This window comes from Brassica napus, chromosome C8 (genome assembly GCF_020379485.1).
Source record: "Brassica napus cultivar Da-Ae chromosome C8, Da-Ae, whole genome shotgun sequence".
In the NCBI taxonomy this organism is placed as follows: Eukaryota; Viridiplantae; Streptophyta; class Magnoliopsida; order Brassicales; family Brassicaceae; genus Brassica; species Brassica napus.
In genome coordinates this window covers 17,806,729-17,933,719 of record NC_063451.1, presented here as the reverse complement: position 1 = coordinate 17,933,719, position 126,991 = coordinate 17,806,729, and the positions used below count along the sequence as shown (strand labels likewise).

Here is a 126,991-nt window from a genome sequence, read left to right as displayed (position 1 = left end):
CATCACCTCTTCAAGAAGAAAAAATCTAGATATTGTAGTAGAAAAATCTAGAGAATATGAAAAAAATCTAGGAAGTAAGGAGGTTATAATAGAATAATCTAGATATTTGTAAGGTAGTTTAGATGGCTATAAATACCTCTTCATCCTTTCTTTTGTAACAACACAAGAAGTTGAACAAGTGTAATAATAAGAAAGTTTTTCTTAAAGAAAAAGTATTCTACTCAAAGTTCTCTAAATCTTTTGAGAGTTCTTCCATATTATTCTTCATATTTAGAAATTCTCTTGGTTCTTTCGGGTTCTCGCGTATTACGGTCTTGGGTTAGTGTTAAGCAATATCAAAGGTGGTTTTCTTACATGGTATCAAAGCCAGGCTAATCTTGTGCTCATCAAGATCAGGTTTTAAAGAGAGCTCGGGTCTATTCTAAGTATGGAATCAACGGGTCGTGTTGTTGGATTGGGAATGGAAATCCTAAACCAATATAACTACCGGTTATGGAAGTCATGCATGGAGTCATACTTGGCGAGTGAGGACTTATGGGATATCGTCGGTGGTAATAGCACAACACCACCAAGGGGAAATGCTGCAACCCTGGAAGCGACAAAGGAGTGGACACGGAAGAATGCCAAGGTGGAGTTTGCTTTAAAAAGATCCATATCTTCAAGCATATTTGAGCATGTCTCAAGATGTACTTCCGCTAGTTCCATTTGACAAGCTTTAGATCAACTGTTCAACAAGAAGAATGAGGCCAAGCTACAATTATTGGAGAATGAGCTTGCGAGTGCGAAGCAGGGGGAGTCTTTAATCTCGGAGTTTTTTTATCAAGGTAAAGAACCTATGCTCCGAGATTAATACTCTAAATATGGAGGAGTCAATTTCTGAAGCACGGTTGAAGCGGTCTATCATTCGAGGTCTACGACCTGAGTATATACACCGTTTGTGACTTTGGTTCAAGGATGGGCTACACAGCCTTCCTTGGAAGAGTTTGAAAATTTGCTAGCTTCACAAGAGTCGTTAGCCATGCAAATGTCAGGAGTCAAAATCACTGATGACTCGGGAAGCGCCTTTGTAGCTAGGAGACAACAAAGCTTCAAGGCGCAAAACAAAGATGGAGGTCCAAGACACAATGATGGAAGTGAAAGATCTTCTATGGATAAGAAAAAGTTCAAGTGCTACCGGTGTGGAAAGCTTGGGCATTTCAAAAGGGATTGTCGAGTCAAGTTGAAGGAAACAAATATGGTGGAGTCAGAAAGTCATACGAAAGACGAAAAATGGGGGAAATGTTTCACGGTGGAGGCTACACATCCAGGTACACCCACAACTAAGAACTTGAGAAATGATTGGATTGTAGACTTGGGTTGTAGCCATCATATTATCGGAGATGAGAAGTTATTTTCTAGTCTTCAACGTCATGAGGGGAAAGAAGCCATTATTACCGCTGATAATTCAATCCATCGAGTTGAGAAGGAAGAGACTGTTGTAATTAAAGAAGATGATGAAGAACCGATTACCCTCAAGAATGTGTACCATGTCCCTGGAGTAAAGAAGAATCTTCTTTCGGTGGTAAATGCAGTCGACTCAGGTAACTATGTTCTATTTGGCCCAAGAGACGTTAAGTTCTTAAGGAATATTAAAGAATTAAAGGTGGATGTTGTTCACACTGGAGCACGCGTCAAAGATTTATATGTTTTATCGGCCTCACACACCTATGTGGAGAAGATGAGTACGAATGACAATGCTTCCATCTGGCATGCTAGACTTGGCCATATAAATATGACCAAGCTTAAGGTCATATGATTCAAGATTTGGTTCATGGGCTTCCAAAATTGAAGATTCAAGATGGAGGAAAAATTTGTGAAGGTTGTCAATATAAAGTCACATAGACTTCCATTTGATCATTCAACCTCAAGGTGCAGCGGTCCACTAGAGAAGGTCCATAGTGATTTGATGGGTCCAACAAGAACTTCCTTCTATTCCGGGTTTCGCTACATGTTGTTGTTCGTAGATGATTTATCACGGTACACTTGGGTATACTTTGTGAAGGAAAAATCAGAAGTATTTCAAAGATTTCAAGAATTCAAAGTTACCGTGGAAGGAGAGTTTGGTCGGAAGCTGAAGACTCTAAGGACGGATAATGGAGGAGAATTCATGTCAAAGGAGTTTCTCTCTTTTTGCCAAAAGAAAGGTATTAAGAGAGAATATATATGTCCGTATACACCTCAGCAAAATGGAGTAGCAGAAAGAAAAATTAGACATCTAACCGAGACGTGCAGAAGCTGGCTACATGATAAGAATTTGCCAAAAGCCTTATGGGCAGAATACATGAGATGTCTAGCCTATGTCATCAACTGGATGCCACTCAGTCCAAAGAACATGAAGCCGCCTTACGAGATGATTCACGGGAAGAAGCCAACGGTGAAGCATCTCCGAATATTTGGATCAGTCTGTTACGTCCATGTGTTCGACTCTCAAAGAACAAAGTTGGAAGCAAAGGCAAGGAAGTGTATCTTTGTCGGTTACGATGAACAACAGAAGGGCTGGAGGTGTATGGATCCAGAGACACATAAATACACAGTGTCTCGTGATGTTGTCTTTGACGAAGTTTCATCCACTATGGACCACATCAAGTCTTAGATGAGCAAGATGGTTCAGGTTCCTCTAAGAATGATGAACAAATTATTAAAGTTCCAAGTGATAATGAAAGCTTTGAGAAGGAAGCTCAAGGTGAAAAAGAGGAGCATGATCATGGTTCTATCGCCAATCAACGACCAAAAAGGAACATTGTCAAACCCGCTCGGTTTAGAGATGAAAGGTTCGTCACCACTTACTCTTGATACTTTGCAGCTCTTCTAGATGAAGATGAACCATCATCTTATGAAGAAGCAAAAGGAGTTGAGGAATGGATGACCGCAATGAAGGAGGAGATTAATGCTCTCATGAAAAATGAAACTTGGAATTTGGTTCCGAAACCCAAGGATGCTCAGCCTGTTTCTTGTAAATGGGTGTATCGACAAAAGCGAAAAGCAGATGGGAGCATTGATAGATACAAAGCAAGTTTGGTTGCTCGAGGGTTCTCTCAGAAGTACGGAGAAGATTATGATGAGACCTTCGGTCCAGTAGCAAAGATGACTACGATACGCTCACTCTTATCTTTAGCTGCAAGCTTTGGATGGAAATTATGGCAGTTAGATGTGAAGAATGATTTTCTCTATGGTGAGCTTGATAAAGAAATATTTATGGAGCAACCACCTGGTTTTGAATCACAAGAGTATCCTAACCATGTGTGCAAGCTAAAGAAGGCCTTGTACGGGTTAAAACAAGCTCCACGAGCTTGGTATGGAAAGGTTGCTCAATTCCTTCAGTTTTTCGGTTATATTGCATCAAGTGCTGATCCAAGCATATTCTTCAAGAGAAGTGGAAGAGCTCATGTAGTAGTTCTCTTTTACGTGGATGATATGATCATTACTGGAAATGACGATGCTGAAATTGCTCGTATACAAGAGGATATGTCGGTGAGGTTTGAGATGAAGAAGTTAGGCGAGCTGAATAACTTTCTTGGTCTAGAGGTTGAGAGGGTAAAGGATGGAATATTCATCGGCCAACAAGGTTATGGAAAAAGGATTGTTGACAGGTTTGGAGTACACCAAGGAAAGGTACATTCTACTCCACTAGATACTAACATAAGGCTTAAACGCGATGAAGGATCCTTGTTAGCCAATCCTCGACCTTATCGCTCTCTTGTTGGAAGTCTTCTATACTTAACCATTACAAGACCAGATATTGCCTTTGCGGTTGGTCTTGTAAGCCGGTTCATGCAGGAACCAAGGAAGCCACATCTAGAAGCGACAAAGAAGATACTTAAGTATGTGAAGACAACTCTTGGCATGGGACTGATGTACAAGTATAATGCCAAGGTTTCTCTTCATGGTTTCACAGATGCTGACTTTGGTGGAGATTTAGATGATCGAAAATCAACTTCGGGTTTTGTGTTCTTATGTGGAGACACAAGCATTTCATGGTGCAGTAAGAAGCAAGCAACGGTGTCATTGTCTACTACCGAAGCAGAGTATAAAGCTTCAACACTCGCAGCCCAATAATGTATATGGCTTCGAAGACTCTTTGAAGACTTGTTCGAGCCAAACAATTAATCGATTACCATCTATGGAGATAATCAAAGTGCTATCAAGCTGGCCAATAATCCAGTGTTCCATAGAAGAACGAAGCACATTAAATTGGAACATCATTTCATAAGAGAGAAGTTGCTTGATGGAACAATTGAAGCATTGGAGGTTCGAAGAGAGGACAACATTGCTGATATCTTCACTAAGTTGTTACCTAAAAGACAGTTCGAGATACTCCGCTCCAAGCTCTGAATGGTGGACAAAATCAAGTTTAAGGGGGAGTATTTGTTGGGGTCAAAATCGGTCACGACGGAATCAATGTCTGAAAGTCCGTGTTGAGGTCGAAAACGGTTGCAACGAAGTTAACGTCAAAATCCCCGAAGAAGAAAAAAACATAGAAAAATTCTTCGACAAATATACTTTCGAAATAGATTCTTCTTTACGAAAAACCTTTGCGGAAGAAATGCGAATCATCGGACAAGAGCTCAAAAAGGATCGTTACGCAGTGACCAAATGCGTGCTCCGCTCGGTCGCTACGTAGCAACCAAGTTCAAGCCAAAGCTCAGTCACTACATAACAGCCAAACGCCCATTCTGCTCGGTCGCTACGTCGATACGAGCTTGAGCCAGAGCTCGGTCGCTACGTAGCGACCGAGCTCTTCCGAAACGTCGATACGACATCAGTCCATGCATTCTCGTCTACCCTTTGATGCTATCTCCCGAATTCCATAGCGAACCCATCTCACGTTCTCCGCCATTTCTAAGTTATCAATCAAACTTTACCGTAAAAACCACGGAAAGTTCATTCTTTATCGAAAGAAACCGTAATAAACGCTTCGAGTCGAAAGACGGCCCAAAGGGACCTAAGACACGACTCCAGGCCCAACTTATGATTTCTTAACCAACAGTCCGTAAACCGCATGTCGGTTTACGCTTGGTCCGCAAGGGAAGATAAATGTCAAGTTTCCGCGGATAAATACGAAATTTTGAAGATAATTACGAAGATCGGAAAAAATGGAATATCTCCATTTTTATGCTATCGCGGCTTAAGGGCAGAAGAGGAAAGGCGTAAACTGACCTTGGAGCCAGTATATAAGGGGTCCTAGGCGAGAGGCATGGAGAAGATTTTTCAGAGCAAACTTAGCACTTAGAGCAATTTTAGGCAATTTTCCGTTTTTGTTATTCGAGCTGCGACTCAACTAGGTTTAGCCGTCTTAGGGTTGCTAGAACTAGGAATCTCGCCGACAGCTCTCGTAGCCCAGGCACTTACCTTGTTGTAAACGCTCAAACGCAGATTCGGAATAAGACTTCTATTTGCTCTCTTCTTACAATTTTTATACTTTATCGTTGTCATTATCGTGTTCTGATTTGCTTGCGTGTGGTATTAGCAGAAATCCGGGACCTCTGAGAAATTAGGGTTTTTCCTAGTTTTCTTATTTAAACGGAAATCGACAGTGCGAATTTCGGTTCCCACAGTTTGGCGCTAGAAGGAGGGGGGGGGGTACAGATCAATCTAACTCTCAGCCACACAACGCTTGATCAAAACAATGTCTGGAAACACGAAAGACAAAATCGTAGTTTGCAATAACGCTGGTAAGACAACTCCAGCCGCCATTGCGCCTACGGCGAACGCTTAGGCGAACGCTTAGGCAAACGCCATAGTTCTTGAGAAAATCGAAAACCTAGCTGCGACTCTTCGCCACAGGAAGTGCAACGAAACAAGCTCGCGATTTCTCTGTCTAAACTAAAGGGAAACGATAAATTTTATCAAACCCCGTAAGTTTGGCTCATTTCCGAGCTAAAGAAGTTTCAATGCGTGTGAGTTTTACAAAAACACTTTTTCCGAAAACTTTTCGGAAGGTAAAACTTGTTCTCCCAAAAACCGCAGAAAACCCCTAGGTTAATCGCGGAAAAAGGAAGCGCAGCAAATCGATTACACAGCTCGGTCGCTACGTAGCGATCGAGCTCTAGCTAAGCTCGGTCGCTACGTAGCAACCGAGCACGCACAAGGCTCGGTCGCTACGTATGTGCGTGCTCGGTCGCTACGTAGCGACCGAGCACGCACACAGCTCGGTCGCTACGTAGCGACCAAGAACGCACACAGCTCGGTCGCTACGTAGCGACCGAGCACGCACACAGCTCGGTCGCTACGTAGCGACCGAGTACGCACACATCTCGGTCGCTACATAGCGACCGAGCACGCACACAGCTCGGTCGCTACGTAGCGACCGAGCACGCACACAGCTCGGTCGCTACGTAGCGACCGAGCACGCACACGGCTCGGTCGCTACGTAGTGAACGAGCTCAACCCGCTACGTAGTGAACGAGCTCAACCCAACTCTCCACTCGCTACGTAGCGACCTGCAAGGCCTCAGAAAGGTCCTCCTTTGTGTTCTCATTTGAATTCTCATCGAAACGCTTTTTGTTTCGTCTCAATCGGAGTTTCCGTTGAGATTTTACGATGAAAACAAGTAGGACTCTTCTTGGCTTGCTTCCACTCGCTACATAGCGACCTGTCAGGACTCAGAAAGGTCCTCTTTTAGGTTCTCTTTTGAATCCTCATCGAAACGCTTTTCGTTTCGTCTCAATCGGAGTTTCCGTTGAGATTTTACGACGAAAACAAATAGGACTCTTCTTGGCTTGCTTCCACTCGCTACGTAGCGACCTGTCTGACCTTCACTCGCTACATAGCGACCTGTCAGGCCTCAGAAAGGTCCTCCTTTAGGTTCTCTTTTGAATCCTCATCGAAACGCTTTTCGTTTCGTCTCAATCGGAGTTTCCGTTGAGATTTTACGATGAAAACAAGTAGGACTCTTCTTGGCTTGCTTCCACTCGCTACGTAGCGACCTGTCTGACCTTCACTCGCTACATAGCAACCTGCCAGGCCTCGGAAAGGTCCTCCTTTAGGTTCTGTTTTGAATCCTCATCGAAACGCTTTTCGTTTCGTCTCAATCGGAGTTTCCGTTGAGATTTTACGACGAAAACAAGTAGGACTCTTCTTGACTTGCTTCCACTCGCTACGTAGCGACCTGTCTGACCTTCACTCGCTACATAGCGACCTGTCAGACGTCAGAAAGGTCCTACTTTAGGTTCTCTTTTGAATCCTCATCGAAATGCTTTTCGTTTCGTCTCAATCGGAGTTTTCGTTGAGATTTTACGACGAAAACAAGTATGACTCTTCTTGGCTTGCTTCCACTCGCTACGTAGCGACCTTTCCGACCTTCACTCGCTACATAGAAACCTTTCAGGCCTCAGAAAGGTCCTCCTTTAGGTTCTCTTTTGAATCCTCATCGAAACGCTTTTCGTTTCGTCTCAATCGGAGTTTCCGTTGAGATTTTACGACAAAAACAAGTAGGACTCGTCTAAACTCCTTTGCTTGCTCCTACTCGCCCTTACCTCCATCTTTGTGTTCTCCTTCAAATCTCGATCGAAACGTCTCTTGTTTCGTCTTGATTTGAGTTACCATTGAAACTTTACGATAAAAAAAACCCGCAAAGACTTGTTTTCTAGCTTGGATTCAGATTAATCGTATAAAACGGCAACGGTTAACTTAACACCTTAGCCGCCTCAACTATACGATTACGTTGAACCTTTTTATAAAAATTAACTTCGTATCTAAGGAGAAGATAAAAGTCAAGTTTAAAGGATAAAGACAAATATCGAAAATGGCGAACATACACGAGAAGAGGAAGGGGAAATAAGCAAGCAAAACTAAGAAGAGACAAAACAGCGTCTTCGAGAGAACTAAGGTATTTCCGACCTGAGATTTTTGAAATCAGACTTGGAATTTTCAAACTACTAAGAAATAAAAATGCCTTTGAGACTGCCATAGAACTTTAGGGAACGTAAAACCTAGGTGGATAGTCTAGCGAACTAAGTCTTAGGCGATTTTTCTTGTCTCGATATATCATTCCATAAACTGTTCAGCCAGATCTTGAAAACCGATCTAAACTCTCCGAAAATCGAGAAACGATCGCCACACATATCAAGCTCGCTTCCTAAAGAGAGAAAAAACTAGAGACATGAACGTCGTCTTAAAACCGATTCGTTTTTAGCAATTTTCTCAGAACCGACATATTTCAAGTCGTTAAAGTGGAAACAAACCAAATCACAGTCCAAGCGTCGTCTTTAAATCGTCCAGGATTATTGATCATTTCAAACCTTAGAAGAAGAAACGTACACAACCCTTCAAAGTATCGGTTCAACTGTTTTCTTTCGTAAAAAAAAAAAAAAAAAAAAAAAAAAAAAAAAGGAGTAGGTACGGATACTATACTCGTATACTCTCAAACTTCAAAAACTTTTGCAAATCATCAAGAAAACGATTTTGTCAAAGCAAATCGTCTCAAATAGGCAAACGACAATCTAAAATTCGTCTAAACCCTAGCAACATATCCAGACGATCATGAACATAATCTCAAAGACTATACATCATTTCTTGTCGCAGTCATGCGTACAGAAAACATATACCAATATCAAACTGAAACTCGACGATTAGCCAAAGTATTGAAGCCCTTTCCAGTTTTAGAAAGCCAGTTTCGTTTAAAAATTTCTACGAGGATTTTTGGGAACTTTCCTAATATAGCTCTGAGGGTGATTCTGAGGCGATTTTCTAGGTTTAAGGGTTTCAAGGGTTTTGACGGCTGCTCGGCTCGCTTTATGGCGGCGCCGACGACGGAGGAGCCTCCTCCGATGGTGACGGATGGGAATATGAGCCAGGCATCGCAGTTTGGGAAGAAATCGTGGGTTCAAGCGGCTCAATCAAAACATGTTTTGGTGAGCCATGACGTAAAAGTTGAGGTTGTCGATGGGCAAGAAATGGTAGAGATACCGGATGACCTTCTAGTCAATACAGTTCCCTTGTGGGAAGATTTCCTTGAGGGACGTTTTCTGGATCCCGCTCCTCACCTTGGCGAAGATTCATATCATTGTTAACAAGATATGGCCATTAGGAAATAAGAACATTAAGATTGACGTGTTTGCGGTTAATGAAAAGGTAGTGAAGTTTTGGATTACCGATCAACAAACAAGGAGTCGCATTCTGCGACGAGGAGTGTGGAACATTGCCGGCATCCCAATGATTCTATCAAAGTGGGCGCCATTGGAAGAGAAAAAGGAGGACGAGGAAGAGGTTAAGATTGTACCTATGTGGGTTACAATGAAGAATGTACCGTCTACTATGTTTTCATGGAAGGGACTAGGTTTCATTGCTAGCTCAGTTGGGAAACCTGTGAGGCTGCATCCCGAGACGGAGCTTTGTTCGAATTTCGACGAGGCTAAGGTCTTTGTAAATGCAAACATGACAAAGCCACTTCCTAATGCGTACCGTTTTCGATCGAAGTCTGGTATAAATGCGAACATTGAATTCACTTACCCATGGGTACCTACGAAATGCTCTCTTTGTGCTAAATGGGGTCACAATGAGAAGGAATGTTTGAAAAAGAAAGAAGAAGTAAGGGAGAAGGATGTGGGGAATGGAAAAGAGAATGTTGTCCCTACACAAAGTGCTAATATGGAAGAGACAATGTCAGTGCCAGAAAAGTCAACGAAAGGAAAAGATACTGAAGAGTTTGACGCGACTGTGGAAGTATCTGTAACTGATTCTTCAGATCTTGTGGGTGATGACGCAGTTGAGCAGCCCAGTGAAGTTGAAGAGATCAGAGAGGAAATAGGGGAAGCTGCTGAAAGCGGAGCAGAAGTAAGGGAGAACTGGTTAAATGTCTCTCCGGGGAAAGTAGGAAGATCAGCTGAAAAGAAGCAGGATTTGGAAACAGTTATCTCTCCGTCCAGATTTCAACTACTAGCTGACGCAGAGGAAGAGGAAGACCATATCACCACTCATGAGCCTGAGGGTGATCCAATCAGAGTTTGCACCAAGGACGATATCGAAGAAGGTGAGATTTTGATTTCTGATGGTGGAAAAACAGAGCATACAAGTCGGGAGGGAAAGGTTGGAAAACCGATCCGATCAGCGAGGGTTGAGAAACGAGTAAACTCTCAGACTGCTGCTACCACAAAGGACTCCAAACCTAGTGGTACCAGCAAAAAACGTTTCTCCAAAAAACATTAATATGTCGGGCTTCTTTTGGAATGTTCGCGGCTTAAACAAATCAATTAAACATTCCGTAATAAAGAAGTGGTTGGAGGAGAAGCAGTTTGATTTTGGCTGTTTGATTGAAACTCGTGTGAAGGAAGAAAGAGTTCCAGAAATGGTGGGAACTATGTTTAAAAATTGGTCGATCCTAACAAACTATGAGCATCATAGGTTGGGTAGGATCTGGATAGTCTAGAGAAACAATGTGAGACTCACTCCTTTCTATAAGAGTAGTCAGCTGATCACATGTTCCATTAAGTTGGAAGCGATGCAAGAGGAGTTTTTTTGCTCCTTCGTCTACGCATCAAATCTGGATGAAGGCAGAAAAGAATTATGGAGAGATCTCTGTGATCACCACAACTCTCCGATAATTGGTACAAAGCCTTGGATGATACTAGGTGATTTTAATGAAACTTTGGACGTGTCCGAGCACTCGAATTTTGATAGCTCGCCGTTAATAACCTCTGGAATGAGAAGGTTTCAAGACACTGTAAATCATTGTTCCTTGACTGATATGGCTTATCATGGCCCTCTTTTCACTTGGAACAATAAGAGGGGAGCTGATCTTATATCAAAGAAGCTGGATAGGGTCCTTGTTAATGAGGTTTGGAATCAGGACTATCCTCAGGCCTACTCAGTCTTCGACGCTGGAGGCTGTTCGGATCACTTACGCTGCCGTATTCAAATTAACACGCCAGCACTTTCTTCAAGAAGGAAGTTGTTTAAGTTTGTTAACGCAGTTACCACACTTGCGGAGTTTCTACCCATGGTGAAAGATTTTTGGGCAAATACAGAACCTATTTTCCTCTCAACGTCCTCCCTTCATAGATTCTCAAAGAAGCTTAAAATTTAAAACCACAGATAAGGGGTTTGGTGAAAGACAGGATGGGAAATCTGGTTAAAAAATCTCGAGAGGCTCATGAAGATCTCTGCAAAAAACAGGAATTAAATCTCTGTTCTCCATCTTCTCAACATATGGAGGCTGAGAATGAAGCTTTTACGAGATGGGAATTTGTAGCGGGTCTTGAAGAGAGTTTCCTCAAGAAACGATCGAAGCTGCACTGGCTGAACATTGGTGATCAAAACAATAAAACATATCATAGTGCTATCGCTGCTCGAGAGGCGGTAAATGGAATCAGAGAAATACGGTGTCGAGATGGAACTCTGGTAAATGATGAGAATGGAATAAAGGAGGAAGCTGAGAGTTTCTTTCGAGAATTTCTCCAGCACCAGCCTCCTGATTTCACAGGAATGGATGTCGACCATCTACAGGATCTTCTTCCTTTTCGATGTACAGATCATGATGCTCAAGCTCTGATTAAGACAGTTACTCCCGAGGAAATCAAAGCTGTGCTGTTCGCTATGCCTAGTAATAAATCACCGGGACCAGACGGGTATAATGCAGAATTCTATAGATCAACTTGGGCAATCATTGGTCATGAGTTTGTGGTGGCAGTTCAGTCTTTTTTTGTTAAAGGTTTCCTTCCGAAAGGAGTCAACTCCACCATCTTAGCTTTGATACCAAAGAAAACAGAAGCAGTTGAGATGAAGGATTATAGACCGATATCTTGCTGCAATGTTCTCTACAAAGTTATTTCAAAACTCATTGCCAACAGGTTGAAGTTGTTGCTGCCTCAGTTTATCTCAGCAAACCAATTTGCATTTGTTAGTGAGCGGCTGTTAATAGAGAATCTTCTTCTCGCTACAGAAATTGTGAAGGACTATCACAAGGAAAGTATATCTTCTCGGTGTGCCATCAAGATAGATATATCGAAGGCATTTGACTCTGTCCAATGGCCTTTTTTGCTAAATGTTCTCCGGGCGATGAACTTTCCGCAGCAGTTCATTCATTGGATTGCTTTATGCATCACAACACCGTCGTTCTCTGTTCAGGTTAATGGTGAATTGACTGGCTATTTTCAGAGCTCAAGGGGCCTCCGTCAAGGCTGTTCTCTTTCGCCATATCTGTTTGTAATTGTTATGGACGTCCTATCTAAGCTTTTGGACAAGGCGGCAAGTGTTCGAAGTATTGGATATCACCCTCGCTGTCAGAACCTGGGTCTGACTCATCTAATGTTTGCAGATGATTTAATGATGGTAACTGATGTGAAGGTGAGATCAATGGAAGGAATAGTTGAGGTTTTTGAAAAATTTGCCAAAATATCAGGTCTACGTATCAGTATGGATAAATCAACCATGTATATGGGTGGTGTGCCTACAGATATTCGTTTGGAGATTGAGAGCAGATTCCAGTTCAGAACTGACCAACTTCCAGTGCGCTATTTGGGTCTACCTCTCACTACTAAGAGTATGAGTAGTAGCGACTATCAACCCCTCCTAGAAACAATCCGGAACCGTATTAGCTCATGGAAGAACCGTTTCTTATCCTATGCTGGTAGACTTGAGCTTCTTGGATCGGTGTTGTGGAGCATCTCAAGCTTTTGGCTCTCTGCTTTTCGGCTTCCAAAGGCATGTATACGAGAAATAGATAAAATCTGCTCAGCCTTCTTATGGTCTGGAAGTGATCTTAATCCTCGGAAAGCTAAGGTGGCTTGGGAGGAAGTGTGTCGTCCGAAGGACGAAGGAGGACTTGGCCTCCGATCACTAACAGATATGAACAATGTCACATTGCTCAAGCTTCTTTGGCGTCTCGTTACGAACAAGTCATCACTCTGGGTGCGCTGGATCCATACCACTGTCCTGAAGAATGAGTCTATCTGGTCTGCGAAGGATAGCGATAAAAAAGGTTCCTGGATGTGGAGAAAATTTTTAAAAATTCGAGGTCTGGCTAGACAATTCTGTAAGGTAGATGTTCACAATGCCAAATCGACATCCTTTTGGTATGATCAGTGGTCCCCAATGGGTTGCTTGACTGACATTTTTGGACCACGGGGACAGATAGACACGGGCATTGGCCAGCATGATACTGTCTACACAGTTAGGACAAAAAGAAGGCGACGAAATCATCGCTCAGAAGGTCTCATTAATGTGGAACACCATCTCATATCATTGCCTAGCTCTGACGCAGAGGATATCGTTCTCTGGAGGGGAAAACAAAATATCTATAAAAGTCAGTTCATTACTCGGGACACTTGGAATCTCATCAGACCAGTGAGGGAGAAGGTGGCTTGGCACAAGGGCCTATGGTTCAGCCAAGCAACACCGAAATTCCGGTTCTGCTCATGGCTTGCTCTGTATAATCTACTCATCACAGGAGATAGGATGATATCGTGGAATCTAGGTATTGACGGGGTCTGTGTGCTATGTCAACATCATCTTGAAACTCGGGATCATCTCTTTTTCCGGTGCACCTACAGTTCTTCTCTCTGGAGTAAGCTAATGCGTGAGCTCATGGGTAACCATTACACAGATGAGTGGAGCAGTATCATATTTTTCATGTCGCAGTCTCAGCTTTCTCGAACCCGGACGTTCCTTGCACGTTACGTATTTCAGACCACGCTCTACATGCTATGGCGGGAGCACAATTCTCGAAAGCACGGAGAGAAACCACGATCACCTGAGACTCTTTTTCGGGTAATTGACAGGCAAGTCAAGAATCGCACTACTTCCATACGAACTCTGGACAAGAGACTGGACATGGCGTTTCAAGATTGAATTGTAGCAGTGGGGACATAGCTTTTCTATTCTTTTGTTGTTAAAAAAGTCAGAAACAAAGTAGCTTTGCTGTAAACAAGTTCATTTTCTTTTGAATCGAATTTAACATTTTATTCAAAAAAAAAAAAAAAAAAAATTGCAATCCTGTTTTTACCATTCCCGTCTCTACCACACAACACGACCTTTTTGGTCTCCTCGTCCACCAAGAAATTCTCGAAACTCACCATACTACTCATATATGTACTCCAAATATCACTGAAATCAACAACTAAAGAATATTGAATATTAGTAGATTTTGCTTCGTCGATCTTAGTGTCCATCACCCATATCTTCATCTCAGAAAACTTCTGAAGAAACACAGAAAGCCTCTCTTCCCTAACAACTGAGAGAGAAAACTCTCCATCGAAATAATTACTCCGAAATGGAAGAGAAAGACGTTCAAAAATCTCTCTTTTGAAATCAAACCGTACTAAGTATTTCCTAGTGAACGGTTTACATCTGTCCCAAGCAACCCAGTAAATACTTCCCTTCAGAGAAACGCCACGACTTCTTATAAACCAGATATGAGTGAGGCGATCAAGAAGCCTCCATGAATCAGAGTTGAAGTCATATATTCCAAACTCATTCCTCACTTCGCTAGACCTCATGATTTTGTAGCTTTGGAAAGATTTGTTGTCGTTTTCGTATCCTAGCAAATATCGATCGTTCTTATAGTTACGATTACTTGGTTGGATCCACCTAGTTTGACTAGTGCAAGGGTTCCAAACCACCGGTCTACTGTCTTTTGTGGTGAACAAGAATAAACCATCCACTACAAGAAAACATCGACATACTGAGGGAAAAAATCGTCGGTATGTCGTCGGAATAACGTTATTCCGACGACATACCGACGAAACAAGTCCTCGGAAATAACTCCTCGGAAATTCATTTTTCCTCGGAATTCCGTCAGAAAATTTCCGAGGAAACTCCGAGGACCACCAGTTCGTCGGAAAGCTCGTCGGATTATTTCGATGGACTTTCCGATGGTCAAATCCTCGGAAGTTCCAACGAAATGTTCCTCGGAATTTTCATCGGGAATTTCCGAGGAACGAGTCACTCGGTATATTCTGAGGAATGAGTCCCTCGGTATATTCCGAGGAACATGTCCCTCGGTATATTCCGAGGGTTCATTTCCTCGGAATTTAAAAAAAAAATTAATTTTTTTTAAAAAAATAAAATTTTTGAAATTTAAATTCGAAAATATAAAATTAAAATTAAAATTGAAAACATATTAGTTAATATTCAAAGTTGTACAAATAAAAATAAAATATTCCGAGTTTTTGAAAAAAAAAAAACTACGGGTCTGGCACGTTCGGGAACACCTCGTTCGGGTACATCCTCTGCATCATCTCCATCATTTGCTGGTTCAGCCTCCTCTGTGCCTCATAGCCCGCCTGTTGAGCCGCCAACTGGGTCTCCAACAAAGATATGCGATCATCCTTGTCCTTCAACTGAGTCGTAAGTACTTCTGGATCAACAAAGGGCGGTGGGGCAGAAGAAGGAGGAACCGACCGGGTGCGACGACCCAAACCGACTGAAATAGAAAATAGCCAAATTTAAATCAAGAAATAAATGAATTGAACTTTAAAAAAAAAGAACTTACGGATTAAACGATTTCGTTGAATCGAAACCGGAACAAGTTGGTCGAAGCCATCGAAGCGTCATCTTCGGTTTGAAGCTGAGACACTTCGTCTTGCACCTGAGTTTGGACCAGGGTGACCACTTCCCTCACAAGACCGTCATCAATCTGGCCGGTCTTCTTGTTGGTATACGCCCTCTTCATTAGGGCGTGATCATCAACCGGCTCGCCAACATTTTCTTCCGCCTTGAAAAAAACATAAATTAAAGAAACATTAGAAATTAGAAGAAATTGACAAAAAATAAAATTTTAAAACTTAAATAATTGAAGAAAAAGCGGCTGAACTTACCATGCGATCCCCCAGAGAGGCAATAGATTGAGCACCCAAGTTATGCTTGAAGACGCCCTTCCCTTTACGGTCGCTCCTGCGGTTGGTGGAGTTGATGGAAGAAGTTTCTTTCGTCTCTTCCTTATCCCAATGCGCACACAACTCCGTCCAGACCGTGTTGTTTATCGACTTTGAGACCTTTTAATAAAAAAGAAAAGAAAATAGTTTAATAAATTAAAAAAAAATTTAATAAATTAAAAAATTGTTTAATAAATTAAATCGAACCTTGTTGATTTCCCACTTCTTCTTCCACTCGTGGATCTGCTTCCTATAGTTGTCCATAACTTTATGGACGAAGTGGTGATAGATAAAGAGCGTCTCATCGGAATTCCAGTTGAATTCTTGCTGAAAAAAAAACACAATTAGTAGAAAATATATATTAAAGATTTAAAATATAAGTAAAAAATTAGAATACTTACCGCAAACTGACGAAACCACAGATGCTGCTTGTCGGTAAGGAAGTGAGTGAAAGTCGGATGTCCCTTGTCGAGGGCCGAGTACATCATACGGTTGATACATGCGCTGATCCCGTTCCCGGATCGGTTGAACCTAATAAAAAGAACAAACGTTTAATAATGAATCAAATTTTAATGAAAAAAAATATGTTTAATTACCATGTTTGACCCCGTCCATGTGGATACGGAGTGAGATAGGGAAGATGGTCACGACCGGGCTGTCGAACCAACTCCGCAACACTCATCACTCCCGGAGGACCCGGCGGAGCAGGAGCGGGTGCAGCAGCGGGAGCGAGAGGAGCAGGAGCGGGTGCAGCAGAGGGAGATGTATGGTAGGAGCTGTGGGGCGAAGGGGAATCCTGAAAATGGCTGGAATCCCGAGACTGGCTCTCCGTACCACCACGACCACGACGCTGTCGTGGCCGAGTCTGATCATCATTAGACCTGTAAATTAAAAAAAAAATTTTAATAAATATAGAAATATATAAATTAATTTTTTTTTTAAATCCCAAATAATAGTTTTTAATCACAAAAAAAGTTTTATAGATATTAAAAATGTTTAATAAATATATAAAAATAGTTCTAATAAACAAAAATAGTTTTAATAAATAAAAAATAGTTTAATAATTACAAAAAATAGTTTTAATAATATTAAAAATGTTTAATAAATATAGAAATATATATATATATATCTATATTTTTTTTAAATCGCAAACAATAGTTTTTAATCACAAAAAAAGTTTTATAGATATTAAAAATGTTTAATAAATATATAAAAATATTTCTAATAAACAAAAAATAGTTTTAATAAATAAACAATAGTTTAATAATTAAAAAAATAGTTTTAATAATATTAAAAATGTTTAATAAATATAGAAATTTATATTAAATATATATATATATATTTTTTTAAATCCCAAATAATAGTTTTTAATCACAAAAAAGTTTTATAGATATTAAAAATGTGTTGTAAAATCCAAAAAATTGAATTTATATACAAAAAACGTTTTGTAAAATCCAAAAAATCAAATTTATATACAAAAATCGTTTTGTAAAATACAAAAATCGAATTTATACACAAAATTCAAATTTATATACAAAAAATGATTTTATAAATACAAAAAAAAAATAAAAAATTTATAAAAAAATTCTAAATCAATTCAACAAAACAAATTTTTCAACCAAATCACAATTCTAAACCTATTATACAACCAAATCAGAATTCTAACCAATCACCCTAACAAAAATCTATCAAATCTACACAAAAAACCTAACAAATAGAACCTAAGAGCGTGAGATATGGTCCTTACATGATTTGTGTAGGTTTAGAAAGGATCGGCCGGAGATATCGTCGGAGAGAAGGGGGAGATCGCCGGAGAGGAAGAAGAGAGAAATGGGGAAGAAGAAGCGGCTCGTGGTTATAAAACCTAGGGTCCGACGGATAGTTTCTGTCGGAATTTCTTCGAAATTCCAATTTCAATTTTCGCGAAATATTTAGTGAAATTTGCCCGGTTAAATGAAAATATTCCGAGAAAATTCCGAGGAACACAAGTTTGGGGTTTCAAAACATCAAAATTTTTTTCCCTATATCATTTCTTATACAAATGCAATGCATACCATTGAGGAATCTTTGTATAGATGATCATAAACTATGAAATAACAAAATTTCAAAACGAATTGTAAGTATTCCCTTTACCGTTCATTAAAGTGTATAAGCGTTTCTCTTATGTTGTGGGGATTTCGTTCATAGAATCGGAAAAGTGTTTATTATAGGGTAATGAACAAATTTTTGACTTCATAATCAGTCTAAGACACTTAATAAGGGTTATGTAAGTGTTATTCAAACCGCAAAACGTTGTTTTCAGTTTAAAAACCCTACTTCCTCGGAATTTCCTCGGAATATTCCGAGGGAATTCCGAGGAAACCCTTATCTTCCTCGGAATTCCGTCGGAATATTCCGAGGAAATACCGAGGAACTAGTGTTTGAGGTTTCAAAACATCGATTTTTTTGCCGTATTTCATTTGTTATACAATTGTAATGCATACCATTGAGGATTCTTTGTATAGATGATCATAAACCATGAAATAACAAAATTTCAAAAATAATTGTAAGTATTCCTTTTACCGTTTATTAAAGTGTATAAGCGTTTCTCTTATGTTGTGTGGTTTTCGTTCATGCAATCGTAAAAGTGTTTGTTATTGGGTAAAACACCAAAGTTTGACTTCATAATCTGGTTAAGACACTTAATGAAGGTTATATACGTGTTATTCTATCCGCAAAACGTTGTTTCGGTTAAAAACCCCTAGTTCCTCGGAATATTCCGAGGGAATTCCGAGGAAACCCTTATCTTCCTATGAATTCCGTCGGAATATTCTGAGGGAATTCCGAGGAAAAAGACTCTATAATCAAATCCCTAAATCGACAAGGTCTATTCCGAGGAAATTCCGAGGAAAACCTATCTTCCCTCGGAATTTCCTCGGTATTTCTATTAAAAAAAAAAAAAGTCGATGCTAGTCTGTTTCCGAGTCATCATAACCAGATGAATCTGAATCTGGATCTTGGTGAAACTCTCCAATCACTGGTTCATCCTCTACGTGAACGACGGCTTCCTCTCCGAAGTCGGTTAAATCGACTACAAGGCCAACTCCAGCTAAATCTTCTGCTGCACTTAAGTTGCCGGATGTGCTTGGTTGTAGTGGGTCTTCCAGCTCAGAACTTCCCTGAACTCGGCCTCTCGGGTTGAGTCTTGTAACAGTAACCCATGGATCATCTCTGTTCCTTACCCGGGGGTACTTGATATAACAAACCTGTTACATTAAAAAAATTATTAGTAAAATTATAAATTAATACACATGATGATGAATCATTCTAAATAAATAACATTTAATTACCTGATCGGACTGAGAAGCAAGAATGAAAGGATCATAATATTGCAGCTTTCGCCTCGAATTTACTGATGTAACACCAAATGCATCTGTTCTCACACCTCGATCTAGAGTGTTGTCGTGCCAATCACAATAGAAAACAGTACAGCGCAATCCAACCATGCCCAAATACTTGATTTCCAAAATCTCACGTATGTGTCCGTAGTATACATCATCTCCTGATGCAGAACAAACGCCAGCATCATAAGTCGTACTCGAACGTCTCCTCTTCTGAGTTGTGAATGCATATCCTCGAGTACAAAATCTCAGATATGACTTCACAACAAATTTTGGTCCAACGACCATCTCGCGTATCCAATCGTCAAATGTTTCACCTCTGGCCAAACCAGCAGACACCTATATTAATAACACATATATATGTTATATCAATAAATGTGAATTAGTATAAATATGTGATAAATGATATTTTAATTTGTTTAAAGCACTCACATAAGTAAACATGCATCCAGAAAATTTTCTCTACTTCATTTCTTCTAGTTCGTCCTCTGTGGCGTATCTATATTCGAACCGTTTTTTTGCCATGAAAATCCTGTACATATGATGACAATAATGTAATTAATTCAGATTTAAATTTCAACTTGTTAAAATAAAAATTTATAAGCTAATTTATTTACCTCTCATATTGAAGAACATATTCGCAGTTGGTGAGCAAATATGTTTGCAAATTATTGCGCTCCTGCTCAGTAAGTCGACGGTCCTTTGGTTTTCCGCTAAGTCGTCCAACGTCTGTGAAAATATTTGGAACCGTAACATGATATGTCACCCGTTCGCCTTTATCATCATGCCGAGCAGGTCTTCTGTTTTTGGTCTGAACTTCTGCTGGAAAGTGGTACTCGGCAAAGTTTGAAGTTTTTTCATTGATCATCTGTGCGACTATAGAATCTTCCACCCTACTTAAATTTTTCACCATCTTCTTCAAATGGAACATATACCGCTCATACAGATACATCCATCTATACTGCACAGGACCACCAAGTTCCAATTCTCTTGCCAGGTGAATAACAAGATGCTCCATAACATCAAAAAATGAGGGAGGAAATATCTTCTCAAGGTTGCACTGAATCACGGCTATGTTAGTCTTCTAATTTTCAATACCTTCAAGAGTCACTGATCTCGTACATAAATCGCGGAAGAAACCACTTATCCCTGCAATTGCTTCATGAACATTTCGTGGTAATAGTTCTTTGAAGGCAAACGGAAGGAGGCGCTGCATAATTACATGGCAATCGTGGCTTTTCAAGCCAGTAAACTTTCCTTCCTTTCTGTCGATACAGTTACGCAAATTAGATGCGTAACCGTCTGGAAATTTCACATCGTTTGAAATCCAATCAAAGAGCGCATTTTTCCCTCTGCATCAAGTCGGTATATGGGAAAAGGAGCCCTACCATTCTCATCAACATGAAGTTCTGAACGAGCACATATATCGACTAAATCCAGTCTTGACTTCAAATTTTTCTTTGTTTTACCTTGAACATTAAGGATTGTGTTCATGAGATTGTCAAAAAAGTTTTTCTCAATATGCATGACATCTAAATTATGCATTAGCAGATGATCCTCCCAGTATGGCAGATCCCAGAAAATACTTTTTTGTGCCAGTTATGTAGGTCTCCAACAGCATCTACCGGAAAACGCTCATGTCCACCGACGTCTGGCGTCCTTTCTGCACCAAAATCTCTTAGTTGTGTCTTCAAATCTTTCCCACAAATTTCTGGAGGTGGACTGTCAAACACCCTCTTGTTCTTCGTAAACAAATTCCTAGCCCTACGATATGGATGATCAGGTGGTAGGAATCTCCTGTGACAGTCAAACCAACACGTTTTCCTTCTGTGTTTTAGTTGGAAAGCATCAGTGTTATCTTGACAATATGGACATGATAGCCTTCCATGCGTTGTCCATCCAGATAACATACCATATGCTGGAAAATCACTTATTGTCTACATTAGTATTGCCCGCATTTGAAAGTTTTCTTTACACGAAACATCGTATGTTTCAGCACCTTGAGCCCATAGTTGTTGCAACTCATATATTAGTGGCTGAAGAAACACATCAAGTGATCTCTTAGGATGCTCTGGTCCGGGAACGAGAATGGAGAGAAACAAAAACTCTCGTCGCAAGCACAAGTTTGGGGGTAGGTTGTATAGTGTACGAATGACTTGTCAAAGAGAATACTGTCTTCCACTCTTTCCAAACGGGTTGAAACCATCAGTACATGCACCAAGGTAGACATTTCTTCTCTCATACGCAAAGTCGGGATACTTTGATTGGAAATGCTTCCACGCTTTTGCATCTGAAGGATGTCTAATCTCACCATCTGTTGAATGCTCCGCATGCCATCTCATTGGTTGCACTGTGCGTTCAAACAGATACAACCTCTGCAACCTTTCCATCAAAGGCAAATACCACATCCTTTTATATGGCACTGGAACTCTTCCACTCGTATCTTTATAACGAGGCTTTCCACAAAATTTGCATGTAACCCGCTGTTCATCTGCCCTCCAATAAATCATGCAGTTGTCGCTGCATACATCTATTACCTGATACGATAAACCAAGACCAGCTACGAGTTTCTGAACCTCGTAGTATGAACCAGGAGCTACATTATCCTCGGGTAGAATACCTTTTACAAAATCAGCAATCGCATCCACACAGTCTTCAGCCAAATTATAATTTGTTTTAATGCCCATCAATCTTGCAGCAGATGATAAAGCTGAATGACCATCTCTGCAACCTTCGTACAATGGTTGCTTTCCAGCATCCAACATATCATAAAATCTCCTAGCTTGTGCATTGGGTAAATCTTCCCCTCTAAAATAATCATTTACCATCTGCTCAGTACCTACACCATAATCTACATCCGTTCTAATTGGTTCTTCCAATCTAACCGCTGGCTGAGGTTCGCTAGTACTACCATGTTCATAATCAGTTTCGCCATGATGATACCAAATTTTGTAACTTCGTGTAAACCCACTCAAATATAGATGAGTCCAAACATCCCACTCTTTAATAACCTTTCTATTTTTACAATTAGAGCAAGGACATCTTAACATACCTGTTTTTGCTTCCGGTTGTCGGTGAACTAACCCCATGAATTCGGTTATACCTCGTTGGTATTCTTCCGTAAGCAATCTCGTGTTCGGATCCAAATGAAGTCGATCGATCCAAGAACGAAAATAATTTGAAGAAGACATGTTTTTTATGAATCAAATTTGTTTGTAAAGAGAGTAAGAGGGAGGATGAAGATATGGAGTGAATGAAGAGGAAGAGGGGTGCTTGTATTTATAGTTGAAATCCTGCCGACAGCCCGAGGAAATTCCGACGGAAACGGCTAGTTCGTCGGAATTTCCTCGGAATTTTTAAAATCCCCCAACGGCTCTCTAACGGCTATAATATATCCTCGGAATTCCTCGGTTTTTTCCGAGGAATACATTTTTCCTCGGTATTCCATAAGAATATTCCGACGGATTAATATTTCCTCGGAATTCCATCGGTATATTCAGAGGAAATTCCGAGGAAACCAAATTTTGTGTTTCCTCGGAATATCCTCGGAAATTCCTCGGGATATTCCGAGGATTTCATTTTCCGTCGGAATGTTCGTCAGAATACCGCTGTTTTCTTGTAGTGATCACACTGATGTATTGTAGATATCACGGCAGGTTCTAAATCTTCTAGAGAAGTGAGCTTACTGGTAAACTCAAAGCTGTTGTCGAGACCGATGCTGACTGAATAAACACCATCATCTTTCTTTAGGATAAACTGCCTTGCTCCTTTACCCATATTCTTTTCGATGAATCTTTCTTTCAATAAAACGTACCATCGTTTGCAAGTAGATTTCAGATGCGTTAAAGATGTGGCCGGAACCCTAACCAATATTTCCAACTCCAATTCCAGTGGGAGATCTTTGAACATCACTGTTGTTTCTCTTTTGATCGCCTCCAAGGGAAGAAAGAGACGGCACAGAAAAGAGAATCAGGGTTTAAACTTTTTGACATTCGCAAATAATATACTCCCTCCGTTTCTAATTGTAACTAATTTTGCTTAAAAGCACAAATATGTAGGAAGTTGTAATTTGAAAAAAATATATCATTTAATCAATTAATTCAACCAATTATAAAAAAACTAACATTATTTCATTGGTCACACAATATCCAATAAATGAAAAGATGCATTGAAATATGTAAACTATTTATATTGTGAAACAAAATTTTTTTTGCTAGAACTAATTACATTTGGAAACGGAGGGAGTATATGATTAGGGTTTGCTTGCATCAGCAGAAACATAGAACCAAAAGAAAGGAAACTTTTTGGGATTGACTCTGTTATACTCACATGGATAATTATAAAAGTATCCTTAATGAAATAAAAAAAATAGTATATCTTTTTTGAACAACTGTATTAGGCATGGACATTCGGGGTACCAATCGGGTTTCGGTTTTATCCAATCGGGTTTCGGTTTTCCAGGTTTATCAAAATCAGCCCCATTCGGATTATATGAAAGTTCGGTTCAGGACCGGTTCGGGTTCTATCGGGTTCGGGCCGGGGTTAGTAAATCTTCAAAGAACCGGCACAACCCAATATACTTTCGGGTTCGGGTCCCAATCGATTTTTCCGTTTAAAAGTACCTGATTTTTACCTATTTTATAATCAAAACATGAGTAAAATCGGTTCTTCAGTTTTAAAATACCTGATTTGTACCTATTTTATAACCAACTTAAGTAAAATCGATTCAAAAATAAGAAACATCAACCGTGATCATTCAAAATCAAACGAAAAGTAAACATATTTACTAATAAAAAGAAAACCAAATAAATAAAAGCATAAAACGAAAACCAAGTTCTCATGAAATGAGAAACATTGTTTAACGAAAACAAAATCTAAATCTAAATACTTCAAGATTCAACGGCCATCTTCAACCACCAACCTTCATGTAATAGAACCACCAACATTCATGTAATAGAACCACCAACCTTCATGTAATAGATAAGTATTTTAGATGTTCAATATTTCTTAGTGTATTTTGGATACATATTAGGAATTGAGATCATGTTTGGTACACGATCTTTTCGAGGTTTTGAATGTTTCGGGTTCTATCGAATATCCATTTAGATTCGGGTTCGGTTCGGATAATACCCATAACCCAAAATACCACAAAACAAGATCCATTCGGTATTTACGTCGGGTTCGGATCGGTTCGTATTCATTTTTATCGGATCGGATTCGGTTCGGGTTATCGGGTTCGGTTTATTTGCCCGGCCCTAAACTGTATATCTAATTGTTATTATTAAATTTTTATTTCTTTTGATTTTAGTTTCTCTTGTCTTTACATTCTTTCCAAATAATATAAATAATAAAAAGAAAATATTTATTAAAGAAAATAAATAAATTTTGACGAAAATATATATTAACATAATATGATTTCATGAAAGAGAAATTTCATAAAATAATATTAATATTAAAAATATTCCTTTTAAAAAATATTTTTAATAACATAATATATAATTTTAAAATAAAAAAAAATCTTTATATTAAGATATTTTCTCAGATGATTAAAAATACTTTAGATAACATAAATAGAAATATCAAAAAAAATTAAAGATAACTTAATATTTTACTTATATAACTTGATTTCTTATAAATAATTCATGCAGAAATATTTTGGGTATTTATTTTAAATTTTGAAAAAGAGTAAATTAGCATTTTTCTTATATAGAATGATTTCTCAAAATAACTCTCTAAATTTTTTTAAATATTTATTTAAACAATATAAAATAACATTCTTTAAAAAATTACAATAAGGAAGATAACATATGTTAGAAAAGAAAAATACTATAAGTCTATTTTGATCAGATAATTAAAAGAAGCTATTTAAATAGCATAAGTCAATATAATTTTAATGAAGTATAAATATTATATGTTAACAATGTTAAAATTTGTTAGTTCTTAATCTTTTTAATATGGTTGTTGATTTTTTTTTCTTTATATGCCAAACTAATCTGAATTCTTATCCTTAAAATTACTAACATATATTTCAATTTATCTTTTATACATCGAACGAATGAATTACTCAGAATTTACAAAAAAAATTGATAACTTTTAAATACTGATATATGTTTATGAACTTTTAAAAAAATATTGATTATGTCTGTTTATGTAACTCATACTGATCATCACTTTAGTTTTTCTAATTTTTTTAAAAAATCAAAATCAAATATACAAAAACTATGAAAAAATATTTACACGTCTTGGATGCAGAACTAAACTCATGCAATGAATAAAATTAATCTGTTTTAGTTTAATTAGAATAAAAAAATAGTTATATATCTTTTTTGGTCAACAAAATAGTTGTATTTCAGTTTGAAGAAACATATTTAACTTAGTATATCAACTTAGTGTAAAATCTAATATATAATAACCAAACCGAGTGGACATTTTTTTTTGTCAACAGACATTATATATCTAAAATAATATGTCTAATTAGTAATATAATTTATCATACAAATAAATAAAAAGTAATTAAAATTAAAAATAAAAGGAAACATAAATGAATGTAAATGAAGTGATCACGTCTTTGTTTAAGGTTAATGGAAGTTTTCTTGCTACAGTGGTTTAACTAATATTTTTCAATAGTTTGTAATGCATGATTATCGAGCGTTTATTAAAAAAAAAAAGTTAAGGGTAAACTTTTTATTTCCATCAGCAACACATTAATTAATGGCCAATTCTTTCAAATAGCATTTTTTTAAAGATTTTGTCACAAAAATATTTTTTAAAGAAAAAATGACCAAAATAGCTTTTTTATTTTAAAATTTTGAAAAAAGTTATTTATGTTTTTAAATTTTGAAATCATATCCCTAAAACTCCATCTCTTAATTTTAAACCCTAAGTCTATATTAGTTAATCCTTATATTTTCACACTTTAATAAAATTTATTTTAGTCATTTTCTTCGTTTAAAGCTATTTTTATGAAAATAAACTAAAAAAATAGGTAAAAAAAATGGCTATCTTAAGAATTTATCTTGATTAATACTTGGGTTGGCTGCCTATTCAGAGAAGAGAGAGAGACAGAACAGAGAAGAGAGAGAGACGAAGAACAGAGAAGAGAGAGAGATGTTACCAAAAAAAAACAGACGAGAAAGAGAAGACGAAGAACAGAGGAGAGAGGAGAGAGAGAGAGAACATAGAAGAGAGAGACGAAGAACACAGAGAGATGTTACAAAAAAACAGAGGAGAGAGAGAGACAATAAAACAAAGATATATGTTGTTTGTGTCGCCATTTTAGATTTGAGTCTTCACAGGATTTAATGGATATATGTTGTTTGTGTTTGATTATAGAGAAATATGGAGACACATCTTTTCAAATGGGTAGATGAAGTTGTCATAGATGAGATAGAAAAGGTTGATGCTAAACATGATGAACTTGTGAACAATGTCAAGGATTTGCGACAGAGTATGATGGAACATTTTAAGGTTCAATAAACAAAGATTGACAAGATAGAAGAAGTGATGAGAATTAAGAATTAAGATCAGCTTATGTGTTTAGACTCATGTAAGATTATGATAGAAGCGATGAGCTTTATGTAGTTTGGTATCTTGTGTTTAAACTTATGTAAGCGATGAGCTTTATGTATTTGTTTGTGATATTTTGAGTGTTGGACTCTTGAACATGAGTAGTATTATGTAAGAAAATGATCATGTTCTGAGTCTGAAACAAAAACAAGTCATAACCATTAAAGACATTGCTTATATGAGTCTGAAACAGGAACAAGTCATATATAACCATCCTGCTGCTCATGACCCAAACAGAAACAAGTCTTACATAAACAGAACAGAAGATCCAGACTCGATTGAAACATAAAATGCGTTCCTCGTACTCTGTCTCATAACCTCCTTCTAAGTCTTTCTTCTCTGTTTCATCCATGGTGTCAGCACTTTCGATTTCACCTCTTTTATCTCTGTAAAAAAAAAAATTCAAACTCAAATCCAGACATGAACAAATAAGTTAAACAAGCTTAAAAGTTCTCCATACCTAACAGAAACAGCTCCTTCAACATTCTTCATATTGTCAAACATCTCTGCAACGCTTCTCGGATCATCTCCTCGCGTCTCAGTTTCGTCTGTGGTACAATCCCTCACTGTCTCTCTCTCCTCTACACTCTCTTCTCTCCTTTCTCTCCTTTCTCTCTCTCTCCCTTTCTCTGTCATCCTCGTCGTTTTTCTTTCTGTGTCGGGACTCTATCTGTCGTGAAGGAGATAGAAGAAAACCCGAACTTTAATTCTATCCATGATCGACATATTCAACATATGCATTGTAGGCATTACACAAACTCAACTAGCTAACGGTCCCGTGAGACACTTTGGATGACCCTTAACGGGCTGGCAAACATTTTACCCTCGTGAATATATGGAGAAGCTCCTAACCTTCTCATCCTTGCGACTCTCATCTAAATTTCAGTCATTACTCCTTCCATAATGCATGATAAATGTGTTTTACCGATCTCTAATTATTTTGTGACTTCGATCAAGTTAAAATGTGTGTTTTAATTATCTTTAAAAATGTTCTAAATACTAAAAATATATTTTGTTTATCAATGTACAACATTAACATTGAGTTATTTATCATGATATCATACTCTAATAGAATGTAGAGTATAAGCACATAGTTGTTTTAAATTCGATTTTCAATAGAGTTTTTTTTTTGTAATGAAAAATTATATTTTATCAATCATCAAGGCTGGATATTTATCATGCTTCTCCAACCCAATAAAAGTTTTAGTAGAACACGGGATTTCTAATTTCAAAACATCATTAGATAAATGGGAAAATCACATAAAAAAACCTTCAAAGTGTCACTTACTATCACTTTAAACCTTGTATTTTTTCACTCACACTTTTAACCTTCAAAGTGATATTTGTATCACAAAAAATCTCCAAAGTAAAAAGATGACAATTAGTACACGTAAAAGACGATGTATCAGTTTTTTTTATAATAAAAATCAATAAAATATACCAAAAAAAAATTCAGAAATTTAAAAAAAATCGGAAATTTTAGTAAATTTAATAAAATTAAATAAACATTCAGATTTTTTTTTTTTTTAAGTTCAGAAAACTAAATAAATATTTGGAAAATTAAAAAAAAATAACTAAAAATTCAAAAAGTAAATAAGACCAAATTAAAATACAGAAAAACTAAAAAAATCATAAATTTCAAAAAAAATTGAAAATTGAAAAGTTCAAAAAAAAAAAATTTTGCCATTTTAAACAAAGATGTCGGAAACTATCATTGGATATATGCAAAAAACCGTCATTGTTAATGGTTAAGTGAAAAACGATCATTGTCATAAGTGATATATTTGAAATTGTTATTGTAGATGATGATATGATATTTTTTTTTTTAAACTATTTATAAAAAAAATATTTTTGATTTTTGAATTTTCTAAATTAATGAATTTTTATTTAGTTTTTATGTATTTTAATTTAATCTTATTTATTTTTTGAAATTTTAGTTATTTTTATTTTTTAAATTTTCTAAATATTTATTTATTTTATAAGTCTTGATTTAATTTTCTGAACATTTTTTTCAAAACAAAATTGAACGTTTATTTAATTTTATTATATTTTCTGATTTTCATTTAATTTTCAGAATTTTTATTTAATTTTTGTTTATTTTATTAATTTTATAATTATTTTTTGAAAAAAAAACCTGACACATCATTTTTTACCTGTACAACTGGTCAATTTTTTATTTTGAAGGTTTTTTGTGATACAAATGTCATTTTGAAGGTTAAAAATGTTAGTGAAAAATTTTCAAAGTTTAAAGTGCGAGTAAGTGACACTTTGAAGGTTTTTTTTTGCGATTTTCCCTTAGATAAATGATATATCTCATGAAAATATTCACTGGACAATTAAAATGTTAAGATAGAATTAGATTTATGTGTCCTTAGAAATAGAAATCAGGATTATACAAACAAACAAAAAAAACTCTCTCCAAAAAATTACAAGGTTGCAAAAACATATGATGAATGAGCAACTCCTCTACAGCTTGATGCATAGAGATAGATAAGTCCTTTGATGCAATAATAGTCCCAACTTCCTCAACTAAACCGCACTGCAACTAAAATAAGCCGTTATGCCTTTAATTCTTCCTCCAACACAGTTTTCTTCTATCTGCAATAACAACATAATGAAACTGTGAAGAAACAAATGTCTGCAATAAATTAACTCTAGTAGTGTCGTTCTTCTAGACAATGCTTTACCACAAGAGTTAGAGGAGGCGAGGAGAGCCAAGCAAGTTCTTCCAATTGTGCTAAATCGACATTTCGGGGTAGAAACATTATGATGTTAGGCGTAATGGTTTGAGCAATCTGAAACAATTTGTACCTACACAAAACAAGACCAACTGATCTTGTATTTCATATGAATAGTTACAAAAATGACATGAATGTTACCCGTCTTTTGGTTGGAGCATGTCCAGTGTGTAAATCTCAACTTTGTTATACATTGGTCCTCCCCATGGTGGTGAAAGAAACAATACATCTCCCTATCGCACAACAACAAAAGGGTCAAAGAGAATCTTTTATACTTGCAGATAAAAATGACAGAGAAATAAGATTTACTTTGAGAGATGGAGCTAAGTGAATGAAATCACCAACGACATAATCAACACGGTCATCAACCCCATAAACCATTGCGTTGTTAATAGCCATTTCGACCTTCACAGGATCAATGTCTATAGCAATTACTGAAGAACATCTATTCAAAAGAAAGGAGACAACTTTGGTTTAGAAAACAGCATACAACCATCAAATCAAACGAGCTAGAGAGCCTTACACTTTAGCAAATTGGATTGTGTTGCCACCAACGCCTGAGAAACAATCGATTACCACTTTCCCGCGGCATCTCTCTGCTTGTTTGACTGCGATTTTCTCGGGGGTAACAGAGTACCATCCTTCTTCATCCATCTGGATACCTTCGTCATATCGAGAGAAGAGGTCGTAGCGTTGGAGCCAGTACTTGGTGAGCTTAGGACTAGTACTTTGTTCTTTCTCTGCCGGTGAGTTTATCACTGAGTAAATAAAGAGATGAAGAGACAGAAAGCAAACAAGTCGCGGGTTTTTTCATCAGAGGAGGAAGACAAATTCAAATAATTGGTAGAAAGTTTACGGAGTGAGCAGCGACGACTGTTACCTTGCTCCAAGAGCGATCGTTTTCGTTTCCTGGCCATCGATTTCGTGTTGATATAACTCGTGAGTCAACTCGTGTTTCAATGCCGGAATAAAAAGTGAGAAAACCCTCCGACGGTAGAGCTGCAGGGTTCGATATTCCTGAAAACGGAAAATATTCGACTTTTTTTATTATTTGGAAATTATCCCATCCCATCCCCTCCCCCAGAATTGATTTTGCCAATGCCATCTCTATCATCAATTTCACAAAACAAATATGACAAGGCTACTGAAATTGATGACAAGACTTCCGAAAAATATGATATGAATAATTTTATCTAATGTTGATTTATATTTTTGGCAAACTTATTAGAATATGGTAATAATTCCATATATATCATTTAATATTAATATTTTTTTTGGTAAATTTTTTTTAAATATGGTAAAGCCCATACATCATCTATAAAATAAATATATTCATATATAACATTTCAAATTTTGAAATATTATTACTTTTGTATAATTATACAATTTGTATTACCAAAGCTTTCAAAAATTTCTACAATTTAAAAAAAAAAAAAATCTAATCGTAAGATCATTAGTTTCTTATATATCTACAAATATTATAAATATTGTTTATGCTAAATTTTTGATAATTATACAATTTTATATCATTTTTATTAGTTTTATACAAATTGATTTATCATATATCAAATCTATATTAAATATTAGTAAGAAAATAGTAACATCTATAATATTTAATAAATTTTATTGTTAAATATAAGTTATATTTAAAAAATTCCTTACTGCACACCTAGTATACATTATTTGAGAAGTGATTTTACCACATGTCTTCTCTACAATCATTTTCTTAGAAATAATATGACATGACTACTAAAATTGATGACATGGCTTATACTTTAATATGACAGGGACAATTACATTTAATGTTAATTTATATTTTTAGTAAAAATTTTAAAATATGGTAATAACTCATATATTACATTTAATGTCGATTTATATTTTTGAAATTTTTTTAGAATACGGTAATAACACATAAATCATCACTAAAATAAATATATTCAAATATGGCATTAAAAATTTTGAAATATCATTTAATTATATATTTTTAAATTATTCAATTTTATTACTAAAATTTTCTAAAATGTATACAATTTTTTTTAGAAAATTATAAAAATTTAATCGTAAAATCATTAGTTTCTTATATATCTACAAACTTTATAAATATTTTTTAATTTAAATTTTTGATAATTATGCAATTTTTCACAAAATTATTTAATATATTTAATTAAAATAAATAGATAGAAAAATATATCTAATATTATAATTTTAAATATATACATGCATATTCTTAAATTTAATTTAAAATAAACAAAATTATGTTTATCGTAATTTTTATGTTTAATTAAATCAAATTTATACTAAAATATTGATAAGAGAAAAGAAAATTTAAAATATTAATAAAATTTTATTTTAAATATAATTTATATTTTTTAACTGATAAATATAAATTTTAAATTTTAGTATTGCAAATAGTGCAGGAAAACGCCTGTTGGCTTTAAACCTCGATTATCTCAACTGGTATGGACTAAACCGGTGAGCAAAGGAATAGTCTAATAGATAGAGATCTCGGAATCGCTCCATGAACCGGGTTTACCCAACCGGTTACTTTGCTTTCCGAAACCACGCCTTTGCCGAAACTGAACCGGAATTTCGGAGCATATTCGTACGATTTTCTGCTTTTCTCGATTAGGCCAAGGCCCAAGGGGGTCGATGATGAGGCAGACTGAATCGTTTATTGTGGTGGCTTTAGTTTAGTTATAAAAAGAAGGAAAGAAAAAAAAGAAGATAATAGTGGGCTTTGGTCGACATTTTTTTGTCTTGCAATTCGTACTAATGTATCGAGTATTTCTCATCACATTCAAAACATTTTTGTTCTTCCATTTTTTTGGTATAGTTTGTGTGTTTTCAAAATATAAAATTACTTATAAAGTGGTGAACTTACTGGCTACCATTATCCTTAATTCAGCTGGTTCACTGTGTTATGTATGTGTTACTTTTTTCATAAATCATCGTGAAAGTCGCTGTTGTGGATTCTTGATGATGTTTTGTGTGTGGTTGGTTTAATATTCTATGGCGCTCTTTTTGATGGATTTAAATTGTGTTAACTAGAAACTTTCATTCTTTTTCTAGTTTCTTGCGAGTTGTATTAGTATAATGATATCCTATAAGCTGGTTGCTTGCCTAATCTTTGGTTCTTTGGTATGGGTCATAGCAAACCCGTAACAGCTGAAGGCAGCTCACGTGATAGCTACACATCATGAGATATACATTCTATAATACTAATCACAAAAGTCAAATACATTCATATTTCCATGCTTGAATCATTCCTACGGCTGAGTTGGTAAATCCTATTAAGTCTCTAGAAACTTTACAAGCTAGATATGATCAAATTGTTTTTTTCGTCCTTTAAAGATTATGAGAACATTTCTCTGATTTGTGGTTCGTTTGCGGCCCCTTTCATGTAATTAGTTACGTAAGCTTTAGGGTATATTCCCTTTTAATAACTGGTGTTTATTGTTTCTAGTTTATTTCCTCAGATAAATCTGATTTTCTTTTTGATTGTTCTGCGATGGTTACTTCTGGTTTAACCCTATGTGCGTACATGTTGTGACGTTTAAACTAGAAAAAGTGGGAGAAGAGTAAAGTGAAGAATATGAGCTAAAAGTCAAAATAAAATAAAATACAGCAAAGGGGGCTAAAGATTACAAAAGTTATGTTAGTCATTCTCACGTTCTTTAACGTTTTAAGTAGTGCTTTTTCCTTCCATAATTTTCCAAGCATTAAGTTGCTAGAAACCAGAGAGAAATAGAGAATATTATTTCTCTTCTCATCAATTCTTAAAAGGTGATGATGATGAAGAAGCAACATCATGGTTTCTTAAACTGTCTTTTGACTTTTCTCTTGTCTTGATCACTTTTCAGGTATTTGTCACGTGAGGAGAAGCCAAGCATGGCGTCTTGGACATCATCTGAGTTCCTTTATGTAGAGATAAAACCACCAGGTATTCATTTCCTAGAACGTTTTAAGCGTTCAGGCAAACTCTCTTTCAAGCAATACCAAGGGCTGGTCTTTGGCTTGACCTTCATCGCTTATATCGCCTTCCACGCATCTCGAAAGCCCAACAGCATCGTCAAAGGAACGCTCTCTAAATCACCAACCGGACACTTCAAGACCACGGACCAAGGCGGATGGGCTCCTTTCGATGGTCCAGACGGAACAGCTCTTCTGGGACAAATCGACTTGGCTTTCCTCTCCGTTTACGCGGTCGGCATGTTTGTCGCTGGTCACTTGGGTGATCGTTTGGACCTCAGGACGTTTCTAACAATCGGTATGGTCGGGACAGGAGTGTTCACCGCTCTTTTCGGTGTCGCTTTTTGGGCCAATATCCATAGCTTTTACTATTTCCTAGCCATCCAGACATTGGCTGGATGGTTTCAGTCGATTGGATGGCCTTGCGTGGTTGCAGTTTTGGGGAACTGGTTCGATAAGAAGAGGAGAGGGGTTATCATGGGTGTTTGGAGTGCTCACACATCGATAGGGAACATCGTTGGGTCATTAATCGCCACAGGACTTTTGAAGTTCGGTTGGGGATGGTCTTTTGTTGGTCCAGCCTTGCTCATCACGTTTCTTGGCCTTGTGGTTTACCTCTTCTTACCTGTGAACCCTCCTGCTGTTGAAGCTGAGAGAGATGGAACTGAAGTTGATTCCACAATGAGACTTGGTGACACCATTACTGAAAGCTTCTTGAGCTCCAGGATGAGTACTGGTTTCGATAGAAGAGCAGTAGGGTTCTTAGCCGCTTGGAAGATCCCTGGTGTTGCCATTTTCGCCTTCTGTCTCTTCTTCACGAAACTTGTGTCTTACACTTTCCTTTATTGGCTACCTTTCTATGTAAGCCAGACCGAGATAGGAGGAGAGCATTTGTCACAAGAGACGTCTGGAAACTTGTCTACACTCTTTGATGTTGGTGGCGTAGTTGGAGGAATCTTAGCTGGATACTTCTCTGATCAACTTGATGGGAGAGCAATCACAGCTGGAGGATTCATCTACTTAACTATCCCAGCTCTGTTCCTGTACAGAACCTACGGTCATATCTCAATGACAATCAACATCATCCTCATGTTCACGGCTGGTGTGTTTGTTAATGGACCATATGCTTTAATCACAACCGCGGTTGCAGCTGATCTTGGTACTCACAAATCGCTTAAAGGAAATGCGAGGGCTTTGGCTACAGTCACTGCTATTATAGATGGAACAGGATCTGTTGGTGCAGCTATTGGACCTGTTCTTACCGGTTACATCGCAGCCATTAGTTGGGATGCTGTGTTTTACATGTTGATGACCGCAGCTTTGATCTCTGGATTGCTTCTTACTAAGCTTATTATAACAGAAGTGAAAACTTTGTTGTATGGATCATCTGAAGAGGATGAAATTGTTTCTGCTGCTTCTGAACCAAGACCTCCCATTGATGTCCTCATATGATATCATCACTTGTTTTTGTGTGTGTGTGTTTTTTTTTGTTTAATCTGACGTGTATTGTCTTGATGACTTGGTTCTTTTTGTCATTGTAACAACTTTTTTGTTTAAAGGTTTGAATGAAAATAATCAATTCTGATTTATTTCTGAAACAAGTAACTAAACCTAAAGAGGATAACTTCATATAGAAGTTATCTTTCTTATTTATTAATATCTTTGGAAACGATCAGGATCTTCAAACCCAAACATAAGAGCCAATTGCAATACACAATGGCAGGCAAAGAAGACTATTTAACTTCTTCAGAACTTGCTGGAATATCGGTAAATCATACTCCTAACGTAACAGTGGTTTGTGAGAGATATGTTCCTAACCAAGAACTCCCCTAGAGCTCAAAGGAAATGTGGAATACAGTCTGAAAGGTGATCGAAGAAGAAATGTCACCTTAAGGAACAGTAATCCATGGATGAAATGTTGGATAAGAACAAATCAAAATATAAACTCTTTTTTATCAGCAATTTAAATAGACTCATATAGACTGTGCAAACCAAACTGGTAGCTCCGCATCCATATGAACAACAAACAACATTTGCTTTCTTGTACTACGTCCAAGACTGTCCACTCTTGAATTTTGCGCCAGTGGTATATGAATTAGTTCTGAGCTGTTGAAACTTATCTTCAAAATCTTTATGTCTTCCAAATAACTTGCAAAGGCTGGTCATTCTTCTGGTTCCGAAACCATCTTCACCAACTGAGAATAATCTGTTGCAAATGTAACAGTAAACTACCTTAGATTCCTCATGCATTCTACTGTCCAAATGAGAACCTCTATCTCCGAGTGAAGTGACGACTGACTCGCTCTTGTATTCCTCGCTCCTATTAAACCATCAAAACCTTCCAATGTGCTATACCACCCTTGTCCCGAATAGATTTCTTGATTTTTCCATGATCCATCCGTAAAATACCATCTACCTGGGATAGACGATACTATTGCTTCTACTGGTAATCGAGTTTGATCGATTCCATGTGTAAGTGAAATTTGTGCATCAGCTCAAAGTAATGACTCCATTTCTGCCAATTTGAGAGTATCTCTAGGATCAATACCCGAATTACTAAATACTTTGTTGTTTCTTCCTTTCCATATGTACCATTAGATCCATGCAAATTCCGGAGAAACCCTCCAAAATAAATGATCCATGTTTACAAAAAGTGATTGAGTGTGAAAGATGTATAGATTCGATGGAATTAGTGAGGACATTCAAAAAAACACATGATTAATGGATTCCTCAGGTGCTCCATATCATGCACAAATTGTATCCCCTTGTATTCCTCTTGCTCTTATTTTTTTCTTAACCGCTATACATCCTGCAGATACCAGTTTCCATAAAAATGTTTCATCTTTAGGTGGACATCGTATTTTCTAGCAGAAAGCCTTCAGTGGAGAAACTGAAAGACCATACTCTGGTAGCGTTCTTTCTCTATTCGGGTATACTCGTTCTACTTGATATCCAGATTTAATTGTGTATGTCTCAATATTAGTAAAATGCATCCATCACGATCTGCTGTTTGAATTTGACTTAATGGTATATTTTCAATTATTTTCGTATCTTGAGGATCCACCAGATTCCGAATGACCTGTAAATTCCATGTTCTCGATGTTACATTGATGAGATAATCTACTGTACGGTCTGGGTAAAGATTGTGTTGATTTTTATCTGCTGGTCTCGAGCGAGTGGATGAGAGCCAAAGATCATTCCATATTGAGATGGATGATCATGATCCCATCCTTTTGATTAGTCATTTGCTAACCAGAGATCTAGCAGAGACAATACTGCACCAGCCGTAGGACAATGAGTACGAGCTATTTGGTTCCAGGGGTTATGCATTCCTGAAATACCGTCTTTTGAACACAAAATTGCTTCCCAAGCATCGATGTATTAAAATATGTGAGGTATTTAAACCCTAAGCCTTCTTCGTCCTTAATACTACATAGTTTACCCATGATTCCCAATGCATACCTTTAGTATTGCCCCTGGTCTCCACCAAAATTGTATCATTGTATTCATTAGCTTCTTCGTTACCGTTTTGGTTTGGCAAAGTCTTTACCACCGATTTTATAATCACTTCCTTCCCCACCCCCACCCAGGCCCCCTCCCCCTCCCCCCAAATTAGTGAAAAACTTAAAGATCCATCTATTTACTCTATTATTTAAACGATATTGAATAAAATAAAAAAAACTTGTGTTTTTAATCCTCCCAAATTACCAAGGATTCCAAAATATGATCATTTTTTACCTAAATTCAGTATCCCTAAAATGTCTTGTAATTCATATCTGATGGGTGCTTCAATCTTGTGACCGAATTGAATATAAGATTTTTCAAAATATCAACTTATAAACTAATAAACTAAAAATATTGCTGGGGTGAGCAAAAATATTCTTAAACTTTAATTCAATTTGTTATTTGTTTCGTTTTGGTTTGGAAAATTCATATATTAGTGATTCTATGAATCAAAGAAATATTGTTATTTAATCTATTCTATGAAAACGAAGAATCACAAGTATCTATAACTTTTTACATACCCATAAACCTATATATATATATATATTAGTAAATTATATAATCTTTATTATTTCTGCGGGGGAAGGACGGGTGTATCCAATAAATTTTGGGTATTTTGATTTTCAGTTTCATTTTGGGTATTTTTTGTTTTCGGTTTGCAGTTTTAAAATTTTTGGAAACGTTCGAGTATTTACAAAATTTGGTTTTGTTTCGGTTTGGTTATTTTGGTTTTTGGTTCGGTTCAAGTAGAAAGAGTTGGAACCGGCTAATATCCAAAACAATTTGGATCCAATTCGTTTTCAGTTTGGTTCCGGTTTTCGAAATATTTTGAATAATATGGGAAAAAATCGAATTTTTCAGTTTAAATATCCAGTAATTCAAGTAATTCAGATTTAAATATCGGGTAGTTCGATATTTTTAATATTTCAGATAAATATATTCGGATTATTTGGGTTTTGAGTAATTCAGTTTATAAATATTTTGTTACGATAATTGGTTATTTAAAACTAAATATAATTAATCTTTTAGGTATATAATTTGTATTTTAAAAATTTATGTTCTCATTCAGTTCTCGATTTTGGTTCTTATCAGATTTTTTTTTCAGTTCTAAAGATATATGATCCGCTCGGATATTTATGAAATTTGATTCTGTTTTGATTTTGGTTTTTTTTATTCGGTGCGGTTCAATTTTTCGATTCCGGATAAATTTGTCTAAGCTTAAACAGTAGATCTGGCATTTTTAAACAAATGATAAAAAAAAAACTCTCGATTGGATACACCTCTGCAAATTTTGTAAAAAAAATATTCACAAACTAATTATATAGTTCTTAGATTATATTTAAAACAAATTAATTTTTATATTGAAATATTATATTTTACAATAAATTATTATTATACTTATTTGAAAATTTAATTTTTAGTTTATTTATTTTACATATCGAATCAATATTTGGTTAATAATATAATTTTTTTTCAGATATTCCTCTCTTCAATCCTTTAACCGATCTCTGTTTCTGCTAACAAAAAAAAAAAAAAAAAACCGATCTCTGTTTCTAGATGAGATACACATATGCATCTTCCTTGAGCACAGTCAATATAGAAATGTCTCTTTTCGTTCTGTTTTCTTGTGAATGGATTGGTCATCTGGACAACAACATTTTACTCTCTCTCTCTCTTTTGATAACTCAGGTATTCCGAGCTTAGAGTCGGACTTAACAAGAAATAGAGTTGTCCTCTCTCCTATAATATAACATTCAAACATAACAAGGCATTCAAATTTTACTCTAGTTTTCCCAGTGGGGACTCAAAAGCATGATCATCAACTAGCCATAGACCAAAGTCATGGAAACGTTTCATCTTATTATTGTAACCGATAATGTAGTTGTTGTGGACTATGACATGTTTCCCCTTTGTCTCTTCAACCCATGTCTTGTTCTTGAAATACAATCCCCCTGTTGGAAACGCTGCTTGCGGTAGCAAGTATAGATCTAGCTGCAGAAGAGAAGATCACCAAAAGGAGTTGAGTATGAATTCAAACAGATGAATTAGTTCAAAAACCGTAATCGAACATTCATAAGTAGATTATAGGCGTTACATAAGTAAATGAAGGTCGACTCTTTTGAGATTATAAGCTTTAAACCCCAAAAAATACCTGATGAGCGGTTTTGTTGAGTGCCCAGTTAAAAGCAGGCTGATCATTTCCTTCGTATGCGTTTGAACCAGCATGAAGTTCCTGAATCCATTTCTTCACGAGAAGCTTTGCTCCATACTTGGGACGCAAGAAAATCATGCAGCTACATATATAAGTCACTCCCTTTCGATCCGGAGGTGGTAAACCATGGGAATGGTTCAAAGGCTTAATCTGGCACCCAAAACAACCGGAGAATTAAAATTTAATAAATAAATAAATAAACTCTAAAATGTCAAGGAGATGTGTGAATAAAAAAAAAATATGTGTGAATAAAAATGCACATACTCTGGTCCTGTCATCGGTGAAGTATGCGTCATGGCTTCCTTGTAAATACTGAAAAGGATCTTGCAACCAGACCATATCAACATCGTTGTACATCACATTATAACCTAGCTCCAAAAGTTGCAAGAGATGTTGCGGCCTCCGAGATGTAAAATTGAAGAAACCCTAGATTTGGATGTTAGAAAATTAGTTGCAAGATAGGTTTTGAAACGGGGAATACAGAATCATTCAAAATCGAGCAAACTCAGAAATTTTGTGAAAGTATATATACCCCGGAACCGAACTTATGTGCGGTCTGAGAATTGAGAGCTGGGGGGACGAGAACCGCATGGCCAGGCCACTTTTTGTTAATCTTGTAGAGAGTAGCGTAATCCTCAGCGATCACAAGGACTTTGTCTTGATGCTTCTGTCTAGATACGCTAATTAACCAGTTGTTAAGGAAAGGCAATAAGGGATAGCTAACGGTGCATACGATCACTGTCCCGTCCTTAGCGACGAACTTGGCTGCTTGAGCGAGAGAATAGTTGGGCCAGTTGGTGGGAAATGAAGAAGAAGAGGTTCTGTTAGGAAACAGTGATAACTTCGAGGTTGATGATAATAAGGGAGATCCTGCCCAGGGTAAGAATACACCGAAGATGATGAGGAGAGCCACAAGGAGGAGGAGACCGTTGCGGCTCGTGAGAAAGATATGACAACCCTTTGAGGTTGAAGAATAAGAATGAGGAGAGGAATAGAAAAGCTGTTGCGCCATTGTTGTCGCAGGAGAGAGAGAGAGGAAGAAGACAAGTTTTACTTCTGATATGCAGGATATAAACGTGTGTATAAGTGTATATTAACAGACTACATATGTTAAGGAACTACCATATGATTTGTTTACTAACATGGAGAAAATAATAGCATTATATCTATATATATATGCAAAGGAACTACAATATATGTTTTTTGACTAAAATAGAGACAAATATACGATGTTTTTTTTTTGTAACTACTATTATTTTTTAATTTATTTTTTAATTTATTTTTTACTTTTTGATTTTAAAAACATAATATAATTTGACAATATTTTGTTTCATTTTCTAAAGGATATCAAATATGAAATAACGAAATCTTATTGGTTGGTGAACCCAAGAATAACTCTAACATGATATATATGTTAAGGAAACATTCATAATAAACTTTTACTGAAGTAGAGAAAAATAATAACATAATACAATTATAAGGAACTTCCATATGCTTTTCTTTACTAAAGCTAAGTAGTGAAAAATAATTAGATAATACTTGTTTATTTTTGTAGTTAGCATAATACATGTTTGTTTTTGTAGTTAGCATAATACATGTTTCCCCTTTGTTTTATTAAATTTTTTGATGAAGTTATCACTTCAATAATCATTTTTAAATGGAGATGAAAACATATTTAAGAAGCATTAGATTGTAGAGATTGACTAGCTAACCTTTTTTTTTTTGTCATTGACATAAATAGACTCGATTAAGACTCTCCTAGCTAAACGGGTGACTCTGTATCCATATGATTAAAATAGGACGGCTGACTTCGTGCACCATGTGCAAGGTTATCTGCCCTTGTATTCTGAGTCTGAGGTACATGTGTGAGATGGAAAGTAGGAAAGCTTTCCTTCAGGCGATGAATATCTTCGGGGTATGATGCATATGCATGCCATTTTTTGGTTTTGAAACCATCTTCACCAACTGAGAACAATATATTGCAAACGTGACATGAAATTGTCGAAGATCGACTTGCTAACTTGTAGAGAGGAAAACACTACTTTGTACTAATTTCAATCATTAATATGTTCCCACAAAAACGTTCGACAAATAGTAAGATCATCTCCAATGAGACACCAAAACATCAACTTTGCTATCATTTCATTTTCATCGAGACACCAAAAGTGATACCATTCCACCAAATTTGGTGTAATGCTAATAGTGTTACATCAAATTTGATGTAACATATTCATCACATAAAATATTAAAATAATATATTTTATTACTTTCTATTTAATTATAAATAGCTTAGTTTTTTTAATAAGTTTTACCTTATAGTTAAATGAATATATCACAATATTAAATCGTAACAAAATAAAATAATTTTATTTTAAATGTATAAAATTAAAATTTTGACTAATATTTTAAATATAATAAATAAATAATTATAAAAAATAAATAAAATAATAATATATAAATAAACAGAAAGATAAAATTATCAAATTTGATAAATAAATTTTAAATAAATGTGATAAATATAATTAGAAAATTATAAATAATTAATTTATTCAACTACCAAAACAAAAAGAGTTATAATAATATCTAATCTATTAATTTAGGGTCCTATTTTTTATCTACTATTAACAAGTCATAGTAGGACCACTTAAGAATTAGTTAATATGACATATTTGATTATTTACATTAATAATAAACCAACTATAAATTTGAATTTTATTTTTTAATTATAACAAATTTGTTGAGAAAGAATCTAACAAAATCTTACTAAAAATTAAATATTTTTTTATAAAATAGCAAATTAATTAATTTCGTAATTACTAATATAATATTATTATAAATCAATTTTAATTATAATTTTATTCTAAAACAATAAAATAAAAATAATACACTATTTTTATAAATTTTATAATTATATTCTGTATTAGATAAAAATAGAAGTGAGTTATGAATTAAATATGAAAAAGTATATTAAATAGGTAAATTAATAATAAAAAATTGTTTCATTTAAATAAACTATCACTTATTATTAAAATGTGTTAAAATTCGTAAACTATATAATATTTTTATACAAAAATATATTTATTAGCATAGGTTAAATTTTTATATCTATAACTATATGTTCTCTTTTTATTTATTTTGAAACTCTCAACAATATACTGTTTAAAAATGTTTATATACAAAAATATAATTTTATATAGTAACCCTTAGTTCATATACTATTTTAAAAATATATTATTAGAAAATTATGAAATTTTAATAATACATTTAAACTATTAATGACAAATCAAGTTTTAATTATAAATTTATTTTTATTTTAAATATAACAAAATCTGTAGAGAAAAAATTAGAAAAAATTATTAAAAATGAAAATATTTTTATAAAATAATGTATTAATGTAGTAACAAAAAAAAAATTAAAAGTTCATGTAATCTTCCAAAATCAAAAATAGTTGTGTAATTTTCTAAAGTTTTTTTGGCAAAATATACAATCTTGACGATAAATATTCAAACCGAAAATGATAATATTTCAAATTTTATAAAAAATAAAATCATAAATAATAAAGAATAACTTCTTATAATGCACCACGAAAAATAGATATATATGTTGTAAAAATTAAAGTAATGTAATATTTTGAAATTTTAATTAAAAATATCCGTACGGACGTTCGGATCAAAATCTAGTAAAATGTTATTTTGGGGTGGAAATTGGTGTGATGATTGGTGATGAAAAAAAAAAATTAACACCAAAATGCCAAATTTAATGTTATGGTTGGAGATGCCTAAGGGCACCAGCATTAGGAGTTCATAAGGGGGGTTCACACGCTTCCCGAAAAAAAAAAAATTAAACTATGCTACAGTCACGACTCTGTCTCGCAACGCTCCTTCTGCATGAACCCGGGTTGTTACTGTTCAGCGGGCCCCACGCCACGTGGCGGTCCGCTATTGGTCAATTTTTTTTTTTTTTTTGTAAATATCAAACGAAAAATGAAAAAAAATAATAATAAAAAATTCACATGATGAACCCCAACCGGGGGTTCATTAATACGGCTGCTCTAAGTAGTATACTGCTAAAAACGTTTCTCCAGTCAAGATTTTCAGGCTGTGAGCTGTGAATGGTTACGGCTGGACTGGTGCAATTTTTGAGTTGGGCGGCTGATCTCCATTCAAAATAGTTATATAAACAATAGGTTGTGGTTAGTAAATGATTAAAAAAATATTACTTATATCATTGTTGAGAATCATGCATGTTATAGATCGGCGCATTCATAAGACTGAAATGAAAGAAAAGTTGACTCTCCCGATGTAACCTGGGAAGTAACCAAGAAAGTGACTTGACATTTTCCAAATTTTGATTACTCAAAAAGAACCACGAAAGTGATATATATTTCTTACTTCACTTTTTTATTACTATTCGACTATTATCACACACTGTTTTATCATACCAACAACATTTGTTCTATAACATGCATTCTTATACAAATTGTATATATACCATAATGTACCATCTAACTCAGTTGTTAATATTTTTATAAAATAAAGAAGAAAATCTATGTCAAAATGGTAAATCATGAGCGTGACTAAAAGAATCAGTGGGAAAATGTAAAGAAAAAGGCTGACACTGACTCAACAAAGGCTGGACTGGTGCAGTTTTTGGGCTGGATCCTGGGTGGATTTTAATCTCCAGTCAACACTAGTTATAATAACAATAGGTGTATTGAATGTTTAAAAAGTTCAAATATTATTTATATTATTGTTGAGAATCATGCATATTTTAGATTGGCAACATATATTCTACTCTCTCCGTTCCCAAAAGTAAGATTTTTTAGATTCTTTTCTTGTTCCACAAAGATAGATTTTATATATTTTTAAGGTACTTTTTTTATACTTTTGAGGAACATTAATTGAAAATATTTGAATTGATTAAATTTCATTGGTAGAAAGTTATTGGAAATTGTATAATAAAGTAAAAAATAAATTAAATTATAAATATTTATTAAATTCTTAATAAACGTGCGTACTCTAGAAAATCTTACTTTCGGGAACAGAGAGAGTATTAAAATAGAAGTCACAATTGTGTGATTTTTTTTTAAGTTAGACCATCTCTTAAAAAATTAATGAAATGAATTTTTGTATACTTATTTGAATTATTTTAACGATTCCAAAAAAAATCAAATAAATATTCTCATATTTTCTTTGAATTACATCTGAATATAAAAATTTCATATATTTTAATTTACAATATAAATATATATTTCATTTTTCATCAAAGCAAAAAATTTTAAAATTTTTATTACTTTAGTTTTTTTTTTTTTGTCATCAGCATAAACAGACTCATACAGACTCTGTGAACCAAACTGAGAGATGTTGATCCATGTGAACGACGAAAGACGGCTGCTTCCTGGCACTACATTCTAGGCTATCCGCCTTTGTATTTTGCGTTCTTGGCACATGGACAATCTCTGATCGGGAAAATTTTTCTTTCAGGGCTTTAACATCGTCTAAATAACTTGCAAAAGCTGACCATTCTTCTGGTCCGAAACCATCTTCACCAATTGAGAACAATCCGTTGCAAACGTAACCTGAAATTGACGTAAGTTCCTCATGCATTCCATTGCCAAAAGTAATGCTTCCATCTCCGCATGTAGAGGAGATAGACTAGCCCGAACATTCTTTGCTCCCATCAGCCCCTCAAAACCTTCTAAAGTACTAAACCACCCCTATCCGGAGAAACCAATATCCTCTTTCCAGGAACCATCTGTGAAACACCATTTTCCTTGGATTAATGGTAATGCCGGAACCTCTAACATGTGGCCCTACCCTCTGTTCCTTCACTATCTGCGCTTCAGCCCATAGTGTGGACTTTCAAGATTACTAAAGACTTTATTATTCTTTCCTTTCCAGATATACCATAGAATCCATGCAAACTGATGATCATCTAGTTGCGGAGAAACCCGCCAGAAAAGATGATCCATATTTGTAAAAAAAGACCTTGTTGGAAAGATAGCGGGATTTGATGGTATCTTCGATAGCGCCCAAACCTGTAGTGCTGGAGGACATTCAAAAAACACTTGATTAATTGATTCCTCATCAGCTCCGCATCGTGCATAACATATATCACCAGTTATCCCTCGCGCATGCAGATTCTTCTTGACTGCTATATATCTTGTCAGTAGTTGCCATAAAAAATGTTTCATCTTTGGTAGACATCGAATTTTCCAGCAAAACGACTTTAAAGCATCAACTGTAGGTCCAAGCATCACTGGTGGTCGTTCTCTATCTGAGTAAATACTTTAGTATTTATTTACAATATAAATATATATTTCATTTTTCACTTACTTTTAAATATTTAATTAATTTCGTGATTATTTAAAATATAAATGTATATTTCATTTTTACTTAAATAAGCCTTTAAAATATTTAATTAATTTCGTAATTGTTTAAAATATAAATTTATATTTCATTTTTACTAAAATAAACCTTTTAAATATTTAACTAATTTTGTAATTATTTAAAATATAAATGTATATTTCATTTTTACTAAAATAGACCTTTTAAATATTTAACTAATTTCGTAACTTTTTAAAATATAAATTTATATTTCATTTTTTACTAAAATAAAATTTTTAAATATTTAAGTAATTTCGTAATTATTTGAAATATAAATGTATATTTCATTTTTACTAAAATAAACCTTTTTAAATATCTAATTAATTTTGTAATTATACTAAACTCATGTACAATTATGTATTAAATTTGTGATATTAATTTAACATAATATTTTTTCAAGTAAATCTTTTATCTTTAACAGTTAAGATTTGTTAATTTAGAATTTTGTACCACACTATTGAAAATATACTATCAATATGAATGATGAGTCTACAAATGTTATTTTGAAAGTGCATTCAGTTTCTGTTATTAAATATAGTAGCCGGTTTAGTTATATTCTTCAATAATAGAAGTATATCGCTGTTTTGTTTACAAAAAGATAATCAAGCCTATTTTTATATCGACCATATTAATTTATTATTTATTAATGTAATTGCTTTTGTTTTTTTCTTTTATTTAATTTTGAAATTGCAATAAGTATTGTACCAATTTATGTCATTAACATAAATGACAGATGAATCATTTAAAAAAATTATTTCATGTGAATATTTTTATTTGAAGTGTTAACTATATAACATGATATATGGCAGATGAAGAATTGCAAATAAAAGTTTAACATTGAAAAATTCATTGTAAATAATCCAAGAGCTTTGTGGTAGAAAAGTAAATCACGAGTAGACAACATAGGAAACCTCCAAAAACATAGATAATAAAGAGATACACACTGTAATTTCTGGTATAATAATTTAAATTAAGCGTAGGTTTCTATAAATTACACTTAATATAGTTATTCAGCCAAAGATCTAATTCATACAAATAATTCGATTAACATATATGTATGACCAAAACCTAAAATACAATTATAATCGTAGGAAATTTAATATCAAAGTTAATATTAAATTGAACAAAATTTGTCATAAATATAACACAATGTACAATTTTAGTTAGTGTTCATGTTTTAATAAGAGATATATAACTAAGAATTTGAAACAATAAATTAAATTACTGCATGCAAAGTATAATATTATTGTGTTTAATATATTATATTAAACTATTAGTAATATTGTAAAAGTTAAAATTATATACCACTAATCATGTACATCAAATATTTATATGTATAAAAATGAAAATAATGACCTGCAAGGTCAAGATCCAATTCATTGGATTAAAATCCAGAGAAAGAATTGAGACTCTTCCACATAACTTTGGAAACCACAAAAGTGATCAACTTTTAATGAAGGGAAAAAAGTTTTATACCCCTAGGATTAACTAATCTAGAATTAGGGTTTAGATTTGAGGGGTGGGGTAGGGTTTTTGAAATGTGAAATTTAGAATTCTAATAAATAGTTAAAAAATATAATTTTTTAAAAAATAGTTTCAAACATAATTTTTGATTTTCAAAAAGAAATTTTGAAAAAAAAATTAGAATACGAAAAATTCAAAAAAAAAGAAAATTATTAAAAAGTTCAAATTTCAAAAAGTATAATTCAAAAATATAAAAAATATTTTTTTTATTTATTTATTATATATAGAAAACAAGTGTATAAGAGTCTTTTGTCAATTAATGAAGAAAATATTTTTAAAAATGTCTTTTTAGTGGTAGTAAAAATGAATAATCATCGTATACTTTCTTTTCCTTTTCTACGAAATGTTAAATTTATTAATCATCGTATATAGAATATATGTACAAATTTCAGCATTTTCTAATTTTCCTTTTCAAAGCTTGTAGTAATCAAGTATAACTATTAGAATTATATGCAAGGTCTCCTTCTAATTTAGCTACTTCATATCAGATTCGAAAGTGGGAAAATATAAGAAAAAAGGTCATCACAGTACTATTCCATTATAATTTCTCAAAGTGATGTTTTACGTAGTATACAAATTTCTTTTGTTCCTTGACGTGTTCAAGTTATTTTAGGAACCGTTAATTGAATTGTTTTGTATGAGTCGATGTGTAATCGAATCCTATTTTTTGGTATTTGGGTTGATTTATTAAATTTCCAAAACAAATTATGCTAACTTAGCGTTGTTTATATTACTTTTTGCCGGCTTTATTTTAATTTCGGCTTTCTAATGTTTGTGACCCTTTTAAACTGACTTTATACTAAGGTTTCGGTTTGGTCTTTTACTATTAAACAGACATATGATCAGATGTGGCTCCTTTTTGTGAGGAAGGACACATGATTAATTTTAGTTAAACAATAATTTATTATTTTAGTAAAAAATATTTTATTATTTTAGTTAAACAATATTTTGCGAGGACGGACACACGATACACAAAAAGAAAAAGACAAAAATAGCATTAAATCAAGTTTTTGTTCCCAAACTAGCACTCAATGTCAAAAGTCACAAAAATAGCACTTAATGTTTTATCAAAAGTCACAAACTTAGGGTTTAGAGTTAAAGGGTGGGGTTTAGGATTTAGGGTTTAGGGTTTAGAGTTTAGGGTTTAGGGTTTAGGGTTTAGGGTTTAGGGTTTAGAGTTTAGGGTTTAGGGTTTAGGGTTTAGAGTTTAAGGTTTAGAGTTTAGGGTTTAGGGTTTAGGGTTTAGGGTTTAAAGTTGAGAAATGAGGTTTTGGGGATAAGATTTCAAATTTTGAAAAATAAAAAAATTAAAAATTTCAAAGGATAAACTTAGAAAGGTCCTATTTTGGTCATTTTTGAATGCTATTTTTGTGATATAAACTTAGAAATGTGCTATTTTGGAGATTTGCCCATACACAAATTTTTGAAATTTATTATTATTTTAGTTAGACAATATCTTATCATTATAACAACTAGATCGTTTGTCCGCGCTACGCGCGGATTTTTGCTACATAAAAACTTAAAATTTTAATTGTTGTTTGAATTTTAAATATTATAAAATGAGTTTTAGTTAATATCGAATGTTTAGCTTTTGCAAATATGGGTAAATGAGATGTTTTGTCGTTGAAATGTTGTTTGTTACGGAAAGCTTTATTTATTGTAGGATGCTAAGTTAAGTGTTGACTTCATGTGTGAATAACTTTTTTTGTTCCTCTTTACGAAGCTTTGAAAATTTTAGTGGTGTTCAAAATATTTGTTGTTGAGGCGATCAGTAGTTAAGTTGTAATTTTGAAAAAAATAATTGAATTGTATTTGATATAATTCTTTAAAATGAGCTGCGTTGATGTTCTGAATAGAAAATTAGAACATTGTTGATCAACATTAATTTTCTGTGTCAAAATGATTGACATTTTAACATTTATTATTTTATGTGTCGTTTGTACTTATTTAAAGTAAACCAACAATGACCTCCATTTTTACAGCATCAAATAAGAAGATAAACCCATTTTAATTGACTATCTATATCACTTAGTTTTGAGTTAATTGTAAAAAGAGTGAAATTCAAATAAATGCTTTTTTAATCATTTAATTAATTTGTTATATTTATATTATATGAATTTTTTATTGCTCCCTTAATCCACAAATATAATTTTTTCATTTGTTCACACATATTAAAAATATAATAAATTTTCTATAATGAATGCACTAATTTCTATAATTATAGTAACTAAATGTAAAAAATAGTAAGTTAATTTATTTTAGTTAAGAGTATGACTTGCGACATTTATTTAAAATGTTCGCTTAACTAAATTTATTACATTATCTTAAATTAAATATTATTTTTTTGTATTTGGTAAAAAAGTTCATAGTTTAATTATCTTAATCTATCTATTTTGTCATATCAAATTAAGATCAAGATTTTGTGTAATGTATTTAACAGTTTTTGACTGTATATGTGTTTTATAAAACAATATGAGTAGACATCCTGATATAAAACCATACACATATTATTTGAATTGCTGAAACGAAATTCTTATTTTTACTTAAACACAAACATTCCCAAAAACCACAAAACATTAAGAGGGTGAATACATATGAGAAAATTCTATTAATTTCACAAGGAGAAAACCGAAGTGGTAAGGAGATGAATCATTTTTTTGTGGATTTGCTTTTAATGGCAATCTAACGGTGTCATACGCTATTGATGCTAGCTAGCTAGACGGTGTTGGGATGGGAAATCAATTTCCGGCTGTCCAAACACACTCTCTTATGTAAGCCTGAATATCCAATGAATTTGCCAGATCATCCAAGTAAGAAAATAAGTCTCCTGCAGGGGCTAACTAACCAAACCAGTCCAGTCACAACAAAAAAAAAACCAACAAAAAACTTAGCAAAAGATAAAGATATAGATCTCAAATGTTAAGATTTCGTTTATTATCAAGAAAACTGTCATTTGCTTGTTGGACCGTAAGTCACTGAAAACACTCATGTATTGTCATGCATTCATTGCACGGCAAGATCAATTGAAGTTATGAGGAAGAAATAAAAATATAAACAACATTATGAAAGAGATTGGAGCACTTTACCAGATTACTAAGACCTTTGTAAGGTTCATCCTCAGTGGAGATAGTGGTTGAAGCATAGAACTCTTTGAACCTCTGAAAACTTAAGAGATCACTGAAGAGTAGAAGTCTACCAATGTGCTCTATTGTATTGAATTCATTGTTGGAACACTGTTTTGACCGTATAACAAAGAGTATAAGAGAGTGTATGTATAGGCATGCATATATATATATATATTTATATATATATATACCAGTCAGAACCATGAAAAAAATCAATCAACACACTACAAGCTTTTGAAAAAATTAAATTTTCAAAAGTAATACAGTATTTATAAGGATAAAAAATCAAGAGACAACTTCAGTAAAAAAAAATAATAATCAGGAGACTAACCCTAAGTAGAGGACCAGATCCAACTTCAAATCTCTTAAGGAAATTTTTAATCTCTTGAGCAGACGACCCTTATACACCAATAAACAACAAAAATACCCAATTAAGCTAGTAAGAGAAAAAGAAAATAAAAACATAGTAGTGACATCTACTTTTAGTCGCATATATAAAGAAAAGAAAAACCTAATAGAAGAGGTAGTCGTTTTAATTTTTTAGTTTAAAGAAAGAAAGGTTATGATATAATACTGAAGAATGGCTTGACATCTTATTATGATGTGCTCATGTGAACTAAATAGTTAATACTTAATACAAACATGATGTTGCATTGGCTAACTTTACCTTTGCAGCTTCTGATACCAAGTTTGCAGAATTTTTCTTAATACCTGCGATGTTGAAATGGGTTTGGTGTTCCCCTATTCAAGCTGGTGAAGGAGATTATGAGAAACAAAGTAAGCAGGCTTTATTCTGTATTCTTGAGCTGTACCAAGCACACTACTCAATCACTGAACATAAGTTTTGCAAAGATAGGGAATGCAAATTTACCTTCAGACTCAAGTGTCGGGGCCTCTATTTCTACATTTAGCTTCAGCTTTCATTCCATAGTAACAGTGAGGAGGCATGATATCCCCTGGCTACACAACATATTTAGAAACAGGCAAGCAAGTGAAGTCAGCCAAAGAGTCGAGCAGAATATGACTCACTTATCTCGTAAAAGGCACTGAAGACCCCAATGTTTTGCAGCAAAATTGATGGCATGTTGCAAGAAAGATTATGTGTCAAAATTATCATATGCTTTTGTGTTTATACTGTTATTCAATGCATAAACTGTATTCTCCATCTGCATTTTACAAACTCTTATCTAATAAAAATTAAAATTAAACTCAAACCTAGCAATGGTTAAAAGAGCCCAAAAACGCCAACAAACTGCAATCCTATGTACTAACATGACATCATAGAACCTCTGAGCATTTGTTAAAAACGACTGCAGACCCAAATTAGACTAATTTGTGAATAATAACATGAGTTCAAAATTGAGTTTATTACGATGTGGTGAAAGGGTTATACACTTATATCAGTGCTTATTATGGATGCCTTGCATATCATTCGACAATTCCAATGCTTTCTACAACTATTTCCCCTCGCATAAGCCTCTTATAACATAGCTGTAGCTAACAGCATCCGGCGGCGGAGAACTCAAACTTTACCTCAAGAAGCAAAGTAACAGTTTTGTCGTATTCCAGATTCTTGCATAAACCCTCCAAGAGGATGTTCATATTGTAGACACTGAAAGCAAACCCACGTTTCAACATCACATGGAGAACACCTACGGCAAAACAGAAAACGCAGCCGTTAAGCACATAAACCTGAAATTCAGCAAAGACAATGAAAATTAATGGCTAGAGGTTAAAAATCAATTCATTGCATCAATTTTGGTCCTACGTCTTACCAGATTATTTGGGAAAGCATCCTTTGAATCACCATCAGAGTTAACCAGCGGAGCCCTCAACCATAACTTCATAGTAGAATCACATTAAACAAAACTAAAGAAAGAAAGAAGGAATAGAAAGTTAGAGCTTAATTGAAGATTCTCTTGTACAGAAAAGACTATAATCTTGAAAAAAAATTAACAAAAAGCAAGAAATTCAAAACAACCTGTAAGAGTAATTCAGAGCCAGAGACTGGTAGAACCTGAGTGTCCGTTTCCTTCCACTAAGATCGGCTTATACGAAGGGCCATCTGCATAACAACATTTCACAGAGAGCGAGAAAAAAACTTCATTAGATATATAAAACACTGAAGCGCCATATCCAAAGAAAATATTAGACACAAACGTGAGAATCGATCAGAAACAAACCAGTGGAGAAAGGACATAGTCAAAGCGGTTGGTGGAGATGTATGAGGAGAGAAGAGATGGAACATTGTAGGGAAATCAGTCTTAACGCAGTATGGCCTGGTTTTTGAAGCGGCTTATGTTTATGTTTTTTGGTGGTGGTTTGAGGGTTATTGGAGATCTGAAAGGCGGCATCAGCGGCTAGTAAGAGAGGAGGGAAATCGGAGACTGATTGTGTTGAGGCAAAACGTTTTGGCTGAAACTTGTGCTTATTACGATCACTACCAAAACGTTTTCCAGAGAACATAAACACGAAGTAAAACCAATCGATCAAGTTTTTAGTGAATACAATTGAAGTCAATATTGTTTCAATATTTTAACCTAAATGACATGGCTAGTTAAGGATCTCTAATTGGCTGATTTTTTCAGCTGATGTGGACACGTTTAGAGGGCTTGATATCTTGCTTTTAGTATAGGTTAGATTAAAAGATAAAACATTGATATTCTGTTAAATCAGAGGTGTTAAATGAAAATAATTTAAAAGTTGATATATATTTAAATATGAAAATTAATTAATAGAATCTAGTTAGAATATTTTTATAATTTTTTTTTTCTTTTTTGAACTAATTCCAAAAAAAAACTTATTACAAACGTTCACTAGTTTGTTTATAGCTACATATTAGAACACACAAATTTATTTTCTTGGTGTCAGTAATAAACACTATTAATTTTTAGTGTTCCTAAATAATATAATCATCACTTGTGTTGTTGGCTATGGAGAAGCTCAACCCACTAGTTTCCTTGTTGACTGCGGCTCAACCACTTGAACCAAAGCAGATGGAAGATGTCTCCCAACAACAGTTTGACACTTGGTTCTTCACCAGGTTTTGATGCCATAAAGAGTTCAGCTTTCCCTCAGATTTATAAGTCTGCTCGTGTTTTCCCCATTACGTTTTGAAGGTATAGAGCTCAAGGAAGCTACTTTGTCAGGCTCCATTTCTGCCCAAAACAACAATAGTGAACGAGTCTTCTTTCAGTGTGTATGAGAATGGTCTGACATTGATTCTTGACATCAAAGTCCAGGCCAGGGAGAGATAGCGCATAAGAATCTCATCTTGCAAAGCTCTGGTCACAATGCTACTAGTTAGTAGCCTACTACTGCCTCTTCTTTGTTTAAAAAGTTTCTGTTACCCAATTGGACTAAAGAAACTGGTTTTGAGATTCAGTACTGAGACTGTTTCTGTTGTCAATGCTATAGAGATTGTTTCTGTTGTTGATAAGCTTTTCAAAGACTCTGTTGCTAAAGTGGGTGGAAGTGAAATGGAGCTTGGACGTGGGATGGAAACTTATGTATGTATAGGCTTAACGTTTGGGGTCCCAAGCTAGGTGGAAGCGAATAATCTTGCGCAGTATGGGGGAAACAGATTCAATCTACATGGTGACTGAAAACGCAGGTGAAGAACAGTTCAAGTGTCACATATGCTTTGCCTGATGGCTCCTCATTGCTTTAAGTCAACAATGACTATCTAGAATGACTAAAACGTGAAGAACATTAAAAAAAATGAAGTTATGTTGTCTGGTTGGCAAGATATCAGTGAATCTTTCTGAATTCGCGTCTTCTCTGACCTCTGAAACTCATCTTGAATAGATTTAAAAACATCTTCGAAACACAGATACAAACCTCACAGCTACTCGGAGTCTCAGATTATCAAGCAGCGGTTCTGAGAACCATCCTGTTTTATACTGGCAACAAAGCACATGAAATCAAATTACAAGTAGTTTTCTTGGGAGGCTTTCTTATCTCTCGCTGAATGTACTCGTCTTCAAGTTCAAATAGCTGTAGAAATGTTTGAAATTTGAAAGGAAATACTTTAAGCACAAATGTCTTCCCAGCTTCGCTTTGACCTTGTCACAAAGAGGAACTTAATTATCATCTTATAATCCACGGATTCAGTTAGAAATTTCCAATGTATTCATGATATGCTCCCACATAAACTATCTTAAATTCGCTAAAAGAGGATGTAGAGGCTGAGATCATCGGAAATTGGCGCAAAATCTAGACACATTACGACACAAATTTTTTGACTTAAAACTTCTACAAGTTCTTTGATACAAAATGTGATTTCTGGAGATTTTGGACACACTTCCATTCTTCTACACTTCACCACGGATCAATACTTTTAAATAATGTAACTCAAGCTTGTTTGACGTGGACTCTATTTCCTAACAAAAGTAGATAAACCGTCAACCACTTATCTACAAATTCGATACTAATCAACTTCATAGCTTACAGTTGGGATCCCTTGGATACCGCCAAGAGTCTCTAGGGCTCGGGAGATAGAAGATGGATATCCTTGGTCGGCAAGTTACCTGATACAGTTCCACTTTCTATGATTCCCATCGTTTCTCTCCAAATCTCACCTCGCAATAAACATAAGAGATACATACATTCATCAAATTAGCTTATCTATTACTATGTGTTGATCTTCGTACTGAAATCAAGATCAGATTACAATGACTGAAACCTAGAGCTGAAACTAGTTCGAAGAGAGAGAGAGAGAGAGAGAGACAGAGCGAGACTTTAGTCAAATTACGCAGAGGCTTAACAGAGATAACGATTGTGTACCAGAAGTGGCCGTTACGGACGGGAATAGATCTCGAAACTGAGACGGAGCTTTTGCCTCCTGCCTTTATGGCGAATTGTTTAAAACGACACCGTTTAAGTGTTTATATGTGGACTGGTCGAAATCTGATTTCCTGCCGGTTAGTCCATACCTGTTTGATCAGTTTTATTCTTCTTTATAAAAGTCTAATAACGAGAAAAGGAACAAATAAAATGTTTTTCTTGGTATAATCTAAAACAGATAAAATTAAATATTTTGACTTAAAGAAACGAAAAAAAATTTAGAAATCTATAAAACGTTGATTATATCATAAAAATAATTTGTATAAACCGATAAATGTTAAACTATTTTTGTCAGTGGGTTACTTTTGAATGCTAATGTTTTGATTAGAAAGTTTATTATAATTACCTTTTTGCATTTATGTTTATGGGAAACATATATTGATATGCATGCATATGTACCACATGTACATCAAAGACATTTTTAACTCTCGACAAATGTTTACAGTTGAGTATTTAATAATTTGATATGAAGTGGTGTTTTGAAATTTAGAACATAAGATGTTTAAACACTTAGCAATGACAATGGTTATACATATAAAAAAAAATAACAAAGCAGAATTTGAAAATGTCTGACCAAAACAAGAAAAAAAAATAAGAATTGAAGAAAATACGTAACAATTATGTTAGTTATTGTTTCTCCAGTAGACAAATAACATTCTTCTAACTCATAGTATTTTTTAAGATCACCGTATATGTGTATTTTTCTAAGAAAGTAGAAAGTATCTAATTGTTTTAATGCGTTAAGTGTTTGATCAGTAAAAGTGTCGAACTGATAACCATCGGGAAAATTACATGTGTTAATATCAATTTACATCGTGACACTATAGTTACGATCGCGAGCAGATAAAACTTTTCTAGTGACTATAATTCTCTTTTTTTCAGCTATCTACAAAACCTTGTCATTAACACAAATAACAGCTTAATATGAATGTAGATTTTAGTCGTGTATCCTATTAGTCAAAAACCTTGTCAATAACACATATAAAAACTTATATGTAAATTTACAAATCTGAATGTGTATGTCTTCCACAAACCTTTTTTAGTTTTGTTAGTCGATTAGAACAATGCAAAAAAAAAAAACTCGATATAGTATTTTCATTTTATTAAACTCTTTAGTTAATTATCAACAACGCTTACTCATTCTTAAATATAACACACAAGACTATTTGATAGTCGTGTGCAGATTAACTTAGTTCCAACTTGGTTTAATTTTCATACATGAAACAAGTTTTTCTTATATTCATTGAGATTTTAATGGAGCATCATGCTTTTCTAGCATATAATTGGTTGGTTGAAATTTGCAAATTTGCATGGTGAATTGCGTAATTTCAATATACCACATGTATCATATTTTTGATGCAAAAGAGTATGGGTATGTATATTCAAGAGCTTTCAGTATGTGAAAATGAATCAATGAAAAAATATATGTGTACCGCTTTGATTATTCGATAGATGTTTATATATCACTAACAATTTATGATTTTGTTAGAGTATTGCTAATACTATATGTGAGATTTAGCAATAGAAACACCGATGTGATGTGTGTTTTAATTGAATTCAAAAAGGTTGTGAGAAATTTTGATGATTACATTTATCAAAGTACTCATGAAATAAAATTGGATGAATTACATAAGATTTTCTTTATTGATGTACCTTTTGACAACATGTATCGCAACCAAGATGACATTCTTATCCAAATAGAAGATAACATACTATATAATATTCCTTTTTATTATAAAATGTGATTTTCCATTCAAAACTATAACTTAGTACGCAACTTGTACACTATTTGTTAGTACACAAATATCATACATAGTTTAATAATTATGTGCAATGTTAACATCAGACTGAAATATCATAACTAGAAGCTAAAAGCAAGGTTCAGAGAAAGAAAGAAACACATTTGATGAAGTAAACTATGATGAATTGCCTTGAGAAAACTTTATCAAATAATGTAACTCGAACTACTGATCTGGTTTCACCGCCTCTTTGAGTTTTTTCATCGCAATTGTCTACCCAAATATACTTCGATGTCCTTAGCTTTTATTGCTTCTACTAGCTCAATAAAATCGGCATCGCCGGTTATTAAGAGACATTTAGAGGGCATCCAAAGAAGCGAGCAACATTGTATACAAATAAAAAATATTTCCTTTCATGATAATCTTTTAAATTTATTAATTTGCATTGGTTTATTTGCTCATACATTTTTGTTTCCAACCGAATCTACAAATAAAAACTATGAAAGTAGTAGTATATCTATATTTTAATCTGAGAGTAAACAAAAATAATATTACTACATATCTGTATAATTATAAGCACACAAATAGTGATTAAGGAAAAACCTACCATCAAGTTAGGTCGTGATTTAAATAGTAGACATAGATTTTTCTAGTTTTCTTTAGAACATGAGTTTCTTAACTCCACTTGTTGCCTTCTAGTTATCTACAACCTGAATTTATTTTCTACTTCCGGTGTTTCTCAAATTTTTTTGAGGAGCTTTGTACATGTGCTTTAAGTTGAGACTATATTAATTTATTTTGTGAACTATCACCACAACAACAAATAAACATATTACCACAACAACAAATAAACATATTCCAGCAAATTGAGAATTGATTAGTCCATTTAAATATGTTATTGAAATATTTTGTTTACATTTACCTTTTTCACTTACTTAGACTTTAGGCTTCAACTAGGTGTTCTTTCTTCTCATTTCATTGAAAGAAATTCTTTTGAAGAGTCTTAGGCAACTCTTGGACTAGAAACTATAAATGGTTTCATCATTAGAAGTTTTAATTTATTTGATTAGAAATTGAAATTTTAGAGAAAAATCGTAGAGTCGTTGCAGAGGATTAAGAATTTACAATTTCTTAATGCGAGTAGAGATAGAACAAAATATATGACATTATGGATTAAATCTCATCTTTAAGAGATAAGCGGTTTCTAAGATAGTAGATTATGGGTGTATGCAAAAATATTAGAAATTTTTATTTATCTAAAAATAAATCAGTTAATAGACGAAACACAATTTTTTGTTGTCCAAATGTTTTGCATTTACATTTTTCTTTAAATTGTGGAGCACATGCCATGTGTCAGAATCTAATTTATCAAGTGACTTGTGTTTTAGTATATAAAGGATATTATTTTATTTTAGATTTTTAAAAATTTAAAGTATATATGAATTTTAATTTTTAAAAAATAATTTAAACGGGTTATCCAAACCCAAAATGAACCCGCTAAGATCTGAACCGAACCCAAACTAAAATTTATAAATACCTAAATATGACTGAAATCTTTAACCCCAAAAATTTGAAAACCGAATAGACCCTAACCGAATCCGAATGGGTACCCGAAATCAGTAGTATTTATATGTGGATCGGTCAAAATTTGATCCCTTGCTGGTTGGTCTAGACTGGATGAACCGGTTTGATCATTGTAAAGATACTCAACCGATCAAAGAATCCCATCCGAATTTTGCAACCATAATCCGCCAAGAAACCTAGATCGTCATTAGCAACAAGCTATGCCACATAGTCGACACAATCTTGAGGTAAAGCTATGTCCAGTCCATGACGATATAACCACCAAGGTCTGCACAAGTTGTATCCCTGTCAATTACTGACAAATCAAACCTCATGATCAATAGGAACAAAATTTTTATGTTTCCTTCAACTTTGATGAGAATGTTGGTATTAATGAGATCCATGTTAACCAAACAAACGCCGAAATCGCGTGTAAACCATTTTCATCTATTTCATTGTTATTATTAATGTATTGTTTAATGTCACTCACATTCTCTTTGAGATCTACCAAAACACTTTCCATCGCACATTCGTCACTATTTATGAATCTCTCATACAATGTTTGGTAACACTCCCACAAAACCATAAATGGGTTGCGAGTGTGATCTTGGACCATTGTTGGATAATCTAATATGTACACATATGCTTTTATCGTTGAGCTTAATTCATCTTTTTTTAATAAACATCAAACTACCCCTTATACGTTTGTAACTTGATATTTGTAGTCAAGATTCTGATATTGGGGTATATCATGAGCAGCTGCATTTTCTAACCAAATAACCATTTGTTGAAGATGAACTGAAAGCTCCTCTGGAGTTTCAGCAAACCTAGGAAATACTTTATCCATTTATTGAAAATAAAAATAAATTTAGCATATTGTGTCTATCAAATTGTATTGAATGAAATGAATCAATAATGGGTATTGTTGTTCATGATCCACATGAAGAAATATAATGGGCTGAAATTGTGGAAGTTACACACTAATCAAATTGTTTGAATTTCATATTAAGTTTGGACATATGTGTTAAAAGATATATGTTAACTAATAAGATAACTAAAATCTACGTGTATACCTTACAAACACCGATATTGACACTGTATTGTCCATCTTCTATAACATCAAAGTTTGTATATAGAATTGCATATAACAAAATGACTAGAATCACAAATGAACGTGAAGTTTAAATTTTTACTCTAAAAATCAAACTTATACATAATGAATAAATAATTGGTATTGATGTTGATGATCTACAAGAATAAATATAATCGACTGAAATTGTGGAAGTTATACACTAATCTAATTGTTTAAATTTCGTATTAAGTTTGGACATTTGCGTGTTAAAAGACGTTTGTAAACTAATAAAATAACTTTAAACTACATGCATACGTTACAAACACTTATATTGATATTGTATTGTCTATCTTCTAATAACATCAAAGCTTGTATACAAAATTGTATACAATAAAATGAATAAATATAAGGGACATGAAGACTAAAACTTTACTCTAAAAATCAAAGTTATACACAATAGATAAATAATGGGTATTGATGTTGATGATCCACGAGAAGAAATATAATGGATTGAAATTGCGGAAGTTATACACTAATCCAATATTTTGAATTTCATATTAAGTTTCAACCTATGTGTGTTAAAAGATATTTGTTACTAATAAGATAACTAAATTTTACAAGTATACCTTACAAACACCTATGTACATTGCATTGTTGATCTTCTAAAACATCAAAGCTTGAATACAAAATTGCATATAACAAAACAACCCAAGATACCAAATCAAAATGAAGCGTAATTTTGGAATATAGCGATAATGACCAGAAACAATGATTACTCATTCTTTTTTCCAAGACCGCTTGATAGTCATGTGCATATTTACTTAGTTCCAACTTAAATTTGGTTTATTTTTCACACATGAAACAAGTTTTTTTATATTCATTGAGATTTTAATGGAACATCATGCTTTTATCAGATAATTAGTTGGTTGAAATATGCAAATGGTGAATTGCGTAATTTCAATAGTCTAGACCAAATGTATTAGATTTTTGATGCAACAAGAGTATGGATATGTTTATTCAATAATTTTCAGTATGTGAAAAAAGATCAATGAAAAAATATACATGAACCTCTTGGATCATCCAATAGATGTTCATATATCACAATCTCTAACAATTTATGATTTTGTTAAAGTATTGCTAGTACTATATGTGAGATTTGGCAACGGAAACGCCAATATGATTTGTGTTTTGATTGAATTCAAAGAGGTTGTAAGATATATTGATGATTACATTCACCAAAGTACTCATGAAAAAAACATGAATGGATTGCATAAGATTTCCTTTATTGACGTACATTTTGACAACATGGATAGCAACTAACATGACATCATTATCCAAATGGAAGATAACATATCATATATTATTCTTTTTTATTATGAGATGTGGTTTCCTATTCAAAGGTAAAACTATAACTTAGTACGTAACTTATACACTCTTTGTTAGTTACACTTGAAAAGATAATAGTTTTAATGAAGTTTTATCTGTAAAATATGTCAGTTACACAAAAATCTTGATATCATTGCTATATCTGAGTGTGGATGGGCATCTCTAATGATCTATATCGAATAGATCAATCTTTTTACAATTTAAAAAAACAGTTGCATAGCGGTTTATAAATTTTCACATTGGTTTCATGGCTTCCTGTAATGTAATGACACAAAATGTTTTTGGAAAAAATGGTTTAGAGTGTTAAAAAAGACCTTTTTGTTCTTTCAAATAATCGCATTGATAATCAACTTATTAGATTTCATTAGAAAATATAAGAAAAAAATAGAAAAAATAATAATAACTGCTACACATTTCACATTTAAATTTATTGAAAATTTATTGGAAACAATATAACATAATACACATGCTACATGGTACATAATAATAACAGTTACACTTTGTTACCTTTATCAAAATAGTAATCCCAACAAACAACAGTTGTCGTATCCGGCACAAAGAAGTCTCTCCCTTGAAACTAATGACGCATGAAATATGAAGCGATTTGGGTAATTTGAAACACATCACAAGTAATGCCTCTGGCTGTTGCTTTGTCCACATCATGTTTGATGTTTTCAGATCGAGAAACGATCTGAACCCATGTTCCCTTCGATGAGAAGTCTTCATCAACAAATGTGAATCGTTTCATGAAGCAGTTACAACACGAGAAAAGTGTCATTCTCGACTCATACAATTTGAGTCATGCGTTTTCATATCCAAACAAAAGATAAGTGCAAAATCATATTTAAACCTTACATTTATTTGAATTTCATATCCGAACTTTTCACAATAACACACAAACCTACTTTGACTAACATTTCGTTAGTAAATGTTAAATACGGATGACTCAGCTTTCAAATGGCATAAGAAGTGTCGATCAATGACCAAAATGACGTCGTTTTAACTTAAAAAATTAAGTATAAAAAATTTTGGTTTATAGGAATCAAACCCAGATCATTCGATCCTTTAACATATGACACTAACCACTCGGCTTGGACATATTTCAATTGAAGTATGTAATTCATATATTATATACCGTACTATCAAGACTCGAAGAAACACTATATGGCGTTTTGCTTCCTCTCTCTTATGAATCTGGGTGTTGCTGTAAAACCAACACGAGCGATTCTTCAAAAATCGAATCAACATGTTCTATATTTCATGTGCTTTCTCTCACCACGATCCAACCAGGTGAAATATTTGCTTCTCTCTCTCTCTCGCAAATCATGCCATCATCATCGATACATAGCAACAACTCATTCAACGGGTTATGGTCATCAATCCGCCTTATTTCAACCATTTGTGTTTAAGAAATAAGAGTCTCCAGCTGACTTTCTGATCAATTGCATGAAATTATAACAATTCATACAAATGATCACACATTCACACACTGATTCAATCATCCAATTTCCATCTAAAGACGTCGATGAAAGTCTGTATAAATTCGACAAATAATATGGCATTCAGTAACATATGCTTTGGCAGAGTGGTCAGTGTCTACGGTACAATTACTTCTCGAGTGATGGTTTGATTCTTACATGGAGCAAACTTTTCTAATTTTATTATTAAGTTAAAACGACGTCGTTTTGGTCATCAGTCAACACTCTTAGGCCATTTGGAAGCTGAGTCATCCGTATTAAATGTTTGACTAACGAAATGTTAGTCAAATTAGGTTTTTGTGCTATTTGAAAAGTTCGGACATGAAATTCAAATAAATGTACGGTTCAGATATAATTTTGCATTATCTTTTGTTTGGGTATGAAAACGCACGACTCAAATTGTATGGGTCAAAAATAGCACTTTTCCCGTCTCAACACACCATACTTTGGGATTTTTTTCTGGATGTGTAATCAAGACTTGCACCAACAACCATTGCCACTCTCAATTGATTTCTATTTTTTTCCTTAAGAAGAAAAAACAAAATAATCAAATTCACACATGTTCCAACACAAAAAAGAGAGATTGTAAACACAAGATTTTTTACTTACTATATCTACTGATCTTTAGCCTCTTCATCTTCTACTCCTTTTTTGGTGGCCCATTATCATCGTCCATTTTGTGTTTGGTTTGAATAATTATCGAGAGACAATATTACTTTTAATTGGAAGAAGACAACAAAATTAGGTTAAAAGAACGTTGGGCATTTATGGGCTCTTACATACAACAATTTTTATAATTTTATTATGGCTATTTGGTTTTCATAAACGAAATAAGATAAATAAAAATTTAGTTCAATTTGGACCAATTATAATTGATTTCTCTTTTCCTGTTTTAACGTCGTTTATGCAAAAATAATAAATTCAATTAAGTAACTTCACGACCCACTAAATAAATATTCTTTCTTTTTAACAATGGGTAACATATTGCAATAAGTTGCTTGGCACTATGTAGTAAAAGAAAAAAAAAGAATCTTTGAAATGAATTTAATATTTAGAAAAAAAACATAACATATCTAAAGGTAACCTCTATAATTGAGCTTAAGTCGTATCATTTCTTGAATAAACATCTAACTACCCATTCTGCATCCAAACCTTTAGAGATGTGGTACATTTTAGTATTTAGGTATTGTACCCAGCACAGCTGCATTAATAGTATAGATATTTTTATTGGTGTTAATTATCCACGGTAAGAAATTTAACATCTATTTGTTGAAAATAAAAACAAATTTAGCATACTGTGTCTGTCGAATTGTATAGTATGAAATGAATAAATAATATCTATAGTTGTTAATGATCCACGGTAAGAAATTTAATATATTAAAATTGTGAAAATTATACACTTATCCATATGTTTGAATTTCATATTAAGTTTTGACTTACGTGTGTTAAAGATGTTTGTTAACTAATAAAATAATTTTTTTTTTAACAACTAATAAAATAGCTAAAAGCTACATGTATATCTTACAAACAACTATATTGACACTGTATTGTATCTCTTCTATAATATCAAAGCTCTTATACATAATTGCATATAACAATAATGACCAAAAACACGTGAGACATGAAGACTAAAACTTTACTCTAAAAATCAAAGTTTGTATACATAAAAGTTAATTAATGATAATAAAAAAATATAATCAATTGAAACTGTGGAAGACATATACTTATCCATTTGTTTAAATTTCATTTAGGTTTGGAGACATGTGTGTAAAAAGATGATAACTAATAATATAACTAAAATTCATGTATCCATTACAAACACCTATGTATTGACACTGCATTGTCCATCATTAAAATGCCAAACTACAATTTGTAGCATAACTTGTACACTTTTTGTTGGTTACACTTGAAGATAATGGTTTTAATGAATATATATCGCGTATCAACTATACGAAAATATTGATATCAATGTGGAGTGTGTATATGTATCTAATGATCTATATTGAAGAAAATGGTTGCACAAGGATATACATCTTTTCACATTGATTTCATGGCTTCTCATAAGTGTAATGAAACAAATTTAACTTGCCAAAAATGGTTCAGAGTGTATAGGTAAAAAAATCATTTAATCACAGTGATAATTGACTTATTAGAATATTATTGAAAACATGAATAGAAAAAAAGAAAAAAAAAAGACGAAAACTTAGTATAACTGCTACACATTTAAACAATTTAGTTGTTTTTAACAAATTTCATTTATTCACAACAATAAAACACAATCTAACATCTACATATTGAGATTTAAAATGTTTAATGTTTTTCTGTTTCTCTAAATTATACTACAATTTTATATTTGGAATCATTTTTTAAAAGTTCAGTATGAAACTACTAAAACTAGAATAACGAAATAAAAAAACATGTTTAGTGTGCAATTACCAGTTAGAAAAAAGTTTCAATGGGAATATAAAAATAGTTTTAAGAAACCCATAGAGTTTGTTCACCTGTTTAGCATGTGATATGTGCATTTAAGACATTTATCAAGTAGTCGGTAGGAGAATGAATCACAAGAGCGTTTGTCTCATCCTTTATGGTGAATTGATTAAAACGATGTCGTTTGTATGTTTTTGTGTCGGTCGATTGATATATGATCTCCTACCAGTTAGTCCAGGACCGAATCAACTGATTCGATCAATTTTAAACTTCTTTCTAAAAGTGTATTTCCGAAAGATGGAACAAATAAAATATTTTTCGTGAACAATCTAACACTATTAAATTAATGGAAACTAGATGTTTTTTCCCGCACATGCGGGCATAATGATTCTATAATTGCATATTTCATATGTTATAAATATTTTTGAAAAATCTCTTTATATGCTACATTCATTAATAATTAATAAATATAATAAATAATTATTTGAGATCACTGAATATTCGCTTTTTGATTATACAAATTTAAATTTTTAAGTGATTAATATTTGATTATGCATTTTCTGTTTTTTTAGTTAAATTTTTATAACTGAAAAACATATTTTTCGGATAACCACACAATATATATATATACATATATATATATTTGTATATAGAAATTATATTTTTACTTGTAAAATAATATTTCTTTCTAATTTTCATTATATTAATTTATAATTAGTTATATAATCTAATAAATAAATTCAATTATTTATTTATGGTAACCTATCATATATAGCTTGTGGAATCTCTTGCTGGCTGCATGATAGGATCATGGAAGAAAGTTTTGCATTACCATGAAAACTGAGAGTAATTGATCTTTTTGATTCTTGAATAAATTTATTTATTTTGATTAGTTTGTTATTATAAATATTTATAAATAAATATATAATTATATAATAATAGAAAAAAAAATATATATATATATATAAATATTCAATAATGGTTATAATGACATTAACCAGGTTAAATTTTAACATGAAAACTCGGTAGTGAAAAATAAGCAAAAAATCACTTCAAATAATAATAAAATATACTCCCTCCGTTTCTTTTTGTATGATGTTTTAAAAAATAATTTTGTTTCAATTTGTATGATGTTTTGAAACATTCTATGCAAAACTATTAAAAATTGATTAGAATATTAAAACTTAATGTGTAGTTTTTGTCTTATTTGTTCAGAATACCAATGATTAACTACTTTTAGTTATTTCTTTATTGTAATCAAGTGATTTTATTAAAAATAATTTTTTTCTTAATTTATGTGTTTATGCTAAAACATCTTACAAAAAGAAACAGAGGGAGTATTATTCAAACTAATAATTTTGTTAAAAGTAATTAAAATATGTCAAATGAACAAAACTATATTGATAACATGACAAATAAACAAAATTACCTAAAAAATCATGGAGAACATGATAAATAAACAAATTTACTTCTCAAATAATAGTATATATATTTGATTCAATCATACAAAAAAATTTATAATTAGTCAAAAGTAACAACCTAATTGTTACAATACAGCATATACATTACATATTAATTTCTATGTCAACTTTAACGTAATGTTTTTTTTTCCTTTTTTTTCTTTGTGATAAAAATGGTTTTGTTAATTTTAATTGCTTTTAACCTTTTTAAAAAATTATTATATTTTATATTTTAAATATGAAAAACCTGAATAATTTTTCTATACATTACATAATTTTTAAATTTTATTAAATTTGTCTGATTAGGTGACAAATTGTCACATCTTTTCTCTACCAAAAAAACAAACATATGGTTAGCTGCTTATTTTTTTCTTCGGCTATGTATATTTGGTTAATTTTCCTTAAAATTAAATGTTTTGATAGTCAACCAAAAAAAAAAAGTTTTGACTAACAGAAATAGAAATCCATATACATTATTATGCCACAACAAGAATGAAAATATGGAAACGAATCAAGAGGGATGAAACCACATGGCATCGTTAAGTTTGAAGTTGGAGAGACTAGGGAAGCGTTGATGGTCTTTGTTGCAAGATTTGTCTGTATACACATACGTCGATTCATGGAGTTGAACATTTCGTGCGACTGAAATGGCAGTCATCGAGTGAAATAGATGGAGTTAGGCTCAATACCAAGGGTGTGATCTGCAGGCATGGTGATACCCAAATCGAAAAACAAAGCCTCATCGCCTAGAGAACCCACCTCAACAAGGAAGGTGTCCAAAGATATTTGTTCTAGGTCTTTAGCATCCCTCTTGTACAGGCCGAAGATCTCTTCAAGCTTGTTCTAATCGAGATTCTTAAAAAGCGGAGAAGAGCCAAACAGGGATCAACTCATCACAATATGGTGTAGAGGAACCAATGGATTTGACCATCCCCAATGTAATTCCTTTGTTTCTATTGATTAATAATGATCTATCTGAAAGCTCTCAAGTAATGGAGCTTGTAATATGTGACACTGCACATATATTTTGCTTTTAAGGCATTTGTTCCACTTCGCAATCACTTCCAAGTTTCAAAATAGCAGAGAAAAAACGTTCTGAAAGGAGTTCTACAAACACAGCGGGCTTAATGCTCTGTCTCAAGGCAAAGACATGTCTTAGCTAACTGAAGAAAGAAGAAGAGTTACAGATACTTTTGTATTTGGTAAGCCAATAAAAAAACTGCGACTGTCAAAAACAGAAAACACAGTTTGGTTCCACGCATAGGATAAAAGACAAAGATGGATCTCATTTCTTGCCACCACCGGAAACGTTGAACTTGAAGAAAATGATATCTCCGTCTTGAACAACGTATGTTTTCCCCTCCTGTCTGTATTTTCCAGCCCCCTGCATTATTAGTTTATATGATTCACATTAGTCTCCACCGTCACATCCGTGAGAATCAATAGGCATTTTCATCAGCATCATGCGGTTAATCATATAGGATGTCAAGAGCTTCCTTAACATCGTTAAGTCTGTTTTTAGAGGCAGAAAAACTAAAGACATAGGAGGTGGAAATGGAGTTTTATACAAGTACCTTGACTGCAGTTTCATTGCCAAGTTCCTTGAGATCCTCAAATTTCATGACCTGTTATATCAACAACAACATCGGAAATAAACCACATAGCATTCAAATTAGTGTATTGAGAAAAGAGAAGAAGGCAACCTCGGCACAAATAAAGCCTCTCTCAAAATCAGTATGAATGGCCCCAGCAGCTTGAGGAGCCTTTGACTGACGTCTTATTTGCCAGCACTTCACCTGCAAACAAAAATATCATTGGTGGCTGTTAGCTTTAGTTGCAATACTTGGCACTTTACACTATCAAAAAGCTCACTACAGAGAAATAATGCTTAGAAGAACATTTCATATTAAAGCGTGTTGCGAAGACAAGTAAAATTACTAGTAAAGTGGGATTGAAATACCTCATCAGGCCCTGCTGTAAAGAAGTATATGAGGTTAATAGCTGAAAATCCAGTTTTGATGATCCTCGGAAGAGCACTGTAAAAGAGGCAAAGAGGATCATTAGAATCACTTGAACGGGTGCGTTTCATAAAAGAAAAATCATCTTCAGGAGCACTAACCTTTGCAGTTTGTTCTCCTCACAATACTTTGCTGCTTCGTCTGGGAGCATATCAGCGAGACTCCTTTCAAAAACACCACTGAAAGGAATCATAGTATCACCACCGTGCTCTTGAACCCTACATAACGATGAAACAAATAGTTTTGGTTTAGAAGAAGCATAATAAGGGAAGCAGATGTGTGGTCGTAGAATGCAAGTACCAAGCATGAATCTTGGGCAAGAACTTGTTTTTCTTCCTCTGGTAGTCTCTCTCATTCATGTTAATCTGTTAAGTTAAAATCTGAGAGCAATCAGTGATCATAAAAAAAGTCCAAACAAACATGCCTTAATAAATCCTACGCTGAGAAAAGATGAAAAATTTAGTTGAAACAAACTTGGAAAGCATAGAGACTAGAAAAGTGTTCAAGATTACTGACCAAGTAAACAACGGGCTTAGCGGAAAGCAACTGGAAAGTGTTCAAAATCTCGATATCAGCTGCTTTCCAGTCTCCAAAACGGACATCCTTTCCTTCTTCCAGCCAAGCTTTGACCTGTACCCAAGTCATTTTTTCCAGGACAATTAATAATTAGTGATCAACAACACTCGCAGTGCAGGAATAACATTTCATAAGCATAAGCATACCTTTAGCAAGAGGTCAAGTTCAACTTTGAGGGCCTTGTCATTGCTCCGCTTCATGCTCTTGTCGACATCTTCAATCTTCTTTTTAATGAATTCAATATCCTAAAGTTGCACCAAAATAGACAATGGATGGAATTAATACCAAGATCAAACTAAGAAGAGAAATAAAAAGACAAGTCAATTAATGTCAGAGATCTAGATGTTTGATACCTTAAGTCGCAACTCTTCAGTAATGGTCTCCAAATCTCTAACAGGATCCACAATGTCATCAACATGAATAATATCAGGATCTTCAAACGCACCTGCACGTGTTTAGTCGAAAAGAATTCAATATATGCATCAAAATCACAATTTCAACCAAAAAAAAAAGAGAATTAAAAACTAAGCTGTCATACATACGTAAGACATGGAAGATTCCATCAACAGCACGAATGTGAGACAAGAAGTTGTTCCCAAGCCCCTGTCCTTCATGAGCGCCTCTAACAAGCCCAGCAATGTCATGAATTTCCAAGAAGGCTGGAATCTGAGAGACAAAATCACAAATATACACACAAGTCGTCAAGCTTGAGAAACGGTACGGTTAGTTTTAATCAGTAGACGACAATAACTCTACCTCACTCTTAGGCTTGTACAATTGGCAAAGCCAGTCGAACCTCTCGTCGGGGATGTTCACACGCGCCTCGTTAGGCTCAATGGTACAGAAGGGGAAGTTCTCAGCTGGGATCGAAAGCTTTGTAAGAGTGTTGAATAGAGTAGACTTCCCCACGTTTGGCAGCCCGACCTGCGATGATAGCAAACAAATCCAAAGTGAATGAATTACATCGATCTAAGGTTAAAAAGAGAGAGAGAGAGAGAGAGAGAGAGAGATGGATTACGATTCCGATCTTCAGGTGAGAAGAGAAACGGCCAAGAATAGGCCTCTCTACGGGACCTGCATCCTTCGCTTTCGCTTTCGGAGGCATGTTTCTCGAGCTTGAAACGGAAGGCTTTGCTTGAGAGAGATTCTAGGGTTTTTGCTGATCCAACCTAGACGAGATTGATTGCTCATCTGGTTAACGGACCGGTCTTAATTGGTCTGACATTTCCCGGTTTACCTCCAACCGTTGCGGGATATATTATACTTATTAACCCAATTGGGGACAAAGTAAACCAAGTAATTCGATTCTCATCAAAAGACCTTTAACTTTATGGGTTGGTGCACTTAAACCAAGGCCGCCTGTGGAAGCAAGCTCTCTGTTTAAGGATCTGAGTCTTCTTCTTCTTTTCACCTGTTAAGTCGGTTTTAAATTTCATCATATATCCGGATATGATAGTACAAGCTGGGCATATAAAGCAACTCTTTCATGTGGTGTTGACACCTTAAAAGAAGTTCAAGTCAACGACACTTGAAAAATAACCTGATGTTGTCAGTGATTATATTTTTCTCCTACTTATGAAGATATCTATAGCAATGGGAAGGAGCAACAGTTGAAGCAAAGAGGGCACAAACCTTCTCCTCTCACCTGTGGCCTCGTCATGGAGGTTCAATATTTCTTCTTCTCATAACACAATTCATGTTGCATGTTCGGTAGTGGATTCATATTTGTGTCTTAAGCAGGTGATGCTTGCATGTGAGAAATACGATTTATTTAGTTCATGAATTCTTCATGAAGATACAGAAATCTTCTATCCCTTGAGGTTTTTGTGAACTCTTTGTCCTTTTCCTTTACGTTATTAGTTTTTGACCTCTCCCCTGAAGAGTAACCATCTCTTCCCGTGAACAGACGCATGGGTTTGAGAAATCAGTCTTCAGATTCGCTTTTGGGGAATCTATTGAGTTCTTGTAAAGAGTTTAACATAACACAAAACAGATTTTTTTTTTCATGGTTGAAAAGACAGACTCTAGAATGAGTGTGCTTCCAGACCCTCAATATAGTCTTCCTCAATGCATGAATATATAGTATCAGCATTGTTTGATTGGATCTGCTAACCATTCCTTCAAGCTAGCAATGGTTAATTCCTAACCAAATTCACAATGATATGTATTAGAGATAAGTTTGTAATTAGTGATAAGGATTACATGATGTTTAGATAAACCTTATCGTCCTGGTATCAGAGCTTCCTCTTGACTCTCGATAATTTTACCATTTTTTTATCTTGTTCTTCAGCATCTAAACTGAGATCATGGCTGAAAACACAAGTACGGCAATTGTCACAATAGACAAATTGAGGTCACCATACTACCTGCATCCGTCGGACAACACGGGACAGGTTCAGACACCAATCTTGCTCAATGGAGCAAATTATGAAAGGTGGTCGAAGCTGATGACAAACTCGCTTCGTGCCAAACGGAAAACTGGGACATGGTCAACTCAATGATAATCGGCTGGATATACAGCAGTGTGGAACCAAAGCTAAGACCCTCCATCTCTTTGGTTGATAGCGCAAAAGCTATGTGGGCGAGTCTTCAACGACGTTTCTCCGTCAACGCTGATACTCGTGTTCATCAACTACTTGAAGACATTACTTCATGCAAGCAGGAAGGTGATACAGTGGAGATATTCTTTGGACGACTTAAGGGCATGTGGGACGACTTAGCTGACCTTGAAAAGGGATTTAGCTGCTGTTGTGGTAGCTCAGAATGCGACTCCATGGTGAAATTTGAGAAGACTCAGGAGAAAATCAGAGTGCACCAATTTCTTATGGGACTCGATCATACACGATTCGGGACGGTTCGCTCCAATCTCTTGAGCAGACAAACCGAATTGAGTCTTGAAGCAATCTACTCACAGATCATTCAAGAGGAGCGACACTTAAACTCAATGCGCAACAATGACGAACGGATCCCAATGGTGGGATTTTCTGCGACAACACAGACCTCTGTTCCTCGCTCTACTACAGAACAGGCAGCTGCAGCAAAGTTTACTAGACCTACAACGGTCTGTACTCATTGTGGAAAAACCGGTCACGAGTCAACAAGCTGCTTCCAGATCATTGGATTTCCAGAATGGTATACCGAAAGAAACAAAACAACTGGAGGTAGACCTTCTCGTGGTCATGGCTCCGAGACAGGACGAGGCCGTGGTGGCAGAGGCTCCGGGTTTCGAGCTAACAACACACTGATTCGAGACACTGCTATGACTTAGCAGGAACCACAGACTCCAGGTATTCTGACGCTCACACCGGATCAGTGGGTCTCTTTGACCAACTTCATAAACTCACAGAAACAGTCCTCATCTGACAAGTCATCAGGTAAGACAGATAAGCTCTACTTATATGGTACATACAACAAATATTATATCATTATCAACTCTGGAGTGTCTCACCACATGACAGGCGACATAAGTTTGTTGAGCAACATAACAGACATTGCTGCTCGTCCTATATCTTTGCCAAACAGCGAGCTTACATGGGCAACAAAGCACGGTGCTTTGCGTCTGGGAAAACGCTTATTACTCACTGATGTGCTTTATGCACCAAATATGACCATTACTCTTATTTCAGTAGCACAACTATTACGTGATATTGCTGGTTTCGTGCTATTTACAAAGAGGTTTTGTGTGATACAAGACCTAATTTCGAAGACTTTGATTGGTGCGGGTAAAGAGCGTGATGGGGTCTACCACTACACTGGTGAAATCGAAGTCAGCAATGCTGGAAGACTCCAATCTCGTGAACTCTGGCATCGTCGCTTAGGTCATCCGTCCTCTGCAGTTCTTTCAAGTCTTTCTGATATTGGTGGTTTTTCTCATAAAGTAGAGGTGTTCGAAAAATCTTGTGATATTTGTGTTCGAGCTAAACAAACTCGTTGTGTTTTTTCTCAAAGTAATAATAAAGCGGATGGAAGCTTTTCTCTTATTCACTGCGATTTGTGGGGACCGTACAAGACACCATCTTCACGAGGTGCTTGTTACTTTCTAACCATAGTAGACGACTATTCTCGAGCAGTGTGGACAATTCTCTTACTTGAAAAGAAAGAGGCACCAAATGCGTTAAAAGTCTTCTGTTCTTACGTAAAGAGGCAGTTCAACAAACACGTCAAGACCGTACGAAGTGACAACGGTACCGAGTTCATCTGTCTTCGGTCCTACTTTGCTAAACAAGGAATCACACATCAGACCTCATGTTTTGAAACCCCCCAACAGAACGGTTGCGTTGAAAGGAAGCACAGACACATCCTAAATATGGCAAGAGCTCTACTGTTTCAAGCAAGTCTTCCCATTCGGTTTTGGGGAGAGAGTATACTTGCTGCAACTTATCTAATCAATCGGACACCAAATAAGCTGCTGGAATACAATACACCATACAAACTTCTCTACGAGAAACCACCATCATACGACAACATTCGAGTATTTGGAACGCTCTGTTTTGCAAGACGCATATCTCGTAACAGAGATAAGTTTCAGGAAAGGAGTACTCGATGCTTGTTTCTCGGATATCCGATGGGACAAAAAGGCTGGCTGGTGTTTGATCTTGAAACAGAAAAGATCTTTGTCTCCAGAGACGTTATCTTTCATGAAGATAAATTCCCTTTCCTCACTTCTGAGTCATCACAACCAGTTGCAGCCATTACAGCACCTCATCCTGCAATGTTTGATGAAGAACACATGGCAAAATCGACAACTGATACTCCAACAGGATCTTCTTCAGGGGGAGTCAATACTACACCTAACTCATCCTCTGATCAGCCTCAGGAATCGTCTCTGGACTCCCCAGAACAACAAACAAGCACCACCTCTACTGAAGAACTTGGACGAGGAAGACGACAAAAGACACAGTCCGTCTTACTTAAGCCCTACGTCACGTATACTGCACAGACCAAAGACCCTCATCACGCTCCCACCAACATCAAATCAGAGTCTTCAAGTAAGGTTTCTTATCCCTTAACTGACTTTGTATCTGTTCATCGATTGTCTCCGCAGCTTCAGGCATATCTCGTCAAGGTTGCTTCCGAAACTGAACCACTTAGTTACGAAGAAGCAATGTGCGACCCTAGATGGAACAATGTTGTAACCGTTGAATTTGACGCTTTAGAGCTCAATCACACTTGGGACGTCACTGATCTCCCCCCGGGCAAAGTAGCAATTGGCTGCAAATGGGTTTTTCGAATCAAGTTTCGAGCTGATGGAACCATTGAGCGCTTTAAAGCTCGTCTTGTAGTTCTCGGAAATCGTCAACAAGAGGGAGTAGACTATAAAGAAAATTTTGCCCCGGTTGTCAAAATGTCTACGGTTCGAATCCTTTATGAGATCTCTGCAGCTAAAGGATGGGAACTTTATCGGATGGACATCCACAACGCCTTCTTACACGGTGATTTGGACGAAGAGGTGTATATGAAGCTCCCTCCTGGCTTCTCATCAATATCGCCAAACAAAGTATTGAAACTACGCAAATCCCTGTACGGCCTACGACAAGCTCCTCGCTGTTGGTTCGCTAAACTATCCACAACTCTCAAGAACTTTGGTTTTAAACAGAACTACTCAGATTACTCTCTGTTTACACTACAGCGCGGATCTTCGACTGTCTATGTTCTGGTCTACGTCGACGATCTTATCATTGGAGGCAACGATTCAGATCTCATCACCAAATTCAAAGCTTATCTCAACCGAACTTTCCATATGAAGGATTTGGGGGTTCTTAAATACTTTCTTGGGATAGAAGTCTCACGCAACAATGAAGGCATCTACTTATCACAACAAAAGTATGCACTCGATATAATCAACGAGTGTGGTTTACTTGGCTGCAAACCTATTGATACCCCAATGGAGCAAAATCATACTATGGCAAGAGACAAGGGAGAAATTTTTTCAGAACCTTCCAAATATCGACGCCTGATTGGACGACTTGTATACCTAACAGTAACCAAGCCAGACCTCAGCTACGCAGTGCATACGTTGGCCCAGTTCTTACAATCTCCACGACTTAAACACTGGCATGCTGCACTCCGCGTCGTTCGTTATCTCAAGAATGCACCAGGCCAGGGGATCTTCTTGAGCGCAAAAAATGATCTTGCACTGTCTGCTTACTGTGATTCAGATTGGGCTGCTTGCCCGTTGACAAGGCGGTCTCTTACAGGTTACGTTGTTTTACTTGGAAACTCACTCGTCTCCTGGAAACCAAGAAATAACATGTAGTCTCTAGGTCTTCAGCCGAAGTGGAGTACAGGTCTATGGCTTTGACATTATGCAAAGTCAAATGGATCATGGAACTCATGCGCAGTCTTGGGATTCGTCAAAGTTCTCCAACATCTTTATACTGTGATAACCAAGATGCCCTTCATATAGCTGCCAATCCTGTGTTCCATGAAAGGGCGAAGCATATCGAGGTTGACTGCCATTTCATTCGTGATGCCATTATAGTCGGGTTGATCGTCACAAGATACGTCACTACAGAACAGCTCGCTGACACACTGACAAAACCACTTGGTCGCAATCAGTTTCATTACCTTTTGGGCAAGATGGGAGTTCGAAATCTTTACGCGCCATCTTGAGGGGGAGTATTAGAGATAATTTTGTAATTAGTGATAAGGATTACATGATGTTTAGATAAACCTTATCGTCCGGGTATCTAGGATTCGAGTATATCTCATATATCTCTAAACGTGTATAAAAGAGGAACATGGGTTCATGAATAAGAACAACACACAATATTATTTGACAATATGTATCGAAGAATGAAAATCACAAACATAAGATGAAGAATATAATCGGATCTCTACCTTATTTTAAGGAATTGATAGATAACATAAGAAGAAAACTAGTAAATGTGAATTAAACAAGGGATTAATGTCCCCCATACATTTTTAATTGTTTAACAGACACCACCTGTTTTCTATGTTCAGTCCAGTGTCCTCTTATAAAATTTTGATCTATTTTTATTGGCCTTTCAAGTGGGCCTTATATTTTTTGCCATCGATCAGACCTTTTATTCTTTTTATTGTTAGCATTTTTTTATACCTTTTAATTTTCTTTTGTATAGATGTTTCGATTGTGCTCATCGCCGTAGATTTGTACGTTACAAAATACAATGTTTATATGCTAATCAAACAAACAAGAAACATTAAAAAAAACTTGTATAAAATGTACTTGCTTTTCACCAAACTTTGTTTTTTTAGCTGTTCTATTTTGATATAGCTTTGCAAACCACCTATAACTTGAATATATAATATAATAGCTTTTGATGGTCCAATTTTTAAGTTCATTATTTTGGTGGTTACAAATTATATAACTGAAAATGCCTAGAAAAATCACCACTAACTGATTTATCCACAAAAGGCAATGAATGACCTAATCGAATAGTGATTCAAGAAAATATTTCTCGACTATAGTAATCTAGTAAGTTGTCCCGATAAAATCAAATCTTGTGAGTTGTCATTCACTCTGATCATGTATATTTTTAACCCCAAAGAAAGTTGAAAAATCTATTTTTCATAACAAAAAGTCAACCATTTAGTTATTCCTAACTGTCTCGTCAATGTGCTAGGATTCTATTATACACATCCTGCCGTGAAACCTAACCACGTCTGGAATGACCATTTCAATCCATTTGAGTATGACACTTTGAAACAAGAGTTACCCAAGTAAAGTTTGCTGCTAGAAACAATAGGGATACATGGATTGGTCAGAAAAAAATCTCAATTAGAAAGGCAATTGATACCATCGGCTACAAGCAAAAGCTTATTTTCAAAAGTAATGCAAATTTGAATACATGATGGCATGAAATTGACTACAGTGTCAACTCTCCACCACTACAACCAGTTGTTGTGAGTGACCATGTTCATAAAATGGAAGATGATATGTTTCAGCTTATGACGAATCAAACAAAGCTTATGGAGTATTAAGCATGACTAATAGTGCTTGATGCAAATCTGATGATAGATGAACAAGTGTAAAGCGTTCATAATGAAGAAGAAACGGAAAATGTGTGGCAACAATTTCTCAACTTTTGAGTACATGTGGCCAACATGAATAGTGATGGGGCATGAGTTTGTTGTCTTCCAGGTGTCTCCGAGTATTACATCTTCGTTCTTTAAATAGTCTGTGAGACTTCTTTTTCCAGTTATTTTGTGGAACAAAATACCGTGTACATAATTTATAGGGCTATGAACTAATAAATAGAACTGAAGCAGACTTTAAAATCTGAAGATGAATGTGTTCTACTATGATATTGCATTAGCCAATAAAGAGAGTTTTTCTATTAATAGGTTTCTCCCATATGTTTCTCTTTGGTAAACTCATGAATCACTTCATGATATGAAGTGTTCTTACACATTCAAATGAAGCCAGATTCTTTAGTTTCTTGTTGTTGTAAATAACAACTATCCGAATGCTAATGAAAAATCTTAACACATCAAACATTTTGCAAAATTGAGAACAATTGGCCCAAGCGGCTCAACTGAGGCACATGCTTCGGTCATGATCATGTGTCTGATCAATTCAAAGTTTTGTCTCTCATTTCTTCTTGTAAGAACCTTATTTTATTACAATAGGGAAAACTGATATTTGTAAAATAATAAGAACATAAATCAAAATTATAATACCGAAATGAACTAATAAAGAAGGATTGCATGTTCGAGATGATTAATCTTTTTCCTTAAATCTTTAAATGTCATGTAGTGCGACGGTTTCATAGCCTTAGATTCCCAGGATACAACTGCATATGTTTCCGTCACCCATCACTAAAGAACAGAACATGTCGAACCTAACTTTTGTGTTGCACTCTCAGACACAAAATAAAATAAAATACTAACATAACAAGTGGCCCATCTTGTTGTGGTATGTTCGAGATGTTGAGCTTGGGCTGTTTTCATTGGACCGTTTTCCACCCACATCTCGCGAGGGGCTATTAGATAATTGTCCCACATCGGATAATCAAGTGTCCTTGGGCAATATATAAGTGTATGGGCAATCCTAACCTCTTAAGGTAACTTTTGCATGTGAGTTAGGCCTATCACTAATAGATTCCAAATATTTCAACTAAAAAGGGTCAGATTGTTGGACTTTAATTAATTAAAGGAAGCAATGTTTCAGAAAAAAACGTGTCGGTTATGAGTCAACATACACGTTGATTAAAAGGCACCGCTTCAGTTAACGTATACGTTGATTAAGGCACCTAGTGAGTCATTATATAAAGTGATCAAGTGCAATATGAGAAATAAAGAGAAGTAGGAGAGAAGATAGAAGATTACTGAGAATTAATTGGATTTAATCTTTTTCTTTTCCATAACAAGTTTCTGAAGGAAAACTCAAAGTAAAGTTTCCTAGGCTCTCGGTACGGGTGTGTTGTACGAAGATCGATAGTTGTATCCTGAAAATAGACGCCTACGAAACTACACACCATTGTAGGGGGGGAATTTTGTCTTTGGAGATTGTTCAGGCAAACCTTTATCAAACCACAATCGGTTAAGTTGTGAGAAGAAGAAACAAAATTATTTCGTAACTTTTTATAAGGATTTACAAATCGAGTAAGATTTATAAGAGTTTATAAACTCAAACGCATTGAGTACGTGAGATTGATTTGCATCTGTACTTTGTAAAAACAATCTAAGACAAAAATTTCTTTGTTCTTTTCTAAGAAAGCAAGATGGATCAATCTATTGCAATTGTGAAAAGTCACACAGAGAATCCTTTTGTAATCTGAGGAGTGAATTTCAAAATATGGCAACACAAGATGTTGTTTTATCTCACGACGCAGAATCTGGCACAATGCTTAACTTTTGAAAGACCAGATTACCTGTAGAAGGTAATATTCCTGATGAAATCTTTAAAACATCATAGGTATGGACACAAAAAGAGTTTTTGTTGTAAGAACTATATTCTTAACGATTTGGACGATTCTCTCTACGATAAGTTCATCGTGGAAAAGTTCTTAAACTTTAAGATAAGTTACACTGTTTCTGTGGTGAAACAAGTGAAATAAATTCTAAGTCATTGTTCATCAAAGATATGGGATTGACTGCTATAATTCTTCGAATTAGAGTGAAACAAGAGTCAGATGGACATTATTCACTTACTCAATCTCTTTATGGGAAAAAAAAGCAATGGCAAGTCAAGACGTATAGACGTAGACATGCATGACATATGCTTTCCAATGGGGTGATAGCATTGGATTACATTGGATTGCATGACAATCTTCTTTTTTCCCATAAACCCGATAAGTTGTTACTAGGAAAGGTTCAAGTCCAAAAGATACCTTTTCCGATGCATATTGATTCTACTTTCTCAAAAATATTTCAACTTATTTTCTATTCAATGTGGGTATTGTTGAGTTTGAATAGAAAATGTGGGGTATTGTTGAACTTTAATTAATTAAAGGAAGCAACATTTCAGACAAAACGTGTTGGCTATGAGTCAACATATGCGTTGATTAAAAGGCACCGCTTCAGTTAACGTATATGTTGATTAAATGCACTATTTGAATCATTATATAAAGTGATTAAATGCAATATGAGAAAGAAGGAGAGAAGAGAGAAGATTACTAAAAATTAATTAGATTTAATCTTCTTCTTTTCCATAACAAGTTTTTGAAAGAAACTCAAAGTAAATTTTGCTAGGGTCTCGGTACGGGAGTGTTGTACGGAGATCGATAGTTGTATCCTGAAGATAGACGCCTACGAAACTATACACCATTGTAGGGGGAAAATTCTATCTTTGGAGATTGTTTAGGCAAGCCTTTATCAAACCACAATCGGTTAAGTTGTGAGAAGAAGAAACATAATTATTTCGTAACTTCTTATAAAAATTTATAAATCGAGTAAGATTTATAAAAGTTTATAAACTCAAATGCATTGAGTATGTGAGATCGATTTGCATCTGTACTTTGTAATAACAATCTTAGACAAAATTTCTTTGTTCTTTTCATAGAAAGCAAGATGGATCAATCTATTGCAATTATGAAAAGTCACACAGAGAATCCTATTGTAATCTGAGGAGTGAATTTCAAAAGATGGCAATAAAAGATGTAATTTTATCTCACGACACTGAATCTGGCACAATGCTTAACTTTTGAAAGACCAGATTACTTGTAGAAGGTAAAATTCCTGATGAAATCTTTAAAACATCATAGGTATGGACACAAAAAGAGTTTTGGTTGCAAGAACTATATTCTTAACGCTTTGGACGATTCTCTCTACGATGTTTATCATCTATTCCAAACTTCAAAACAGTTGTGGGAATCATCAAAGAAGAAATAAAGTATGAAGTTTCAAGCGTTAAGATATTCATCGTAGGAAAGTTCTTAAACTTTAAGATAAGTGACACTGTTTCTGTGGTGATACAAGTGAAATAAATTCTAAGCCATTGTTCATGAAAGATATGGGATTGACTACTATAATTCTTCGAATTAGAGTGAAACAAGAGGCAGATGGTACATTATTCACTTACTCAATCTGTTTGTGGGAAAAAAATGCAATGGTAAGTCAAGACGTATTGACGTAAACATGCATGACAATTACTTTCCAATGGGGTGATAGCATTGGATTACATTGGATTTCATGACAATCTTCTTTTTTCCCATAAACCCGATAAGTTGTTACTAGGAAAGGTTCAAGTCCAAAAGATACATTTTCCGATGCATATTGACTCTACTTTCTCAAAAATATTTTAACTTATTTTCTATTCAATGTGGGGTATTGTTGAGTATGAATAGAAAATGTGGGGTATTGTTGGACTTTAATTAATTAAAGGAAGCAACATTTCAGACAAAACGTGTCGGTTATGAGTCAACATATGCGTTGATTAAAAGGCACCACTTCAGTAAATGGATGCGTTGATTAAAGGCACTACTTCAATCATTATATAAAGTGATCAAGTGCAATATGAGAAAGAAGGAGAGAAGAGAGAAGATTAATGAGAACTAATTGGATTTAATCTTCTTCTTTTCCATAACAAGTTTTTGAAAGAAAACTCAAAGTAAAGTTTGCTAAAGTCTCGGTACGGGTGTGTTGTATGGATATTGATAGTTGTATCCTGAAGATAGACGCCCACGAAACTCCACACCATTGTAGGGGCGAAATTCTGTCTTTGGAGATTGTTTAGGCAAGCCTTTATCAAACCACAATCGGTTAAGTTGTGAGAAGAAAAAATATAATTATTTCGTAAATTTTTATAAGGATTTATAAATCGAGTAAGATTTATAAAAGTATATAAACTCAAACGCATTGAGTACGTGAGATTGATTTGCATTTGTAATTTGGAATAACAATCTAAGACATAATTTCTTTGTTGTTTTCAAAGAAAGCAAGATGGATCAATCTATTGCAATTGTGAAAAGTCACACAGAGAATCTTTTTGTAATCCGAGGAGTGAATTTCAAAAGATGGCAACAAAAGTTGTTGTTTTATCTCACGACACTGAATTTGGCACAGTGCTTGACTTTTGAAAGACCAGATTACCTGTAGAAGATAATATTCCTGATGAAATCTTTAAAACATCGTTCATAGGTATGGACACAAAAAGAGTTTTAGTTGCAAGAACTATATTATTAACGCTTTGGACGATTCTCTCTACGATGTTTCTCATCTATTCCAAACTTCAAAACAGTTGTGGGAATCTTCAGAGAAGAAATACAAGTCTGCAGTTGCAAGCCTTAAGATATTCATCGTGGGAAAGTTCTTAAACTTTAAGATAAGTGACACTGTCTCTGTGGTGAAACAAGTGAAATAAATTCTAAGTCATTGTTCTTGAAAGATATGGGATTTATTGTTATAATTCTTCAAATTAGAGTGAAACAAGAGTCAGATGGTACATTATTCACTTACTCAATCTCTTTATGGGAAAAAAAAAATGCAATGGTAAGTCAAGACGTATAGACGTAGACATGCATGACAATTGCTTTCCAATGGGGTGATAGCATTGGATTACATTGGATTGCATGACAATCTTCTTTTTTCCTATAAACCCGATAAGTTGTTACTAGGAAAGGTTCAAGTCCAAAAGATACCTTTTCCGATGCATATTGATTCTACTTTCTCAAAAATATTTTAACTTATTTTCTATTCAAATGTGGGGTATTGTTGAGTTTGAATAGAAAATGTGGGGTATTGTTGGACTTTAATTAATTAAAGGAAGCAACATTTCAGACAAAATGTGTCGGTTATGAGTCAATATATGCGATGATTAAAAGGCACCGCTTCAATTAATGTGTTGATTAAAGGCACTACTTGAATCATTATATAAAGTGATCAAGTGCAATATGAGAAAGAAGGAGAGAAGAGAGAAGATAAGGAGAGAAGAGAGAAGATTACTGAGAATTAATTTGATTTAATCTTCTTCTTTTCCATAACAAGTTTTTGAAAGAAAACTCAAAGTAAAGTTTGCTAGGGTCTCGGTACGGGTGTGTTGTACGGAGATTGATAGTTGTGTCCTGAAGATAGACGCCTACGAAACTACACACCATTGTAGGGGCGAAATTCTATCTTTGGAGATTGTTTAGGCAAACCTTTATCAAACCAAAATCGGTTAAATTGTGAGAAGAAGAAACATAATTATTTCGTAACGTTTTATAAGGATTTATAAAAATCGAGTAAGATTTATAAAAGTTTATAAACTCAAACGCATTGAGTATGTGAGATTGATTTGCATCTGTACTTTGGAATAACAATCTAAGACAGAATTTTTTTGTTGTTTTCAAAGAAAGCAAGATGGATCAATCTATTGCAATTGTGAAAAGTCACACATAGAATCTTTTTGTAATCTGAGGAGTGAATTTCAAAAGATGGCAATCTCAGGACACTGAATCTTGCATAGTGCTTGACTTTTGAAAGACCAAATTATCTGTAGAAGGTAATATTCCTGATGAAATCTTTAAAACATCATAGGTATGGACACAAAAAGAGTTTTGGTTGCAAGAACTATATTCTTAACGCTTTGGACGATTCTCTCTACGATGTTTATCATCTATTCCAAACTCCAAAACAGTTGTGGGAATCATCAGAGAAAAATACAAGTCTGAAGTTGCAAGCGTTAAGATATTCATCGTGGGAAAGTTCTTAAACTTTAAGATAAGTGACACTGTTTCTGTGGTGAAACATGTGAAATAAATTCTATGTCATTATTCATGAAAGATATGAGATTGATTGCTATAATTCTTCGAATTAGAGTGAAACAAGAATCAGATGGTACATTATTCACTTACTCAGTCTCTTTATGGGAAAAATGCAATGGTAAGTCACGACGTATAGACATAGACATGCATGACAATTGCTTTCCAATGGGGTGATAGCATTGAATTACATTGGATTGCATGACAATCTTCTTTTTTCCCATAAACCCGATAAGTTGTTACTAGGAAAGGTTTAAGTCCAAAAGATACATTTTCCGATGCATATTGATTCTACTTTCTCAAAAATATTTTAACTTATTTTCTTTTCAAATGTGGGGTATTGTTGAGTTTGAATAGAAAATGTGGGGTATTGTTGGACTTTAATTAATTAAAGGAAGCAACATTTCAGACAAAACGTGTCGGTTATGAGTCAATATATGCGTTGATTAAAAGGCACCACTTCAGTTAACGTATGCGTTGATTAAAAGCACTACTTGAATATGAGAAAGAAGGAGAGAAGAGAGAAGATTACTGAGAATCAATTGGATTTAATCTTCTTCTTTTCCATAACAAGTTTTTGAAAAAAAAAACTCAAAGTAAAGTTTGCTAGGGTCTCGGTACGGGTGTGTTGTACCAAGATCGATAGTTGTATCCTGAAGATAGACGCCTACGAAACTACACACCATTGTAGGGACGAAATTTTGTGATTGGAGATTGTTTAGGCAAGCCTTTATCAAACCACAATCAGTTAAGTTGTAAGAAGAAGAAACATAATTATCTCGTAACTTTTTATAAGGATTTATAAATCGAGTAAGATTTATAAAAGTTTATAAACTCAAAGCATTGAGTATGAGATTGATTTGCATCTGTATTTTGGAATAACACAGATATTCAATAAGCCATCAAAGCCAGTTAATTGTGTCAAAAAGGAACATAAACCATCTACGGGATGATCAAAAAGTTTTTTTTAAAAATCAAATCCTAGACCCCACTCATCAAGATAACTGATAAGTGATAACCTCCCATATGTTTTAATGAAAGCACTAGCAGATGTTACAAAAACTATGGATTTTTCCGGGCTACGCCCGGGTTTTTACCTATATTAGTATTAGATCTTTTATAGGTAAAAACTTATTTTCGCTGTCTGGAACCATGCAAAAGTTATAACATCCAAGGTTATGTTCGCTATGTCTGGGTTCTTTGTTCAAGTTAGGGATCATTTGAGAGACTTAGTAAGCATTTGGCTTCGCCTCAAATTTCGTTTGTGAAAGTGAATAGTTTTATCAGTTTGTAATTTGCTTTAGTGATTTGTATTCGAGTGAGAGTGAGAAGAGAAAAAATATTTAAGGTTGTGTTTGTGATGGATGTTTGAGACTTTCAAATGTAAAAATTTAGCAGACTATTTATGATTTTATCATTGATCAAAACTCGTTTTTGACCATGATGCAATACTTGATGATATTTTTTTTGTTTTGATTATATTAAAACAACTTTTTAATAAAATATATTGCCCGTTTAAAAGTTTAACATAGGTTTATATGGCACATAATTTTATACGTCATGAAATTGTTGTTAAACGTTAAAATTTTAAATGTTGTAATCTTAAGATTACATTTTAAAATAAAATGTTTAACAACAAATTTAAGATAAAACTTTATTAATTTTATATTGTTTGTTATGTTTACATCATTAAGTATATTGTAAGATTATATTTAGGAAAACTTCAGTAATATGAATACTGAGTAATTTAAAAATGTTATAGTTGAGTTATATATTAATTAACTGATATTTATTTTAATCACATTAAAGTGACATAAGATTTTTTATTAAGTTTATGTGATTAATTTAATCTTTCTATATTTAAAATATGTACAATAAAATTTAGAAGTTAATTTTAAGTTATTTTAAATATTAATTGTAAGTAAGATAATTGTATCTAAACAACATAAAATAATCTTGATTAGTCAAATTCAAGTAAAATATTATTTTCCCATATATATGCACAATCATCGTATGATTGTAACACGTGAAATTATCAATAGAGATATGAATTGCAAACTGAGCAACTGAACCAAATTCTATAATCTCCATATTTGTTATGTATATTACAAAATTAAAAAGTGAATGTCCATATTTGTTATGTATATTACAAAATTAAAAAGTGAATTTGGCCGAAAAGATTTGTCTTATAAAATTCAGTTACTTTTTCAAAATAAGAGAATGATAAAAACATCTTTCAGTTTCCCACAGTGATTCTGACAATGATAGGTGGAAGCTCATATTCCGGTTATCACCCGATTGTAGTTATCCCCATAAAGGTTAGTTAGTCTTTGTTATTATATCGTAACTCTGTTACGTGTCTGCCATAGTGCGATTAGACTTAAAGCTCTATCTTCCCATCTAATGTTTTTTTTTTGAACAGGAAATAAGGAAATTAAAGGGCCCTATCAGATTCGAACCATGACCTATTGATGTCTGTTTGTTTAGCCAACATGCCGATAACCCAAAAATCTTGTCTTTCTAAACTCACAATGCATCTTTATCGTATCTTTTTGTTTCTTTCAATTTGCATAGAACTTAGTAACTGGTACCGAGTTATTTCGAATCGTTAGCTCCTTATCAACTCTAATTTCAAAATAAGATTATGGGCTCAGTTGAGATCTACGTAACACTAACTTTCTGCTTAGCAAAAGCAGCAGCCTGAGTGGTCTCTGTAACTTCTCTACCACTCTTAGTCCGCTTTTAAGAAAAACATCCCATGTTCCAATTATTCTAAGAGAAGAACATTCCATACTCCCACTGGTTTAAGCAGCTTTAGGACGTTATGTGGTGTTTTGGTTCCTTAAGCTTAATGGGTTGACGAAGGAGTAACTGGAGGTCCAAAGAACCAGCTGTGATAGAATTATAACATTCAGCAAACACAGTATGAAATAAAGGAGCAAGCAATTCTAAATTACATGAAATCAAAAGGTCCTACGAACTTCTCGAAGGATCAGCGAAAGGTTTGATTCTTCTCTCATGATAGCATGAGAAAACTTTCTCTGTTTTGTAGCCAATGTACTTGATCTTCTTTCATTTCCTTCACAACTCTACAGTATATAACCAATGTACATAAACATTAGGCACTTGTACGGATTACACAACTCTACAGATGAATATAATCCATGGTTAGGAAAAGATATCTTACTTGTTCGGAATTATCACTTCATTATCAATTAGACATTTTCGCTTCCGTGAAACCTGAGAAGACTCCTTTCCAGCCAGCGTAGAAATGATCGAGAAATGACGACTTGTTTCCCCTAAATTTCGTAGTATAAGATAACACATACCACACAACAAAAACAATTTTGAAGGTGGAAAGTACCCTTTGTCGTTCATATAATTTTTAGATCAACATCTCTACCAAAAATCCCTTACTTCCCCGTAACCACCATTTTGATCAATATCTGGCAAACACTCATACTCCAACTGAATCACACCATCAACAAAAACTCTCCATTTATTCAAGTATCATTTAGTGTGTGTGTGTGTTTCCAAATTATGAGGCTCAAAAAAGAAAGAAAAAAGCAATTTTTTTTTCCAGAGCTTCTTCATGAGTGAGCTTCATCCTCATGTAATCTTCTTGAGCTTGCTTAGACCTGAACATGGCTTGGACCAGCACTACATATCTCTTGAGCCTCTCTTATGCTTGTTTCTGACTCGTATTGTAGAAATATTCCTCTGCATCACCTAGAGGATTTTCTTTTGCTTCAGCTTGGCTCACTTGGACTCCAATAAACAATTTAATCTGGAGTTGAAGTAATTGAAGATTAAAATCCATAAGACTAAATAAGCGTACATTGGAAGTGAAACCATTACCGTGTATTTATACATATCAACAAACTAATTAAGATCCAAATTCCATAGTGTTTTTTTTCACCACCAGATTCCGTTGCCGCACAAACCTTCTATTACGCTGATAACGGAAGATGATAAACTGAGCCGCATCCCATGGCACCACCTGATTCTCCGCTTCTGCACCTTCCTCACAATCATCATCCTTGTTTTCTTCATCTTCAGTGTCATCCTCTTCTCCGATTCAATCTCTGTTTTAATTTTCGTACAACATTGTGTTAACTCTTAGCCACTGGAATGTTGAAGATAAACAAACATGAAGTATCAATAAGCTTGGCCACTGTGGTTTCAGGACTTTGAGGAAGAAAATGAGTAAGATTTTGAATTAAAAACACCAAATAATCCAAAAAAAGAGAGAGCTAAACAGAATTCAATACTGAGGAAACCATACCTCCCGTACTGGCAACACCTACAAGAATCTTCTGGTGAGAATCCAAATAGTTTGCAGGTTTAACATGTCCTTTCTCAGCAACCTCAACACATCGTTTCATTGAATTATAACCAAAAGCACAACGCGCACAGAAAAATGGAGTGCGACCAATATCATACCAAATGCTTTGCCTTTCTGGCTTGACCCCTGGGCCTCTCAGTTCTATCAACACATAAGCATCCATCAGTAGCAAACCTGGTGATTCCAGATTGAATCTCCCGTGGTCTTCAATCGGAATCCTCGTCCTTGTCGGAGTCTTCTTCCTCTTTGATTTCCTTGTAGCTCGGCCCCATGTTAGCGTCATAAAATAGCTTATCATGAACGGTTACCTCTGGTGACGTTTTCGATTCATTTTTTCCATCATCTACATATGAATTGTAGTTTTATGTTCTCTTCTTAAAGTATATATATGTTGATGTAAGTTTGAGGGAAGCGCAAAAGCTGAATGGACATTAATTGTGACAGTGAATGATGGATCTTGAATCATGAAAGTGGGATGCCTATATTACAGAGGAGGTGAAAGGGGAGAGTAATGCTAGTGAACGGGGAGGCCATGAAAACGATATGGGCGGATGGTGGTTTCTGAAGATAGCAATTTTGGGCCAAAATATGCTAAACGATCAATATTTGTTTACGGCCCATTCGTTAACTGAAATGTCAGACAAAGGTGTTGACATGGCATATATGTAGAATCTGATTGGTTTGAATTCTCATTTTAGTATTGTTAGATAAATATTACAACATAATCGTAAAGACGTAAACCGTCCGCTATTGATCTGAACCGAAGCTAACAAAGTCGAAACCGAAGGACTCTAGAATCCGGTTATCTCTAACCAAGCACTAGCAGTTTTTTTTTTTTTTCGACGACCAAGCACTAGCAGTTATTTAAGTCAGTTAGCTCGTAACGAACTTCAAAAGACTCCAAGATTGACTTATCTCTCTGTAACAACCTACTTCGCCGCCGATTCTCCGATGGCCACCTCAAGCCATCTCCTCCTCATCTTCCTTATCACCACCGTCTCATATCTCACTCCCGCCGCCTTCCCTCCGTCAATCACACCGCAAGATCAGCAACACGCAGACAGAATCATCCAAGCCATGATCGGAGCCGGCGAATTCCGCGACTGGGCCGCCGATTTCCTCTCCGCCGTCGACGACCAATTCGGAATACCTCTCTCCGCCACTATCTTCATCCCCAGCGACTTCGACGCCGCCGGCATCACCTCCTCCAACGGCGGTGGCGCTACTAACCCCGGTCGCCTCTCCGTCGCTTACCACATCGTTCCTCAGCGTCTCTCCTTCGCCGACCTCCGTATCTTGCAACCTCTCTCTCGCCTTCCGACTCTCCTCCCCGGAAATTCAATCGTCGTCACCAACAACTCTGTTTCCGATTTCACAGTCGACGGCGTTCTCGTCTCCGAACCGGATCTTTTCCTCTCTTCTTCGATTGCGATTCACGGTGTTGCTTCGCCGCTTGACTTCTCTCGTTACGGAGACTTTGAAAACGGTGGTGATACTGCTTTAGCCGATAGTCTCCGTCCTTTGTCTCAAAATCGTCGTCGCCGTCGTCCTGAATTCAACAAGAATCGAACCTCTGCTTCCGTCTCCATCGCACATCTCTCGACATGCTCGTTCTTGCTCCCGTTGGCTCTCGCTCTGTTCTGACTCTGCATTTTCACTTTTAGTCCTTCAAGTTTTCTAATTTTCAAGATTCTGTACATAAACCTCTATTAGTTCCAAGTTCTGTTCTTTCAAAGATGTGTAACTCGATCTTGTGAATTCATATAATGGCGGCAGCATTTGAGAATCATGTTTTGGTATATTCTATGAAGAATTTTTGTATTGTTATTATAATGTCGCAATAGCGAAAGAATCAAACTTTATTGTTCCTAATTTACACTTCTAACACTAAGGTTAGGTTATTTCTTCACTGAAGAAGAACGAACAAAAGATTCCGAGTAAATGCTCCCAAAAAAGAATAAGAATAAATATGCAACTCTCTCTCATCTTTTTACATCAAATCTACTCCGAAAAGTTTTCCTTTGGTACAGTTTGATGATATGAAGTGATCTTTCGACTCGGATTGAGATTGGTTCTTGTGGTTCCAGTACTCGACCAGTTTATGGTTTGGATCAAGAGCTTCAATGGCCTGTAGAGAGATGATTAAGTTAGAGAGTAAAGTTGATGAACATGTTTTAAAGAAGAAGAGTTGGGTTTGAACTTTTACTTGAACTATAGACGGCGAGAGGAAACCAAACATTTGAAGCCCGTTAATACTTTCAAACCGCGATAAAGTAGGAAGACCAAGACTTGTGGATGTATCTTTAACTCTCTGCAACACCATCTCCCAGCATTTTTGGGCTGAGACATTGAAGAAGCGCTCGTCTGGAGATTCTTCCAGAGTAACCTGAAGAGGAAAAAGTAAGTTGTTGCTGCTTTAGAAGATTCAGTTTTTATCCAATAGAATGTTTATTAGGGAAAAAGTTTTATACCCTGAACAATGGACCCATGAGTCCTGCATCCAAAACCTCGGAGATATAATTGCTCATCCTTGTTGGATCAAGCACGTTGTAGAACTTGACATGACTCGTGAATCCTGTAGAAGTAAAGACATCAACAACAGCCTTTTGACAAAAAAAAAAAATGATTTTAAGTCCATAGTATTAACAAAAGAGATTGTACCTTTTGGGAATATAGCATGCTTATTGCACCAAAGCTTTCCAAAACTCAAGAAACCAAGGTTTATAGGCTCGACCAATACATCAAATTTCTCTGAAGCGTTTAACTCGCCACTGGTGCTGACCTCTTCTTTCAGGTCTTCATGATAATTCAACTCTAAGTTGATATTCAGATCAAACGAACCTTCCTCTAGCTTCTTCTCCTCGTTGATAACTGAACCAGTCTTATTCTGATCTTCATCAATCTGTTCGGTACCCAGCACCTTGGAAACCCATATCTTTAAATCGTCCATTTCCCCTTCCAATCCTCTGACCAGTGACCGTAACTCATCCACGGTATAACGGACAAGGACGAATCTATCCTTCACTTCACATGAACATAGATCGTCCGAGTGTCTAAGGCACGCGTATTCTTCAGGAGAGCACTTGCAGCCAGAAGCAGAAAGATGCAGATCATAAAAGCACGAGAAGCATTCCCTTTCACTGTTTGAATCAAAGTCCTTCTCCATCTTCACCAAGCTCAGAGAAGAATCCCTACCAAGATCTCCAAGTCTTTCTTCTTCCATCCGTAACCGAGCCTATGCACATTTTAAAAAGCTAACTAAGCGTTTTAGAAAGTAGAAACAATAAGTAGTGACTGTTTTTTACATTACCTGAATCGCCTTGGTAAGCACACCGTTCTTCCCACAGAAACTCTTCCATGTATTTTCCTTCACCACACAAGAAGCTGAGAGTTCCCAAAGAGCCTTTACAGCTTCATAAGCTGCTCCGAGGAGAAGCTTGTCATGAGACAGAGAAGTCTTCCTCGTCTCTTTACTGTAAAGCTCCACAGCGTTCTCTCCATGAGCCAACCAATCAACCGGAGCTACATTAACCGCTTCCGCACAGTTGAAACCGCAGTTGAATCCAGCATGGTAAGCCCTAGGGAACGTCAGCACATACTCCCCTGGATTTTGAACCACCCGGTAAACTTGGACTCCTTCGTCTTTCAGGATCGAAGGAGAAAATTGAGTAACCAGGCTATGAAGTAGATCCGGCTGTTCTTCAAACAGATCAGGCAGATGTTTCCTCATCGCCTTCTCCAGTGATGTTGCCTCGCTTCCCGGAACACCATACCATACTTTTGGCTCCCCAAAGTGATGATAGTTCAGTGAGTATAGATGATGGTCCTCCACATGCTGTGAAAAAAATTGGTCAACCATGTGACATCACTGGGGCCCGCTATAAAACTAATAAATATTCAAAAGTACTTACCCAACAAAATGAAGAAAAGCACATTCCAACATAGAGCCATGGGACTAGAACTCCAGAGATATCACAGTCCTCAAAAGAGAGTACAGAGCCAGGGAGACGCGGTAAGTTATTCAAGTTCCAGCCAGAGACTGCGTACTGATCCATATCGCTATCCGCTTTCTTGTAAAACCCGCTTCCAAGCACCCTGTTCTCCAAGTCAGCTCCGTAGTATACCTCCACTTCATCTGTTGGCTGCTCCACTATTCGCCAGTATTCGCCTTCTATCTCCTCCACAGACGGAGAATCCTTCTTTTTGAAGTATGCGTCTTTAAAGTAGAGAGCGTATCTCTCAAACTCTTCCAGAGTGAAGTCTGAACCAGAGTTAAACCCGAACTTCTCCTCTGCCTCAGGAGAGGAGGCAGATTCAGAGGGAGAAGAGGCAGAACCAGAACCAGATCGTCTCTTAGAGGAACCCATTCTGGAGTTTCTTCTCCGTTTGCGTTTCCTGCTCTTGGGTTTCTTCTTCTTCATCATAGGCTCCCGGTTCTGAAGCAGGTCCACGGTCTGAATCCGTGTGGGAAACTTTGTATGCTCCCATATGCTCTTTTCCTTGAGCCGGCAAGGAGGTTTCCATGTGGATGGTGGGATGATTCGACAGATACCATACGGCTCGGCTAGTGGACGTATCTTTTCTATGTAAGCAAGTGTATCTTCAAACTCCTAAGATGGAACAAAGAGTGAGCAAGAAAATAAATGACTTGACGGAGACAAGAAGCAATGAGTACCTCTAATGATGGAGAGAAAACAGGAGCTTCATCAACGGTTGGTCTTTGCGCTTCATCAGGTAACCATCTAGCAATAACCTTAACATATACAAAACAAACATCTATGTAAGACGTAAACATTCTGGATTGCAAGCATCATATAACACAATAAGAATAATACTTTTTGTACCTTTCGATGACGTGGACTAGTAGGTGGTTCCATGTTAGTGTCTTTGTCCGTATCATGATTCTTTAAAGGCATATCCTGTTCTTAATGAAATCAATGTAACAGTTAGAAACTGAGTCACCAGATCAAACAAAACACTAAAGAACAGAGTACCTAAAGCAATCTAGAATTCAACATAAACGAATTAAATGAAGATAAAAAAAAAGTATGTATGATGTATGATTGTAGGTTTTTACAAGATCCGAAAATAATGTACTCTGTACAAAAATCTATGATTGTAGACACAGCTAATCAAGAATCTCTAAACTGTTGTTTTATTCAACCAGATAGATATATAATAAGGTTATGTATGGTCTTGAGTGGTTAACAAAAAATAAAACCACACAAAAAAAATGAGATCATTCGATTCAATTATCCATCAGATACGAAGCTAACCTCATTGATCTGAGATTCACTGAGATGTTCCATAAGGATTCGAATAAGTTACTTGGATTGAGAGAGAGCCAACAAAACTGTTGCAAACATACACAACAAAAAGGTTAAGAAAAAAACATGTTATCAACAAAATAATCAAAACGTCTTATCAATTCAGAGGCCTAACCCTATAAACTGAATGCAGGGGATCAACAGCAATACCACCAATCAATCAATTTACAGAGACACGAGTTTGAGGATTTCATTAGAAGCTAGGATATTTTATCTATTTTGCAGATTTTGTTTACCTATGTCTTGCAATCGAGAAGGCTCTCAATGTTTTCTTTTCTTTTTTTTTTTAACCTAACTAATGCTTGATAAATTGAATTTTGCAGTTAAATACCCAAATCTGGGCAATTTAATGAAAAGGGAATCAATTGACCTAGCTTAGTAACGACGAATCTGAACGAACACAGAAAAATTAATACAAAAACAAACCGACCTTAACCAGGAATAGAAACTCACAAATCGATAGAATATTTTTTTGTATTTATTACATAAAATGTTAAGAAAGGAAAGGTCGAAACCAGATGAGTTTACCTCAGAACGAACGGCTGAGATTCTTTCCATTTTCTCTGATTTCACGCATCTTCTTTTTCTATAAAATATATGCAAATTTATAAAAAATAATAAAAAAATGATTCGAACAAATAGATTTGGTATATGCAATTTATCAAATAAATCGATTTGTAAGAAGAAAAAAATCAACAAAAAATATAATTATTTGATGACCCGCCAGATGGCAGAAACTTATGGGAGCGGCTATTGCTGCTGGTAGGGGCTCGACCTTCATTGAGAACCCACGACTGGTCAATTACAGCTCTGAATCCAACTTCTCAAATTCTGGTTTCTCTATTTCTGATAACAGTTCGACGGCTTATAAGATTGGGCTCTTTGAGGGTGCATCTTCCGGAACTATTAAGAAACAAGGGAAACCAAGAAGGAGACCTTATGTGAAAAAGAGGAAGCTGAAACCGATGGAGGAGGCAGAGAAAGTGGATCCTAGTGTGGTGATTGTGGAGAAGCCTTCGACATCTGCTGAGAAGAGGAAATCAATGGAAAATGCTGAGAACAAAGAAAAAGCCGTGAGACAGAAAACCAAAGGGATGGTCCCAAATGAGGGACCGTCCAAATCCCAATGAGCATCGTGAGCTGGAACTGTCAAGGCTTGGGGCGGCCTCAAGACTTGACAGTTCAGAGACTCATGGAAATACGTCAAAAATATTTCCCTGAGGTTCTCTTTCTGATGGAGACGATGCGCTGTAGAAACGTCCTTGTAGATATTCAAGTGTGGCTCGGTTATGACTTTGTATATACGGTGGAGCCTGTAGATACATGGGGTGGTCTTGCTGTTTTTTGGAAAAGAAGTTCGGAGTTGGTCTTTAATCATGTGGATAAGAACTTAATGGATTTTCATGTACAGTTTGGTAATTTCGGATTCTTCCTTTCTTGTGTATATGGGGACCCTGCTTATGATAGGAGACACAAAGTTTGGGAGAAACTGTCTCGGATTGGAGTTCAGAGACAACAACCATGGGCTATGATTGGAGATTTTAATGAAATCTTGAGCAATGAAGAAAAACTGAATGGGCCAAGAAGAAGTGATAACTCTTTTAAACCTTTTGGTGACATGCTGCACGCTTGTGGGATGAAGGAACTCTTAAGTTCGGGCAATGGATTTACGTGGGCAGGTAGAAGAAATACTCTTTGGATTCAGAGCAGGTTGGATAGAGTTTTTGGAAATAAGGCTTGGTCTCGCTTATTTCCAGTAGCCTCTCAACTTTTCTTGGAAATGAGAGGCTCTGATCATCGCCCGGTACTGTTAAGCCTAATGGACTCTCATGAAAAATACAGAGGATCCTTTAGATTTGATAAAAGAATGCTCCATAGACCGGATGTTAAGGAGGCAGTGAGGCATGCTTGGTCTACTAATTGCAATGGTCTTGGAGCTTCAGTGGCAGATAGGATCAGAGATTGTAGAAAAGCTTTGAGTAGATGGAAACGCTCTTCAGATTTGAACTCTAAGCTCAGAATATCAAGAATCAAAGAAGAGTTTGATGCAGCTATGTCTAGCAGAAACCCTAAGCCTGCTGTTCTAAGTTCCCTGAAATTCCAGTTGATAAAAGCCTACTCTGATGAATCGAGCTTCTGGAAACAGAAGAGCAGAGATCAATGGAATGCCTTTGGAGACAGAAATTCCAAGTTCTTCCATGCTTCAGTTAAAACAGACAGAAACAAGAATTATATTGAGAAACTCCAGGATGCCAGTGGGAACATGGTTAGAGGAGAAGCTTCAAAGGGTGAAGTAGCAACAAAATACTTCTCTAAACTCTTCAAGTCCTCGAAACCTTCAGACCTTGATTCCTTATTCAGTGGGATGGCTCCTAGAGTGACTGATAGAATGAATGGCCTTCTGACTTCTGTGGTAACCAAAGATGAAATTAAGAGGGCAGCCTTTGCTATTAAGCCGAGCAGTGCTCCTGGCGCTGACGGTATGACTGGATTGTTTTTTCAGCGATATTGGGATATTGTGGGTCCTAGAGTCGTGATGGAAATTCAAGGTTTTTTCAATTCAGGGTCTTTCCCTAAACAATGGAACTTCACGCAAATCTGTCTGATCCCAAAGAAGCTTCATTCTCACTTGATGTCTGATCTCCGTCCTATAAGCTTGTGTTCGGTGCTGTATAAAATAATCTCCAAGATTCTGGTTTCGAGGCTTCAGCCTTTTCTATCTGATCTAGTGGCACCGAACCAGTCAGCATTTGTGGAAGACAGGTTGATATTTGACAACATTTTGATCGCTCATGAAGCTGTTCACGCCCTGAGGACTCATCCGGTGGTATCTAATGAGTTCCTAGCTGTTAAGACTGATATGTCGAAAGCATACGACAGAGTTGAATGGGGATATGTTGAAGCTCTCTTGAAAGCTATGGGGTTTGATATCAAATGGATTGCATTGGTAATGTTATGCATCTCTTCGGTAAACTATTCTGTTCTTATCAATGGACAGCCTTATGGATTGGTGACACCAGAGAGAGGTCTTAGGCAGGGAGATCATCTCTCTCCCTTCCTGTTTGTCCTTTGTACTGAAGGACTAACCCACCTGATGAACAAAGCCGAAGAGAGAAGTCTGATTGACGGGATCAGTTTCTCATTGGACGGTCCGACAATTCATCATCTCCTGTTTGCTGATGATAGTTTATTCCTTCTTAAAGCTTCGGAAGCCCAATGTCAGCAACTGCAGTCGATCTTGCATTACTATGGGAGTTTAACAGGGCAAGTGATAAATCTTTCAAAGTCATCCATTACTTTTGGCGAGAAGGTGAATGAGGCTTTAAAACAGAGATTAAGGGTTCTGCTAGGTATCTTTAATGAAGGAGGGGCTAGCTCTTATTTGGGGTTACCTGAGTGCTTCTCTGGCTCAAAGATTGAGATGTTGAACTTTATCAAAGACAAAACCAAGAAGAACTTGTCAAATTGGTACTCCAGGACACTTTCACAAGGTGGAAAAGAAGTGATGATCAAGTCAGTAGCCATGGCATCTCCTATCTTTGCTATGAGTTGCTTCAAGTTTCCAAAAACCACTTGTGACAATTTATCCTCTGCCTTGGCGACCTTTTGGTGGAGCTCAGTGGAAGACAAAAAGAAAATTCATTGGGTGAGTTGGGAGAAATTATGTCTTCCTAAGCATCTTGGTGGGATGGGTTTCAAAAATTTGCAACTCTTCAACCAGGCTCTTTTGGCAAAACAAGCCTGGCGGATTTTAAACGACCCTGAGTCTCTTTATGCGAGATTTATAAAGAGCAGATATTTTCAGGATGGAAATCTTGGTAAAGCGACACTAGGTGCCAGACCCTCTTACGGTTGGAGAAGCCTATTGTTCGGAAAAGAGCTTCTGGATCAAGGACTCAAATGGATGATAGGCAATGGTGAAGATATTCTTGTATGGGCCACTCCATGGATTGAAGATGGTGATAGAATGAGAATTCCTTTGATGAAAAACGTTTTCGTTGATTTGGATTTGAAGGTAGCAGCTCTGATTGATCAACACTCTAAGAGTTGGAACATGAGTTTGCTGAGAGATCTGTTTTATCCTCAAGACGTGGAGCTCATCTCACAGATGAAAATTGCGCCAGGATCTAGGGACTTTAAAGTCTGGAAGTATAATGCGTGTGGAGCGTACACGGCCAAATCAGGGTATTGGCTAGCCTCTAAACTGTCTAATTCTGAGGTTAGGAGACAGGCTGAAGCTCTACCGTCCATTAACCCGCTAAAGAAGCTCATTTGGGATCTTTCTATTCCATCAAAGCTCAGAATCTTTCTTTGGAAAATTGTGTCTAACGCTTTGCCGGTGGCTGATGGAATAGCTTCTCGGGGGATGCAGGTTGATAATAGATGCCAATTCTGTGGAATGGATGGTGAAACTGAAAATCATCTGTTGTTTACTTGTCCCTATGCTAGACTTGTTTGGGCAGTTTCTGGTGTTCCTTTGCCTCATGAGGGGTTTAGTACTTCCATTTTTCAGAACATCAATTTTCTTCTCGCTGGCCAGAAGAATTTCAGAATTCCTGCATATCTAAGGAATGTGTTTCCTTGGCTGTTGTGGAGAATTTGGAAAAATAGAAACAGCCTTATCTTTGAAGGGTTAGAGTTTGAGGCCTTAGGAGTAGTAAGAAAATCGTTTAATGACATGAATGATTGGTCCCAAGCTCAAGCTGTGGAGAATGTTGCTGAGACGAACCCCCCTGTTAGCCCTTCAGATAATCTTGTCGAATGGTCGCCGCCTCCTGATCAATGGAAAAAATGTGATATAGGTGTTGAATGGGACAAAAGGAACCAAAGATGTGGAGCAGCGTGGCTGGTGAGAGACCATAAAGGAGTTGTATTACTTCACAGTAGATGTTCTTTCACTAATATCCCATCATTGAGAGAGGCTCAAGTTCAAGTTTGGGTATGGGCTATTGAAAGCATGAGGAGTCTTCACTTCTCGAAGATAGTGTTTGTAGGAGATTCAAAAGAGTTAGTTGGAGCTGTTATCAGACCGCCTGCTTGGCCATCGTTTAGGTGGATGTCGAACAGAATCCTATCTTCTCTCCAGTATATTCTTGAGTGGAAATTGGAAAAAGCTGATAGGTCTTTGATCTGTGGAGCCTACCGTATAGCTCAGAGTGTGGTTGTATGGGATTTACCTCAATCGTATGTGGCCACAAGCTATCCTTCTTGGATGGTTGATCTTTTTGGCTAAGTTAATGGTAGTTGTGTTTTCCTTTTTGTGTTGCCTTCGATGGTGGTTGATCCTTTCTTTTTTGGTATCTGACTTGTAATATGTTGGTTTAGAACTTTGTTCGGGGTATAAGTGAAATGGTATGTTTAAAGTGAAAAAAAAAAAAAAAGATGACCCGCCAGACGAAAACGCGCACACAGTTTTTAACGGATCAGCGGACGACCACCAAAGCTAACACGGTTGACGGTACCCTACCGTACGATCTTCTCTTCCGTATGTTTACCAGATTACCCTCAAGTTTTCTCCCTATTTACGGTCCTTTGCCCTTTTCTTATTTCCGTCATCATCGTCTCGTCGTATTCTTTGGTTTTTTTGTTTCTTCCCTCCGCGTCGGAAAAGTAAGACTTTGACGTCGTTTCTTTTTTAACTTTAAACGAATCGAGTTTAAGTGAAATCTCATTTTTTATCTCGTAAGTTAATATTTCTAATTTTTAAAGATATTACTTTTGAACCGATCAGAAAAGTACAAAAAGGTAATAATGGCAGTGCATTTTTACGACAAAAAATAATCAACAAGAGAATCAATTGCGTATAGTAGAACTGATCTTCCAACAAAACCTACAACCAGCATTAAAATAAACCTAATGGAACCTAGATGTGCATATTCATTTTGCCCTGATCACTTCCCAGATGTTATAGATAGCACAAAGCTTAAAGTACATCAAGACTCACCAGCCTTCTCCTCCAGGAAAAAAAAAAAGAAAACAATACACACAAACCATCTCGTTGCAGTCTCAACCAAGCCTCAACAACTCCAACTTTGGAACTGATCCCCACACAATGGCAAGAGGAGACTAAACTTCCAGGATAGTAATAACAAACACTTTTATTTAATCTTCAAAGTTTAGTTAAGGCTGTGACTGATATGGACTGTATGTTTCGGTAAAGTGACTTTAGAAAAAATACAGCTATAATTTGTTGAACAAAAAATGGCTAAAATGTGATTGGATATGGCTTTTAAGATTTACCTTTTTCAAGTCCTTGCAGTTCTTAAAGATATTTGCCAAATACAGCCTTAAGAAAACATAAAACTTCAGTCTTTTGTTTTTAGTTTTAATTATCAAACAAGGTTAGGACCGCATGATGAACATTTTATATAAATTATTTTTATGTATCATATATTCATTTACATATTATGAAATAATAAATATATATTGAATAATTAAAAATTCAGTAACTATTATTTATATAATTAAATTGCCGTGAATACATAAATAAATTTTGTTAATCCAAACAAACATTTTTTCTATTTTATATGGTATATAATTAAATTAAAATGATATTAACATAGATATGTAGTATATTTTAATATTGATATCTATTGAATAATGTTTTCTTCTTGCATTGTTTTATTGATCATTTGTATCTTTTTATAACAAAAACTTTAAATCACTGATAACAAAAATTTTATTTTCGAATGTTTAATAGTTTTAATAATTTATAATTGTTTAAAACATTTCAATGCAAAGTTTAAAATTTAAATATTAAGTTGCCAATATAATTTCAAATCTTTTATCAAAAAAAAAATTTCAAAAAAAAAAAATTGGAATTAAAATCCCCTAGACTATATTTGTGAAGTGATTTTGCCACGTGTCATCTCTACAATCAATTTCACAAAACAAATATGACATGACTACTGATATTGATGACATGGTTTCTGGAAAAATATGACATGGATAATTTCATTTAATGTTGATTTATATTTTTGGCAAACTTATTAGAATATGGTAATAATTCATATATTACATTTAATATTGGTATTTCTTTTTGGTAAACTTTTTTTAAAATATGGTAATAGCTCATACATCATCTATAAAATAAATATATTCATATATAACATTTCAAATTTCGAAATATTATTATTTTTGCATAATTATACAATTTGTATTACTAAAGCTTTCAAAATTTTCTACAATTTTTTAAAAATTTAAATATCTAATCGTAAGATCATTAGTTTTTTATATACCTACAAATTTTATAAATATTTTTAGGCTAAATTTTTGATAATTATACAATTTTATATCATTTTTATACAAAATGATTTAATATATATCAAATCTATATTAAATATTAGTAAGAAAATAATAAAATTTATAATATTTAATAAAAAATATTTTTAAATATAAGTTAGATTTAAAAAATTTCTTACTGCACATGGTGCAGGAAAACACTTAGTATTTATGTATTTTATATAGTATATAGTTTTTTTTGTCATCTTATATAGTATATAGTTTATAGTTTAATCTAAACAATGTTAATATATATATATATATATCTTCCAATCTTACTATTATTAAATGTGACTTTCTATTTATATGATTTTGTAATCATTTGTATCTTGTCATAACAAAAATATTAAACCATGGATCACAAAAAATTCAATGTGAAACTTATAACAGTTTTAGTGATTTATAGTCATTTAAAAAATATTAAAATATAACATATACGGAAAAATCTAAATCCCCTATATATTAAAAGAGAAGCATTACAACATTTTAGCTATGACACATGTCATCACTAGAATGCTTCTCAAAGTTTTTAGAGAAAAATGTTGGTTCATATAAACATATAATATACTTTTTATCAAAGTAACCATAAAATTACTATTAATGTTATTCACTATTTTCTTATATAAAAGCTATGAAATTACCTAGAGGTTGATTGTTTTCAGTTTTTAGACTAGTTTTTGGTTTTTGTTTTCTCAAAAACCATTTTTCCTCCAATCAAGTTTTTGCTTTTAGTTTTTGTTTTTGTAAAAACCATTTTATTTGCCAATCAAGCTTTTCAGCAAATAGATTCCCTAAAATTTAGGGAAACTAGTTTTTCAAAAGTTTAACCAATTTATGAAGAAAAACTAAAAACCAACTTTTGTTAGCTTTTATGAAAAAAACGAATTTTGATTTTTTTTGAAGAAACTACTACATTTTAATTAATTAATAATTAATAAATAATATTTTCATAAAGATGAAATTATCATACAATTTTTGTACTTTAGATATAATTTGAATAGTAATGTGAAATAATTTATTTTGTTTCATATCTCTAAAATAAATTTATATATTTTATAAATAATATTAATTAATTTTTAAAATTAGTTATTAATTTCTATAAATAAAATAATTGAATATTTTTAATAATTATTAGTCACATTAAAAATAACTAAAAATCAGAAAAAATAATATGTATAATTTATTCATACAATATATTGTATTAATCCTGAAAAATAAAAATAGCCATTCATCTTTAAGAAAATATAAATAATTTAAAAATGTATAATTATTTTCAAAATTTTGAGTATTTTTATTTTTGTATAATTTATAATATTTATATAGGAAAACTTTTGCTATTCAAGTTTTTAAAAAAATAAAATAATTTATATAAGAAAAATTTCTTAGTAGTTTCAAACTTTTAAATAATTTTATTTTTGTGTAATTTTATATATTTTTTATCTATCTTTTCTATAATATAATTTTTAATATAATAATTAAAATATGATGTTGTATTTTATTTTAAATAATAATATCCATATTTTGATATTTTTAATTGTAAATCTAAATATTTATTGCTATTTATTGTATTATTTTAAAGTAATGTATTAATTAAGTTTTGAAAAATAAAAAATATACAGCATAACCAAAAACCAAAATCAAAATCTAGAAACCAAAAACCAAAAGCCAAAAGCTGAAAACCAAAATCCAAAATCTAAAAACCAAAAACTAAAACTAAACCAAAAACTAAAACTAGAAACTATTGAAACAATCATCACCCTAATATGGTTAATATATATATATATATATATATATGACAATTAATGATTTAAATATGAAAGATTTGATAAAATTTGTGTTACCTTTATTATTTTTGTTAAATTTATATTGTGAAAATAAATTAAACAATCACATTAACTATATAATAAAAAATTAGATTTTTTCGTATATGTTATATTTTGAGTTTTTTAAAACGATTATAAATTAATAAAACTTTTAAAATTCCACATACAATATTTGTTTAGAATAGTTTAAATTTTTTGTTATAACAAAATACAAATGATTATAAAATTAATGAGTAAGAAGTGTCATTTAATAGATATTCAAACTATATACCATCTAAAAATACATAAATATTTTAATTTTAAAATTTGCATTGAAAAAATATTGAGAATTTAATACTTTAATTTCAAACTTTGAAATGATATTTTTAAAACGATTATGAATTACTATAACAATAAAAATAAAAGTACGAAGCTTCGTATAAAACTATATAAATACGAAGCTTCGTTTAAAACTATATAAATACTATAAATATAATGGTTATCAATAGTTTAAATTTTTTTTATAAAAATAAGCAAATGATCATAAAACTATATAAATATAAAGCTTCGTTTAGTAGATAGCCAAAAAAAATATACTATATATATATATATATATATATATCTATGTTAATATCATTTATTTTTTAGATTTACTTATATAAAGTGATTGTAAATAAATAAGTGTGAGTTTTTTATTTATGTGTTCGAGTTAATTTAATTATATACATAATAGTTACTGATTTCTCAATTATTCTATATATATATATATATATATTTATTTATTTATTTATTATTTTATAATATGTATAAAACACAAAATTAATAATAATGCATGGGTCTTAACCTAGTTATAATTATATGGCTAATGTGGTTGCTTAATTTAAGATAAAAAGTTTTAAGAAAATGATAGAGGATACACTAATTTTTTTTATCAAATCTTTATTATTCAAAATTATTAATTGTATATATACTTTAGCCATATTAGACAATTCCATAATTTTATTTAAGGAAAGAATGAATAATATTAATAATTAATTTATGATAAATTTAATAAAAAACTTATTATATATTTAGATGGCCAAATATATTTCTCTAAAGATTTTAAGAATAATTGTGGTGATGATGACTAACTCAAATGTTGTAATACTTCCTTTTAATATATAATAGATATTTAGATGGATAAACATATTTTCTCTAACAGACTTTACTACCTCGTTGTAATACTTTTTATTTAATATATAAGAGATGCTTATCTCACACTCAGACCAAATTGAGAAACAAAATATTCCAATGGTACGAATATGCGACATCCCTTCTGATTGGAATAAAAAAAAATTAGGGGTATCAACCTCGATTTTCAAACGTTTCTATAGTCTTTCCAGAACATAGATTCTGTTAAATGAGTCTAGAAACCTGACAAAAGCTTGAATCATATGTACAGATGAAAGATCCTATGCTTATAGAAAAGGAAAAAAAAAACAACTCAAAATCCAAACTAAAATTGAAAATGAAGCAATTCTAATGGAGATTTAAAAAAAAAAGGAGTCTGCAGCCATCTAGTGTAGAGGCCGTTGCAGTATTCATTGCTGTACCTTACACAGCCAAGCCATTAGGACATTTCTTGGAGTCAGGTTCCATTGACGAAAGATTCTTGGGGTCGGTACTAATGAGATGTTAATGAAAAGAGGCTGGATTCATGACTGTGTCTAGCTCACGACACGATGCTGCAATGCGACCTGCAAATAAAGAATGTGCAGAAACATTTCATTAGAATACTTGTGCTGATTCAAGAGAATAGAGAGCTGTAAAAGTTTTGGATCTTTTTTACTAGCTTTGAAATGGGTTCGGACCTATGAACAGAGGAGAAGCTTTCCCGGGTCTGGATTTGTATTACGGGTGGAATTGAGCACCAATTAAGAAAGGATGGTTTGGTAGGTCTGTAGGAATCTTATTTTACTACAATGGATACAAATATAATAAGAACAAAAATTAAAATTACAATACCGAAATAAATGAATAAAGAAGAATTGCAGAATCGAGAAGATTAATTTCTTTCATTAAATTTTTAAACACTCCGTAGAGTGACGGTTTCATAGCGTTCAGATTTCCAGGATACAACTGCATATATTTCTGTTTACCATCACCAAAAAACAGAATCTATCGAACCTAACTTTGTATTGTACTCTCAGACAAAAAAAACTACGAACATGACTATTTAAAGTAGCAGAATGTAACTTTTCTTTTGGTGTTGATGTGTGTATTTTTATAATGCTAGCAAACCCTTTTATAGAAAATAATGAGAAGCACAAGTTTCATTTTTTAACACAAAAATGAAACATCCATGGTGCACTAATTGAGTCTTTAATTCTTGTCAATTATTGTGAATTTATTCCATATTTTGACGAAGAAATTAAAGAGTAAAATTATTATTGTTTGACAAGTTCAAACTAAATAATATACTTTGAAATGATTTTTTTTTATACTTTATCAATATAAAAGATCAACATATATTTGGTTTATAAGACTAAGTTAATGAACATGAAGTCCAACTAACAAATCAAAAAAACACAAAACCAAGTTCAAATATCCAATGTGTGTATTTGCTACTTTATATTAATTTCTCAAATCACACACATACCTCCATTTCTCATTCAAATAAAACTTCATTTTTGACATATGAATATACTATTCATAATGTTCAAAAAATAGTTCCAACAATCCCCACATAAATAGAAATGACTCTAGACACTAGACAACTCGACAAACTTGACTTCCTACACAAGACACGACAAGACTCAACTAGGCCTGGGCGTTTTTAACTCAACCCGAAGTATCGACCTTAACCCGAACCGAAAAAACCGAAACTGAATCCGAACTTTTTTACAAAAATATCCGAATGGGACTTATGAGCTTACTACTTTGGACTTTGGTTATAACCCGAACCAAACCGAAATCCAAATTAGGATCCGAAGATATCTGAAATTAGTTAAATATGTTAATGTTTTTATATATATTAAGGTGATTTAGATATTTTAGAGTATTCAAAATACTTTTGTAGTTTATTTTATTTGTTATTTTGAATACTTTTTAGTTAATTTTGATAGTTTAACTAATTTTTAATTAGATTTGTAAATAATTTATATATTTTGAAAATTTTTTGGTCAATTTTCAAGGTTTTTAAAAATATATTTTTGTACGATTTTAAACATTGGTTAAATCTGATCCGAACCGAACCCGGAAGGAACCGAACCGAACCCGATCCGATAATTAGTAAAAACCGAATGGTACTTATGAGCATAACACCGAAAATCCAAAAATCCGAATCACCCGGACCGAAACCGAACGGACCACCAAACGCCAAGGCCTAGACTCAACTAAAGACTTTTGAGAGTACAAACGAAAAATCCATTGGATGATGAGTTGGTAGCAATTTTTCAGACTTGAACCAGTCATTGTTAATAGCTATCGGATTTACTTGGCCATGAGGTGGCCATGATGTCTTGAACCTCCCATGCTTTGGTGTAAACCTAGACACTAGTTATAACACAACTTTATTCTCTCACAGAATTAGGTTTTCTGTTGTGTTCATTTTGGTCGTGAACAGTCCTGATTAATCATGAGTGAACTTGGAGAATATAACATTTTTTTCATTCTCCTAGAAACGGCCTCATTTCACACTCACAAGGTGATTTGTCATTAGTTTTGTTTAGAGGAGTATCATGTACTACTCCATTCATATTTCAAAATAATAGACACAAATCATTAAAAGCAAATGTTTATCCTCTATTCCTTACATGTACCACTGTTTAATCATCATAGTAACTGAGTATAGACCGAAGTCTTACAATACTTTGTGTAGATTTAGTTTGACTTAGTAGTCTCATTTAACCTATTTCTTGGGATCTCCAGTCAGTTAGGTAGAGTTACTGTCAAACCTCATTTTAATTCACAGGCTACCCATTCCTTTTGATGATATAACAATTTGATCTCATGACACACCTTTAGTAAAAGGATCCTACGTTGTCATCAAAGTGAACGTAATCGCTTAAGATTAGTCGAGATCAATTGTCTAATGATTTTTATCATCTTTTTTAAAGATACAACTAGAGCTGGATCCGCCCGACCGGACGGGTGTTTTTTTGTTTACGTAATGTAACTAGATATTTGTACACCATTATATAATCTATAGAAATGATAATAAAATGGTGACAAAAATACATCACATAATAGATATATTGTTGTTACATAATTACAGTAATAGCAAAAGTAAAATGATTTATATAACTGTAAATGTAAATATCACGCGAATATTTATTTTTATTTAACTGATATCATTTTTATTTACTTGATACCGAGTTGGCTAGTGGTAAAGGAAATGCTGGTAGCCTTTCATTGGTCGGGTTTGATACGCGGTTAGAAAGAATTATTTACAACATTTGAGTTCCGAGTAAAAAAGAGAAACCACTTTTTCATTTTTTAGAAATATATTTTTGTTTTCTATAAATAATATAATACATATTTATTTTTTCACATATTATGTATTTTTTTATTATGACATTATGCATAATACTTAAAATATATATTTTAGTTTATTTTTAGTTTATGTATGTGTTTTCCATAAACTAAAATATATAAACCAAGCGAGGACGGTCCAGTGGTCTTGAGGGAGCTTTGGCCCCAATACGGACTCGGGTTCGAATCCCGCTGGCCACCGTCGATTAAAATGGGGTGAAAAAGGCGGCCCTCCAGGATGCCTTCTACGGAGGTGTACTTAGGCGCTAGTCGGGTTCCCTCCGGGGTGTCCGGATTACCTGGATTTTTTAAAAAAAAACTAAAATACATATGCGAAAATAATATTTGAGATGTTTTGATAGGTTTTTGGTCATAAATGATAACTATATTTAAATTTTCAACCCGTTATATAAGTAGTCTTAATTTTTAATTTCTCAACCTGATATATAAATATTCGTCATGTATTTTTAGTAAAATATTTATATTATACTTATTAAAATGAGTAATTTGGTAGAATGAGTAATTACATTTCTTGTATTTATATTATTATCAAATTAATTTTATTGTAACTTATTGACTTTAACATTTTATTATATGTAGGATTTTTATTTTATATGAACTTTTTTTTTAGAACATTGTTATCTTGTTTAAATGTTTTTCTTTACATAGAAAACTTGAAGAATATTCTTTTGAAACTTTACCTATTACAATTTTCTCATAAGAAAAATCTTAGGTGTTTTTAATTTTTTTTATACTAATACTTAAATGTACATGTTATTACCAAATCTAATAATTCAAATCCTTACTAAAGAAAACTAATTTAAGGTAAAATTCAATTGAACATATGTAATATCATACATAATTTTAAAATAATTTTCTAATAGCATTTTAGTTATATATATCTAAAACAATATCGTCAATTAAATAGATTAGTCAAATTGGTTATTTGAAAATTTTAATTAGGTATAAATTTAGAATTATCAACTAAAATAGATCTTTTTAAATATGTTCTCATTATTAAGTTTTTATTCCCAATACGGCATATCTTTTAAATTTTTTAAATATTGTTAATTGATTTCATTAACAATAAAATTTTGAAAAATATAATAAAAGTTATTAATAGATGATAATACCCACGAATTTATGGAAAGAAGTTTTCTACTTTACATATTAAGGTTTATAGTATTAATGTGCATTAACTGTAATATTTATCATGAATTTGTTGTGGAATAGATTTAGGGAAAAAAATTAATTTAGATTTAAATTTATTAATTACTTCAATGGCATTGTATTGTAATTAAGTTGTAAGTCTTATGGTAATTTTTTATTAGTACTTCTATTTTAATAAAGTAGATTAACCATTATACACAAAACTCAGTGTATGACACTAGTTTTTTTTTTTAAATCATATTGCGATAACTATCACTAAGGGGAGTGTATTGAATTGAGTATTTTAAAGTGTTTTGGTATTTCTTTAAAATTTCCTGTTATTCAACTAATGATTTATATTTTTTTCTTCAAATCCTGTGTTATTGAATATGACATTTATCTAAAGTAGCTTAAATCACTTGTAATCCACTGTTATTCAATTAACAATTTACCAAAAGTAAATCAAATCTACTGTTATTCAATGATAAACAATTTTAAAAGAAAAACTTTATGAAATGGATTTGAAACTATTTTTTTTGTTATTTTCAGTCAAAACTATCGTTACACAAATCCCACCATTGTACCTGTTATTTGGAAATACCCAAAATCAAATAAAAAATTGACCACGCCTATGAGAACAGAGAGAGAACAAGGAAGCGAGAGATCAGAGACGAAGCTTTCCAGAAAAGTACTGAACTTTCGATTCCCTCTTGTTCATGAATCAATACCCAAGTGGACAATTTTGGAAGCCAAAGATTCGATTTTGGAGTCTCTCAAACCTGAAGGGAGCCCTTTGATTGTTAGATTTGATTTCGTCTCGAGCTTTTCGTTGGATCCGAGAAAAAGTTTTTGTGCTCTGAAGAATCTGAGGTTGAGCTAAGGCACACGTCGATTGATTTGTTCCTTTGGTGTTCTATCAAAAGGTATGTTGTCAAAATCTTCTCTGTTTTGGTTCTGTTTTTAAAATCCCATGTTATACACAAGACAGAGAAGATTTTGACAACAAACCTTTTGATCCTGAAGAGTATAAGCAAGTCTAGTAAAGTTTATTTGTTCTTTTCATGTTCTACTCTATGGTCAACTAATGTTTGTGAGGTTGAAAACTATGTTAGGTTTTTGATCGTGACTCTCTTTGCTTCTCTATTTTTTCTACAGCTTTGGTTCACCCAAATAATCTTTGCTTCAACTCTCCAAACTCAAAAGCTTGAGGAAGTATTCTTCTACGAGACTGCTTGCCAAGTATGAAAGCTAAGGTAGTAGATTAGAGCTTTGGTTCTGTCCTTCCAAGTATGCAAGCTAAGGTACTGCTTGACAAGTATGCAAGCCAAGGCACGCAATGCTGATTTTCTAATTTTTGTTGTGGATAAATATGCTTCTTGTTGATATCTTTATGGGCTGCTCCTTAGAAAATTGAATAATAAGATGGGTTTTTTTCGTTTAGTTGTTTAATTAGGGTTTAGGTAGGTATGCACATATATATAAAATCAGTAACATGGAGAAGAGCTTACAAAACTGATAGGATACGAGCATCAATCATCTCTTTTATTTGTCAAAGTGAGTATTCTTTTTCATCACTTTGGCTTACTGGAATGTGTAGTTTCAGATTGGTTTCATTATTTTGTTTAGTTTCATGAATTTGGATGATGTTTGTCTTTGAATATTGTTCCTTTTATGGGTTTGAGTCTTTTGACGATCAATATAAAACCAGTTAATTCACTATTTTAGATATGGTTTTACAAAGACTATAGATTTATTATCTTGGTTCTTATAATCTTGTGTTGTTATATGACTAGTTACCTTCCAAACAATGGGAGATCCAAAAGACGTAAAAGGTAAAGGTCAATACCACTCATGGTCTGGACCTGAGCACAAGTTGTTATTGAGGTTACTAGTGGATGCAATCAATCAAGGTTTTCGTGATGCCAGCGGCAAATTCAACAAACTGACGGTCGAATCCAGAATACTAACAACTCTACAACAAGAAGTTGGATCTAAAAAAACCTACGGTCAGTATAAAAATAGGATGAAAATCTTGAAGGGTAGGTACCAAGTGTTTGCAGATTTTCTTCGTTGTAGTTCTGGTTTTGGGTGGGACTCTGAAACGAAAAAAATCACAGCAGATGATGAAGTATGGAAGGTCTATCTGCAGGTAAAAAATTATAATATGAAATTCATGCTTATGTTGGTGTTGTTTACATATGATTCTTATTATAGTGATCTTTTTTTTAATAGGCTCATCCAAATAATAAATATTTGCGTGATGATTCGTTTGAAGATTTTGAAGAGCTAAGGACTATATTTGAACAGAATACTGCAACTGGGCAGAATGCTGTGGGACTAGGTGATTCTGTTGATGCAGGATCCTATCAATTTGAAGAGAACGAGAAGACAAATGATAATGATTTTGTCCACGTGATAGATGAGGGAGGAGGAATAGAACACCAGCAAACATGTGAACCTTCATCAAGAAAAAGCATTGGAGAAAAGCTTTCACATAGAAAGAAAGCTAGGACGGATGCATATAACTCGGAAAGGGTTTGTGAGGAAGTTACAGAAATCAGTAGCCAAATTTTTGACATGATTCAGAAAAGATGGGTGAAGGAAGCTGAAGAAAAAGAAGCTGAAGACAAAGCTAACAATGTTTGGGATGCTATCAAGGAAATTCCTGACTTGGATGATGATTTGCGTTATGAGGCGATGACCCTTGTTCACACCTTAGGCATGAAATCTGGTTTCGTGAATATGTCCATAACAGATCGTTGTGGATGGATTAAAAGAAATCTCCGTAAACCAAGTGGCTGAAGTAACATGATCGGAGTTCTAAAGATAGTTCGTCATCTTGGAGTTTTTATTTCTTTAAAGTTGAGTTTTTATTATTACTTTAGCTATGATTTTGTTTCTTCTTTGCAGAATTGTTATGATTTTTGTTCTTTATATGTTATGGTTTTTGTTTTTTTTACTACAATGGTCTAATTTTATTTATTTATATACGGCACTATCTTCTTGTTTTCTCCTACAATGGTATAATTATATTTTACATAGGAAAGTAGTATATTCTGTTCAAAGTAAACATTGATTTTGGCGGCTAAATTTGGCGGCTAATTCGTTAGGATACGATTCCTTAATGATTTGTGTAACCTTATTTATTTGTCCTCTTCTTCTCTAGCTAAAGTTCATCACCGCCGCTTTATATTACGTGAGTATCTAGCATTATTTCACACTTTGTTCACCAATTAGACAGTTTCTTATGACTTGTTATTTATGTTTTTGTGCAGAGATTTCAATGGCTCATATTGTTAATGCAAATGAAGAGATACAAGTTAGGAAAGAGAGAAAAAAGATGTCAAATTTCAAGATAGACGTTGATATTCTCTTACTGGTCTTTTCTATCATTGTGAAGGTACGTAATGTCGCTTCACGTATTCCACAAATACAACGTGCAATTAGAAGATCAACTACAACACTTGGACATGAATACATACAAAATGCTTTGGTTGAAGATCCTAAACATTTTCGACATCTATATCGTATGTATCCGGATGTGTTTTTGAAGTTATGCTCTATTATAAGAGTAAAGATGGGATTAAAAGATACAAGATATGTTTCAGTTGAAGAAATGCTAGCCACCTTTTTGTTCATTGTTGGTCAAAACTCAAGGTATATTCAGGCTCAAGATAGATTCAAGAGGTCAAGATTCTCAATAAGTACGAGTTTTCATACAATTCTGAAAGTGTTAAACGCACTTGCTCCAAGTTACATGGCCAAGCCTGAAACAACAGTGCCTCCAAAGATAAGAGATAGCACACGATTCTATCCTTATTTTAAGGTACATGTAGTTCTTCTCTTATGCATTTTTTAAATACCGCAAAAAAATTTACATGTTTCTATATTTTATTAGGATTGTGTAGGAGCTATTGATGGAACGCATATTCTTGCGATGATAAGTGGAAAGGATTCATCTAGCTACCGCAATCGAAAAGGACAACTATCACAAAATGTTTTAGCTGCATGCAATTTTGATTTAGAATTTATATATGTTCTTAGTGGATGGGAAGGTTCAGCTCATGATGCTAAAGTATTACAAGATGCTTTAACAAGAAATTCTAACTAGATTACAAGTTCCAGAAGGTATGTCTGGTTCTTATGATTAAAATATTGATGTATTATTTTTGTATTTTCTTAAAATTATTTGTATATGTTATATGATTTCAGGAAAATTGTATTTAGTCGACTGTGGATACGCCAATCGTCGTAATTTTCTGGCTCCATTTCGAAGTATTCGCTATCATCTTCAAGATTTTAGGGGACAAGGCAAAGATCCTGTGAATCAAAATGAGTTGTTCAATCATCGTCATTCATCCTTGCGAAATGTGATTGAGAGAATTTTTGGCATCTTTAAGTCAAGATTCATCATCTTCAAATCTGCTCCACCATTTCCATATAAAACACAAGCAGAGTTAGTTCTTGCATGTGTTGTTTTACATAATTATCTTCTTTAAGAATGTCGTTCAGACGTGTTTCCTGAAGAAGTTGTTGTCGCTGATGATAATGAAAGTGATGTTCAAGAAATAGGTGAAGATGAGAACATGGATGATGATGTTCAAAATGGCACTCAAGAACAACAAAGAGTGAATGCTAATAATTGGAGAGCAAATATAGCAGCAACCATGTGGACAGATGCTATGCATATGGGATCTTGATGCAGCAACAGTTTACGTTGTTTTTAGATGTTATCTCTGCTACTATGTTTTTAAATTTATCTTTCATGTTATGGTTTATGAATTTGTTTTTTGATAAACAATTTTGATCTATTATATTGGCTTTTAGTAAGTTCTGGAGCTTTCTTGAATATTGTCAAGAGACTGCTGTTCAAACTTGTTGCAGAGATTGAATTGGAAGAAGTACAAGACGAATTGATTATGTAATATGCCATTGGATTTTCTTGCTTTTGGGATCTCGATGAGTCAACCTCAGGAAGTTGGATATGGAAGAGTATCTGCATACTTTGATCTATAGCTCTCTCTCTCTCTCTCATTCTCACAAACGAAGGAAGAAGACAAAATATTGAAATTTCACGTTTTTACTCTGTTGGAAAAAATAGTGATTACTTCATGTTTTAAAATAATTGGACTTTGAAAAGTACTCTGAAATTTAAGTTCAAATGATCTCAAGTACTCTGAAATTTTAAAAAAATCCTATCCAAATCTATTTTCCTTTTTTTAAATCCCACCCATCGTTTTGGGATTTAACCCAAATCTCTTCAAACTCCAATATTTTTTCAAATCCACCCAAACTTTTAAAATCCACATTTCAATACATCCCCCTAAGTTCATTTGGGCTTTTGCCAACAACTTTATGGTAAGCAAAACTTCCTCCACATTTCTTGAGATAACTCAAAATATGCATATATGCATTTAACATCTCTTAAGAGTTTAGAAAGTCAATCTACAGCTCCTTTAGATTTAAATAAAAAAAGGAATTTCGAAAATTATTACAATTTTCTTAAAAATGTGTTTCGTTCTTAGAAATTCATATTTTCATATAATTATTTTCAAAGTTCTCTTAAGTTGATTAATTAATCCAACTTATATATGATTTTTATTTTTCCAAAACATATTTTTATTTTTTTAGAAAATATACATATCATTACAAAATATTCTTTTTGTACCATCAAAACCACCATTTTATATGATTATTCTCAACTATATTGATTTTATAAACTACAATATACATGTCAGTTCCAGTCATATTGGTTTTAGAATTCTCATTGTTTTTGCATGGTCAATCTTTTTACAACTTGCATTTAAGCAACAACGAAATATAAATGTTTTTATTAGTATCAACACATTTTATTTCGTATGGTAAATGATTTATATGTGGCAGATATTTCCCAAACTTAATTTGGGGGGTCCACTCACAAAATCAATTTTCATCCGTAGTACTTGATCCCATAAGGACCAAACATTGGTATATTTTACCATTGGAGCTAAAAAGAAAATTTTCTCTCATGGTCAAATATGTGCTTCATAATTAAATTAAGTTATTTCATTTTCCACCAAAGAATCTGTAACAATAAAACAAAAATTGTTACTTGTTCTTGATATTATCAAACAGTCAAAGCATTAACATATGAGAAATAACGCTTTTATTTAATCATCTTTATGTGCTTGTAAATTAAACAAAAAGTTTAAGTTCTCGACATCATAAACGCCTGATTAGTAATCAACTTCAGAAAACTAGAAGTCAATAATCATATGCAATTCATAAAATCACAAAATTTGCTTATTCTAAACCAATAAGCAGAGAGAATCTTGCATACTATTCTCATAAACCTAAACAAGCTTTAGTAAACGGAGAGATATTGCCATATGCAATTATAATAAATTGCAGAGAATCATACGAATTAATTTATATAATTCAACGGATCATGCAAAAAAAAAAAATGTAAGCGTGATGATAAGAAAACTTGACGCAACAACAGATCCAAATTGATTCTGGCACCTGTTTCGAACATAGATCAACCTGCTCTTAAGAAAAAAAATACTTTAACAAATATCAGTATTGTTAGTGCGAAAGCATAAATAATATTTTAAGATTTAAGAGTATATGAACCATATTTTACTGCAATAAGGACAATTGATATTTGTAAAAATAATAAAAACAAAAATTAAAATTACAATACTAAAATCTATATATATAAAGTTAGTTTTTTCCATTCTTCTAACAAGTGGCAGGAGATTTTTGCGACACGTGTCATCCATGTATTTTTTTTTACATTTTAGGTTCTTCTTCTTTTACATTATTGCAATTTGGCCAAGTATTTCTAATTCTAATCATGAACTACCTAATCATTTTCGCACTAACTATTATCGTATGAAGTTTGATAATCTATTTTATTGTTCACTAAAATTCAAGATGAATAAAGAAATAAATAAAATAATAGAAATATATTTTACACATTTAATTTATTCAAAACTAAATATAACATAGTTTTTTTTATTTTATTATTTTATGCCATTTTCTATTATTTAATTTACAAATTATATATTTGTTTAATATATATAAAGTTAGTTTTTTCCATTCTTCTAACAAGTGGCATGAGATTTTTCCGACACGTGTCATCCATGTATTTTTTTTTATATTTTAGGTTCTTCTTCTTTTACATTATTGCAATTTGGCCAAGTATTTTCTAATTCTAATCATGAACTACCTAATCATTTTCGCACTAACTATTATCGTATGAAGTTTGATAATCTATTTTATTGTTCACTAAAATTCAAGATGAATAAAGAAATAAATAAAATAATAGAAATATATTTTACACATTTAATTTATTCAAAACTAAATATAACATAGTTTTTTATTTTATTATTTTATGCCATTTTCTATTATTTAATTTACAAATTATATATTTGTTTAACTATTAAAAATATAAAATGACCAAACTAATAAGAAGAAACTAGAGTGCAATACATAATCTAGACATAAACCTTCCACAGTCAGAAAGAAAAAGTAAAATATCATAGTAACACTACCTCAATAAAGATTTGAAGCTGAAAAAAGATCAACAAAGAACACTAACATATTTCATCTTACCATAGAATGTCTTCACTAGAACAAACAGATTTAAGAAAAATGTAAAAAGATAAAATATGAGATAAAGTAATCCTCGGAACACAAATGATCGAGATCAAGCACCAGCGCAAAAAAAACTAAAAAAGCGGGCCAGATAAAGAATAATCATTGGAAAAACAAAGTCACCACAAAAAAAAAACCGTATGTCTAAAGCACCGGAAACACAACTACCAGCTAAAAGATAAGAAGCACCTCACAAACTAAACAAACACATACAAGGCGCTCATACCAGCGAAGAACCACAAAACTCTGAATAGAAGAAACCAAAAATCTAAAAGACTAACTCCGCACACCTACACCAAAAGATGCATGAGAAGAAAATAAACAACCTGAGTGGGGGAGAATGGAAGCCAACCACCGAGAAACCAAAGCTTAAGCTTGAGACCATAAACAACCTTCCAATCGTACAAAGCATACACAGAGAAAAACACTATCAAAACACGGAGTAGCAAATATGGCGAAAGGGAGAGCCACAAGAGACGTGATCAGCGATGAAAGGTGCAACGAGATGAGAGAACAATTAGATAAAAGGAGACAAAATGAAATCAACAAACCGTGGAGCCATCCTCGAACTATGAAAAAGTGCATAGAAGTCAGATCACCAAAAACCCGAGCTTGAAAACCAAGACGAGCAGAGACTATTGACGGTAAACCAGCGACGAAGAAAACAACATCAATGACAACTAAACTCTGACCCAACCCAACGAGATGTAGTTTCTAACCTTAGCCAAAACCTAAGGAAAAAGAGGACCAATATTGACCGAAATAACATACAACGCCGTAAGAAAAAACCCCACAACATGAAACTAATATGTCTGATCTATAACAAATATCAGATAATCTCACTAAAAAAAGGTGAGGAAAAACAAGAGCACGGATGTGAGTCTTTTCCCAGTGATAGTGAGAATCACTGCACACCGGAGAGGTAAACAAAATACATATATGGTGATGGCTCAAGGTCAAAAGATGGGGGAGAGTGCAAAAAACACCTAAAAAGAGCCATGTTCGGAACTACGCTAGGCGCTAGTCGGGCGGCAGTCTCAGGCCTAGCGAATTATCAAAAACTCGGGGATTACTCAGGGTATACGCGAGGACTAGTTTTATTATTATTTTATTTATTATAATATTTAAATTAAATATATTATATAAATATAGTAGAATGTAATAGTTTTTTGTATGTTATTATCAAAATTTATATTTATTTTGTTTAACAAAAGTTAATTATTAGCAAAGGTAAGTGTCATATTTTTATTTTTTGTTGAAACAATGTTTATATATACGGAAATATATGCCTAAACATCAAAACACGCCTTGGTGTATTGGTGTTCGATGATGTTGATGCTGTATAAGGTACTGGGTTTGAACCTCGGGTAGTACTTTTTCAATTTTAGGTAAAAAGAGTTTTAGAAACACATGAAATAGAGTCCCACATCGGTAAACTATAAAGAGGGAAGCTGATGAAGATGCCTATAAGTAGTCATTCAGGGTTGGCTTCAAAAATTGCATCTGGTTTTCAATTACATGTCCACCAGAAGCCCAGTAGTTTAAATTTGTTTGGTGTTTTAGGCGGTTAAAAATCGGTTCCAAACCGGTTAATTGACCGATTAGTTGGTCAACCGAGTAGTAGAGTCGTATTGGACCTATTCGTCGTGGTTGCTTGCCGCCGAGCACCGAGCCAGGCACCTAATCGGCTAGGCGTCTGCGTTTTAGAACAGGGAAAAAGAGTAATGTTCAAAAATGTGAAATACTAAAATACAATTTTGACGTCGTTAATCTTAAAATCAACAAATGCCTAAATACAAACTTATTAAAATTCAATATGTTTTACATCAGAAACTCACTTCATCACTAACAAGTAGTATTATACATACAACAATACATTTTTAAAAGGACAAACACATAATATATTAACTTATCACCTACTAGTACATAACATAATAAAACATCAAATAATGATCTTCACAAATAAATACTGACCACATAATCATATCATCAAAAAATCATATTTAAGAACAATAAAAAAATATTCTGCACGAAGCACAGACAACCCATAGTAAACGAATAAAGAAGAATTGCAGAGTCAAGAGGGTTAATCTCTTTCCTTAAATCTTTAAACGCCCGTAGTGTGATGGTTTCATAGCGTTAAGATTCACATGATACAACTGCATATGGTTTTATTTACCATCACTGAAAAACAGAATCTGTCAAACCTAACTTTGTGTTGTAATCACAAACACAAAATTAAAAAAAGGTATTAATTTCACTACAAGAAAAAACGGAATTGATAGCACCGTAGGATAGCATTGATTTTCAAACTGCTATGATAGATAAATTTTTCGATTTCGGAACATATTCATAGCAGTAAATTAATGCTGTAGTGAAAAATTAACAAGTGAGAATAAAAAAGCAGGCATACCGCCTATACTTAGTGAAAATTTTGAAAACCGCCGAATACTAAATTGTTTCCCTCTTGAATGTAACACTTAAGCTATTTAATGGTAAAAAAAATAGTCTCCACATAGAAAGTAAACAAAAAAAAATAGAATGACGGAGAGCTCTCTCTCTCTCTGGAGAACAAACCCTAATCCCCGTAACTTCTCTCGATCTCTCTCTCTCTCAGAGTCTGTCTCTTCTCTCTGTTTCACCTCCCTCCTTCCTCAAAAGTCAATTTCTATTTTAGATCTGTGTTTTTGGTGGACGATGTTTGTACCAAACCCTAATTTTCGTTTTGTGTTGACCCCGAATTTACAGAGAGCCCTGTCCCGTGTTAAAACCCTCTGATTAGCTCTCCAACAGACATGTTCGGCGGAGGTGGGTTTCTCTTCTAACCCTTGAATTTCTTCTTTTTCCTCTCCCTGATGATATTCTTGTTATAAAGTCTGAATCTTTCCATGGTGGGTTTGTTCCACAGATGAAGTGTCAGCTATAGTGTTTGCCTTGGATTCGTACACTTGCAAGGCTGGCTACACCGGCAAAGATGCTCCCAAAGGCCGTGTTTTCCCTTCCGTAAAGCTCAATCCTTTTTTCGCCAGAGCTTGGTGTTCGTATATATTTGCGTTTTAGTCCCTTGTTTCTTCAGACACATTAGTTACTAACTTAGGGTTCTTCTCATGTGTTCATAAGGTTGTTTGGGCAGTAGATGGAGTAGTGGCAATGGATATGGATGTCGATGTTGATTCTTCAAAGACAAATTCAAATTCCAAGGATTCAAAGTCTGAAAAGGAGAAGGGTAAACGTAATCTCTATGTTGGATCTCAAGCCTTGAATTACCGCAAGGATCATATGGAGGTTATTATCTTTTTCCTCTTTTGATTTAATATTAAATGTGTGAAGTTATTAGTTAACTGCAAGTTATTTTTTCTGACTCACCAGATCTTGTCACCTATCAAAGATGGTATTGTTTCTGATTGGGATTTGGAGACTGACGGAAGAAGAAGCGGAGTGGTGTTGGAGATGGCCGAGGAAGAAGACGCGACGGAAAAAAGAAGCTGAGGTGATACCTGATTCTCTTTCGTATTTTGGTGTCTTTCCGATTGCTATTGATGTGTTTGCTTTGTTGCAGATCCTTGAAATAGGAAAAAGAAGAATGATAGTTGCAGATCCTAAAGGTAGGAATCACTTCTCATCACTTGCTTACACTCTATTCACTGTCTTTTACGGTTAACAACTAGAGTTGAACATAAAGGTCTGAACTTTGGATGGAGATACTCTCAAAATGTGGTGAATCTGGGAGGAATCTCCATTGCTGCCTATTAATTTGTTTCTCTCCATATCTCTCGTGTCTTACTAACTGAGAGCTTTTTGGGTTGTTGTTACTGTTTTCTCCAATTATTTAATACAAGTTATATTTTATCAGTATTCACCTCTGGTTTCTCTTTAGATTCAAGACTAGAACTCTCCTGGGAGTGGCAGAAGCATGAGAGTCGCAGATTCTCAAGGTACGAATCACTTCTCTTCACTTGCTTATACTCTTTTCGATTTTTCTATGCATGTCTCATAAAGCAGATTTGGTTTTAAACTACATGTTCTGATTTATTTTTTGTTGTTGTTTTCCCTTAAAAATTATGACTTGAAGATTCTCTACGATGTGTAATGAATCTGACTTGAAACGTCTATGTGCTGTGTAATGAATCTGACTTCAAGATAGTGAAGTGATTCTCTAGTAAGACTTTTCTCGAGGTAATGTTAACATTCCACTCTTTTCATTAACTCATATTCGTGTACTGATACTGTTGTTCTTCAGTCCTCAAGGTAATGCTGTGCGTTTGTTTCTTTCTGATTCTGTCAGTGTTGGTACTAAATGAAGCTGAGAAGCTCTCGCGAGAAGCACACTTGCCAGTTCTTGACAGTTCCTCGGCAAGATGGCCGAATTTTCAGACAAATGTGCACACCAACGAAGTTTTATGTATTGTGGCATGATCTCAGCAGTGGTAGTCGGTATAATACCTATATCGCCTTATACCACCGTAGACGACAAAGCTCTAACTGCAGAAAACCTTAAGGTGAGACATTTCTAAAATGTTCTTATATTCCTTAACTTGTATGTTATAAAGAAGAAGTAAGTATACATGTCTTAAACTTAAAGGCTATGAAGTGTACTTATGATCCATTCTTAATTCAAAAGCACAAACAGCTGAACCCATCTGATTGTTTTTTACAGGTTCTTGGAACACCAGCTCGGGAGATTATTAAGGTGCATCCCCTACTCTTTCGGTGTAAGATACAGGCTAAGGCCAAGAAGAAAATAGGAGCAAGGTTTTGATTTAGTTCCCATGTTTTTTAGTCCCTTTATATTTAGTTCTGATTTTGTAATGATGTTTGTGTAAGATTTGATGAAAATGTAGACATGTTTGTGGTACTGATGTAAGTACATTTTTGTTTATTAATGAAATATAAAATATTTTTTTATTTAAATATAATTAGCAACAAAACATATTTCTATGAACAAGTTCTAATAGCACATAATCGATAATAGATATAGCATTGATACATCACTATAACAGAACATATGTTTACGTTCAAAACAAAAGCTATCATAAGGTTTGACTAACCATAGCAAGCTAAAAACAACGCTATTGTATGTCTCCGATATTATAGCATTGTAAAAAATGCTATAATATAAGGGGGACCTAAGATAGCTGGGGCAGTCATAGCGGTTTCAATAATGTTTACGTTCTTATAGTGTAACATAACTATTCAAAGTAGGAGAATGTAACTTTTCTTTTGGTGTTGATGCGTATATTTTTGTAATGCTAGCAAACCATTTTATAGAAAATAATGAGAAGCACAAGTTTCATTTTTCAACACAAAAATGAAACCTCCATTGTGCGCTAATTGACTCTTGTGAATGTTTGCTGTAAAAAAAAAGTCTTTAATTCTTGTCAATTATGATGTGAATTTATTTCACATTTTGACCAAGAAATTAAAGAGTAAAATTATTTTGTTTGACCCGTTCAAACTAAATAATATACTTTAAAATGAATTTATTTTCTATATTTTATCAATAAAAAATATCAACATATATTTTGTTTATAAGATTAAGTTAATGAACATGAAGTCCAACTAACAAAAAAAAAAAAAAAAAAAAAATCTAAATTCAAATATCCAATGTGTGTATTTGATACTTTATACAAGTTTCTCAAATCACACACATACCTCCATTTTTCATTCAAATAAAAATTCATTTTTGACATATAAATACACTATCCATAATGTTAAAAAAATAGTTCCAACAAATTCTACAATCTGGCAATTTGAATACAAAATTTGAGTTTTGCAGCAAATATGAATTTGAACTAGAGAATAAATAGTATCTATACTATTAAAGCAGGATCCTATTGTCATAATTACCTTAGGGGCATGTTTCCTTCACTAACATTGCATGTTTCATTAAGGGCAATTAAATAATATTAATAACAAATCTATATTGGGTCATTATTTTTGGATCCAGCCCAAATCAAATCTCTCTTGGGCCATTTGGGCCTATTAAAAAATCAGATTCAATTCTCACCTTTTTTTTTTCCTTTGGACCATTGAGTCCAAGTTCAAATAATTTTTTTTCAACTATTCTTAATTATTATTTTTTTCTTTTCTTAATATAATTTAAGCATTCATAAAAATAATTGAATTTTTTTATTGAAAAGTATAAATCTTTATTAAAAGTATATAATTTTTTAATTAAAATATTAACCCCATAATAAAATTAATTTATCAGAGTTATACCAACTTAATTTATTAAAAAAATAAAGTTTAATTTTTTTAACATAAATAGTCATTTAAAATGAAATACGATAAATAAAGATAAAATTTTTAAGTCTTTTATAAAATAAAACACAAATATATGAAAATGTGACATTTACTAAATATTTGTCAATTGAAAAAAAAAACAAAAAAAACCCGCGCTTTGAAAGCGCGGGTCAAAATCTAGTAAGAGTCTTAAAACAGACCTCCGTGGGTTTGCCAGTGTAATCTTTTGGAGCAAAAGAGAAAAGAGAGACCCGCCTTCTCTGGTTGGATAAGCTTGAAATAGCTTGTGATGCAAGTTATCTAATCCTATTGTGTTATGTTTATCTATAAAGATTAAGAAATATCTAAGTGTCTTATTCCTAATGAATTTAGGATAAATAAAGAGTTATATAAGAAGATACCAATGTGTGGTATAACTTATGAGTTGTGAGCTTTAGTTTTGAGATTATTTTTGAAAGCAATAAGAGTTGAATTCTAATTAACTTGTGTGTGTGTGATCTTAACGTGATATGGTTGTGTGTGTGATCAAGGTTTGATACAATAAGTGGTATCAGAGCTTCGGAAGAAGATATGGGAGAACTGATTTCAGTTATAGGAAGGAAAGAAGGCGAAGGCCCCTCTTTTATACAGTGTCTGATGCTCACCTCGAGCAACTACACTGTATGGGTTATGAGAATGAAGATAACGTTGAAAGTGCATAAGGTTTGGGAAGTAATTGAAACAGAGTCTACGGATGGTGATAAGAATGACATGGCTATGGCCTTGTTGTTTCATTCCATTCCAAAGGCTTTCATACTCCAGGTTGGAGAACTTGATACAGCAAAAAAGGTGTGGGAGGCGATCAAATCAAGACACATGGGAGCAGAAAGAGTAAAGGAGACACGACTTCAAACGTTAATGGCTAAGTTTTATCGGTTAAAGATGAAAGACTCCGACAACATTGATGATTTTGCTGGGAAAATCTCGGAGAATTCATCAAAATCAGCGGCGCTAGGAGTTGACATTGTAGAACCAATCCATTCCAAAACTATTCAACAGATTTGCCAGTTTTTCATGTTCAACGGATACTTTGAGCAATTGTGACGTGATAACTCCAACCATATTTTTTTTTTATCTAATCTATTAATTTAAAGTCCTATTTTTTATTTACTTAAATAAGTTGTCATTTAAATTTAGACCTATTCACTATTATGAAAAATAAATATAAAATCTTTAATAATTTGGTTATACAATATATATCATGTTTAAGCATTATCTACTCTATTTATTTTGAATTCTATTTTATCAATTGATAAAATGTTAGTCATTTAAAATTTAAAAGGTCCAATTAAGATTAATTTAGAATCATATTAATTTAGATTTTGATCCACATGTGGGTATTCTTAATCATACAAATAAATAATTATATGATTACATTATCTACACACTAACTTATGCTACGCATAATTTTTTAAATCGACCAATACATCTAACTAGGATAAAACCTGCGTCTTGCGCAGGGTGAGTTTATTTGTATATATTATCGATAACTTTTTTTATATATTTAATTTTTTTATTTATACATATGAAATATTTTTGTTGTTGTTATATAATTTTTTTCCGATGTACCGGATCAATTTTTATTAAAAACTGTACAACTAAACTATAATTAATATATCACGGGTTGATCGGATTAGACATTAAACAAATTATGACACAAAATCTTATTTTTTTTCACCGAACACATTCTTGAAAAAATGAACAGTACTGTTTCCACAGTTGAATTATTTTGAATTTTATTTTCCATATGGTTTTGAAAGATTTTAGATCAATCATCGAATTAATACATGTCATTTTAATGCTTTTAGTTGTATGATTAAGGAAAACTTACATTTTTGTAATTTAAACTCGTTTTAAAAAGTTCAAAATATAATATATAAGAAAAAATATAACATATAAGGTTTCCTCATTTTTTAATTTAAAGTCGTTTTAAAAAATTTTAAATATAACATATAAAGTTTTCTCATTTTTGTAATTTAAAATCATTTTAAAAAATTCAAAATATAACATAAAAGAAAAAAATCTAATTTTTTATTATGTGTTTAATGTGATTGCTTGTTTTTTCAATAATATAAAATTAAACAAAAATGAAGAATTATGCAAAAATTATTATCAAATCTTTATTATTCATAGTCATTAATTGTCTCATATTAGGTAATTTTGTAGCTTTTATTTAAGGAAATAATACACGCTTCGTATATTTTGGGTTAATATAATGTTCTCTAGTAATTGAATTTGGACCAACATTTTTTTCAATTGATTCTTAAGATATCACGTAAGCTAAATTGACATCCTAATTAAGTGACACTTAAGCATGATCTCTTTTTAATTAGTACAAACTTAATGTTACAACTTTTTAAATGATCTTCAATTAATATATAGGGGATTTTGCGAGCAGAAAATTGGAGACTACATCAAATAGATTCTCAATCCATCGTCTCTTATTTTCACGTCATATAATAAACACAAACCATTAAATTGGGTATTAGATTTATTAACACAAACTGAGAATAGTGATATTCACATGAAATATTCTTTTAACTCTTCATATATCATTCACGTTATAGAATAAGATTGGTAAATAATCTGATTCCACTTTTAAAATAGCAATATATATATATAAAACTAAGTCTAATTGGTTATGCGTTTCATAATCATAAGTAATATTACCGTGAGAAGCATCATCCATATTTTTATAGTACACTTTTTTTATTACTTTTATATGTAGTACACTAAAATTATTGTTAAATCGTACATTAATTTGAATACTATGAGATTATCTTTTTAATTTTAAACCTTGGACTATATCAAAAGATAGTATTAACAACTGAAACATTAAAATCTATAACAAATCGGTTGTAGAAAGATATTAAGCGAAAATAATAATAAAATTTATAAAATTTAAGTTTTAACCTATTCAAACTAATTGAATAAAATGATAAGAAAATAAACAATAATGAAAACTGATATAGATGAAAAATATTTTAATAAAGCTAAGATCATAGAATTTTAAGCATACGCCAATAATGTCTTCACAATTTATTATTTATATTTACAGTGATTTTGATATCAGAATCAACAAAGAAAATTTCACTAAATATGGCATTTTGAAACTGATGACGTATATATTCAAACCTAAAATCAAAAATATACATAGATCTTCAACCATAGCCAAAATCTTCTCATATTCAGAATCTCAAACATGTATCATTTTGCCATTGTATTTCTCTTTTGCTTTTCATGACGTCTATACGAATGTAACATCTCTAAGTAGATTTCTTTGATAACACAAAACGTTTAACAAAATATTAACTACTTATTTCGTATCAGTTTAAATTTACTAATAAAATTAAATATTACCGCGCTAATGCACGGGTTCGATTCTAGTTTTTCTTTTGAAAAAAGGGTTTTCATTGATAACGAATTACGTTATACTTCTTGGCAAAAAGAAAAAAACGTTATACTCCATCTTCTCTCCACAAGCGCCGCCGCTAGGGTTTCAAACTTCGCTCTTCGTTTTCCGGCGGTCGCCGGTCTCTACGCGACCGCCGGGCTCTGGTTACATGCTCGTGTGTTTCTAGTCTCCTCATTTGTGTCTCTTTCTTCGGCAGTGGGGTGGTTCTCCTTAAGGTTTGAAGCGGTCTCAGATCTGGCGATTTCGGTGGATCTTGACGCGAGCTCCGGGTGGTGGCGTTGCTAGAGGACGGTGACTGCTCCCCCCCCCCTCCGCTTAGCTTTTGGATCTGATGGTATCTCTGACCGGTTCTTATTTTCTCTGCCTTCGGTGTTTCCTCAAGTGTGATGGTACGTGTGATGTCGTGAAGCCTCGTCTGAGCCTTGTGCTCCTCTGGTTGGTGGCGCAGCGGTGGTGTTAGGGTTCCGGTGGTTTGGTTGGATGATTTCGCGGATCTGAAGATCTCTGCTTTTATCTACTGTGGATCTGGTGGAGGCGTGAGAGTTTCATTGTGGTGATGAGGCTTTGGCTTCTGCTCCTGATGTTCTCTAGTGACACGCGCTTTGGAGGTGCAGGTGCGTGACGGCGGCGCGTGTGTGGTGGCAGCGCGAGTGGCAGGGCGTCGTGACGGCGTGGTTAAGGCAACTCCGGCGTCTCGCTGGTGGTGTTCTAATTCTGGGCCTCCGTTTAGCAATCTCGACAGTGTGATCTCCGTTCTGTCCGCTTTTTCCACAATAAAGTTTGTGGCTTTGGTATTGTTTTCCTATGGTGGTGCGGTTCTGTTCTAGTGTATGTGCGGTAGTTGGGCCCTCGGTCTGCCTTTTCTCTTGCAGGTCTGTCTCTGGAGAGTAAATCTCTATGTGGTCCGCTTTCTCTATATGAGTTTTCGGTTCAATGGGTGTACACGGTCACAGTTGGTCGGGTTTGGAGGCGGCAATCTTCAGGTCTGCCTGCTGAACGACGGGATCGTCACGTGGAGGATTGCTCTCGTGCCGTCGGAGGTGGTGTCTGTCAGGTTTCTTGGTTGGTCCGTGCTTGGATTCTTCGGGTTAGCCTGTGTCAGGTTGGATGTTCGGAAGCTGTAGGAACCGTAGCTTCTAGGTTTGAGGGCGCCTATCTCTCGGTAGCTCTTGGCAACCGGATATTTTTTCTTCGACTGTTCTAGCTCGCTTGGTCTCATCATGCTTTGCTGGTTACTAGGCTAGCTTCACTGCTTCGGTTTCTTTTTACTGTTACTTTCCGTTTGTTGTTTAGTTTAGTTTATGCATTCCGCTACTAGTTTCTTTGTAATAACTGTCAAAAACTTAAAAAAATTGGTATAATAATTTAACATTTTACCAAAAAAAAAAAAAAGGGTTTTCATTACTCCAACCATATTCAGCTTTGATATATCAAATTCGTTTTCTAAGCTTAGCTTGCGGCCAGAATTTGTTCAAAGCGGGTAGAGCTAGCTAGATATAGATTAACAAAGTAATAATCTCCTAGAAAGAAAAAGAAGTAATAACAATCTAGTTTGATGCATCGTGTTCGTGTGTGTTTTTACCAGCATCTGCGTTTGGATTCATCTTAGATTCATGATTTCGGTTTATCTTTGATGAGTGGAGTGGTTTAATAATGAAACATTCAGATTATCTAATATTATTACCAAGAAGCTGAGACATCTTTATAATATTATTTGAGAAATGAGACGTTTTCACATTAACTCTCACGATGGTTTATTACACTAATATTTTTAATGAATTAATTTACATTAAAATACTATTATTTATTTTTTATTTAGTTTACTTTTTAAAATTTTCCAAAAACATATACATATAATAAAAAAGAAAAATTTATAAAGTTAAAAAAATGAATTGAAAAACGAAAATATATGTATATATAATATGATTTCATAAAAAGGGAAAGTTACCAAAATAGTAATATTACATTTAAAAGATATTTTTAAATAACATAAAATATACTTTTGAAGTAAAAACATATTTTCCTTATATCTATATTTTCTTAGATGAAAAATATAAATTTGTATATAATGTGATTTCATGAAAAATAATTTACACAGATAATCTTGATATTAGAAAAAGAAATATTATTTCTTTTAAAAAATAATTTTAAACAATACAAAAAAATTAAAAGTAATAGAAATATTTTTATATATCTATCTATTTTCTTAGATGATTACATAAGATAATTAAGTAACATATATTGATATATGTTTAATTG

General features: G+C 33.9%; 9 protein-coding genes and 1 long non-coding RNA gene across 17 annotated transcripts; 5 read left to right on the top strand and 5 right to left on the bottom strand.

Annotated features, from left to right (window-relative positions):
- The first annotated feature begins 9,192 nt into the window (after positions 1-9,192).
- Positions 9,193-10,185, top strand: LOC125591599. The gene has a single exon (XM_048766080.1). The coding sequence runs from the start codon at positions 9,193-9,195 to the stop codon at positions 10,183-10,185; it is 993 nt and encodes a 330-aa protein (XP_048622037.1).
- An 18,938-nt stretch (positions 10,186-29,123) lies between these two features.
- Positions 29,124-30,605, bottom strand: LOC106413016 (trimethylguanosine synthase-like). Of its 2 annotated transcripts, none has more exons than XM_022714179.2 (6): positions 30,413-30,605; positions 30,056-30,290; positions 29,842-29,977; positions 29,674-29,765; positions 29,482-29,605; positions 29,124-29,392 (listed from the first exon to the last, which is right to left on the bottom strand). In XM_022714179.2, the coding sequence occupies exons 1-6, from the start codon at positions 30,447-30,449 to the stop codon at positions 29,324-29,326; spliced, it is 693 nt and encodes a 230-aa protein (XP_022569900.1). In that variant the 5' UTR covers positions 30,450-30,605; the 3' UTR covers positions 29,124-29,323. The 2 variants fall into 2 exon arrangements, with proteins under 2 accessions (XP_022569900.1, XP_022569901.1); XM_022714180.2 differs by having other exon boundaries at positions 29,482-29,531.
- A 2,306-nt stretch (positions 30,606-32,911) lies between these two features.
- Positions 32,912-35,184, top strand: LOC111212618 (putative glycerol-3-phosphate transporter 3). The gene is made up of 2 exons (XM_022714181.2): positions 32,912-33,315; positions 33,393-35,184. The coding sequence occupies exon 2, from the start codon at positions 33,421-33,423 to the stop codon at positions 34,951-34,953; it is 1,533 nt and encodes a 510-aa protein (XP_022569902.1). The 5' UTR covers positions 32,912-33,315; positions 33,393-33,420; the 3' UTR covers positions 34,954-35,184.
- Positions 35,185-38,496: 3,312 nt separating this feature from the next.
- On the bottom strand, positions 38,497-41,511 carry LOC106395205 (UDP-D-xylose:L-fucose alpha-1,3-D-xylosyltransferase MGP4-like). Its single transcript, XM_013835718.3, has 4 exons — positions 39,750-41,511; positions 39,482-39,643; positions 39,158-39,367; positions 38,497-38,997 (listed from the first exon to the last, which is right to left on the bottom strand). The coding sequence occupies exons 1-4, from the start codon at positions 40,227-40,229 to the stop codon at positions 38,785-38,787; spliced, it is 1,065 nt and encodes a 354-aa protein (XP_013691172.2). The 5' UTR covers positions 40,230-41,511; the 3' UTR covers positions 38,497-38,784.
- An 8,132-nt stretch (positions 41,512-49,643) lies between these two features.
- LOC111212617 lies at positions 49,644-55,811 on the bottom strand. Its single transcript, XR_007327889.1, has 2 exons — positions 54,703-55,811; positions 49,644-54,316 (listed from the first exon to the last, which is right to left on the bottom strand). It is a non-coding gene; the product is annotated as an uncharacterized LOC111212617 (long non-coding RNA).
- An 11,491-nt stretch (positions 55,812-67,302) lies between these two features.
- On the bottom strand, positions 67,303-70,091 carry LOC106416100 (obg-like ATPase 1). The gene is made up of 12 exons (XM_048765594.1): positions 69,838-70,091; positions 69,576-69,743; positions 69,362-69,485; positions 69,173-69,264; positions 68,966-69,064; positions 68,760-68,873; positions 68,544-68,608; positions 68,345-68,461; positions 68,186-68,261; positions 67,929-68,021; positions 67,800-67,850; positions 67,303-67,609 (listed from the first exon to the last, which is right to left on the bottom strand). Exons 1-12 carry the CDS (start codon positions 69,922-69,924, stop codon positions 67,511-67,513), a joined length of 1,185 nt encoding a protein of 394 aa, XP_048621551.1. The 5' UTR covers positions 69,925-70,091; the 3' UTR covers positions 67,303-67,510.
- A 17,733-nt stretch (positions 70,092-87,824) lies between these two features.
- LOC106414540 (FAS1 domain-containing protein SELMODRAFT_448915-like) lies at positions 87,825-89,261 on the top strand. The gene has a single exon (XM_013855179.3). It carries the CDS (start codon positions 88,278-88,280, stop codon positions 88,968-88,970), a length of 693 nt encoding a protein of 230 aa, XP_013710633.1. The 5' UTR covers positions 87,825-88,277; the 3' UTR covers positions 88,971-89,261.
- On the bottom strand, positions 89,133-93,039 carry LOC106412104 (lysine-specific demethylase JMJ18). Of its 3 annotated transcripts, none has more exons than XM_013852997.3 (10): positions 92,890-93,039; positions 92,603-92,679; positions 92,171-92,245; positions 92,002-92,079; positions 91,238-91,936; positions 90,637-91,161; positions 89,988-90,561; positions 89,798-89,901; positions 89,533-89,712; positions 89,133-89,454 (listed from the first exon to the last, which is right to left on the bottom strand). In XM_013852997.3, the coding sequence occupies exons 2-10, from the start codon at positions 92,633-92,635 to the stop codon at positions 89,317-89,319; spliced, it is 2,406 nt and encodes an 801-aa protein (XP_013708451.2). In that variant the 5' UTR covers positions 92,636-92,679; positions 92,890-93,039; the 3' UTR covers positions 89,133-89,316. The 3 variants fall into 3 exon arrangements, with proteins under 3 accessions (XP_013708451.2, XP_013708452.2, XP_013708453.2); XM_013852998.3 differs by having other exon boundaries at positions 92,769-92,955; XM_013852999.3 differs by having other exon boundaries at positions 92,171-92,250; positions 92,890-92,954.
- Positions 93,040-107,690: 14,651 nt separating this feature from the next.
- Positions 107,691-116,153, top strand: LOC125591772 (uncharacterized protein At2g29880-like). The gene is made up of 3 exons (XM_048766607.1): positions 107,691-108,951; positions 109,191-109,546; positions 109,630-116,153. The coding sequence occupies exons 1-3, from the start codon at positions 108,864-108,866 to the stop codon at positions 110,197-110,199; spliced, it is 1,014 nt and encodes a 337-aa protein (XP_048622564.1). The 5' UTR covers positions 107,691-108,863; the 3' UTR covers positions 110,200-116,153.
- A 1,379-nt stretch (positions 116,154-117,532) lies between these two features.
- Positions 117,533-119,940, top strand: LOC106412164 (actin-related protein 4-like). 5 transcript variants are annotated; one of them, XM_013853056.3, is made up of 10 exons: positions 117,533-117,622; positions 117,784-117,843; positions 117,944-118,038; positions 118,156-118,320; positions 118,405-118,525; positions 118,595-118,640; positions 118,913-118,970; positions 119,108-119,211; positions 119,321-119,534; positions 119,693-119,940. In XM_013853056.3, exons 2-5 carry the CDS (start codon positions 117,831-117,833, stop codon positions 118,522-118,524), a joined length of 393 nt encoding a protein of 130 aa, XP_013708510.1. In that variant the 5' UTR covers positions 117,533-117,622; positions 117,784-117,830; the 3' UTR covers position 118,525; positions 118,595-118,640; positions 118,913-118,970; positions 119,108-119,211; positions 119,321-119,534; positions 119,693-119,940. The 5 variants fall into 5 exon arrangements, with proteins under 5 accessions (XP_013708510.1, XP_048622178.1, XP_022563438.1 ...); XM_013853058.3 differs by having other exon boundaries at positions 117,552-117,695; XM_048766221.1 differs by having other exon boundaries at positions 117,549-117,843; positions 118,608-118,640.
- Positions 119,941-126,991: the final 7,051 nt, after the last annotated feature.

Excerpts from the sequence above, each read along its gene's own strand:
- LOC125591599 (XM_048766080.1), top strand. The coding sequence starts at position 9,193 with ATGATTCTATCAAAGTGGGCGCCATTGGAAGAGAAAAAGGAGGACGAG.
- LOC106413016 (XM_022714179.2), bottom strand. The coding sequence starts at position 30,449 with ATGGCCAGGAAACGAAAACGATCGCTCTTGGAGCAAG. Across the intron at positions 29,766-29,841 it reads ACTTAGCTCCATCTCTCAAA|GGAGATGTATTGTTTCTTTC; the intron begins GTAAATCTTATT and ends GTTGTGCGATAG. Across the intron at positions 29,393-29,481 it reads CGCCTCCTCTAACTCTTGTG|ATAGAAGAAAACTGTGTTGG; the intron begins GTAAAGCATTGT and ends TTGTTATTGCAG.
- LOC111212618 (XM_022714181.2), top strand. The coding sequence starts at position 33,421 with ATGGCGTCTTGGACATCATCTGAGTTCCTTTATGTAGAGATAAAACCA.
- LOC106395205 (XM_013835718.3), bottom strand. The coding sequence starts at position 40,229 with ATGGCGCAACAGCTTTTCTATTCCTCTCCTCATTCTTATTCTTCAACC. Across the intron at positions 39,644-39,749 it reads CACATAAGTTCGGTTCCGGG|GGTTTCTTCAATTTTACATC; the intron begins GTATATATACTT and ends ATCCAAATCTAG. Across the intron at positions 39,368-39,481 it reads TCACCGATGACAGGACCAGA|ATTAAGCCTTTGAACCATTC; the intron begins GTATGTGCATTT and ends TTTGGGTGCCAG.
- LOC106416100 (XM_048765594.1), bottom strand. The coding sequence starts at position 69,924 with ATGCCTCCGAAAGCGAAAGCGAAGGATGCAGGTCCCGTAGAGAGGCCT. Across the intron at positions 69,265-69,361 it reads TGGAATCTTCCATGTCTTAC|GTGCGTTTGAAGATCCTGAT; the intron begins GTATGTATGACA and ends AAACACGTGCAG. Across the intron at positions 68,462-68,543 it reads TTGCCCAAGATTCATGCTTG|GGTTCAAGAGCACGGTGGTG; the intron begins GTACTTGCATTC and ends ATCGTTATGTAG.
- LOC106414540 (XM_013855179.3), top strand. The coding sequence starts at position 88,278 with ATGGCCACCTCAAGCCATCTCCTCCTCATCTTCCTTATCACCACCGTC.
- LOC106412104 (XM_013852997.3), bottom strand. The coding sequence starts at position 92,635 with ATGGAACATCTCAGTGAATCTCAGATCAATGAG. Across the intron at positions 92,246-92,602 it reads GTGAATCTCAGATCAATGAG|GATATGCCTTTAAAGAATCA; the intron begins GTTAGCTTCGTA and ends CATTAAGAACAG. Across the intron at positions 89,902-89,987 it reads GCATGCTATATTCCCAAAAG|GATTCACGAGTCATGTCAAG; the intron begins GTACAATCTCTT and ends TTACTTCTACAG.
- LOC125591772 (XM_048766607.1), top strand. The coding sequence starts at position 108,864 with ATGCACATATATATAAAATCAGTAACATGGAGAAGAGCTTACAAAACT. Across the intron at positions 108,952-109,190 it reads CATCTCTTTTATTTGTCAAA|TTACCTTCCAAACAATGGGA; the intron begins GTGAGTATTCTT and ends TTATATGACTAG. Across the intron at positions 109,547-109,629 it reads TATGGAAGGTCTATCTGCAG|GCTCATCCAAATAATAAATA; the intron begins GTAAAAAATTAT and ends TTTTTTTAATAG.
- LOC106412164 (XM_013853056.3), top strand. Across the intron at positions 118,039-118,155 it reads AAGGCCGTGTTTTCCCTTCC|GTTGTTTGGGCAGTAGATGG; the intron begins GTAAAGCTCAAT and ends TGTGTTCATAAG. Across the intron at positions 118,321-118,404 it reads ACCGCAAGGATCATATGGAG|ATCTTGTCACCTATCAAAGA; the intron begins GTTATTATCTTT and ends CTGACTCACCAG.